The sequence below is a fragment of the Pan paniscus genome, chromosome 3 (assembly GCF_029289425.2).
Source record: "Pan paniscus chromosome 3, NHGRI_mPanPan1-v2.0_pri, whole genome shotgun sequence".
Classification (NCBI taxonomy): Eukaryota; Metazoa; Chordata; class Mammalia; order Primates; family Hominidae; genus Pan; species Pan paniscus.
In genome coordinates, this window is record NC_073252.2 from 101187558 (window position 1) to 101331736 (window position 144179).

Sequence of the window (144179 nt, forward strand, 5' to 3'; positions counted from 1 at the left end):
CCAGGCTGGGAGTGAGGGGCAATGAAAAACAAAGTCTAATAATAAACCAACCAATTTAGAGAGTTTGTATAGGGATTGGGATAGGTAGGTTACCAGAAATGTGAGAAAGAACTTCTGTGGTTATTACAGTAAAAGGAATATTAGAACTGGAAAGTTAAGAGGACATAGCCTCTGCTATCCTTTAAGAATTTAAATCCAGATCCAGAAAACTTGTGTATATTTTCATAGCAAAATACTGAGTCAACAAGAGAGACTACCTCACCAAGAAACCATTAACATTATATAGAAGAGCGGTGATTCAGGACTACTAAACATTTATTGAATGTGTAAGGTATTAAAAACATTTACAATTTTGTTAATAAAATGATGTTTTATATTAATGTATGTATTATGCTTTGGAATATGCTAAGTCATGTAGATAACTTTACATTTCTTTCAATAACTTTATTCTTTACAAAATATACAAATAAATAAAACAATTCAACTTTTAAAAGTATTACCATATGCAAGAAGAAGGTATTGCTATCACCATTCTAAATTACCACAATGCATTCATTTCCTGTTCCCTTATCTTTCAACTCTAGCGGCAAAGTAAAGACTGAATTGAAATTAAGCTGCACTACAACATCATTACCAGGGATAGACACATAAACAAAGTCATTTCCAAATAAGGAATGCTGGATCTCCAGAGAAGTGACAAAGAGGAGTCTACTGAGTTTTGCACTCAGGCACATCTTTTCCTGAGGAGGCGTGCCAAGGACCTGGCTGAGAATCCACACTCTCTGCTCCTGCATTTTGCACCTCTGAGAAAGAAAATGAAAACAACATTCATCCTATTACAAAAATACACAAAAACCAAGCACAGCTGGAAGTGGAAAGGAGGTTAAGACAGGAGAGATGTGAAGAATGAAAAATGGCAACGTGATTCACCGTGTTTGGTCATGAAGATGGTGTATTTCACCTCAGAGTTGGAGAAGTTTACTCCCCATTTTGTCCTAAAATGAACTATTAGACAAACCATAGTTAAACTGAGAGGTAATAAAGTTTTATTTGGAATTCTTCAATTTGAAATTCAAAGTGAATCAAACACGGGCTGATTGAGTTTTCTTTCGTCCTGTTTTTCAAAATAAATGGTGTGCTAAACAAATAGTATTTTAGAGAATATTTAATCATCTTTGGAAAGCTTTCTGTGAGCCTTTAAAAAGGACTTTAGCTGCATCTATTTGCTTATAAACAATATTTATTTTACAATTATTATATTTATAAAAGTAAATCTACCATAACTGGTCTTGGAAATTACCTTAGTTTAAGGTAATTTAGATTACCTTTTATAATTAAAAGTAAAAACTCACATTTATTTTTTTAAAGACTGGTATTAATTCAAGCTGGGACTATCTCATTTAATTCTGAATTGGTCAGTTTTTGATGTATGTATTCTTCTAGGCTACTCTTTTATTTATCTAAAAACAGTACCAGAGAGATCCACATATTAAAAAAGGACTCAAACATTTTTATTTGCAGTTTGATGAATTCACATTATGCATATGCCTCTGGCACTAGCAGACAAATCAAAAGGTGATTACAGCTGGGTGTGGTAGCTAGCATGCACCTGTAGTCCTTGATGCTTAGGAGGATTGCTTGAGCCTAGGAGTTCAAGGCCAGTTCGGGCAACATAGTGAGAGAGTTCCATGCAAGTGTTAGCTAGCCAATAGAAGGTCCTTAAATGTTTGTTAAATACTATTTAATGAAGAGAATATTTCAAACATGTTTTTATTCCAAATGTTTCTGTGCCTACCTATCTCCCTAAGAACACTTTTAGACTGTCAACTTGATCTAATTTTGATGTAGTTGATGAGAATGGATAGATTTTTTCTTAATCACAAAGTAGAGGTTTATAAACTCTGGCAAATAGTTCTCAAGGTTTTAAATGATTTGGCAACTGCCTTTCTTACTGTACAATTTTGTTGCTTTAGATTTCTACAGTTGCATAACAGGGTACCTCTGGTAGGGTAGGCAGACACACTGTCACAAAGGGCTGTGCACAGTAGATGCTATGTGGTGAGAAAGGCTACAAGAAATGCCGTGTTACCGTTTCTCCTGCAAGTCCCCCCACTTCTGTGGACAACCTCCATGCAGAGCTGGGGGTGATCCTTGATACCTCCCCACTCCTTTGTTCAATCAGGTGCCTGGTGTTGCTGATTTTACTCCAAAATCTCTCCCGTCGGTCTACTTCTCTCCTTCTCTACTCCAAGTCCACACTACCATCATGTCTTGTTTAGACAACAGTCTAACTCCTGCTCCTATTATTTGCTGGTCACCTTAGAGACGAGGTGATGTTTTCAAAATGTATAACTCATGTTCTCCTGCCATTGCTTAAGATCTTTCAAAGGCTTCCTCTACACAATAAATGAAACAATTCCTTTATATAATTTATAAAAGTCCAGCATTTCTGGCTCTTATTTCTCTCTTTGGCCTCACTGACTTCACCCACACAAGCTTGTACTCACTGTGCTCTGACCACACCATATTTCTTTCAACTCTTCCCCTGGTCATGTTCCCACCTACCCTAACGCTGTTGCTGTTCCATCTGCCTGAGATGTTTTTCCCTCTGCTCTTTATTAAGACAACTCATGTTAACCTTTTAGATCTGATCTCAGTTTCCTTCCTCAATACTCCTCAAATACTTATTATATTTCTCACAGTCTTTTGTACTTGCACTGCTAGAATTTCACTTTTTTTTTTTAAATCACTTGATTACTGTCTGTATCTTCCATGAGAATTAAGCTCTATGAAGGCAGGGATCATGTCTGGTTTTGCTTATCAATGTGCCACCAGGATCTAATCCTTAACACATAGTAGGGGCTCAAAACAATTTTGTTGACTGAATAAATGAATAAGTAAATGATTCGTCTATTATCTGGCTTGGGTAAAGTAAATATAATGCTATTGGATATTCTGGTCCATTGAATTGATAAGACTTTTCAGTAAAAGTTGCTTTTTAGGGTAGTATCTTCATGTCCTTGAGAAAGTTGCTTGTCTCTCTTTGGACGAAACTAAGGGCTTAAAGGGTAGACTAAAGACTTCACTTGGGGTAAAAGTGAATTGCACTTCACTGTGTGGGGTGCCTTGGAGAAATCAACTTTCTTACAGAGTCAGCAAATGAAGCCTGTCATTGTAGCTTACTCGACTAAATCATCTCTTATCTAAACTTGCCCTTTGGGATCACATATTAATGATAAGTTCCAACTGTTACCCTCTGATTTCCAAGTAACCAGTATATTTACTTACCTGGACAAAGGCCTAAACTTGAGTTATCAAAATAGCGAACTGGATGAGGTGATGGTAAAGATTTTGATCGGCTATCAAAAAACCAAGATTTTGGTGATTCCTTTGGCACAGGATCTTGTAAATTCCGTTCCTTGCATTGAGAGGGTGTAATTTGTTTCTTTTTAGAAGCTGTTCCAGTCACTTTAGGAGACTTTGGAGAATTCTCACAAGTTACTTGTTTGTGAGCCTCTCTTTTAAGGGTTCTTTCCTTCCAAGTTTTGACCTCATTGGAAAGATGCTGATTATTGCTTAAATGTGGGGGAAGAAAAGAGAGACTGTAAGACTTCTTGATTCTTAAGATGTATTCACATTTATATTTAAAAATTAAAAATAAATTGTGATGAAATATATATAACATAAAATGTACATTTTATCACATTTACATTTTAATTTCAACCTCATGCTTCCTGTTTTGACTATTTTCAAAGTTCAGAAAACAAAATGGATCTATATAAATTGAATAATATAGTAAGTTTCCATGATCATGGAGTCTTGAAAAGAAAGCTCTAAGTACAACATTAGGTTTTCAAATGAATCAATGATATAATCCAGGGTGGCTTATCTATTGATGCTTTGCCACAATAATTTGATAAATTAGTCTCCTGGATAGATGAATCTTTGATGTACCTTTCTTACTGTAAAATAAATATTACACTGTGCTTTTCTAGTTACAATGCTGCTTCTTACAGGAGATGCCACCAGCATTTATCCAGTTCCTCCGGAGAGAAACCTGGGAAGCAATCCTAGAGACCTCACTCTCTTTTATTTTAAGTCATCCAAGTCTCTTGATACAATCTCATCCTATCTATCAAATTCACTTCCTTGTTTTTATCCCTACTGGGGCCAAGCTAGTCCATGCTAAAATTACTTTTTGTCTGAACTACCATAAACACATTCTAAAATTTGATCCCTCTATAATGCTCTAGCAGCCAAAGATGCTATATGATCTCATCAGGTCACTAGCTTAAAACCCTCCAGTGCAGGTAATCCTGCCATTACATTTAGGATACCACTCCATATTCTTCAAAATGAACTATAAGGGCCCATGTAATCTGAATCTAGTTACCTCTGGCACCTTGTCTTGCACTTTACTCTGTCTCATTCTCTACATTCTGGCTACACTGGATGTCTTTCAGTCCCACCAATTAGTTATTCTTCTTAACTCAGAGCCTGTGAACATGTTCCCCTGGCCTGGAAAACTTATACTTCTTCCCTCATCTAGCCTAATTCCTACTCATTTTTCATATCTATTCTGATATAGGCATACCTTGGAGATATTGCAGGTTTGTTTCCAGATCACTGAAATGAAGTGAATCGCGGAAATCTTTTGGGTTCCCAGTGTGTATAGTAGAAAGATAAGTGCAATAAAACGAGGTATGCCTGTTTGTTGGCTTCCTGATCAACCAACCCTCCACCCCTAACACCTAGATAACGCTGGATCTCTCTCTTTCATAATATAACCCTTTTATAATGTCCTTTTTGTTTTTGTTTCTTTTTTAATAGCACTCATGGCAGAGTTAGTTATTTGTAAAATTATTTAACACTTTTTTTTCTACTGTATCATAGTAGAGTGCTTGGGGAAAAGATTCTACTCTTCCACGTGGTAGAAGCCGAATAATTTGTTAGATCTGTTTATAAAGTAAAAAGCCTACAATAATGGACGTAAGGAGTTCCTCTCTAAGTAAAGCCTCACTGGCTTGGGTATATGGACTTGTGGTGTATTTCAGCTGCCCCCTCAAAGGTCTTTGTTTCTTTCCTGTTTCTTGCCTTGGTTAAGAATTGGTCAGTTGATAGACAGCAAACACTGGAATAGTGCTACCATATTCTCATTTTTTAAAAAAGATACTTATTACGTGAGCTCTAAAAATTACTTTCCCCATAATGACTGAAGTGTTACCACCTGCAAAAAATACGTGCATATACCATGTCCCTACATATATGTAATAGCCGTAAGCATAATATCCGTATCATGTAAGCAGATCTTACCTTAACAATTCATTCTTTTGTTTTATTAGCTGTTCATTTTGCTGCTTTAACTTAGAAATTTCCTTTTCTAGCCTTATATGTTCACTTTTCAAAATAAGAGCTTTTGTGTTTTGTACAATGCCACTGCCACCTCCACAAGTTAAGGGTTTATTTGAAGGCTGAGGATCAGTATGTTCTGATATCACTGTGGGAGGAAAATATACAAATAGGTGATAATTTTAATTGTCTCCAAAGTTCAAAATAAAGGAAATACTACTAAGTACAATAAGCCATTATAGAGACCCAAACAGCTCAAGTCTTATTTCCCTGGAAGTCACCCTTGACTTCTGCCTTCTACCTTACTCCCTCTGCTTATTTGACCAACCATTAATTCTATGCCTCTAGAATCCCCCTCAACCAATTCCACTAACATATCCTGATCCTGATCACCAAGATCTTTCACCCTGACTGCAGCAATAGCAATCCTCTCCACTTACTGCTGTCCTTTATTGATCTATATTTTCTACATCAGTTTTCCCCTGGAGGGCTTGTTAAAACACACTGCGTGTGTGGCGGGGAGGTGAGGTAGGGTGGGAGGGCCACCCCGTCATTCAGTGCATTATATATATTCAATACATATTATTAACTAAATATATGTTATGATAATATTAAAGCACATATTAAATATTCTACACTATGTGTGTAAAGAGACTGTGTTTTTTAAATTGTAGGCAAAGTTGCATAAAAATGTGAGATAGTTATGAAGTGGATTAATCCATTAGGTCACTGGGAATTCACAAAAGAGGGATAGTGTGTGTGTGGGGGGTGATTCTTGATGTCTATTTTATTTTGAATTCCTCTACACCATGTACCTGAAACTCATCTACAAATCAAGAATAAATATCCTCAACCTTCTGAAACAAAGAATCCTCACTTCTATTTTTACCCCTTTAAGTTTTCTCGGTAGGTGCTGTGGTTATCCTGTAACAGACACTAGGGAAGTTTAAGCTACAACAGGTACTAGGTAACACCTTAACACCTTTAGCACCATCTTTTTTTTTGGAAACAAGTGGACAATAATACAAGCGAATATCATCTTATGTTTTGCTTAGTATTTGGAATTTTCAATGTGTTTTTACCCACAACTTTTGGTTTGATCTTTATGTACGTGTGTGTGCATGTGCATGTATATAAATAAGTGTATATGTATATACACTTTTTAAAAAAAGATACTTATTACATGAGCTCTAAAAATTACTTTCCCCATGACTGAAGTGTTACTACCTGCAAAAAATATGTGCATATACCATGTCCATATATATGTGTGAGCATAAATATATATGTGTGCACATGCATATATATGTGTATACACTTATATGTATCCTGTAACATATAATATACAGAATTCTATATATTCTGTAAATATATAAGTATTATATATAATATATATTACATATTGAAAATTCCAAATACTAAGCAAAACATAAGATATTTGCTTGTACTATGTACTTATAAGTGTATATATATACACTTATATGTAAGTATATATAAGTAAGTATATACACATATATACATGTGCACGCACAAATATACACTTACATATATATGTATATACTTATATACTTATACATACATATACTTATATATACATATCTATACATATATACTTATATATACTAAGTATACTTATGTATACATGTATATATACACATATATACATATATATACACTTATAAGTATATATGTGTATGTATGTATATACTTATAAATGTATACATACTTATAAGTATATATAAGTCTATATATATACTTGTAAGTATATATAAGTCTGTATATATACTTGTAAGTATATATAAGTGGATATATACTTATAAGTATATATAAGTCTGTATATATACTTGTAAGTATATATAAGTGGATATATACTTATAAGTATATATAAGTCTGTATATATACTTGTAAGTATATATAAGTGTATATATATACTTATAAGTATATATAAATGTATATATATACTTATAAGTATATAAGTATACATAAGTGTATATATACACTTATAAGTATATAAGTGTATATATATACTTATAAGTATATAAGTGTATATATATACTTATAAGTGTATATATATACTTAATAAGTATATAAGTGCATATATATACTTATAAGTATATAAGTGTATATATATACTTATAAGTATATAAGTGTATATATATACTTATAAGTATATAAGTGTATATATAAGTGTATATATATACTTATAAGTATATAAGTGTATATATACTTATAAGTATATAAGTGTATATATACACTTATAAGTATATAAGTGTATATATACACTTATAAGTATATAAGTGTATATATACACTTATAAGTATATAAGTGTATATATACACTTATAAGTATATAAGTGTATATATACACTTATATGTATATAAGTGTATATATACACTTATATGTATATAAGTGTATATATACACTTATAAGTATATAAGTGTATATATACACTTATAAGTATATAAGTGTATATATACACTTATAAGTATATAAGTGTATATATACACTTATAAGTATATAAGTGTATATATACACTTATAAGTATATAAGTGTATATATACACTTATAAGTATATAAGTGTATATATATACTTATAAGTATATAAGTGTATATATATACTTATAAGTATATATAAGTGTATATATATATATAAGTAAATATTAGAAAATCCTTCACAGCAGTTCTGTTTATTCTCCTGTAAAAAAGTATGTATGAGTATATAAGTACATATACTCATATATATACTTCTATAGACTTATAAGTATAATACTTCTAAGTATATAAGTATTTACTATATATACTTATATATTACTTATATATATTACTTATATATAATATATAACATATATTACTTATATATTATACTTATATATAATATATAATATATTATACTTATATATAATATATAATATATTATACTTATATATAATATATAATATATTATACTTATATATAATATATAATATATTATACTTATATATAATATATAATATATTATACTTATATATAATATATAATATATTATACTTATATATAATATATAATATATAATATATAACTTATATATAATATATAAGTAATATATATTTTATATTACTTATATATTACTCATGTAAGTAATAAAGAAGTAATAGATATATTACTTATATATTATATACTTATACTATATATACTTATATATTGTGTATACTTATGTATGTTTAATAAGTGTATATATACTTATAGTAAGTATATATATAAGCATACATATATGCTTATAAATTAGAAGGTCAGGTGCTAACCCCACGATTTCATATAGCCATTGAGATCTGCACCTTAGTTCAGTACTTGTTCTACTGCGCAAAGCTATCTCAAGTACTGTTCAAGCATTCTTTCTTTTCAAATGGAACATGACAGACAGAATATGAATAAAGGTAGTTTGAGGAATGCATGTATATTGAGAAATTTGACCAACAGATCTAAAAAGTATCTCAGATAAATTTCAAAGACCTTTGCAAGTAAATATTAACTTGGTATTTTTAGTTTCAAGAACAAACAGAATAGTATTTATTTTTACTGTACACCAATTATAACTTATTAGATGCATACAATTAAAATCTACGAAGACATGTGTTTCGTTTTATTGGGAAGCATAATTCCATGTTGATATAGTATAAGTCATTCCTTTATTGCCTGAAGGTATCTTCACTAATAGGTAAAGATTTGACAATACAAAAGCAGAGTTCGTATTTTTCAAGAATCTATAATGGATAAGCATCTAAGATTACAACAAACGAAGATGTCACAAGATATCTGGAAATATGGTTCCAATAAATTCATTTAAAAATAGATTAGTGGCCAACTTCTGTTTACTCTCGACTGTCACATACTACATAATATTAGTCTTCAAAGTCTGTTGTGTGTTGAGAAGTAAAATTTAATCTGAAAATATCTGCATTTTCTACTTACCTGAGGTATCTTGGGCCTGTTGACTTCTTCTGAGATTTTCTCTCAATAGCCTTATAACTTCCTTTTGATATTCTACAGTGGCTTTTGTAGCACTGATTCTAACAAAAACAATAAAAATATGTAAAAAGCTCAGCAACTGATTTTTTACAGGAGAATAAACAGAACTGCTGTGAAGGATTTTCTAACACATCACATTGACATAATGTCTGTAAGTGGCAGTAGATAAGCCCTCGTGATACCTCTCTGGTGCCATGTCCCTTATGGCATTAATGCCATCAAACTAGAAGCATTCTGCTTGGGTGCAGCGGCAGTCCGATTTTCTTATATTGAGAAACCCCAGTTCTTTTAAAGCTTCTGGAGGCCGAATTCATTGTATATTGAACAAAATTATAATTACCTAATTATTTTTTACCATGGGGTCCTAGAAATATTTGAAGGTATAAGGAGCATGAAAGAGAAAGTGCAGCTTTATTTCTGTATGGTCAGGAAAGCAAACCCTGACTGCAGCTCTGGTCTAAGGTGCTACAAAGGTCAAATTCTGATCACTGTTCTCCAGTAGAAAGAGACATTTTATGAGTTGTTAGTTTACGCATTAATCAGTAACGATAAATTATAAGACTTTCTGCCTTTCTTAATGACTATGAATTATCTGTATCTGCTGACCCTATTCTTTACTTTCTTTTTCTTTTTTTTTTTTGAGACGAAGTCTTGGTCTTGTCCCCCAGGCTGGAGTGCAATGGCGCTATCTCAGCTCACTGCAACCTCTGCCTCCTGAGCTCAAGCGATTCTCCTGCCTCAGCCTCCTGAGTAGCTGGGATTACAGGCACCTGCCACCACGTCTGGCTAATTTTTGTACTTTTAGTAGAGACGGGGTTTCACCATGTTGGCCAGACTGGTCTCAAACTCCTGACCTCAGGTGATCTGCCTGCCTCAGCCTCCCAAAGTGCTGGGATCACAGGCGTGAGCCACCGTGCCCGGCCCTGCTGACCCTATTCTACAAGTAAAATTGTTTTTATAATTAAGAATCTAAAAGATCTATGTTTCACTGAAACCAATAGACTGCTTAGAGAGCATGAAAATTCCAATGCTACTTCCTGGGCAAAATAAGAGATCATTAAATATTTATTCAAGATTTATATAGGAAGAATGAAAAGTGTTAAAAGCCAGGAAGCATCCTAACAAATCCTCTAAATAAACCTTTCCTTATTGATTATGAATGCGAGGACCAGAGAGAATAAACAGTGTAAGGTGATGCATTAGTAAGTGAGAACATATTTCTTTCTTTTTTTTTTTTTTGAGATGGAGTCTCACTCTGTCGCCCAGGCTGGAGTGCAGTGGTGCGATCTCGGCTTACTGCAAGCTCCGCCTCCCGGGTTCACACCATTCTCCTACCTCAGCCTCCCAAGTAGCTGGGACTACAGGCGCCTGCCACCATGCCGGCTAATTTTTTTGGTATTTTTAGTAGAGGCGGGGTTTCACCGTGTTAGCCAGGATGGTCTCTATCTCCTGACCTCGTGATTTGCCCGCGTAGCCCTCCCAAAGTGCTGGGATTGAGAATGTATTTCTACTTCAGTTTCCTAGACTCTCTTTAATGTTCTTTTCATTATGCTATACCACAAAGAATTTAGGCATGCTGTTATGTATAATGCTACCTATAAATAAATCAATAAAAAGAGGATTTGCTCTTGGGCCCTAGGGAACTATAAACTAAAAGGAAATATAATCTTCACACAGAAACACAGTAAGGCCAACAAATGAAATTAAGAGAACCAACAGAAACCTTAGTAAAACTAAATACACACACACACACACACACACACACTCTTAATGTTCACTTTCAGGCATACAAAAGCCACTTAAAATTGTTTATATTCTGTATGACTAAGAAGTGTTCAAAGACACAGCGTGTTAATTGATCAGAATTGTGTTTAGTTTTAAAAACTTTGCATATGTAATGAGACCAGTATATTTAAAATCTATGGATGTGTACATTTTTAAAAAAAGAGCAGTAACAATATTTTCATAAATTATATCTTAAAAAGTTAACTAATGAAAAGTATATGTAGTTTAGGAAGAAAATTTAAGCTATTAAAATCACATTAAATTAAGACGAATACGTACTCCTTTTCAAATTCTTTGGCATTTTTCATTTTCTCTAGGTCTATTTTCACAAGCTTCGTTTTGAGATCTTCAATTTCTTCTTTATATGGCTTAGCTCCTAAAGCAACTTTGTCCTAAATTTTTTTTAGAGAAAATAAAAATAATTATTAGAGGAGCTTCAGTTTCTCCAGTTGTAAAGAATGGTTAGCTGTCTTTGCTCTAAAAAGGACATTTTAAAATAGCAAACAATTCCAAATATATGAAAAAGCATCAATTTTAACTGAATAACTAGATATTGATATGAAGTCTATTTGAAGCTAATATGCAATTAGAAACATGATTTTTTATTTGGGGCTATCATAATATGCAATTAGAAACATGATTTTTATTTCTTAAAATAAATATTTTTTTTCTAATTGAAAATACCTACAAAATGAAAAAAGTTGGAAATAATGAAAAGGGTGGAAAAAGGTAAATCAGAAAATGAAACAAAAAGATGTTGGAGCAGTGATGTAAACATCAAACTAGAACTAAATTTAAGCCACAAAACAAAGCATTACTAAGTATATTTTGTACTGAAACATAGTTCCATCCAGTGATTCAAAACACTATATTTTACAGCAGCAGTTTTAGGTTTCCAGAAAAATGGAATGGAAAATACTGGGAGTTCCTACATACCCAGTGTCCCCTATTCCTTTTTCCCCATATTAACATCATGCATTAGTATGCTACATTTGTTATAAGTGATGAATATTGATACATTATTATTAAAATCTATAATTTCCATGACAGTTTATTTGTATTGTACATTCTGTGGGTTTTGACAAATGTAAAATGGCACATGTCCATCATTACAGTATCATACAGAATAGTTTCACTGTCCTAAAAAACCCCCCGCTTTGCCTATTCATCCCTCTCTTCTCCATTATCCCTGGCAACTGTTTATTTTTTTACTGTCTCTGTAGTTTTGTCTTTCTAAAAATGTCATATACTTGAAATCATACAGTATGTAGCCTTTCCAGATTGGCTTCTTTCACTAAGCAATGTGTATTAAAAGTCCACTCATTTCTTTCCTTTTTTTTTTTTTTAAGACAGAGTTTTGCTCTGTCACCTAGGCTGGGGTGCAGTGGTGCGATCTCGGCTCACTGCAACCTTCGCCTCCCGGGTTCAAGCGATTCTCCTGCCTCAGTCCCCTGAGTAGCTGGGATTACAGGTGCTTACCACCATGCCCGGCTACTTTTTTGTATTTTTAGTGAAGACAGTGTTTGCCATGTTGGGGAGGCTGGTCTTGAAATCCTGATCTCAGGTGATCCGCCCGCCTCAGCCTCCCAAAGTGTTGGGATTACAGGCATGAGCCACTGCGCCCAGCCCTCTCATTTCTTTTAATTGCTGAATACTATTCCACTGTATGAATGTACCAGTTTATCCATTTACCCACTGAAAGACAGTCTTAGCAATTATGAACACAGCTGCTATTAACATACACATGCAGCCCTTTGTGTGCACATATATTCTCAGCTCATCTGAGTAAATACCAAGGAATACAACTGCTCAATCATACAAGTATGCTTAGTTTTGTAAGAAACTGCGAAACCATCTTCCAAAATGGCTGTACCATTTTGCATTTCCACTAGCAATTAATAAGAATTCTTGTTGCTCCGCACACCAGCATTTGGTGGTGTCAATGTTTTGGATTTTGGCTATTCTGGTAGGTTTGTAATGGTTGATTATTTCAATTTGTGATTCTCTGATGACATATGATATGAAGCATCTGTTCATATGGTTATTTGTCATCTGGGTCTTTTGCCAATTTTAAGATTGATTGGTTGTTTCCTATTGTTGGTTTTAAGAGTTCTTTGTATATTTTGTATAACATTCCTTCACCAGATTCATCTTTTATATACAGTTTCTGCCAGTCTGTGGCTTCTCTTGATTCTCCTGACAGCGTCTTTTGTAAAGCAGAAGTTTAAGTCTCAATAAAATCCAACTTACCAGTTTTTTTCTTTATGGATTGCACTTCTTGTATTATATCTTAAAAAATCGCCAAACCCAAGGTCACTTAGAACTTCTCCTATGTCATCTTCTTGGAGTTTTCTAGTTTTGCATTTTACATGTATGCCTATGATCTATTTTGAGTTAATTTTTGTGAAAAGTATAAGTTCTTTGTCTTTTTTTGCTTGTGGATGTTCAGTTGTCTGGCATCATTAGTTGATCAGACTATCCTTTTCCCATTGAGAAGCCTTTGTTTCCATCTCTCCCAGAATAGAAATGAGAGTTCTTAAAATAGCTTACAGGGCCTTTATGATCTGGTCCTCTGCTACTTCTCACCTTATTTTCTACCTCTATCCTCTTGCTTATTCTGCTCTGGATGCACAAACTTTCTTGTTGTTTTCAGTTTGCTATTTCCTTTGCCTGGAATATTTCTCCCTGGCTACACAGTTCACCCTATCACATCCTTCAGATCATCTTACTGGTGTGACATTCCTCAACTCCTGTATATACAATCATCTCTCTTCCCACACATGTCCACTTTCACCCAGAACCATGTACCCCCTTGTCTGGCTTAATTTTTTTCCATTTCACTTTTCACCACTTGAGATATAATATACCTCTTAATATATATAACATATATAAAAATATACCTTCTATGTTTTACATTTTTAATTAATATTCTGTCTCCTTCAACTAGAATGTAAGTTCCTTGATGGCGTGGGCTTTGTTTTTCCATTGGCCTCTAGAACAGTGAGTGACACATAGCTGGTGCTCAGCAAATATTTGTTGAATGAATAAAAACTGTGATCAATTATTAGTAATATTAAAAAATTACAACATTCTAAAACTTTACAGTTGAATTTTTTTAGTTTCTAGCTATAACAATTGTTGAAATAACAAATTTAATTTTTTCTTTTGCCTCTCTGCTCATGTCTCACTGAATAGACCAGAATTTTTAGAACAATGTTAAATAATGAATAAAGCAGGCATTCTTGACGTGTTCCTAATTTTAACTGGAGAGAAAAGACACTGGAGCAGAACAGCAAATTTAAATATGCCAATTTGGATCAGACTCGAGTAGAAGAAATGTGGGAAGTGGCTGGAACTAAAACAAGAGGGAGCTGTAAGTAGTGATTATTGAGTGTGTGATTTGTCTAATGACATTCAAGTTGAAAAACAATTCAGTTATGGTTCTTCCCCCCAAAACAGGTCAGATTCAGCCCATGGGACATCAGGTGGGACTCAGTAACAGAGGCAGTAAGTAGGAAAAAAAGAATTTAAAAATTTACTTATCTAATAGTATTATATATTTTGATAAGCAATTTTTGAAAAATGAAAAAATATACACTAAACTATAAACAACATGTATGTCTTTTAAAAATTATTTTTCCAACATAATAAAAATAATATTTTATATGACAATATGCTCCTACATTTCACTTCTAAGTTAAGCTGCCTCTGCTTGAGTACTGAACTTCAGAAACACATAGGTAACAGTAAGTTGTTGTGAGAGGGAAGAATAGAGCACAAGGAGATTTGCTGAATTCAATAGGTTAAACAAACAAACAAACAAACAACTTTTATTTTTATGTTTAAGTTACCTGAAGTACTTGAATTGTCTCTTTTGTTTTTTCAAGGCATTTATTTGATTCATGAACTTTGGCTTGAAGTTTTGCTATTATGTCATTAGTCACCTCAAGTTCTTTCTGCATCTTTATAATCTTGCTTTCCTTATGCATAGCACTTTCTTTAGCTTCATGCAGTGAATTTTCCAGCTCTCGAATTTTCTATTAGAAAAAGCACACATTCATAAGCTCTATCATCAAGACAGAATCACAGTATAGAAATTTGAGACAGAGATGATCATATTTAGATATTGTTAATTTTTCACAGATTGTATTAACAATGGATAGAAGAGAGGCCAAACATCAATCTACAGACATGTTATTTCCCTCATTTAGATGATGATTTTTGGATTGAAAATGTCAAAGGTTTATATTATAATCTGTCTGCAAATTCTTAAAACATGCAGTTAAAAACAGCACAGTGGTTATGCGATTTATTAGTTAGCATAGTGCTAAGCATATTAAATAGGCACTCATATTTTACATGAACACCACTTAAACAAAGGACATTGGTTAATTGACTCTCTAAAGTAATATATATTTATCTTTCCCTTTAATTTTATTAATTTTTTTTTTTTTTTGAGATGGAGTCTTGCTCTGTTGCCCAGGCTGGAATGCAGTGGCGCAATCTCGACTCACTGCAACCTCCACCTCCTGGATTCAAGCGATTGTCCTGCCTCAGCCTCCCGAGTAGCTGGGACTACAGGTGTGTGCCACCACGCCTAGCTAATTTTTGTACTTTTAGTAGAGATGGGGTTTCACCACGTTGGCCAGGCCGGTATTGAATTCCTGACCTCAGGTGATCTGCCTGCCTTGGCCTCCCAAAGTGCTGGGATTAAAGGCATGAACCACCATGCCCACCCTTATTAATCTTAAATAGAAAAACACAAATATGTGGAAAAAAGTTCAAAGACATATAATGAAGAGTAAGTCTCCCCATCTCAGACCCCCAGTTGACCCTGAAGCAATGACTACTAAACTTTTTCAGGTGTATCCTTCCAGAAATTTTCTATCTATAACCAAATATACATGAATATATAGTTTCTAAAAATAGTATACACACAATATACTAAATATAGTTCTGCTTTATTTTAAAACTTGAGAACATATTTTTTCCAGATCTTTCCATTATCAACACATAGATCTCTCCTATTTTTTTGTTTTCATGGACATATAGAATCTCATTTCATAAAGGTATCATATTATTCACATGTACACACTCTTTTTTGTTTTTGGCAAAATGTCTGGATTTTTGGGGGCCCATTTAGAATTCATTTTTGTTTAATGAACGAGATAGGAATCCAGCCTTACTTTTTTCCAGATGGCTATCCTGTTGTATCAAAATCATGCACTAAGCAAACCATCTTTTCTTTCCTTCTTTCTTTTTTTTTTTTTTTGAGGCAGTGCCTCACTCTGTTGCCTAGGCTGGTGTGCAGTGGCATGATCATGGCTCACTGCAGTCTCGATCTCCCAGGCTCAAGTAATCCTCCCAGCTAAGCCTCCCACATAGCTGAGACCACAGGTGGATGTCACTGCACCTGGATAATATATTAAAAAAACACTTTTTTTTTTGTAGAGACAGGGTCTCACTATGTTGTCCAAGCTTATCTTAAACTCCTAGGCTCAAGTAATCCTCCAACCTTGGCCTCCCAAAGTACTGGGATTACAGACTCACACACCTGGCCAAGTAAACCATTTTTTTTTCCCACTGAATTGAATGTTACTGTTATCATACACCTGTACTAAATTCTCATACTTAATTGGGTATATTTCTGAACCTTCTATTCTGTTCCACTGCTCTACTTGTCCATTTTTGCATCAAACTTGTCTAATGATAGTAGCATGTATTTTATTATCTGCTAGACTATTTTCTCTGGTCATTGAAGATTGACCAACTTTCCTTTTGTTTCTTTAAATTACTATATTGGTAGATGGATTTCATCTTTCCTCTATTTTATCTGTAATACCCTACAAATCAAAACACTGTATACTAGTGATCTAGTTCTCATTAAGCTGGTGGTTGATGTTTTATTATAAGTATTTATTTTGGTAAAAATGATAAATTGTAATTTACTATTGGGTTCCCTACAAGTCGTTTTGTGTGCTAACAAAATACAACATTTTACACATGTTGTTAGATTCCCGAGTAAGGGTAGTTAATAAGGTAATTTGGTTATTCAAATAATGTACTGGTTCTTAGATACAAGTTAATCTGCGTAACAATCTTGTTATATTTTTTAACCTCATATTTTTATTGTGATTATAACATTAAGCAATATTAAATACGCTGATGATAATGAGAAAAGCTGAATTGCTATTTCTCTCCAAGCTAATATTTGTTCTGCATACAGACATAGATCACAGTTCAACAGAAAGTCACATAATTTGGAAAACTTTTATGGTAATTGTACCTTAACTGGTAGTAACTTAAACTATAGTTTATGAATGTAATAATCAAATGAAGCTACGATTTATGTTTTATAATAATATCTTATATAATGTCTAGCTTTATAATTAGTTTAGTTGAACGATAGCCATAGTAGAACTACTAGTAAAAATCAAGCCCATCACTTACAAAAATAAATGTGTTCATGTTCAGTAATAAGTAAATACTATAATTTTGCTCTAAACTCTGTGATGAAGCTGCAAACTGAAGAACATTTTATAAGAAATTATATACCTCTGTGGTTAACTGTGTAGCTCTTGATGTAACATGAGGATTCTTATTGTCTTGTGTGGTAGGATTAACCTGGGCACCAGATGCCAAGGAAGTCTTCAATGTTTGGTAGTTTTTAAATAGTTTTTCATTTTTCTCTTTCAGTGATTTCAGGTCCTGTTCCCACTCTTTGGATATGGTAGCACTTCTTTCCTCAAACTCTGTTGATTCATTCATTATGGCCTATTGAACAGTAAAATACCATTATAGCTCTAAAACGATTTATAGTAGTCCCCACTTACCTGCAATTTTATTTTCCATGGTTTCAGTTACCCTCAGTCAAAAGTGGTCTGAAAATATTAAATGGGAAATTCCAGAAATAAACAATTCACAGGTTTTGAATTGCACACCATTCTGAGTAGCACAGTGAAACTGAGTCATCCTGCTCAGTCCTGCCTGGGATGTAAATCATCCTCTTGTCCAGCATACACTACTTGTTCACTTGATTAGCCACCCTGATTATCCGATTGCTGCTGTATTGCAGTACTTGTGTCCAAGTAACCCTTATTTTAATTAATAATGGCCCCAAAGCACAAGAGTAGTAATGCTGGCAATTTAGATATGCCACAGTGAAGCTGTCAAGTGCTTCTTGTAAGTGAGAAGGTAAAAGTTCTCAACTTAATAAGAAAAAAAATCATATATTGAGGTTGCTAAGATCTATGGTTAGAATGAATCTTTTATCCGTGAAATTGTGAAGAAGGGAAGAGAAATTTGTGCTGTTTTTGCTGCAGCACTTCAGCCTGCAACAGTGTGTGATAAGTGCTTAGTTAAGCTAGAAAAGGCATTAAATTTGTGGTAGAAGACAAGAACAGAAATGTGTTCCAGTTGATGACAGTGTGTTGTACCAGCAAGCATTGAGCATCTAGGAAGACTTCAGCAAGGGATCCCCTGAAAAAAGTGACATCAAGCCCTTTATTGCAAGTAAGATTTATTCATGGATTCAGGAATACAGAAGGTCAATAGTAGTCTAAGACTATATCAAAATGTCTAGGTCATTCATATTCCTTCATCTTATCAGGTAGGCACTGTATCATCTCACATCATAAGAAAGGAGAGTGCAGTAAAATAAGATATTTTGAGAGTCCACATTCATATAACTTTTACTATAGTATATTGTTAAAATTTTTCTATTTTATTAGCTGTTGTTACTAATCTCTTACTGTGTCTAATTCATAAATTAAACTTTATCATAGGTATGGATGTATAGAAAAAACAGAATACATAGGGTTTGGTACCATCCATGGCATCCCCTCGGGGGTGGGGGGTCTTGATATACATATTTTAAAAAAACTTCAAAAAACCCTAGAATTCTAGGACAGTGTATATGCTGAAGTTCATTATTTAGAACATTCTAAAACAGTACTTTAAAAGAATGTGAACATTCTTTGTAGTTTGCATCAGTTTCTGAAATTTCAGATGTTGGATGTGGATGATGACAATAAAATGAATAATGACTAGAGAGGATTCATATTGATCTGCAAGATGATAATCTCACTTTATTAGATTTGTACTAACATATGAAGAGAACCTGAAGAATTATCCAGGTTAAAATCATTATATATGCTATGGCTGATAATGAAACATTAACTGATATCTAATAGCAGAGCACAGCTAGAAACTTAACAATTATCTATTGTCCTGCTTCATTACAAACCTCAATGTTAATAGGGAAAATAACTCACTGATTGTTGGTAATTAATCTGAATATCTTGTATTTCTGTACAGGGAATAACAATACTCTTTTATATTGAAGGCTAACTAACTCTGAAATTATTGATATCTTTTTTACTTCCTAATTCCTGCAGATTGTACTTTCTGCTCTCATCATGAATGCCCCATTAGTCTCATCCCTAACTTCTTTGTGGCTTTGTGGTCATTCTACCAGGCTTTGTGGTCATTCTACCAGATCTTAAATTCGTTGTGTTCCTGACACCCTGGACACTCCTTGGCTCTGGTCCTCCTTCATTACAAACCTCAATGTTAATAGGGAAAATAACTCACTGATTGTTGGTAATTAATCTGAATATCTTGTATTTCTGTACAGGGAATAACAATACTCTTTTATATTGAAGGCTAACTAACTCTGAAATTATTGATATCTTTTTTACTTCCTAATTCCTGCAGATTGTACTTTCTGCTCTCATCATGAATGCCCCATTAGTCTCATCCCTAACTTCTTTGTGGCTTTGTGGTCATTCTACCAGGCTTTGTGGTCATTCTACCAGGCTTTGTGGTCATTCTACCAGATCTTAAATTCGTTGTGTTCCTGACACCCTGGACACTCCTTGGCTCTGGACTATGCACCTCACACCATACCAAGTTATTAATGCCTACTCTTATGTGCTGGAAGAAGCCACATATACATGCTGATCCACATAGTAGAAATCCCTGCTTTCTAATCACAACTGGGTCTCCAGTATTACAAGAAAAACAACAAATTACAAATAGACATGATCTTATCCAAACATTGGTTTTGTGCCTTTCTCTACTGATTGTGGACTTCTTTGTTTTTTCTTGAAATAGCCAACTGCTATTTGGCTAGCTCTGACTAATCAATAAACAGGATGAACTTTCCATGGGAAAACTTTTTAAAAAAGGCATTGTTCCTTATTTCAACAAGATTCCAATATAATTTGCAGATGAAATTAAATTGTCAGAAAAGAACTGTCCAAACATATGAACTATAAAATGTATTTTGGAAACTATAATATTAATCTAGCTACCATTGCTCCAATTTAATATAAATAAGCAATCTTTTGAATATTACATGTTTTACCAATGAAACAGAGAAGGGATTACTTCTGAAAGCAGAATGAATACTGCAATTACTTTTGTACCCACCAAATACCAATCACTGAAATGTAAAACAAGTTAACAAACTGATCTTAAGCAATGTTGGTCCTTATGACTCAGTACATTTGGGCTGATCACCTTGGGAACAATGATTTAAAAAAAAATCAAAATTTTGGAATTTCTAGTTTAGCATTTTAGGTGTTTAGAAGTTGCCAGTCCAGGACGGGTGCAGTGGCTCACACCTGTAATCCCAGCACTCTGGCAGTCCGAGGCAGGCAGATCATGAGGTCAAGAGATTGAGATCATCCTGGCCAACAGGTGAAACCCTGTCTCTACTAAAAAAAAATACAAAAATTAGCTGGGAGTGGTGGCACGTGCCTGTAGTCCCAGTTACTCGGGAGGCTGAGGCAAGAGAATCGCTTGAACCCAGGAGGCGGAGGTTGCAGTGAGCCGAGATTGAGCCACTGCACACTCCAGCCTGGGTGACAGAGTGAGACTCCATCTCAAAAAAAAAAAAAAAAAAAAAAAAAAAAAGGAGTTACCTAACAAGGAAAAAGCAAAACAAATGAAAAAAATCCACAACTCTGCTTAGATCCATCAGAGAAGTGAGGTTGCAGGGCAAAGGGATGCTCCCCAAACTGGAGAGGCAGAGAAGCACATACAGAGAATTACAACTTAGAGCAGAAACCCTTTGCAGGAACCAGTTATGGGGTAGGAAAACCTGAACTGCAATGATGAATTATTGGAGCTCAGTGTGGCAACTCTGAGAGTTAAAAACTTCGGAGACCTAGTCATACAGTGGCCGCCACACTTTTGTATTTTACCTTCAGGAGCTCTACCAAGTCATCACAGTTAATATTGGAGAAATCCCTTTGTGAGTCTGGCAGGAGAGGAGAAAAGGAACCATTTTAAAACAAAACACAGCATTTTTTTTTTCTTAAGGCCTGACCTCAGCAGAAACTATTTCACCAGAGCCTAACATGCTGGGGTTTTATCAGGGCCTAATATATCTGGAGGAGGGGGAAATACTAAGTTTCAGCTGGCTCTTGCCTTCCATGTGAAGGCAGGGAAATATACTCCGCCTGCCACCCACCACACACACCTTGCCACTACATTACTAAAGGCCTATTTGCTACAGTTACTTTTACCCAGTAAATCATGCCTGCTTTTCAGCAAAAAAAATTACAAGACATACTAGAGGGCAAAAAACACAGTTTGAAGAGACTGAATAAGCATCAGAACCACAGTCAGAAATGCCAGGAACATTAGAGTTATCAGACCAGAAATTTAAAAAAAATGGATTAATATGCTAGGGGCCTTAGTGGAAAAAGCAGACGACTTGCAAGAACAAATAAACAATGTAAGAAGAGACATAGAAATTTTGAGAAAAAAAATAAAGAAATGCTAGAGATCAAAAATGCTCTTAAGAGAAACGAAGAATGCCCTTGAAGAGTTCATTAGCAGACTGGCTGAAGAAAGAAACTCAACTTGGAAATATGACAATGGAAACTTCCAAAACTGAAAAGCAAAGAGTAAAAAGACTGAAAAAATCCCTAAACAGCATCCTAGAACTGTGCAGTAATTATAAAAGGTGTAACGTATACATAATGGGAATACCAGAAGGTGAACAGAAAAAGAAAGAGCAGGAATATTTGAAGTAGTAACGACTAAGAATTTCCACAGATTAACAACGTACACCAAACCAGGAATCCAGAAAACTCATAATGCTAAACGGGACAAATATAAAAAAAAAAAAAAAAACCCCAAAAAACCCGAAAAAAAACCCCAAAAACAAAAAACAACATCTAAGCATATCATATTCAAACTTCAGAAAAATCAAAGGTAAAAAAAAAATCTTTGAAGAAGCTAGAAGGGAAAAAACACCATACCTATAGGGGAGTGAAGATAAGAATTACATCTGACTTCTCTGAAGCTATTCAAGCTAGAAGACAGTGGAGTGAAAAAACATACTAACCTATAATTCTATTCCATGTAAAATTATTCTTCAAAAGTAAAGTAGAAATAAAGACTTTCTGAGACAAACAAAAATGGAGGGAATTTGCTGTCAGTAGACTGGTCTTGCAAGAAATGTTAAAAAGAAGTTCTTCAGAGGAAAGGAAAATGATATAGTCAGAAACTCAGATCTACATAAAGAAAGGAAGAGCACAAGAGAAGGAATAAGTGAAGGTAAAACAAAAACTTATTTTCTTATTCTTAACTGAGCTAACTTATGTATGCTTATGAATAAGTGAAATGAATAAAGGCAATGATACAATGGATGGGAGGGAGAAATTATAAATATTTTGTTATTATAAGGTACTTATATTATCTGTGAAGTGCAAAGTGTTATTTGAAATTGGGCTCAGATTAGTTGTAAATGGACATATTGCAAACTCTAGAGCAACCACTAAAACAAGATAGAAGTGTAGTTGTATGCTAAGCAGAGAAAATGGAATCATAAAATAATTTAAATCATAAAAGGCAGAAAAAATGTGGAAGACAAAAATAGGTACAAAGAATAGGGCAAAAAATAGAAAACAGAAACAATATGGTAGATATTAATCCAATTATATCAATAATCACCTTAAACGTCAATGGTCTAAATACACCAATTAAAAGACCGACTGTCAAAGCAGATCAAAAAATAAGAGCTGACTGTATGTTGTCTACAAGAAACCCATCTTCAATATAAGGACACATAGATTAGAAAGTAAAGGGATGGAGAAAGATACACCATGTTAAAACTAGTCAAAAGAGATGAAGTAGTGATATTAATTTCACACATAGCAGAGTTCAGAGCAAGGAAAACTATCAGGGATAAAGGGACATTACGTAGTGATAAAGACATCAATACCCCAAGAAGACATAACAATTTTTATTTTGCATGCACCTAACAAAAACGCATTAAAATACTTGAGGCAAAAACTGATAAAACTACAAGGAGAAATAGATCAATTTATTATAGTTGGAGACTTCAACGCCTCTCTATCAGAAGTGAACAGATCCACCAGGCAGAAAAATCAGGAAGGACATGGTTGAATTTAACAGTACCATCTATCAACTGGATGCAATTGACATCTATTGACTACTTCATCCGACAACAGCATATTATATATTCTTCTCAAACTCACATTGAATATTTGTGAAGACAGACCACATTCTGGACCAATCATACCATGTCTGCTCTCAGACCACAATGGAATTAAACTAGAAATCAAAAACAGCTGAAAAATCCCCGGATAATTAGAGATTTAAAAAATACATTTCTAAACAACATACGGGTCACAGGAGAAATAAAGAGAAATTAAAATGTATTTTGAACTCAATGAAAATGAAAATATGACTTATCAGTATCTGTGGGATGCAGTAAAAGCAGTGTTTAGAGGAAAATTTATAGCATTGAATACCAGTATTAGAAAAGAGGAAAGACCTAAAAATCAATAAATGAGGCTTTAACCTTAGGAAACTAAAAGTGAAGAGCAAATTAAATCCAAAGTAAGCAGAAGAAATAATAAAAGTAGAAATCAATGAAATTGAAACAAAATCAATAGAGAAAATAAATATCCTAAAAACTGGTTCTTTGAAAAGATCAATAAAGTTAATAAACCTCTAGCTAGGCAAACTAAGAAAAAGAAAAAGAATACAAATTACTAATATCAGAAATGGATCAGAAATGGACATCACTATAGAGCCCATGGACATTAAAAAATATTAGGAACAACTCAATTATTACAACCTACAATTATGAACAACCCACAAATTTGATAATTTAAATGAAATGGACCAATTCTTTGAAAGACACAATCTACCAATACACAAGAAAGGCAGTTCGATTAGGCCTATATCTATCAAAGAAATGGAGTCAGTAATTAAAAACTTTCCAAAACAGAAAGCACCAGGTCCAGATGAGTTCAATGGTGAATTCTACCAAATATTTAAGAAATTTAAGGAAAAAACTATACCCATTCTCTACAACCTACAATCTCTTCTAGAAGATAGAAACGGAAACTCATTCTATGATGTCAGCATTATTCTAATACTAAAACCAGATGATGACATTATACAAGAAAACTACAGACCAGTATCTCCCATAAAAAGAGATGTAAAAGCTGGGTGCGGTGGTTCATGCCTGTAATCCCAGTACTTTGGGAGGCCGAGGTGGGTGGATCACGAGGTCAGGAGTTCGAGACCAGCCTGACCAACATGGTGAAACCCGTCTCTACTAAAAATACAAAAATTAGCCAGGCGTGGTGGTGCGTGTGTGTAATCCTAGCTGAGGCAGGAGAAGTGCTTGAACCTGGGAGGCAGAGGTTGCCGTGTGCCGAGATTGTGCCATTACACTCCAGCCTGGGAGACAGAGTGAGACTCCATCTCAAAAAATAAAATAAAATAAAATAAAAAACAAACAAAGATGTAAAAAAAGATGTGAAAATCTCAACAAAATATTAGGAAGTCAAATCCAATCACGTGTAAAAATGATTATACATGACCAAATGGGATTTATCCCAGGTATGCAAGGCTGGTTTAACATTCAAAAATCAATTAATGTTCCATCACATAGGCTAAAGAAGAAAAATCACATGATCATATCAATGGATGCAGAAAACATTTGTCAAAATCCAATACCCATTCATAATTTAAAACTCTCAGCAATAGAGATGAACCTCTACAACTTGATAAAGAATGTCTACAAAAAACTACAGCTAACATCATAGTTAATCATGAGAAACTAGAAGTCTTCCAGCTGTGATCAGAAACAAGGCAAGGATGTCCCCTCTCACCTCTGGTTTTCAACACTGTACTGGAAGTCCAAATTAACTTCATAAGACAAGTAAAGAAAATACAAGGTACACAAATTTGTAAAGAAGAAATAAAACAAAACTCTCTTTGTTTACACATGACATGATCATCTACACAGAAAATCTGAAGGCATCAACAAAAATACTCCTGGAACTAAATAAGCAACTATCGCAAAGTTGCAGGATAAAAAGTCAATATACAAAAGTTAATAGCTTTCCTGTATACCAGCAATTTACAAGTGTAATTTGAAATTAAAAATACATTACCATTTATACTAGCACCTCCCAAAATAAAATACATAGGCAAATCTAACAAATATATACAAGATCTATATGAGAAAAACTACCAAACTCTTATAAAAAAATAAAAGAATCAAATAAATGGAGAAATATTCCATATTCATGGATAAAAAGACACGATATTGTCAAGATGTCAGTTCTTTCCATCTATAAATTAGAAGTAATCCCAACAAAACCATAGGAAGTTATTCTGTGAATAGGGACAAACTAATTCCAAAGTTTGTATGGAGAGGCAAAGGACCCAGAATAACCAACACAATGCTGAAGAACGACGTCAGAGAACTGATGTTACTTGACTTCCAGATTTACTATAAAAATCAGCAGTTTCCAGATTTGCTATAAATGAAAGAACAAATAGATCAATGGAATAGAATAGAGAGCTCAGAAATAGATCCCACGTAGTCAAATGATCATTGACAAAGGAGCAAAGACAATATAATGGTGCTGAATCTGGACTTCTACAAGCAAAAAAAAAAAAAAAAAGACCTTAAGAACTTCAGAAAAATTAACTCAAGATGGATCATTGGTTTAAATGTAAAACAAAAACTATGGAAGACAGCATAGGAGAAAATCTAGATGATCTTGGGTTTGGTGATATTTTAGATACAAACTCAAAGGCATAATCTATGAAAGAAATAATTGATAAGCTAGACTTTTTTTAACATTAAAAATCTGCACTCTGAAATACAATGCCAAGGGAGTGAGAAGACAAGCCACAGATTGGTAGAATATATTTCCAAGACACATCTGATAAAAGACCAATACTCAAAGTATACAAACAATTCTTAAACCTTAACAATGAGAAAACAAATAACCTGACTAAAATAAGGGCAACAGACCTGAACAGACACTTCACCAGAAAAGATACACAGATGACAAATAACTATAAAAAATGTTCAACATCATATGTTATTAGAGAATTGCAAACTGAATGAGATACCACTAGAATGGTCAAATACTACACTTACTACACTTACTAGAATGGTCAAAATCCCAAACTGACAACACCAAATGCTGATGAGAATGTGGAGCAACAGGAATTTTATTCATTGCTGGTGGGAGTGCAAAATGGTACCGCCCCTTTGGAAGACTGTCTGGCAGTTTATTACAAAACTAAACAAACTTTTACTGTATGATCCAGAAATTGCATTCCTTGATATTTACTCAAGAGAGTTGAAAATGTATGTCCACACAAAAAGATACATATGTATGTTTATAGCAGCTGAATTCATAATTGCCAAAACATACAAGCCACCAAAATATCCTTTGGTAGGTAACTAGATAAACAGGTACATACACACAATGGAATATTATTCAGCATTAAAAAGAAATAAGCTATGAAACCATGAAAAGACATGGAGAAAACGTAAATAAATATTACTAAGTGAAAGTTGTCAACCTGAAAAGGCTATATACTGTATGATTCCAACATATGACATTCTGGAAAAGGTGCTACTATGGAGACAGTAAAAAGATTAACAGTTGCCAGGGTTTAGGAAGGTGAAGTGATGAATACAGGTGGAACCCAGGGAATTTTTATGGCAGGATAGTAAAATTACTCTGTATGATACTGTAATGATGGATACATGTCATTTTACAATTGTAACTCATAGAATGTACTATGCCAAGTGTGAACCCTAATGTAAGCTACGGACTCTCTTGGGTGATAATGATGTATCAATGTACGTTCATCGATTGTGCCAAATGTGCCACCCTGATGTGGGCTGTTGATAGGGGAGATTGTGTTTGTGGAGATGGGGTATAAGAGAACTCTCTGTACTTTCTGCTCAATTTTGCTGTGAACCTAAAACTGCTCTTAAAAAAAAAAGTTTATTAAAGCACATGAGGCCCATCTAAAGTAGCTGGCCAGGCTTGTCTATGACTTTACCACAGTTGCTGCCCATAGCTTGAAACAGACTCATGTCTTACGATCTCTAAGGCTACTTGTGGAAAAGGCTCAGTTCTTACAGAAGCAGTGAGAAGGAGAAGAAAAAGAGGAGAATAGTAAGAGGATTCAAGATTTCACAAGTGGAAACTAAATATTATACAACAAGATTTCGTTACCTTGATCAGTATGAATTGATAAGGAAGAATAATACATTAGAGGAAGAACACGTTTTATCAAATCAATTTTTTTAAAGCATATACAAATAAAGAAAATATACATAAGTTGCCCTTTTAAGAATGAGGTAGGACAATTAAAGCAAACAGCAACAAAAAAGTAGTACAGCAAAAAGTAATACTTACAATTATTCTGTTATTAAAGAAGTTATTCACTTGACAAATCCTATCATTTTCTTTCTGGATGCCATTTTTAAGCTTTTCTATATCAAAACGAGTATTTAACCACTCTTCCAAAAACTGTGTCATTTCTTTCCTATTACTTAGTACTTGTTGAAATTCAGTCTTTATGCTAGGGAATTCACTTTCTGAGAAATCTTTGAGAATTTCCTGTGTGAAAAATAAGCGTCAAATTGTTTAAACATTAGGAAAGTTTTGATCCAAATATTTTATATATATATATATATATATATATATATGGCATAAAAAGAGGGCAATACCTAGTGGACTCTTGCTTTTCTTCCTTTTAATATCATTTCTTAATATTTTAAAGTAAACTAAGAAATATAATTGTAAGTTAAAACTTTACTCTAGTTATTTGCATAATATAATTTTGGCAGTATACATGATGTAACAGACTGTACCTATTAGAATTAAAGCTTGTCAAAATGACAAATTTGTGACTAATTGCTACAATACCTGAAGTGCATCTTAATTTTTATTTTTTGAGATGGTCTCACTATGTTGCCCAGGCTGATCTTGAACCCCTGGAGTCAAGTGATCCTCCTGCCTGAGCCTATTAAGTAGCTGGAATTATAGGCATGCCACTGGGGCTGGCTTCATGAAGTGCTTCTAAATGTAGCTTTTCAGTACATATAGCAGACCTTACATACATGTTGGGAATTGGATGCCGGCCTCACATAGATGAATGCAAGTAACACATTCCATGTGGAGTTGTTGTAATAAAGAGGTTTCTGACTCCCAGCATAGACATAAGTTTTCCTGTATCTATTGAGGTCTGAAGGGAGGCTAGTCCATTATTTGCCAGTCTTTATGTCTGGCCAGGTATCACTCTGCAACGTATTTTTAATTTCTGGTAAATGAAAATAGCTCTAAGCACATGAAAAAGTACCTTTCTACTTGATAAAAAGGCTTAAAATCTAATTAAATCCATTTAAAATAAATTATACCTCAATATGTAGATCCATATTCTGGTTCAATTTGAGATCCCTTAATTCTCTGGATGGTACATCACAATCTTGTTGAAGGTGCTGTATTTTAATTAGCAATTCCTTTTGCTTTTCCACTTCACCAATAAAATCCATTTCAAATTTATTGATGGATTCATGTTGTTCTTCTTTTATTTTTGTAACATAGCTTAACACATACTTGCAGAAAAAAATTAAACAAATTGGTAAATGAAAATTTTGTCACATGTAGAGAAAGTTTTCATCCTTGAGACTACGAGGTAGGATGACATCTCTTATTTACCTATATCCTCTCACAAGTGAGGAAAAGGGAAAGAGCTTCTCTCTATCCCCAGTTTTTTCCTCTTAGTATCTTAGGAGAATAACTAACTCCCAGACCTATAATTCCTTATTTCTGACTTCTTACCAGATATACTTCTTGGATGTCTTACAAGTACTTCAAATTCAACATGTTTAAAATGTAACATGATCCCTTTCTCTACAAGTCCTCCTTTTTCTATTGCCCAGTTTTTGGCTAATTACATTACCAATCACCCAGGTTTCCCAGTTAAACTCATGAGACTCATTTTCAACATCCTCTCCTGCCAACGCTGATTGGGTAACCAAAAAGATGATGTTACATGCCTCAAGACTTCCTTGTCGGCCAGACATGGTGGCTCATGCCTGTAATCCCAGCACTTTGGGAGGCTGACGTGGGCGGATCACAAGGTCAGGAGTTCGAGACCATCCTGGCTAACACAGTGAAACCCTGTCTCTACTAAAAATACAAAAAATTAGCTGGGCGTGGTGGCAGGCGCCTGTAGTCCCAGCTACTTGGAAGGCTGAGGCAGGAGAATGGCGTGAACCCGGGAGGCGGAGCTTGCAGTGAGCCGAGATTGCACCACTGCACTCCAGCCTGGGCAACAGAGCAAGACTCCGTCTCAAAAAAAAAAAAAAAAAAAAAAAAAGACTTCCTTGTCAAGCATATTTAGATATTTGGCTTCAAGAGACAATAATTTCAATGCCAAATGTCACATGGACTTCATGAATAATTCTAGATGTCTGATTACCAGGATTTGTGGAAGAATTACCAGGGCCTGAAGGGCAATCCACCCAGGTAGGGCAGATACCAGCTTACTTATTCCTCAACTTCCACCATTCCTTAACCTCTTATAATCTGGTCTCTTCCTTAACTACCCAGTTGAAACTGTTCTGACAATGATCACTAATGAGTTCTATTATCACCACATTGAGAGAATATCTTCAGTCCATATTCTGACTCTCTGAAGTATTTGCCACTCATAACTTCATCTTTGACATACTCTTCTCCACTGATTTGGGTAGCAGTACTTTTGCTAGGTTCTCTCCTGTATCTTTGACTTTTCCAACCTTGAACCCATGTGTTGCTCCCTTTTCTGCTACTGCCTCTTAGACATTTATCTTTTCCAGAGTTCTGTTTTTATCCCAAGGCTCTTAGTCTTCATTATGCTTTCTGGATGATCTTACAAATGTATTATCTATCACCTATATGCTGATCAGTCTCAAATCTTAGTTCTTATTTTTCTCCTGCCAAACCTCAAACTCAAATCTAAATGTCTACTTGGTTTCTCTTCTTGGATGTTCCATCATAGGTATTTCAGCCCCCAAACATCTCAAATTAAACAATCTCCTGCCTCATCTACCTTGTTTCTCTTTCTTTTTTATTTTTGAATCTCTGTTAATGGTACCACTATCGACAAACCTGACTAAGCTCAAATCCAAGAACTCCATCTAAACTTCTCTCCCTTATGTCCACTATCAATTATGTTGACCTACTATTTTAAGCTGCTAAATATTTCTTTAATCTCGTTTGTCCTCTCCAGCCCTATGAAACCCTCCCTAGTAGTACAGTCACATATAATATCTCATCTGGACCACTGTAACTGCCTCTTATTGCTTTCTGCTACTAGGCTTATCTCCCTCAAACTCATTTCTTCTGTATTCTTTAGTTTAGTACCTAAGTGGTAATCAGATCCTGTTAACACCACCACTTAAAACAATAGTCTAATGATTCCCCATCTACAAAAAGAACTCCAAGCTTTGTTATTGAGTCTGGCTTCTACTACAGTTTCATCTTCTGTAATTTTATTTAGTACATCATATAACTTGCATACACTTCTATCATTGCACTTAATACTTGTTTATATGTCTGTCTCACCCCAGACTATGAGATCTTTGAGATGTTAACTCACATCTGCCTCCTGAACATCCTGACATAATGTCTAGGCCCACAGGCAGAGTTCAGGTGTTGCTGATATCCTACATATTACTATGCTCAGACCCACATAATCTTTAATTTGGTAGTAAGAATACTAAATAGCAAATATGCCGGCACCTGAAGCAGGACTTAAATACATTGATGTTTATAACTGAAATATTTAAAAGGATATTACTAAAAAAGATGGTACCTTCAGTTTCTTCATGATTCTGTGGAATTCCATGGAGCATCTCTGGTTTGCAGTAAAAAGTTTTTCAATGTGTTTGGTTTGTAAATAGGGAAGTGAGAGGTTTGCTTTAACTCTCATTGAAAGCTCTTTTTGGATTTCAATTTCCTTCTCCAAGTCAAGAGACAATCTATTCAAGCACTCATAATGATCATCCATCTCTGAGTATCTCTTCAAAAGCTCCTAAAGGAAATGAGAATTCACTCAATTTATAACAATTCATTCTAATATCACAATAAGTAGTTACAACTCTAGAATTGTAACAAAACTTATGCTTTAACATTTTCTGTAGGAGAGAAATAAAGACCTTTGTGTCTAAAAACAAAAGGAAACTCTTGTTGTCATTTTGGATAACAGAAATAATAGATAATTATTACGGCAATTTAAAAAATTTAAGCAAATATAACAAAGAAAGCCAGGACCAACCATTCTTAACATTTTGATGCATTTTCTTTTAGTTTTTTGAATATCCATGATATGAATCAACATTGACAAAGTCTGATGAGAAATTTGAGTAAATTCAATTAAGTATGTATTGTAGTTCATGGTTGAGTGCTGGTTTATGTTTATAGTAGGCAGTCTGAGTTAGCAGATAAAACAAGTGATTAAGAATCAAACCACCTATTTGTCAGCTTGGTATAGATACTTCACACAATCCTACTATCTACCTACAATCTGTTTTCTAACCCTTTGTCAGAGGTAGAGTTCAGGTTCCAGCTCTGCCACTTCTTGACTGCGGAAGTCACTGAGCCATTTTCACAACAACAGGAAGACTACAATAATTACCACAAAGTTTTCTGGGGTCAAGTAAAATATATGATCTATACCTATATACCTATGTAATCTATAAAACAGACACAGTCATTTAACTTGAAGGAGACAAAATTATGTTTATAAACATGTTTCTATACCCAAGTTTTGAACTAAGTCAGATACAAGTCTGACTTAGTTTAAAATTCTGATTCTAACAATTTACTAGCTGTGTAACCTTGGGCAACTGCCAAACTTCCTTTCTGAGGAAAGGCAGTTTCCTTGTTTATGAATGGAGCAATAAAGCCTATATCATGAGGTAAAGCACCCAGTATGGTACCTGGCATACAGTAGACATGCAATAAATCTGGACCCATACACTCAAGTGACTTGAGGCTATGCAGGTGACACACTGGTCAGAGCACAGGTAGAGAAACATGTAAAATTCAAGTTACTGTAATCATGTAGTAGGTAACATGTTTAGTTCAGGCTGCTAAACAATAAAACAAGGGCGTTCTCACAAGAATGAGCCCTTTATTTTTAATAATTTAAGAAAAGCTAGATGTTAATCAATCTGGAATGTTGGAGAGGGGATTCCTGTTTTTGGTTTTAGGATGAATCAACTACGGTATACAGCAGCATATTGAACACTGACTTATGTCAGGAATGTGCTAAATGATGTAGTCATAAACAAAACAAAAATGTCCTTAGAGATCTTGCATTCCAACAGGTGTGACTGTAAATCCTGTTGGCTTTCCCTTCAATGTATATTCAGAATCTCAACACTTCTCACTACCTCTATTGCTCCCTCTCTGGGCCAGGCCAGGATGATCTCTGCCTAGGTGATTGAAATCAGTCTTTATAATGGTCTTCCTGCTTCCACTCTATTTTCAATATAACAATTAAGAGTCATCCCTTTAAAATGTTAAGTCAGATTATGTTTCTCTTGCGGTAAAAATTCCCCAATGGATCTCCACCTCACTTAATAAAACTCAGTCTTTTTTCGTGTCCCACAGCTTGCCTCTTCCCTGTTAACTCTCTGATCTCATTCATTAGCAGCTTGCCCTCTTTTCGATATTCCTTGAACCACCACAGAGTCTTCTGCCTCAGGAACTTTGTACTTGCTGTTCCCTTTGCCTATAATGGTCTTTTCAGACATCTGTATGGCCTGACCCTTTACCTCGTTCAGGTATTTGCTCAAGTATCACTTTTCTGGTGAGGACTTAAATTCACAAGCTCCCATTGTTGTTTGTGTATGTGTGTATATATGCATTATACCCACACACCTGTACTAGATTACAATGTTTAGAAAAATACTGAGCACTATGTATTTACTCCAGAGGTTCCTTCAATCCCACTTCAGGTTTCAGTAAGCCTTTGGAAGACAACCAATAATCATTTGTAGTTTTAACAGGGGGTACTTACTTTTATTCTAGAGCACTTTTCTCTCAGGCTTTCCGTAAGGTGCTGTTGTCCATCACTTAGTAACCTTTTTTCAGGTTTTACTTGGTGGTTCTGTCGGTCCTGCTTTGGTAAAAAGAAAATAAACAGGGCTTTTTCATGACTATATTCACATATAATGTCTAATCGCACACTTCTAAATTACATGACATTTCAATAATGGAATTAAATATTATACTTGTCACTCAAAAGCAATGTTAAAATGATCAGAAAATGAATAATAGTATCAGTAAGTTTTATAGGGAGTGACCTTAACTCATTGGTAAAAAAGTAGAAAAATCATGTAATTTTTGGAGACAGGATTTGCTTTTCATAGCTACAAATTAGGTTTTAGGGCCAGGCATGGTAGCCCACGCCTGTAATCCTAGCACTTTAGGAGGTCGAGGCAGGAGGATCACTTGAGCTCAGGAGCTCGAAACCACCCTCGGCAACATAGCGAGACCCTGTCTCTATAAAAATAAATAAATAAATAAATAAACAACCAGGAAAACAAATAAATTAGATTTTAATTTCTGATTCCTACTCTTCCAAATCTCTGCATTATTCACTTGTAGTTTTAACAGTGGCACTTGCTTTTATCCTAATGCACTTTATTGGCACCAACCAAATATACTGGCAAAACCACCTGTACTGTCTATGGTGTTTCAAACCCTAGTCATATATTCTTCCCAGCACCTTGGAAAAGTTCATATCCTGTGTACATTTTGCATTTCTGATTAAAAAGTATAAAGTGAAACAAAAACATTTTCTCCCACTTATCTTGTTCACTACAGTACCTAGAAGAATATTTGTTGAATGAATTAAATCTCTCTATAAATTTAGTTCAGGCCCACATAAAGAAATATGAGAATAAAAAAGATTTTTACAGATTTTAATAAACTTATTTGTCTGAACTTTGTTACTTTCAAAAAGAGGATTTAATTAGATATTTTAAGATATATGATTCTGAATATCTATAAATAGTCATACCAGAGGAACTTAATTTTTATATTTATCTTGCCTTTTTTCCTTTTAACTTCACCAATAAGAGCCCAACTCTAGAACTCCAGCATGTATAGGTAGAGAAATGGGAATATTTGCTCTCTTACAAATCTAATCCTTCAAATATTTCTCCATTTAGAATAATGCTATCTCTTGATTAAAAAAAACTTTAAAATGTTATATTAAGGGAAATAGACTGCTTTAACACAGTTTATAAAAATAAAGAATTAAATGTTATTTTCTGAAAATATTTTTGCTTCTTTTAAAACTGTTTTCTATTGTGTAAAAATTAGAGTAACCATTTCCCACTGTCCTTTACTGTTCATAGGAATTTCCAGAGAAAGAAATAAAAACATTGTAATTCTTTTCAAAAAAGCTCAATTCTTATTAATAGTTACTACACAAGGGAAGATTCTGAACTCACTCTAGCTATCATTTCCCTTAAGGTTGCTATGAATTGGTCCCTTTCCATTTTGAGAGATTCTTTTATCCTCCTTAGCTCATCTCTTTCTTTAGCTACAATTCTTATTTCTTCAAGGCTTTCATGAAGTTTCTTAGTCAACTGGAAGTTATCCATTCTCACACTTTGCATAGATAAGTTTTGGGCCTCAAATTGCTTCTTCAACTGTTCCATTTCATTAATTTTTTTATGACTCATATTGACATCTTCTTTCACTCTAAGCAGTTGAAGTTCTTTTTTCTGAAGTTCTTGGATCTTGAGATAATTGTAAAACAAGTTAGAATGTAAGCAGTTTCTTCAAGGAAGGCAAATAGTGTCTACTTGTGTTCTATATGCACATATCTATCTACATATCTGTATCTATATCTTTTTAATTCCACAAATAATTTTGGGCACAGTTACTTCCAAAAGAAGAACAAAACAACACATACCTTTTTCTGTAATTCATCTTTTGATTTATCTAAATCCTTTTGAATGTCTGAAATTTGAATTGTCTTTTCTGAAATTTTTTCTCTAAGTTTATCAGCAGTTTCTTTGTGTTCTTTTGATAGCATACGAGCAGTTTTTAGTTCCTGCTGTATTTCCAGATCCTTTATGGTTAGAAGAAATCAAGAAATGTAATGATATAAAGGCACATTACCTTTACTTAATGATTGAGTTTAAACAAAATCTTAAAAACTATACACTCACAGTTAAAAACAACCATTATACAACCTCCTAAATTAGAAGAGTAAAGTAAAATTTTCTGCTGGTAGCCTCACCCATAGCCTTCTCCTTTCACACCACTTGGACATCTTTCTAAATCAATATCACATAAAGAATACCCCATTCTTATGCTTAGTTTTCCATTATACAGATAGTGCCTTATTGGTGGACACTTAGATTGTTTCTAGGTTTTAGTCACCAGACACAACGCTGCAGTGAACACTGTATTTTTGCCCAAATATGTGAATATAATGGTAGGGTAAAGAGAGAACACAACTCACTCTAGCTTTGGTTTCTTGCAGGCTTTCCTTGAGTTGGTCTCTCTCCAGTTTGAGTGTCTCTTCTACTCTTCTTAGATTATCTCTTTCTTTCATTACAGATTTCATTTCTTCAAGGTTTTCATGAAGTTTCTGAGCCAAATTTAAATTCTCCATTTCTAATTTACTCAGAGTTAAGCTTTGGTCTTTTATTTGTTTCTTTAGTTGCTCCATTTCAGACACTTTTTTCTGTGTCTCATTGACATCTTTTTTTAACTTAAAAAGTTGATGTTCATTTGCCTTAAGTTCTTGAATCTTAAGATAATCATAAAATAATATGTTAGGTAGCTTTTTAGGGACAGATAAATAATAGTTTCTAAATTGATTAAGACAACTGTCTACCCATGTTACTCTCACTGATATCCTGCACAATTCCACACAGAATTTTACTTTCTTTTGAGGTATAACATATATAAAGCATGCTCATCTTCAATGTATAACTTAATTATTCTTGACACAGGTATAAATCTATGAAACTACAACCCAGATTAAAACAGAGAATATTTCTAGCACTTCATAAAGTTTCTGTGTGCTCCTTCCTAGAGACAGCCACTATTCTGACCTTTATCATCCTGGTTCAGTTTTGCCTGCTTTTGAACTTATATATCACAATGTATGTATCCATTTTCCTGCTGATGGACATTTGAGTTTTCAGTTTTTTGTTATTTTGAATAAGGCTGCTATAAATATTCTTGTGTCTTTTTACAGAAGTATGTACGTACTCTTTTCTCTTAAGTACATACCCAAGAAGCGGAAATGTTGGGCCTCAGGCAGGCTACGTCCAGCATTAGTAAATACTGCCAAGGTGTTTTCCAGTGTGGTTGAACCATTTTATATCCCCAACAATTTTAGGCACAAACAAATCAGATATCCAATCAAACAATCCCCCCATAAAAATACCTTTTCTTGTAATTTAGCATTTGAATTTTCTAAATCTTTTTGCATATTTGATATTTTATCTGTCTTCTCAGAAACAATTCCTCTGAGTTTGTCAATAGTTTCCTGCTGCTCTTTCAGATGCATGTGAGCAATTCTTAGTTCCTCTTGTATTTTCAGATCCTTTATCATTAGAGAAATTTTAAAAACAGTGACATATCTTAATATTAGTTTTTAAAAAATAAAGTGATATATTTTCTTAGTAAAAATAATAACACTGTTACTCTATATCTTTGTTGTTGTTTTTAAGGTACAGGCTTTCTCTTCCCTGTCCTCCTCTCTTCACACTCTACTTCTGCTTTCCAGAGGCAAACACATTACACATATATTACTTTTTTTAAGTGTTGCATGGTATTTCGACATATTGTTCATATTTACTGTTTCCTTCTGAGGAACATTTAGATTGTTTCAGATTTTTAATTAAAATCACTACAATAAATAACCTATGGCATATGTATACGTTGTGTTTGTATATACACACACACTCCTTTAACAGTATATATGTAGGCTAAAGTCCATAAGGAAAATGCTAATTGCAGACTTGAACTTTTCAAGAACAGTACCAAATTATCTGCTTAAAAGGCTGTATCATTTCATTCTTGCCAACAGTAGTACTTGGTTCAAAGAAGGGTTCATTGCTGTAAGAACACAATACATTGAATTGCCAGGGAGAGGAATGAGCTTACTTTAGCTTCTATTTCTCTAAGGCCTTCCCTAAGTTGGTCTTGCTCCATTTTAAAGATTTCCTCTACTCCTCTTAGGCCATCATTTTCCTTAGTAACAAATCTTACATCCTGAAGGTTTTCATGAAGCTTCTGAGTCAATCTTAATTTCTGCGTTTCCACACTTTCCAGAGTTACATTCCAGGCCTCTAACTGCTTCTTTAACTGACCTGTTTGATACATAGTTTCCCTAAGATCATTTTTTACTTTAAGAAGTTGAGGCTGGGCCTGGTGGCTCATGCCTGTAATCCCAGCACTTTGGGAGGCCGAGGCGGGTGGATCATGAGGTCAGGCGATCAAGACCACCCTGGTCAACATGGTGAAACCCCCTCTCTACTAAAAATACAAAAATTAGTTGGGTGTGATGACATGCATCTGTAATCCTAGCTACTTGGGAGACTTGAGGCAGGAGAATCGCTTGAACCCGGGAGGCAGAGATTGTAGTGAGCCGAGATCATGCCGTTGCACTCTAGGCGACAGAGCAAGACTACGTCTCAAAAAAAAAAAAAAAAAAAAAAGAAGTTGATGTTCTTTCTCCTGAAGTTCTTGGATCTTGAGATAATCATACAATAAGTTAGGATTATCAGTAGATATAAAAAGATCAATGATAGTTTCTAAATTGAGTAGGCAAGTAAGTCTTCACTTGCCTTCAATTTTAGGTTAATTCATATCTTGTTTCATTACACAAAAAGTTCGATTCAAACTCTCAGTAACTGAGATAACTTAAAAATAAAATACCTGTGCTTTTAAGGCATCATTTGAGTGTTCTAAGTCCTTTTGCATATTTGATATTTCATTTGTTTTCTCTGAAACAATCCCTCTTAGTTTATCAATAGTTTCTTGGTGCTCCTTCAGATGCATGTGAACAATTTTTAGCTCCTCTTGTTTTTCTAGGTCCTTTATCAGTAGAAAAATAAAAATAATACATTGAGAGTAGTACCATCCACACGCTATAGAAAGGTATAGGGCAGGAGGTAAAAATCTTCCACCCTCTTCAGAGGCCTCCTAGTTCTCACCCTCTAAGCTACTTTTAGATGTCAACACATTCTAGATACACTATTCCTGAACTTACCCTGTTCCCTAACAGGACACTTCACCCTTCAAATCAGCACTATAGCTCTACCACACTTTTTATTTGTGGCATAGAATTCCATGACGTGAATGTGCTGCACTTATTTAACCAGTCCCTTACCAATGGATGGTTAGAATTTTCCCTGTTTTTGTTTGTGTTATTTCATTATTGCAACTTGTTGCAAAGAATATCCTACAAATATCTTTATACAGTTGTGCAAATGTGTGGAGGATAGTTACAACTGGACTTGTGGATCAACGAATAAACCTTTCGAAAAATTTGGAAGGTATTTCCAAATATACCCTCACCAACTTTCCTCAATATTGGACCAATTTTATCTTATTTTTTTATTTTTTATTTTATTTTATTTTTTGAGATGGGGTCTTGCTCTGTCACCCAGGCTGGAGTGCAGTGGTGCGATCTTGGCTCACTGCAACCTCTGCCTCCTGGGTTCACGCCATTCTCCTGCCTCAGCCTCCCGAGTAGCTGGGACTATAGGCGCCCACCACCACGCCTGCCTAATTTTTTATGTTTTTAGTAGAGATGGCGTTTCACCATGTTAGCCAGGATCTCCTGACCTCGTGATCTGCCTGCCCTGGCCTCCCAAAGTGCTGGGATTACTGGCTTGAGCCACCGTGCCCGGCCTGGACCAATTTTATACTCCCACCAACCCTATGGCAGATTTTTCTCTTAGGACTCAATGTCATAGTTACTAGAGGTGTAGAGAGATGGTAACTCACTCTAGTTATAGTTTCTCTAAGGTTTTCCTTGAGCTGGTCTCTCTCTACTTTGAGAGTCTCCTCCACACTCCTAAGGTCATCTCTTTCTTTTGTTACAGATCTCATTTCTTCAAGGTTTTCATGTAGTATCTGAGTCAACCTTATATTCTCTGTTTCTATGTTTTCCAGGTTTAACTTCTGGGTCTCAAATTGCTCCTTCAAGTGGTCTATTTCACACATTTTTTCCTGAGTCTCATTGACAGCTGTCATCTTAAGAAACTGATATTCTTTTTCTTGAGATTCTTTCATCTGAGAAAATTATAAAGTAAGTTACAACACAGGCAGAATTTTTTTAGGAAAAGGAAGAATTGTTCCTAAAATAAGGCAATCATTTTTACATTGTAATCTAATGTATGTACTACTTTCTTTCATAAGGGATATGAGTAACAATAATTAGATGTCATTTTCCAATTTAACAAGTCCCACTTTTTCCTGTAATTCACAATCAGAATTTCCTAAATCCCAATGAATATTTGCTACTTGAGCTGTCTTCTCTGAAATATTCTGTCTACTAACAGTTTATTGGTACTCAGTTGAATATGAGCAGTTTTTGATTCCTCTTTTATTTCCGGTCCCTTTATGATTAGAGGAAAATAAATAAAACTTAACATGAACACCGTCATTATCACCTTAACACTATTTCTGTATCCAAAAAAAAAATAAGATGGGAACTTACTTCAGCTACAATTTCTTTAGTGTTTTCTTTCAGTTGGTCTCTCTCTATCTGAAGGGCCTCCTGTACTCTTTTCATTTCCTCTTTTTCCTTAATCATAATTTGTATTTCTTCTTGACTTTCTTGAAGTCTGTTGGTCAACTCGAGCATCTTACTTTCTATACTTTGTAGTGCTGAATGCTTGACTTTGCGATGCTCCTTGAATTGTTTCAGTTCATTCACTTTTTCCTGAACCTCACTAATTTGTTTTATATTAAGTTGTTCCTCTTTCTCATAAATCTCTTGGATCTTAAACATAATTATAAAATAAGTTAATAGTCATAAAAATATGTAAACACACACACACACACACAACTTAAGAGGAAAAGGTTGCTTCCCAAAACAATTAAGCATGCCAAATAGTAGTCTTCATAATTCAGTTAGCTACTCCAAACCCACCCATTTCCTCCCACTGTTTCTTCATCCCCAATTTACCTTGTTCTGTAATTTATCATTGATTGCTTCTAACTGCTTTTGAATGGTTGATATTTCAGTTTCCTTCTCTGAAAGATTCACTCTTAACTCATTAATAGTTTCCTCTTGTTCTTTCAGGCAACAATGAGCAACTTTAAGTTCCTCTTCAGTTTCCAGGTGCTTTATTATTAGAGGAAATTCCAATAAATTTATAGAAACATTATAACTATTATGTTGTAATTAACTCCCCTTTCCAAATATTTAGGGTTTATAATAATATTTGGTTACAAAATATTTTTTAAAAACATGGTGAAAAGATGAAACCTACTTTAGCTACAATTTCTTTTATGTTTTCTTTGAGCTGGTCACTTTCAGATTGAAGAACTTCTTGCAGCCTCTGTAGGTCATCTTTCTCCTTAGCTACAGATTTCATTTCATCATGACTTTCTTGAAGTCTTTTGGACAATCCGAGCATTTCTATTTCTATCCTTAGTAGTGCTGAATCTTTGGGTTTGAATTGCTCCATCTCACTCACGATTTTGGTAGTTTCATTGTGTTTTTCTTTCATATTTAAGGACTGTTCTTGTTTGCTTTGAGACTCCTGGATCTTAAGAGAATCATAAAACAGTACAGTTGATATCCAGAGATATTGTGTTTTAGGGGAAAATAAATCAGGATGCTTTCTAAAACAATTAAGGCAGGATTCAATGCCTCATTTACAGAGCAATCTCTCCATTCTCCCACTCTTCCATTATTCAGGCATTTAATGCTTTTTAAAAATTGAGGTCTCACTGTGTTGTCAGCATCTCATTCGAGGCTGGAGACAAAATGATGAGACTTACAGGATCTCTCTCTTTTTGAGACTTATACTTCAAAGACAAAGATAGATATGATGTTGAATCTTACCAAATAGAGATGCTGGCTTCTCCTACAGCCCAAGTGTCAAATATAATCTATTGTGAATGATAGGAAGGGATTCCTAGAGGAGAAAGCTTTAACTGAGATCTGAAGGATGAGAGCATTAGTTAGGCAAAAAGGAGTATGGAGGTACTGCAGGTAGAGAGACCTGAGAATCTGAAAGCCATGAGCTGAGGAAGAGAGTTGCTGGAGAACAAAGAATAGGAAGAAGAATGAATTGAAATAAGACCGGCAAGATCTGCACCTAGGGCCTCATAGGCCACATAAAGGATCCTGGTCTTTATTTAAAAAGTAGCAATAAGATATTAAAAGAATGTAAGAAAGGATCACTTAGGCTTAGTATAGAAACTGGATTAGATAAGTCTAAGAATGAGTGTGGGAAGACCAGTTAGGAGGCTACTGCAGATAGCCAGGGAAAGAAATGATGTTGACTTGGATTAGGGTGGTGGCAGTATGGAGAGATAAGCAGGATGACTTTTAAAATACACACTCAAATCAATAAGATTTGGTGACTGGATTACAGAATAAGCAGAGAAGGAGGCATATTAGTAGGGATAGCTCCCAGATTTCTGACTAAAACAATGAGAAAGCACAGTAGTGCTTTATGAAACATTAAAGGAACAGGTTTAAAAAAGAAAATAAAACAATCTCATATTTGGTTTTACCCTTTCTTGTAATTTAGAATTATTTTTTCTAAATTATTTTTTGAATATTTAAGAAAACAGTTCTTTTCTCTGAAACATCTTCTCTCTGTTTCAATACCTTCTTGGTATTCAAGAGCAATTTTTAATTGTTCTGTTTCTGGTCATTTCATGATTAAGAGACATTAAAAAAACTGGTAACATAATTATAATACAAACATTATAACTATAACACAAACACAAGCCTTGATTCTTATAAGACACTTGTTAAAATGGGAGGAAAATATGAAACTTACTTTAGCCAAAGTTTCTCTAATGTGTTCTTTCAGCTGGTCATGTTTAACTTCAAGGGCTTCTTTAATCGTTTTAAGGTTGTCTCTTTCCTTGGTTAGAGATTTTATCTCTTCCTGACTTTCTTGAAATTTTTCATTCAACCTGAGCCTTTCCATTTCTATTCTTGCCAGTGTTGTTGAGTCCTTGGTTGTGGACTGTTCTGTTAATAACTCCAGTTCATTCATTGTTTCCTGAGTCTCACTGACTTCTTTCACATTAGGAAGTAACTCTTGTTCCTCATGAAGCACTGGGATCTTAGGACATTCATAAAATACCAAGGTTACTATCAGGAGATTATGATCATAATTTTTTTTTTTTTTTTTTGAGACGGCATCTCACTGTTGCCCAGGTGGGAGTGCAGTGGCGCAATCTCAGTTCACTGCAACCTCTGCCTCCTGGGTTCAAGAGATTCTCCTGTCTCAGTCTCCTGAGTAGCTGGGATTACAGGTGTGTGCTACCATGCCTGGCTAATTTTTGTATTTTTAGTAGAGACGGGGTTTCACCATGTTGGCCAGGCTGGTCTCAAACTCCTGACCTCAGGTGATCTGCCTGCCTTGGCCTCCCAAAGTGCTGGGATTACAGGTGTGAGCCACCGCATCCCGCTGGCTATTATCATAAATTTTTAAAGGGAAAAGATCAGGATACTTTTCACAGCAAGGAAAGTCATCTTGAACCCTCAGGCCTACCTTGGATCACAAACTGCTCGTTATTCATTTTCCCTCAATTCCTGCTAAAGCTATTCATGACTTTTCCGGGTCATATTCTGTCATACTTGTCTTTCTTTCTAGCTTAGACCCAAAGTGAACCAATTATACTTTGCTAGCAGTCTGTTTCATACTTCTTATTTCTCCACTAGTTTCCAAAATGCTATAAGAGAAAAACCATAGCTGAGCAAACTATATCCCAATAAATGTATGATCTCCATTTTCAGATGGGCTCCAATGCTATGTCTCAATTTTTCTATGTGTATAGATTGATTTCTCTTTCCATGATAAATTAGTGTTACCATGTAATTTTGCATATTTCTGCATTTACCATATTGGAATTAAGGGATTTTCTTTCTAGTTTATAATGGGGGGAAAGAACAATGTCTTATTTATATCTACAGTCTCAATGTCTGGCATGGAGTAGGCTTTTAATATAGGTTGGCCCAGTAATCCCAGTGTTTCACTTTCTCCATAGCATTTACCACTATTTAATGTTTTCTTGTTCATTTGATTGCTTATTTATCAGCTACTTTCTTTCACTACAAATGGATCAGAGGGATTTTAGGGGTTTTGTCCACCTTGTTCTCATTGCATTTCTATAACCTAGGAGTGTGCCTGCCACATTAGACACTCGACAAATACTTACCCAGTCAATTAACGAACCACATCCTAGCTACTTCTTACTGCTTATCTTTCCTTCAAAGGAGAAAGGAAGGAAGAAGTGACAAAGGATGAAAGGAATAAAAGACATACCTCTTCTTGTAATTTGGTATGGGATTTTTCTAAGTCCTGAGTATTTACTATTTGAGCTGTCTTCTCAGATATGCTTCTTCTTAGTTCATCAATAGTTTCTTGGTGTTCTTTTAGGTGAATATGAGCAATTTTTAGTTCTTCTTTGGTTTGTAGGCCCTTGGCGAGTGAAATTTAAAGAATATTGTAACATTCTTCCAACATTGCTCCCCTCTTTCCAAGTGGCTCAGATTTTAAAAGAAACACTTAATAGATGAAGGAAAAGGGTATAACTTACTGTAGCTTCAATTTCTCTTACATATCCTCTGAGTTGGTCTCTCTCTGTTTCAAATGACTCCTGTAATTCCTTTAGAACTTTTCTTTCTTTGGTTATAGATTTCACTTCCTCATAATTTTCATTAAGTTTCTGAGCCAACTCAAGCCTCTCTGTTTCCATATGTTCCAATGTCAATTCTTTGTTCTTTAATTCATTCTTTAAATTCTCCATTTCATTAATCTTTTTCTGCATCTCACTCATCTCTTCTTGTACATTAAGAAGCTGTTGCTGTTTTTCTTGGAGTTGCTGGCTCTTAAAATGCACAATTTTTATAATTACCATTTTACTTATATTCTCAAAATTCTTACACAAAATCATTAACAGCCTTGCCTCCTATCAGCATATAAATAGGTAAGTAGCATTAAAAGTAAATGAAACTCACAGGCATAAATGTCTGCAGTGGGTTGAATATTGTCCCACCCAAAATTCATGTCTCCCAGGAACCTCAGAATGTGAACTTATTTGGAAATAGAGTCTTTGCAGATGTAATTGGATTAGGATTGAGACGTGATCCTACTGGAGTAGGTCTTCATTCCAATGAGTGTATTTATAAGAGACATAAAAGCACATAGAGAGGCACAGAGAAGGAGGTCATGTGAAGCAGTTACAAGCCAAGGAATACGAAGGGTAGCTGGGAGACACTGGAAGCTAGGAAGAAGTAAGGAATGATTCTTCCTTAGAGCCTTCAGAGGGAATATGGTATTGCTGACACTTAAATTTGGACTTCTAGGACTCAGAACTGTGACAGAATATGTCTCTATTGTAAGCCATCAAGTTTACAGCAATTTGCTATGGCAGCCCTAGGAAACTGATACAGGCTGATTAAGGAGATAAACTGATTAAAGAGATAAGGGGAAGATGAGATAAAGTAAAAAAGCAAAGAGACTAATTAAATATACAAATACAGCTACCAAATAACTATAATTCCTCATCCTCTTAAAAACTTTTGGAGAATTTATTTTCACTTCCAATAAGATGCTTATGGGTGGCTCCTCCAAATACTGAGACATTAACCTTCACAGGCTGTTGATTTTACCATTTTTATAGGAGTATGAAACAGACATAAGGTTTTTGTAAACTCAATTAGGTGAGATAGTGAAAGGGATCAGAATTAAAAGAAAACACATATTAAGAAAAAAACAGGCTGGGCATGATGGCTCACACCTGTAATCCTAGCACTTTGGGAGGCTGAGGCAGGAAGACTGCTTGAGCCCAGGAGTTTGAGACCAGCCTGGGCAACATAGTGAGACCTCGTTTCTACCAAAAATACAACAATTAGCTGGGTGTTGTGGCACAGCTAATTTAGTCTCAGCTACTCGGGAGGCTGAAGTGGGAGGACTGCCTGAACCCAGGGGGGGTTGAGGCTACAGTGAGCTGTGATCATGCCACTGCACTCCAGCCTGGGTGACAGAGTGAGACCCTGTCTCAAAAAAAAAAAGAGGAAAGAAAAAAGAAAAAATATTCCACAGAATAATAACAGAACCGTACTATATTATCTATTATGCAAGTGGCACTGCCCTTAGCTTATATAGAAAGATCTCTATGGGTGCATTTTAGAATCTCTTGGGAACTACAGCTGTTACAGGGGTCTTAGCTCTTACACAAATATCCCAATAACACCTAGCTTCTATATAAGAAATGATTCGGGAAACTGCAAACATCTAAGAGATGGTAATAGTGATAAATCTTACATTTCAAAATGACTAATGCATCTCTGCAAGGAAAGAATCTTTGTTTTGTTGGCTAATATATCTCAAGTGCCCAGAACAGTGCGTGGCCCATGACAGTGCTCAATAAATATTTGATGAATGAATACATCATATGATTTGTTTAAATGATACAAAGCCCTCTCTCACCTAAAGACTCTGGAATAATATAATCCTCATAAGGTATGTTAGTTTAGATCTCAGTGTAAGTTGAAATCATCTAAAATACTAGCATTGAAATATGTTCATTTGGATGGTATGTGCTATTTCTGGATTTAGGTCTACAGAAATAAAAATTACCAAAAAAAAAGTTTAGTTAGAAAAAATGGCCAGGGAAATAACTTTAAAAATTCACCTTTTCCTTTAGTTTTTCTTCGACTTCTGCCAGTCTGTCACAGGTCCTAGAAAGCTCTTCTTCTTTCTTTATGGCATGGTTCTTTTCTTGTGCAACTATCTGTTGTTGCTTTTTAAGTTCATCTCCAAGAAGTCTTAACTCTTCCTGGTTTTCAATGGTCTAGAAAGAAAAAAAAAAGTTGAGATTAAAGTAAATATTAGCTAACATTTATGAAATCAGGTAAAACATCAGCATTTCTCTCAGTCTGCAAATGAAGAAATCAGGGAAAACTATATAGGAAAAGACAAATTTCAAAAAAGAAAGTCCTTAATTTAATAATATAAGATGCCAAGAATCTGCTTTTTATACTGTTTCTTTACTGCTCAATTTACATTCCTACCATGAGAATTAGAATTGGATTTAACATTCTATCATGAGAGCTTAGCTTATTTCTACCTTTAAGCCAAAAGAGACTTTTTCTGAGCTATCACTGAGTAATAATGAGACTATAGCTATAGTTTTTTCAAACACTGGGATGGCTTTGGTTTTAGCACCGATCACTGCCAGCGAGCTCAAAATGGCAGCCACCCTCTGCTAGCATGACTTGGGCTGATCCTGGTTATTAGGCTCACACAGTGACATTCTCACGTATCAAGACCACAAAAACATAACAAGCCAGAGACTGAGAAGAAAATACCGTTGTTTGTTTGTGTGCTTATTTACATTCTGCTCTTTTGATGAAGGAGACAATCCCCAAAACTTATAAAATTAAAACAATACAAATGGTCGCATTCTACTATGATCCACAGTGAACTTCTCCAAATATTTATTTAAACTTATACACATTATATCACCCCTAAACATAGAAAACCTAAGTGTGAAAATATTGGCAGACATCAACAACAAACAATTAAAAATAAAATTTAAAAATTATGGCAGCAAAAAAAAAGAGAAACATTTAGGAACAAATTTAATAAAATATTAAAAGACCTATACACTGAAAATCTACAACATACCTCTTTGAGAACAGACAAATTACAGAAGAAGATATACAATGGTCTAGAAGCACAAGAAAAAATGTTCAACATCTTTAGTCATTAGGGAAAGGCAAATTAAAACAACAGTCTGCACACCCATTAGAATGGCTAAAATTAAAAGCACCAATAAATATGAAGTGTTGGTGAAGAAGGATGTTTGAGCCACCAGAATTCTCTTAATTTGCTAATGGGAATGTAAAATGATATAATTACTTTGGAAATCAGTCTAGCAAATTCTCATCAAGTTAAACATATTCTTCCCTGTGACACAGCAATTCCATTTAGATATTTACCTTAAGTAAATAAAGATATGTAAATAAAAAGAGTTGTACAAGAATGTTTACAGTACTTTTATTCAAAATAGCCAAATACTGAACGGAACCCAAATTTCCATCAATAGGAAAAAGAATAAAAAAATTATGGCGTATTAATACAATGAACTATTCCTTGGCAGTAAAAGGGAGTGTAGAAAGTCAAACATAAGAGACTACATACTGTATGATTCTATTTGTATAAAGCTCTAGAAGAGACAAATGATTTAAGGTGAACATATCAGGACTGATAATCTGGCGGGGAGGAGGTGATGAGGGTCTGTGATAGGGGTGTGAGGAAACTTTCTGGGGGTGATGGAAACATCTTCTATCTTGACTAGGGTGAAGAGGAAATGGGTAGAGACATTTGTTAAAAGTCGTCAGACCATACACTTCCACCAGATACATTTATTGTATATAAATTATACCTCAATAAAGTTGATAAAAATCTGAAACAAATGAAGACAAAAAGGTAATGCCAAGTATACAGTGCTAAATCCTACCATTTCAATATTTTCCTTTAGGTCAGTCTTCAATTGTTCCTTTTCTGCTATAACACTCTCTAACATTTGTTGGAGTTCATTTTTCTCCTGTATTAAAGAAAATATCTTCCTTTGTTGCTTAATTATCTCATTATCCTTAACATCTGCAGTTAGTGTTTGGGTATTTTTAGCTTCCAAATCCTGTTTTTTATCTATGCCAACCATCTAAAACATAAACACATTACAGAAGAATTTCTTAAGTAGTTAACAACAACTTAAAAAAATAATAAAAATAGCCAACACATCTATTAGGTGCCAGGTACTATTCTCATATCTTAACACATTTAATCTTGACAGTAACTTTATGAGGTAGGTATTACCATAATCTTCATTTGACAGATGAGGAAACTGAACTGGAGAGAGGTAAAGTCACTTGCCCAAGGTCACTCAGAGGTTTAGCTAGGTTTTGAATCCAAGTGATCTGGCTCCAAAGTTTGTGCTCTTATGTCTGTTCACTAATCAGAACAATATGGACAACTATAAATATTAATAATTGTCTTCACGTATGATAGGTTAACATGATTCTGCATGTTTACTTATTTCAATGACATTAATACATTAATTAAAGGATATCTGCCTTTAGTTTGTACATATCTTCCATAAATATTTTCCAAGTTTCATTCTAGTAGTAGTTTGTTTATTTACTACTAAAGGAGTAAGCAATCTTGAACTCTATCACTTTATCTATTTCCTCCTAAAAGCTGGGAATCATTCCCTGTCTCCCACTCCCTGCAAATCTTTATTTTCAGAGGCAGCCCTACTTACAAAAGGCTGGAGTTTTATTATATGTAGGGGGCTAAATAATTTTGATAGAGATCTATTTCGTAAGGGTGAAATTCATCTTTTCTTAATATATGTATATTTTATATACTGCTTAAGAAAAATGTTATATAAATTCATTTATTCATAAATAAGTCACGACCAAATGTAACCTAATACGTGAACTTATTGGTAAAGGGAGACGGAGACTGAAATTACTATTGCTGGTACAAATTTAGGGTATTATTATATAACATTACACTAGTTCAGCAAACAGCTCCATATTGCCTTACACAGGTATTTAAAAGTTTTTATAATAATCTATAATCACATTAGAAAACAATAGAAAAACAAAGAATAAAAATCATCCACTGTCACCAACTTCACACAACAAACTATTAGAATTCTGGTAAATTTACTTCTGGAGTTTTTTCCATTAAAGGTTTTTTTTTTGTTTTTTTTTTTTTAAACATAGCTATTATAATGAATTTATATGTGTGATTCTTTTTAGTTTTTATCTTTTCCACTTAGATCATATGTATTTTCACATGCTGTTATGTAACCTACAAATAATTTTTAGTAGCTGCTTGATTCTCTAGAGTAGATATAAACTGTACTTTATTTAGCAACCCCCTTATTGTTGGCAATATGCATGAGCTTCTAGAAGATAACGGTGAACACAGAGCTAACTACATGAGAAATTAAGGTAGGGAACACATAGTCTTTTGGGACTAGTCTGTTAGATATTATAATTCAGAATCTCCTATCTTTCAAATACAAAGCAGATTGAGACAAAATTTTCTGTAATGATAGCCAAGGTTTATTTCAAATCTGAACTCAGCCTAGAAGGTACTTCAACTACCACAGTTATGAATAAAATCTAATAGATCTAATTATTAAATAAAAAATTATTAGAACATGTGAAAAAGGAAAAAAAAATTGTCCTTTATATAAGAATAAGCTTACTAATCATAAAATATTTTTGTTGAGATACATTAAAAATACTGCATTTCCAGAAACAGACACATCAAGTAGGACTAAAAATGAGCATTCCAAGGAGATTCATGATAGACCTGCTAGTGCAGCTCTCTGGTGCCTAGATGAACAGGGGAGCACCTGGAAATCCCCATTTCCACTCTTTTATTCCCATGGCAGATTCCAGCATGAGCATGATACAAGACCAAATTGATCTCAGCCTTCCATCCCAGACTTTAGGATCCCTGATGAACAGAATGGCCTCAGAAAAGCCCCAGCTACATCCTTTTATCAACATGGATAAATGACTCCTGCATATACTTGGTAACATAGGATCTTAGCTGTTCCCAGTGAATATAACTCTACTCTTCCCTTCATCTTCTATTGTCTCTATAACTGCATTTTGGATTTGTTTAAAACAGTTATTGATTGCCATATATTATTGTCAAAAGTCTACTAAAAAAACTTTCCCATCATAAAAGTGGAAGTTATTATTTCTTTCTTTTTTTTTAGACAGGGTCTCACTCTGTCGCCCAGGCTGGAGTGCTGCAGCATGATCTGGGCTCACTGCAGCCTCAACCTTCCTGGGCTCAGGTGATCCTCCTACCTCAGCCTCCTGAGTGGCTGAGACTACAGGTGCGTTGCTACCACACCTGGCTAATTTTTGTATTTTTTTGTAGAGACAAGGTTTCACCATGTTGCCCAGGTCGGTCTTGAACTCCTGGACTCAAGCAATCTGCCCACCTTGGCCTTTGAAAGTGCTAGGATTACAGGCATAAGCCATTGTGTTGAGGGTAAATTTCAAATTGAGGTCAAATGCCTTTGGCCTATGGTTATTCCAAATTATAAATAAGCTGAGAACATAAGATACAGAAAAAGTGAGAGAGAACTAAAGCATAAGGAGATGGAAATAAAAAAAAAGTTCCATTTTCCAAGGCAGTATTTTGCCCTGGAGTAAATGGAGGAAAATGCAGCTCATTTTATAGAAGTAATATATAAATGTACAGATATTTATTTATATCAATTGGATCTTACTGAATTATTTTGAAATGTGTATTTGCTTTTATTTAATAATGTATTCTGTTAAAAATGCATGACTGTACAACATCAGTTGCATTTCTGTACACTAACAATGAATGATCCAAAGAAGAAATTAAGGCAATTTTATGTATAATAGCATCAAAAAAGAACAAAATACTAAGAATAAACTTAACCAAGGAGGTGAAAGACTTATCTGCTGAAAACTGTAAATGTTGCTGAGAAGAAATTAAAGAAGACACAAATGGTAAGACATCCCGTGTTCATGGATTAGAAGACAATATTTTTAAGACATCAATACTACCGAACAATCTACCGTTTAATGTAATCCCTATCAAAATCCCAATGGTGTCTTTTGCAGAATTAGAAAAATCTACCCTAAGATTAACATAGAATCTTAAAGGGCCCCAAATAGGGAAAAGAATCTTGAAAAAGAAGAACAAAGTTGGAGGTCTTGTACTTCCTGATTTCAAAACTTATAAAGCTACAGTAATCAAAAGAATGTGGTGCTAGCATAAAGACAGACATATAAACCATTGGAACAGAATAGAAAGACCAGAAATTAATGCTTGTGTATATGGTCACGGTATCTTCAACAAGGATGCCAAGACTACTCAATGGGGACAGGATGATCTTTTCAAAAAATGGTGTTGGGAAAACAATAGCCACACACAAAAGAACGAAGTTGTACCCTGACCTTACACTATATATACAAATAAATGCAAAATGGATTACAGGCCTAAACGTAAGAGCGAAAATTACAAAACTCTTAGAAGAAAACATAAGGGAATAGATTCATGATAAGGGTCTTGGCAATGATTTCTTGGATATGACACCAAAACACAGGCAACAAGAGTAAAAATAAATAAACTTGACTACATTGAAATTAAAAACTTCTGTGTATCAAAGGATACAATCAACAGAGTAAAAAGACAGCTGATGGAATGGGAGGAAATTTTTGCAATATTGCATATAACTGATAAAGGGGTAATATTCAGAAGTATAAAGAACTCCTACAACTCAATGACAAAAATCAAACAACCCAATATAAAAATGGGAAAAGACTTAAATAGACATTTCTGCAAGGAAGATAAACAAATGGCCAAAAAGCACACGAAGACGTTCAACATCACTAATCATTAGGAAAATGCAACTCAAAACCACGATGAGATACTGCCTCACATCCATTAGGATGGCTACTATCAAAAAAAAAACAAAAACAGAAAATAGTGTGTTGGCAAAGGTGCATATAAACCAGAACACTTATGTCCTGTTGGTGGGAATTAAAATGGTGCAGCTGTTATGGAAAACATTATGGTGCTTTCTCAAAAAATTAAAAATAGAATTACCATATAACCTAGCAATTCCACTTCTGGATATATATATCCAAAATAACTGAAAGCAGGGTTTTGAAGAGATATTTGTTCACCCACATTCATAGGAGCTTTATTCACAACAGCCAATAATGGGTAGAAGCAACCCAAGTGTCCATGATGGATGCATAGATAAGCAAACTGTGGCATATACATATAATGGAAATTCACTCACAAAAAGGAAGGAAATTCTAACACATGCTACAACATGGATGAAGACATTATGCAAAATGAGACAGGTCAGTCACAAAAGATAAATACTGCATGATTCCACTTATATGAGGTACTCAGAGTAGTCAAATTCATAAAGACAGAAAAAAAATGGTGGTAGCCAGGGTCTGTGAGAAGGAAAACTGGGGAGCTGTTGCTCAATGGGTATAGTTTTGGTTTTGCAAGATGAAAAAATTCTGGAAATTGGTTGTATCACAATGTGAATGAATTTTACACTAGTGAAGTATATACTTAAAATGGTTAAGGTGGTAAATTTTATGTTATGTGTATTTACTACCAATTTAAAAAATATATACTACTATATACTATTCCAAGCTATATATTTACAAAAGATTATTTCATCTGTCTCCTATTGAATATTTTAAAATTCTAGCAGTAAATACTCTGGATAAAATAATATGAACTATAATAAAAATGAGACATGTTATTACAAAATTACTGTTACCAATATATCTTAGAGGTGTTGTGGGAAAGTAGAAAAGAATACTGTTAATAAATGAAACCCTGGTATAACGTTATAAGGCAATCCCCCCTGCAATGGACTGAATTTTAAACTCTAAGCAAGTTTAGTATAGTAAATCTGACATAAAATAAGTATCAGCTATGCAAAATTTGGACTAATACATTTTTGGGCCCTTTCCCTTTCTAATTGATTATAAACATATTCTATCCTAAGTTATTTCAAAGGCATTAGGGATAAGCTTGTAAAATTATTGTTAGTTATTACCATTGTGAGTAACAAATGAAATTGAGAATATTATGTGTTTAAGTATTTGAGGTTAAAGAGTATATATACAAGTATATGAAAACTCTGAAAATAAACACCCTTTACCTTTTGCTGAAATTCATCTTTAGTTTCTCCTGTATTTTCCTCCACATGCAAATTCCTGGAAACTTCCTCAGAAATTTCCGATTTTAGTGTATTAATTGTTTCTTGATGTTGTTTCAGAGACTCGAGAGCATTTCGTAATAGTTCTTGAGTATCTATGTTCTTTGTTAGAGAAATATAAAAACAATTTCCATTAGAATATGAAACAAAATTATTTTGTAGCTACTACATAACATAATCATAAATAATAAATGATGGCCTCTGCAATGTTTTTAAAAGTCTCCAATTTTTCAAAGTTTAATCAATCAAAACCTTACCATGTTTACAGTATCGTGAATATCACTTTTGAGTTGGTCCCTCTCAATTTGCAAGCTTTCTTGGAGTTGTTTTAGGTCATCTTTTTCTTGAGTTAAAGTTTTTACTTCTTCTAAAGTTTGCTGCAGTTTCTCAGTAATCAGTGTTTTCTCCCTTTCTACAGTTTGCAGTGTAGAATCTCTATTTTCTAATTGTTCCTTTAGCTGTTCCATCTCATTTAGTCTTTCTTGAACCTCACGTGTTTTCTCCTGAAGTTCTTGGGTCTTGTAAGAAAGCTTTAAAAAAGAAAAAGTAAATGTCACACAGTAAAAGCAGAGCAGTCTGAGGCATACATATACACAGAAACCAAAACCCCAGAAGACTAAGGAGCATTTCTCAAAATAGCATCTTGTACCAACCTCGGTCTTCAAAGCACCCAAACTCGAATCAAATTTTTGGGCTTCTTTAGAGAGATTAACTATTTCCTGATTCATTCTCTCATTCTCCTCAAGGACCATCTTATACTTTTGCTCAAAGTCCATATGAAGGGTTTTGAAATTTTGGAATTCTTGATCAGTGCTTTTATAATTCGACTGGGTAGTTGCTAGGTCATCTTTTGTTTTCCCAATTTCTTCAAGTAAACTTTGAACTCTACTCTCCTTATGAACTACTTCAGAAAACAATTTATCTTTTTCTGATGTTATTATATGGAGCTCTTCAGATTTGTCATGTATCTATGGAAAAGAAATAAAATTTAGGGATGTTAGCAACATATGATTCACTGAAGCAATTTTTAGGAAAAAAAGCTTTCTTTGCAAAAAGAGAAGTTATTTACATTCAGCAAAAAGTTGACTGTGGAAAGGCAATATAGTAGTACTCTTATTGTCACTTTTCCCTAACTCAGCTTGTTTAACTCTACCTTTGATGTTTTATTTTCTAATCTCTTTGTATTCTAGAAAGTAAGGTCTGCATGGAAAATAGTAAAGGCACATAATCAGATTGTCTTTATTTCCTTACCTATCATGCTAAAGTGTTTTCTAACTTTATCATGTGGCAGGCATTTCTCAGAATTTGACATTTTTTTCCCTAAAGGCTTTGAATGCCTCTCAGGTTTCCAAAAACTTAATCAATGAATAATTTAAGTAATGTTTAATCATTTAAAATTATCTTAAGTGGTATGGTCCATGAAAAAAATAAAAATAAAAGTATCACTTAAGTAATATTTAAATAATTACATAATTTAAATAACCCATATCTTGTATATTAACAGTTTAATCACTGTGAAAGATAAGGGCAGAGAGAGATAAGAAAAAAAGAAGAGATAAAGGAGGGACAAAGTAAAGAGGGGCAATACAGCGTGTAGCTACAATCACGGGTTTAGGAGGCAGATTTATGTGGCTCAACTATTAGTTTGATAATGGGTTATTGGGACTAAAAAACTACCTACTTTTGAAGAGTTTATAAGATGAGTAAATGAAATAATGTTTTTGAAGTTCTTTAGCATGATGTTTGCCATACAGTAAGTACTCAAATTTTTGCCATTTTTCTTTTAGACAAGTAGAAAGAAAAACTGGCAGGCCATGGATTTACAGAAACATTCACCAGCCTGCAAGGTTTGCATTAACCTCTAAAACTTTATCAGTGCAACCTCTTTTCCCTCATTACTGTCTTTTATTCAACATAATGATACTACTACTACCAAAAAAATGGTAAAGACTAAGGGTGGGCTGTAATACTGTATAAATGCAACATTTGAGGACTACAGAAATGGCTGCTACATGGATTATATTACTAAGTATACTGTTAAATACACCTTGAAAAAAAATATTTTTAATCTAGTAGCATAAGAACAAATTAGAAGATCAACTATATTCATTTCTATTTCTAACTAGTCAAAACGTTTACAGTATCTCTCTTGTCTGCTAGTTTAAAATAAACTATACCAAAATATTTAAGGCACTATTATCGCAAAGGTTTTTATTTCAAAATAAGGGATAAGTGCTTATAAATGTGTTTACCTCTTTCCTCAGTCTTTCTACTTCAGAAGGTAAAGATTTCAATTCTGAAAGCAAAATGACTTCTTCCCGCAAAGCTTCATTTTCTTCAACTTCTTTATTTAGTTCTTTCTGAAGATCAGTAATCTTTCCTTCCAATTCCAAATTACAGAGCAAATCTAGAAAGTTTTGGTAAATTGTATAAAGATCCAATGTTGCCAAACAGGTAATTTAATTTTTAATTGTCCTTGAATCACCTTTTTTCAGGATCAGGTAAAGTTTATTTGAAAAATAATCCCTTATGATTTGAAACCCATGGAAATCTTTATAAATATTAATACCAAATGAAACTAAAACGTAATATTGAGTTTTTAAAAAGTCAGAGTATAATGAATTTTTAATCATTGAAATATGCTTGTCAAATTGTTTAGGTACATTTCTAGAAGAAGTCAGATTCGAAAAAAGATGTTTAAAATTGCAAAATACCTTTTGGAACTTTGCCATCTATAAGGGAGGTGAGTTTTGTTATCTCATTAAAAGCAGATTGTAATTCTTTCTCCAGATCAACTTGCATTTTCTTTTTTGCCTCCAATTGGCTTTGATATAACTGAATATCATTTTCCATTTGCTTGTATGTAGTTGCAACTTCTTTCTATTGAGAAAAACATTGCAAATGCACAAAAATACACTGATCATTACAACTACTTTATTATAAATATTACAAAAAATACTTACCATTTTCTCCTTCAGCTCCAGATTTTCACTTCTAAGAAAGGCTGATTCTCTCTTGGCATCAAGGGCTACAGTTTCAGCATCAAACAGAGTCTGCTTCATTTGTTTTGGGTCTTCAATGCTTTCCTAGACAGACGACAAAAGGGGTTCAGTGAAATCTAATTTTCACAGAGTTGGAAAATTGTTAAGAGAACATGTATATAAATGTTAACTCTAGCTAATCAAAAAGCATACAAATATGCTAGTTACCAAATATATAAAAAGAAATCATGTTTTCCTAATAAAAATAATTTTTAAAAATTCTGGTCATATTTTTCAAATTATATAAGCAATATATCAAATTATATAAGCAATGTATCATAATTTAGATCTGTTTCGTTTAAAGGTTAAAACAACTTTTGTTCGGCAAGGCTGATGAAGTTTTCTATGTATTTTTATTTTGAGTTATTCTCTTCAGCACATGATAGGTAAGTGGCTAACAGTTAAATTAAAGATATTAACCCACAAATTGAAAAGGAAAAAGACAAATGATCTAATAGAAAAATAGAGAAATGATATGAACAAGAAACTTACAGATGAGAAAATGCAAATGAAAAATACATGAAAAAAATCTACAACCTCATTTCTAAAGAGAAGTGGCATTTTAATATGACTTTAGCTTATATGAAATCAATGATATGTCCTTGGAAAAAAATTAATAAATTAATACATGAATGAATAAGGAAAAAGAAATAGTAATTTTTAAAAAGTGGGCAGTTCTGCTTGCCACGCTATGAACAGACACTCCAGAATACATAAAAGTGCCTTCCTATCCAGGGCCTCAGAATAGGATGATATGAAATGGTATGAACCCCTTTGAAAAGAATCATTTGTCACAAATAAAAGGCAACAAAAGAATAGAAGGTAACAAAAACTAAAAAACTCAACTGAAAACAGAAGAACAGAAACTAGTCTTTTAAAAGTTCCAGCTAGAAACTGTTATCATAAAAAAAAAAAAGTATTAAAAACTGGAACCAAACATATATAAGTAATCAGGTATATTGAAAGCAAACTGAAGCAATTAAATGACATCATCATCAGATTCAATGTTATTTAATGCCAAGATCTTATATCAACTAAAATCATCTAGAGCTATAAAATTATGAAAAAATATCCCAGTTTAATATTTAAGATCTTGACTATACACTACTGCATGCATTTGTATAAAACTACTGAAAAAAATTCAGAATTTTAAAATTTTACTGATTTTTTTTTTTTTTTGGAGACAGAGTCTTGCTCTGTTGCCCAGGCTGGAATGCAATGGCATGATCTCGGCTCATTGCAGCCTCAACCTCCCAGGCTCAAGCAATCCTGCCACCTCAGTTACCCAAGTAGCTGGCAGTACCTGCCAGGCTTATTTTTGTATATTTTGTACAGATCAGGTCTCACTATGTTGCCCAGGCTAGTCTTGAACTCCTGGGCTCAAGTGATCTCCCACTTCAGCCTCCCAAAGTACTGGCATCACAGGGATGAGCCACTGTGCCCTGGCCTAAAACGTACTGATTTTTAATGGGAGCCTGTCCTTAACTTCCTTATATTTACTCAAAGGATGATATGATCAACTTTCCACAAATGTGACTTTATCTCTAAAATGGCAAATATACTAACAGTCCCTATCTCATAGGGTTATTGACAGATTTAATGAAATATATATAAATTTATTACAACAATACACAGCACAAAGTAGGTCCAGTATAAGCATTTGCTAAGATGATGGTATGCTATATATATTTATGTGATTACACAACAAAATAAGCCTGATTTTTACCAATGAGTATGACAAGTCCATTTTTATATTTTCTAGCTTTTGAGAGTCTATGTATTCCTGTAGCTTCTTAATCTGGTCTTCCTTTTCTCTAAGCAGCTCTACTTTTGAACTGAGTTCATTCTAAAAGAATCAAAGGAGAGAGTAACAATTTAGAATCTGATTTGAAGTCTAAGGGATTAAAACAGAACTTATATATATTAGTGTAAATTCATAGTAAAATTCAAAGTCACTAATATTTTAAAAACATAATTCCCTTATTTCTGACATCATGTTCAGTTACATATGTTGCATGTTTTATAGTTCTAATTGCTTATCAATAGAAATACCAACATGAATGCTCACCTCAAGATCTTGATTATATACTTCTGCATGCTTAACTAAATTCTTTAAGTTCGAAATTTCATGAATTAGTTGCATCTGTAAGAGCATGTGAACAGGTAACAGAGCAAACCAAGTTAATAAAGCAAAGCAAAAAAAAAAAAAAAAAAAAAGAAAAAGAAAAAAAAGGGCATTGGTTCACTGCTTCAGAATCACCCAACAGTTAGAAAGGACTGAGATCAATTGTTCAAGCTTCGCAACAAAGCACCTCATTATTTAAAAATACTAGAAATATCACCCAAAACATATCAAACAAATAAAAAAAAAAACCCTCAGCATGACCCCACCAAGTAGCTATATCATCTGTTAATAAAGCTACAATAATGTCAATAGCAAATTAGTATGCACCACTTGGAGGAGAGATTAAAAAAGTGGTAATCAAACCTTGAAAAATACACGTTTAGTAGATTTTGTTTTCAGTCAGTTAAGTACAGAAATGTATTAATTCTTATAAAGTTTTTTCTTCCCATAAAGTATCCATCGGCTCTACATTAGTGTACTTTGTAATAAGTTCTGATTTGGAATCTAGGTTTGGATTAGGGTTGTTTCATGCAGTGCCTTTACAATATTATTACTTTTCACCCGTGCTACACAGGTATGGAATGATCAACTATGACCTTGATTTATTCCAGAGGAAATATTGCACTCCATTATATTGTTCAACCATGTAAAAGTATAAAGGTAGAAGTATTTCTATTGAGGTGTCCTTTCTACCAAAATATCTGTAGCGTTAAATATCTGAGTACCAAAAAGTTTGTTGAAAACAAGTAAACCACACATAATCAAGATAAACATTTTCCCTTAGAATTATTTAATCTTCATAATCAGATGAGCACTTACAGAGTAAAAGCAAATTCTAATAGTATGTAAGGGGCTTGAAAATAGTATCTTATTTAAATATTTTCTGGATGTTTAACTGAGTCCTGACTAGTTTTAAATTTCAGACTGGTGCAAGTGTTGACATTACTATTTTAGGTCGGTGCTATCCAAGAGAAACATAATGTCAGACACATATGTAATTTAAAATTTCCTAGTAGGCACATTAAACACAAAAAGAAAAAGGCAGAATTAACTTTGAGAACATATTTTATTCAACCTAATATATCAAAAATATTTCTTCCAAAATGTTTCTTCAGGTAATCTATCCAACATGTTTCTTTAGGTAATCAATATAAAAAAATGAACAATTTTACATTCTTTTTTATATACTTATGTCAATTCAGACTGGTCCCATTTCAAGTGCTTAATTGCCACATATGGTTAGTGGCTACCCCACTGTAGAACACAGTCTTAGACATTTGTACTGCTTTTAATTTAAATTGGCTCCTTCTTTTACCTTTTCTTCCTTATTTTTAACTTCTGTGAAAGAAAACCACATTTACCAATAAGAAAGAATCAAAAATCAATCTTAACTTTTAAAAATACTTAGAAGAGATCGGGTGCATTCAGGGTAGTATGGCCATAGATAATGAAAACATTTAAAGAATACTAATTTAGAAAAGAAAATTTTCCTACTTCTTATTTGAAATAGCACTTTATCTTAGTACTGGTTCTTATGCATAGAAAATAATTAGCTTTTATAAAAATAAAAGTGTAATCTCCCAATGACATGTTTAAGATGCAGAGCATGAAGTGAAAGTGTGTGAAAAGGAAAAATGATTTAAACATATGATCTGATCTACAGTTAATCCATTGCTACCATTTAAATTGCAGATTTAAATGGTAATTGTCATTAGGTGAAATGAAATATTTAACTTACATCTCCAAGTAGTAAAAATTATAAAATTAAATACACCAAGTTAAAATAGGTAGATGGTAAAGATTTTTCTCATTCCTCGAGTATGGTGATACTTGACATTTTCCATTCTCCCTCTAAAACATACTATTTAAGCATCTCATGTTACTATATTCCCACTAGAAAATTATCTACAACTTGGGTGATTTTTGACAAAAGCTTTAGGAAAACCAGGGAAATGGCTCCATGTCCTAAGGCCAATTTGACTTTTATTCCCTTTTAGCTAAACCTTTCCCCAAAATGTAGGTTTTGGAACATATTTTGCTACATACACATAGACTTATATTTTTAGTTTAACATGGACTAGATACTGCAAAACTGTTTTTGAACAGGATGTTTTTATTACATAATCTTTTAAGTAACCTTAAATTTTGTGTCGAATTAAAAGTAAAGGGCCTAGAGCAGTGGCTCACACCTGTAATCCTAGCACTTTGGGAGGCCGAGGCGAGCAGATCACTTGAGCCCGGAATGTGAGACTAGCCTGGCCAACATGGCAAGACCCCCGTCTCTATAAAGAAAAAGTTTTTTAATTATATGTCTTTTAGATTAGAAAGCTGAGCTTTGTGTTTAAAAAAAAAAAAGAAAAAAAAAGAAAAAGAAATTTAAAAAGAATGGAGTAGGATTCTTCCTCCTCAACTGTGGTTAAAATGGGAGAAAAACTGCAGTGTGATACATGTCATATATTCTGTGGTATTTTTGTAATCTTTCTCTGTGTTGACTCAATTCAATAAGCTTCAATTTTTCTTATTAATCTATTAATGATGTGAGAAAAATATTAGAGAAATTATTACCACTTATCCCAAACGTTAGTTTTATGTCATGTTATTATCACATATAAAAAACATACAAAAATTAGATGAAATTTTAAAGTCAGAAGGGACCTTGGTGAGCACCTGGTCTCTACTTCAAGGGTGGAGACATATAGGAAGCCCTGAGATTCAATGACTTGCCCAAGGCCTTGGCAACAATTCATAATAGGACTGGATCTGCGGTAAGTTTATAAGTGGCAAAACTGCGGCTTAAATCCAGGCAATTTCACTCTAGAGACCATGTTCTTAATCATGACACTAGGCCAGTCCCTTCCATAAAACCCAGTTTTATTGATTAAAGTCCAATGGTTTCGTCATGCATGACATTTTGCACTTCATTAACATGCATTTTAAAACAAGCTAAATGAAACCCTGTGGACAACTTATAAACTTTTACCTCTTTGAATATAATACCTATGAAATAAAGCAATAATTTTAATTTGTAGGTAGAATGGAAATAATAGCTTTGGCATAGAATTCTTTTTTCCTTTAAAAATGAAAAGAGGTTGAGAAACTGAACAATGATATCGAGGAAAAAGGATCATGGCCTTTTGGGCTAGCCACATAGAAGTCTGAAGAGTAGCTGCAAATTAATTCATCTTTTAACTACATAAAACACTGGGTCTTATTTTTTTTTGAGGGGGGGATGTTCACGAATCACTTTGCAAGTCTGATAACAACTACAGATTCTTGTTCCAGAAAAATGAATATGCATTGAAAAATTCTGCAAAATAATTTCACAGCATCTGTGGCCTCTAGGTTAAGGACACTTTACACTAATAACTCCCTTTAATCTTTTGGACAATTTCTGAGTCCCTAAAGTCTGATGGTTTCTGGATTAAGTTCTCTTAACATGTAGCCTAATATTTTATACTTAGAAAATGAGTGATCTGTTTCTATAAATTCCATTATAACTATTTAGTATTAGTTATACTAATTTTCACATAACTCTCTTAGATGGAGAAGGAAAAACAAAACGTACAAAATTAGCTTCTCCAGCTATTCTAATGTTTTAATTATTTAGAAACATACTTTCTAAAGAAAAAGAAATCCATTAATATGTAGCATCCATATATAAAATAGTCATCTAGATATTAAAATTCATACTGATCTCAGTAGGAAACTGCTGTGCTCTACGTAGCATTTATATACGCTCAATAAAATGTAATATACAAACTATAAGGAAACAATTTCAAGACAAATCCATCAAGAGGTAGATAAACCAACCCTTCCCATAGATGCTTTTAATTCCTTTTTCTCTTGCATAAGCACCAGGGAAACAAACATGATTTAACTATTTTTAAAATATAAATGAAGAAAATATTTCTTAAATTTTCTAAATTGTATATACATATGAAAAATGGTTAGATCTTCAACATCTCAATCTTAGAAAAAAAATATCTTTAAGACAATACTTCTGAGTGATGTCAAGAAGATGACAGAATAGGAGGTCACCTGCTCACATCCCCCCAAAACAACAAGAATTCTGTACCTATTACAGACAAGTCTTTTTGTGGGAGCCTTTGGATTCAGGTAGGAGGTTGTAAAACCCCAGTAGAACTCAAGACCCGGAAGTGTTGTTTTTGCGAGTGCATACCAACACCTGTGGGAGTCCTGCCAATTGTGCTCCCAGGTTCATATGCAGAAATGGTCCCATTCCTTGAAGGACTTAGCTACAGCCCTGTTTGGCCTAGAGTCTGCAACCAAAACTATCTGTCAAGGGGTCCAGGAGAAATCACACACTCTAGGGTCTCGGCAGATGGGCTCTTCTGCCTGTCGACATTGGTCTTGGCAGTGGACCCAAAAGTTAGCCTGTAACTTGGCTCCTGCCCTCCTCAAGCTGTAGTCCTAGCTTAGTACTGCTTGCACAAGGACCCAGAAGGGAACATGCCCATCTGAGCCACCAGGACAGGCTTGCCAGCCTCTGTCTCATAGCAGATTCTGACGGGGACATGTACTGGCTCCAGCCCTCCCCCGCTGCAGCCTCCCTGCTCTCACCCACACAGAGAACTGCCAAGAGATGAACCTGTCTGAGCCACTGGGTCAGGCTTGCAGTCCTCCATCCCATAATAGATCCTGAAGGGGCCCTGTCTCAGCTTCAATGCCTCTTTGCTGCAGTCAGGAAGCTATCTTGACTGTATTGGGAACTGCTGGGTGAAGCACCTGCCCCAGCCACCAGGACAGGTTTCATGCATCTTTCCCATAATAGATCCTAAAGCGGTCTTGTCTTGACTGCAGCCCCTCTCTACTGCAGCCTGGCAGTTATCCTGCCTGTGTAGGACAGGCCTGCTGGCTTCCATCACATAGCAGTTCTGGAAAGAACTTTGAATGTCACAGCTACAGAATGCAAGCAATCCTCCCTGCATAAGGAACTGCTGGGAGTCTTGACTGCTGGTGCCACCAGGTTAAGCTTACCAACATTGGTTCCATAGCACATTCTGAATTAACTCTGAAGCTTGGTTTCAGTTTCTCCTAGCGATAGTCTGAGAATGGTTTTACCCAGCTGGGGTGCTACCGGGAGACAGGCGTATCCAAGTCCCTGGGGCAGGTTTTGCAACCCTTGTCCATCAGCAGATTCTCAAATGGCCCTGGATCTTGATACTGACCCCTCTCATCTGTGGAATAAGAACAGCTCTGCCCACCTGGGGACCTAAAGAGAAAGGTGTCCAGTAGTGCCTCTGCAGGATAACACGCTGACCTCAGTCATATTATGGATCTTGAAAAGACCTTATAAAGATGGTGAAGACTAAAATAAATAGCTAAATTCATCTTCAATGTGCAGACACTACTGCATGACCACAAGCATCATGATCAGGGAAACATGATGTCACCAAAAGCACAAAGTAAGATACTGGTGACTGATTCTAAAAGATGGAGATGTATTATCTGCCAAAGAATTCAAAATAGCTATTTTAAGCGAGCTCAGCAAACTTCAAGAAAACATAGAGAAACAATCCAGAAATTCATCAAGGAGACTGAAATAATAAAAAAACCAAACAGAAATCCTAGAGCAAGAAAATACAATGAACAAAATGAAAAATGCAACAAAGAACATCAATAGAGGAATGGATCATGCAGAAGAATTTGTGAGCTTGAGACAGGCTATTTGAAAATATAGAGTCAGGAGGCAAAAAAAAAAAAAAAAAAAAAAGGATGAAAAGGAATGAAGTTTATGGGACAACATCAAAAAAGCAAATATTTGGGTCACTGCAGTTCAAGTAGAGAAAGATAAAGGGACAGAAAGCTTATTTAAAGAAATAATAGCAGAAAATTCCCAAACCTGAAGAAAGCAATACATATCCACATATAGGAAGGTCAAAGGTTACCAATCAAATTCAATCTAAATGACCCTGCCCTAAGATATATTATATTCAAACTCAAAAGTCAAAGACAAGGAGAAAATCCTAAAAGCAGCAAAGCAGCAAGAGTAAAGAGGCAAATAACATAGAAGGGAGTTAATGGGTGCAGCACACCAACATGGCACATGTATACCTATGTAACAAATCGGTATGTTATGCACATGTACCCCAGAACTTAAAGTATAATTAAACAACAACAACAACAACAAAGAGGAATCTCACAGGCCAGGAGGGAGTGCAATGATATAGTAAAAGTACTGAAGGAAAACAGCTGTAACATCAAAAGTTAGAAAATCAAATATTCAGAAAGTGGGAGGAGATAAAGTGTGGAGTTTGTTTGTTTGTTTAGTAATCAATGATAATCTGTTATCAGTTTAAAATAACCTGCATAACTGTAAGACTTTTTCTTGTAAGCCTGATGGTAACCACGAAGGAAAAAAACCTATAATAAATACACTAAAAATAGAAAGGTATCAAAACATACTATCAGAGAAAATAATTTAACCAATAAGGAAGACAGTGAGATAAGATAAAAGGATCTAAAAAACAAATAAGAAAATAATTAGCAAAATGGAAGTAGTAATTTCCTACCTATCAGTAGTTCCTACTTATCAATGTAAATGGACTGATTCTCCAATTATAAGACAGAGTGGTTGAATGGATTAAAAAATCCAAATATATGCTGCCTGAAAGAGATTAACTTCACCTGTAAGGATACAAATAGATGGAAAGGAAGGGGTGGAAAAAGATATTCCATGCAAACTGAAATTGTAAGAGAGCAGGAGAAGCTATACTTATATCAGCTAAAATAGACTTTACATCAAAAACTGTGAAAAGAGACAAGGTCATTACATAATGATAAAGGGGTCAACTCAGCAAGAGGTTGTAACAATTGTAAATATATATGCACACTGAACATGGCAGAATATATATAAAGCAAATATTAATCTGAAGGAAGAGAGACTGCAACACAATAATAATAGAGGATTTTGAAACTACACTTTCAGCAATGGACAGATTATTCAGACAGAAAATCAACAAAGAAATAGCAGATTTAAACTGCAGTCTAGACCAAAGAGACCTAACAGATGTTTACAGAACATTCCATTCAACAGCTGCAGAAAACACATTCTTATCAACTGCACATGGAACATTCTCTAAGACAGATCATATTAGGCCACAAAAACAGTCTTAAAAAATTTAAAATCAAAATTATATCAAGTATCTTTTCTGACCACAATGACATAAAACTAGAAATTAATAATAGCAGAAATTCTGGAAATATTACAAATACATAAAAATTAAACACGCTCCTGAACAACCACTGGGTTAATGAATTAAAAGAATAATTTTAAAAAGCTAAGACAAATGAAAATGGAAACACAATATACCAAAATGTATAGGATGCAGCAAAAGCAGTTCTAAAAGCCAAGTTTATAGTAATAAACATCTACATCAAAAAAGAGGAAAGATCTCAAACTACCTAAACTATTACCTCGAAGAATTAGAAAAACAAGAACAAACTAAACCCCAAATTAGCAAATGGAAAGAATAAAGATCAGAGCAGAAATAAACAAAATAGGGACTTTAAAAAAATCCACAAAATAGTTTTTTCTTTTTTTGAAAGAAACAAAATCAAGAAACCTTTAGCTAGACTAGGTAAAAAAGACAGTCGACTCAAATAAATAAAATCAGAAATAAAAAAGGAGACATTACAATTGATACCACAGAAATACAAAGAACACTTACATGCCAATAAATTGAAAAACCTAGAAGAAATGAATTCCTCTACCACATTACCTACCAGGACTGAATTATGAATAAATAGAAAACCTGAACAGGCCAGTAATGAGAAAGGAGACTTGAATCAGTAATAAAAAGTCTCCTATCAAAGAAAGGCCCAGGACCTGATGGCATCACTGCTGAATTCTACCAACAGTTAAAGAAGAACTAATAGCAATTCTTCTCAAAGTATTCCAAAAAATTGAAGAGGAAGGAATTTTTCCTAACTTATTCTACAAGGCCAGCATTACACTGATACCAAAAATAGACAAAAAAGGAAAACTATAGGCCAATATCCCTGAAGAACAGACAGAAAAACCCTGAACAAAATACTATAAAACTGAATTTAACAGCACATTTAAAAGATAATTCACCATGATCAAGTGGGATTTATCCCAGGAATACAAGAATGGTTCATCATAAACAAATCGATAAACATGACATACCGCATTAACAAAACAATGAAAAAAAGTCATACAATCACTTCAACAGATGCAGAAAAATCATGACAGAGTTCAATACCTCTTCATGATAAAAACTCTTAATTAGGTATAGAAGTGATATGCCTCAACACAATAAAGGCCACATACAACAAACCCACTGCTAACGTAATACCAAATGGGGAAAAGCTGAAAGCCTTTTACTCTAAGATCTAGAACAGGATAAGGATGTTCCCTTTTGCCACTTTTATTCAACATAGTACAGGAAGTTCTAGCTAGAGCTATTAGGCAAAAGAGAAAAATAAAACATAATAGGAAAGGAGGAAGTTAAATTGTCTCTATTTGTAGATGATATGATCCTATATACAGAAAACCCTAAGGACTCCATCCAAAACTGTTACAACTAATTAAAAACTCAGTAAAGTTGCAGGATACAAAATCAACATAAAAAAAAGTAGTATCTCTATATGTTAATGGCAAACTATCTAAAAATGACACAAAGAAAACAATCTCATTTATTACCAAAAGAATACCTAGAAATAAATGTAACCAAGGAGGTGTCAGATCTCTCAAATGAAAACTATAAAACATTAATGAAAGAATTTGAAGAAGACACAAATGGAAAGACATGCATGTTCATGGATTGGAAGAATACTGTTATAATGTCCATATTGCCCAAAGTGATCCACAGATGTAATGCGATATCTATCAAAACACCAATGACATTCTTCACAAAAGTAGATTAAAAACAATCCTCACATTCGTATGGAACCCCAAAAGACCCTGTATAGCCAAAGCAATCTTGAGCAAAAAGAGCAAATCTGGAGACTTATTATAAAACTATAGTAACCAAAATAACATGCTACAGGCATAGAAACAGACAACAGGCCAATAGAACAGAGAACGCAGAAATAAATCCATGCATATACAGTCAACTGATTTTTGACAAAAGTGCCAAGAACATATGTTGGGGAAAGGATAGTCTTTCTTCAATAGTGGTGCTGGGAAAACTGAATGAATATCTATATGTTGAAGAAAAACTAGATCTCCTGTCTCTCATCATATACAAGAATCAATTCAGAATGAGTTAAGGACTTAAATACTAAGACTTGAAACTATGAAACTACTAGAAAACAAGATAGTGGAAATGCTTCATAACATTGGTCAGGACAAGGAATTTTTGAATAAGACCTTAAAAGCACAACCAAAAAGACCAAAAATAAATAAACGGAATTACAACTAAAGGCAAAGGAAATCATCAATAAAGAGACAATATTTGCAAAATATTTGCAATATTTGCAGGAATATTTGCAAAATATACATCTGACACATGGTTAATATCCAAAATATATAAGAAACTAAAACAACTCAATAGCAAAAAAAACCCCAAACAACCCAATTAAAATATAGGCAGAAGACCTGAACAGACGTTTCTCAAAAGAAGACATACACATATGTTCAATATTACTAATAATCAAGGAAATGCAAATCAAAACCACAGTGAGGTATTGCCTCATCCCAATTAGAATGGCTTATCAAGAAGGCAGAAGAGAACTTGTTGGCAAGGATGTGGACAAAAGGGAATCCTTTTATACTGTTGGTAGGAATATATAGAAAACAGTATGACGGTTCCTCAACAAAGCAAAAATAGAACTACCATAAGATCCAGCAGTCCTACTACTGGGCATGTACCCAAGGGAACTTAAATGAGTATGTTCAAGAAATATCTGCATTCCCATATTTACTGCAGCACTTTCCACAACAGCCAAGATATGGAACCAACCTAAGAGTCTACCAACAGAAGAATGGATAAAGAAAATTTGGTATAAAGTCACAATGGAATATTCTTCAGCTATTAAAAAAAAAAAAGAAATCCTACCATTTGCAACAATATGGATGAACCCAAAGGACATTATAAACCAGGAACAGAAAGACAAATACTGCATGATCTCACTCATATGCAGAATCTTAAAAAGCTGATCTCTTAGAAGTACAAAGTATAATGGTGGTTATTGGAGGCTGGGGTGTTTTGCAGGGAGAAGAAAATGGGGAAATCTTGGTCAGATGACATAATGACAGTTAGATAGCAGGAATAAATTTCAACAGCTCTATTGTACAGCAAGGTGACTATAGTTAATGACAATGCATTGTATTCTTAAAAAACATAAAATCTGTGGATATTATGTGCTGTCACCACAAAAACAGTAACTATGTGAGGTAGTACATTTGTTAGCTAGATTTAACCATTCCACAATGTATATATACTTCAAAACATCATACATCATGTTGTATACAATAAACACATAAAATGTTATCTGTACATTTAAAAAAAATTAAAAAAGCTTACATTATAGAAAAAAGAGAATACTTCTTTTAAAAGTATGCTTTTAGTTTAGTTTTACATTTCTGTCTCTTTTACCTCTTGATCTTTTTTAGTTTTTCTTTCTAGAGCCTCAAATTCATCCAAATCATTCTTTTCTTTTAATTTCAATTCCATTTCTTCTTTTTCTGTTCGTAGTTGTTCATAGTCTAATACCAGATTATCATAGTCAGCACGAAGTGAGTTCAACTCACTTTCTATATTCTCCTATTATAAACAAGAACAGATTTTCCAATCAGAAAATTCATATATTTTTTGTTTCCTTAATAAAATTTGGATTATTTAAATAACTACTTTAACTTTGATTTGATATCTTTCTAAAGTTCTACATTTTGGCAAACTAGCTAACTTAGAATAGATTATTTTGAAAGAAGGAGAATTTTAAAAATATTTCAATAAATTGTATGTTTGCCTGTGCCTGACAGGGAATTTTGACCATAAGTCCTCAAGCTCCTCAGTAATAAAACTGATAATTTAATTCCCCAATCTAACTAACTCCTATTTTATGTCTCAGATGGTTCTGAATTCAAGAATGGAAACAGAGATATTATTTATTGACTTCTAAAGCTAATGATAACTGTGTTTTACTATAAAGAGGCCTATTTCTATTTTCTATATTATTATAAGAGAAGAGATAAACCATGAGTTAAAAAAATACTTTACACCAGAGATTGTAAAAAAAACCCAAGAAACTTCTAATGTATGTATTAGGAACACAAAAACACTTTGTCAATAATACTTTACAGGAATTAACTAACAATAATAAGGAGTAATGCAATTATATTCTAAAATTCAAATGAAAATGTCTATTACTTTATACAACTATACATCTTTAAACACGAGCAATCTACTAAGTAAACACGGAATCTAAACTTATTGATGTATTCACCAAAATTACCTCTCCCTGATATATTATTCTATACATTATAAATGCCTGAGAATTGACACTTTTAAAATCAGAATTGTTACCCTAATGAAGTTTACCAAGGCAAAACAGAAACTTTACAAACATTATGAATACTAAGATCTGCTAGTAAAGAGCTAGAGGCAAAGGTTTACCTACTAGCACATGTCTGCCTTATGAAATTTTTAGCCTTCCTCTAGGTGCCTGATGGTTATAGAGTAGAAATGTAAAGAGAAAAGCCTTCATTAGAGCCAAAATCATTACTGAAATTAAATGAGAACAAGTAACAAAATCTAATAACAAAAGAATTTTAAAAAGAGTAAAAGCATTATATGCTGTAAAATACATTAAGTTACCTGATTTAGTAGCTTTGTTGCTGGATTCCATTCTATCTCACTTAATGTGTCAAGAGTGTTACTGAAAACATCAGACTCTGAACAGACAGCTATAATTAGAGAAAAAAAAAATTTGTCCATGAACATGTTTACCAAATTTCCTAAGTCAAATTAAAGATTACTAAAAAAATTCTTATCAGAGATACTAAGAACTTCAAATTAACTAATATGTGCTCAGAGTATGAATACCAAAAGTACATTAATAGATATGGTCATTTATATTATTGTATGAATTAAGATGATCACTGGTTGGAATTAGTGACACAATACAGGATCCTTAATGAAATATAGGTTAAAAGGACAAATTCTGAATTTGAGATTTGATCATTATAAGTAGATTTAAAATGTCCCCCCAACAGACTGTACTATTGAAGAAATAATTTTGAAACAGATTCCTATGTCAATGCCACTCTTTTAAGATTAGCAAAGGCAGATGCCATATAACTAATAATTTAATTGAATAATAATTAGAAAATAAAAACACCTGTCTCATGTGTGTTTCAACTAGTGCATCATTCTTAGGAGATTCAGAATAAATAACTTATGATTACTTTCTATTTATTTATTTATTTATATTTGTTTGAGACAGAGTTTCACTCTTGTCACCCAGGCTGGAGTGCAATGGATCTTGGCTCACTGCAAGCTCCGCCTCCCAGGTTCAAGCAATTCTCCTGCCTCAGCCTCCCAAGTAGCCGGGATTACAGGCGCCTGCAACCACGCACAGCTAGTTTTTTTGTATTTTTAGAATTACTTATTTTAAATCATAGTCTCCATTGTAATCACATATGAAATACACAGTATTTAAACATGTTTATCACATTAACTGAGCTATAAACATAGTTTCTCTTTATAAGGATGCTTTTATAATTAAACATAGTTCCACTTGAAAAAAGCACTCACATTCATCAATTTCTCGTAATAAATTTATAGAAAGCTTATGTGTTTTTGTTGTTATATTTGTTGGCATATTAAATTGATCTGCATAGTTTGAGCTCTTCATTTTGTTAATTTTGCCAAGGCACCAAGTAACTCTTCGTTTTCTTTTATCCTAAAGAAGAAGAAATCAAAATTATGTCATATAGATCTGTATTCAAACATAATAAAACAAGGGAACTAGTTTCTATTTTTGAAAACCATTGACTTGGTAGAATTCTTATTAAGCCTAGTTTAAAATTTTATTAGTCTAAGGATATTGCTTAAAAAAAAAAAAATCAAACTCTTGACTCTTTACTTCACTCTAACTACCATTTTCTTTTTTTCCTACTTTGTCCTCCTCATCATTTATCCACTCCTTCCTCAACACTTCAGGGACCCATCTCCTGGTTCTTACCTTACCCAGCTGCTGTCCTTACCACTCACTCTGCTTTGCTAGTTTCTCTTCCTGTGCCTGCCTCTTAAGTGTGTTTCTCCAGGTTTCATAGCCACCATTCTTCTCTTGACTCTTTACTGGGTGCAAGTATCATCTCATCTTATTTGACTCTCTCGGCAACCCTAGGGTTGTAATCACATCTGAAACACACAACCCTAAGGTTGTTGAGAGAATCAAATAAGATGAGATGATACTTGTATCGAGTATCAACCTTACTACATCTTTTTAACAGATGAGCTGGGTGCCCAACAAGTTTGGAGAAGTTGCATAAGGTTGTACAGCCAATTGGTGGCTGAGCCCATTGTCTATTACTTCAGAGCCTATCCATGCAACCGTTCCATCACATTGCCTCTTAAGATTACTTGTTGTCCCCAGAATATACTGCATACTGTCATGCCTCTCTGAGTGCTGTCCTTCTGCTTGAAATGGCCAGCCCTTTCCACACCCTGCTCTGCAAAAGCCCCATCATATTCAAATCCTCGACTCCAATAACCTTCAGTTTAATGCCAGTTGCTACCAAAGCCACACCTGGACCTTGTCATTATCTGAAAGTCATAAACCTAGACCTCTTGCTCTCATTGCCGTTGCTATCCTTCCAAATCATTACTTTAGTTAATCCCACTATAGCTATTTAGCTCATCAGGGGCTATTTAGCTCTGTTCCCTTGTTGCATGACTTTTTTTTTTTTGCCATCTCCCTCTTGGTTCTCACCCTATCATCTTAGATTCCATAGATCACTGTAATCATGTTTGAAATTTGAGGTCAATGTTCTCAAATTATTTGACCCACTCTCTGTCCCTTACATGTACCCTACACGGCACACTCAAATGACACTGTGTTCAAGACCTTTATCAGCCTCCTGAGCACTGCCAGAGCCACACAGCCAGAAGACCGGCTGACAAGATAAACTGGACCTTTAATGTTGCATGGCAATATTCCCTTCCCCCTTGTCAGCTTTCTTTTTCATTACCTGCAAAGGCTAGCCTATTTCAAACCCCTAGTATCTCTGCAAACTTATGACTCTACCATCACCTGCCATCTCAGCAGAAGAATTAAACCTATTTCACAAAGAAAGTATAAACCTAAACTCCTAAGAGTACTACCTGCACAGAAGCCTATCCTTTCCTCCATGTTTGCTCCAATTCAAGAGGTATTTCTCCTATGTTAGTCCAATTCTTTCTACTATATTCAAGATTCCATCCATCTAGGCCACCTCAACACACTATAAGGTGGCTTTCACCCCCATCACTTAACTCAAATTACTTTTGCAAATGAGCTCTGTGTTTCTAAATGCAAATAATTTTTGTCCATCTTTATCTTATTTAACTTCTCAGCAGAATATGACACTGCTGACCACTACCTCCCTGAAATATTCTCTCCCCTTAGCTACCATATTCACTAGGTTTTATTCTTAACTGTAGAGCTAAACCTGGGTTGCTTTACGGATTCTTCTTTCTCTGCCTTACCCAATTGGAGTTTTGCCTTCTGTCACTTTGCCTTCTGTTGCCTTCTCTCAACATGCAACCAGAACAAACTTTAATTTGGATCTGTAGTAATTAATGCCCAAATTGATATTTATATCTCAAATCTTCTACTCATATTCACACATTTGCATTTTCAACAGCCTGACATCTCAAACAAAAGAAATCCCAAATAAAACACCCACCATTTCCACTGCTCTTTATTCAGTGTGCCTTAACTCAACCAATATTGTTACCAGCTACCCATGGAGCCAAGGAATTGCTTGCAAGTCATTCCGGACACCTCCTTCTCCCTTTCTCTGCCCTCAACATCCAAACAATCACAAAGTCCTGCTAAGTTTACCTTCCAAACATTTCTCCAATTTATCCAATTCACTCCAACTCCAGAGCCATAATCTTTGCAGGCCCAAGCAATCTGATGTGCACAGCAGCTATATCTTTCTCAACTATAATTCTGATGTCACACACAAGGCTGTTCTTTGTTGTTAGCAAAACATCACATTCAAATCCCTCAAGGAGGTTTAAAACGCCCCTGCTACTAGAACATCTTAAGTGCAAGGAATGCATAATGTTTCTTCACAACTCCAAGATTTTGTACATGTAGGTCTCTTTTGAAACATTCTTCTCTAGGTCTTTCATTGGGCTACTTCCTGCTCACCACTCAACCAATAGTTCTTGATTGTCTCCTATATACCTCTGTACATAATGCTTATTCACATTAACAATGTACATTAGTTGAGAATATGCTGTGTGCAAAGTGCTGTGTTGAGCTAATTCTACCTATTATCTCATTTAATTCTCACACAACACTTATGAGGTGAGTATCAAGCTATTCCACACTGCTACTTTCACAGGAAAAAGCAGCAAAGTGAATTCAAGAAATTGTCCAAGGCCAAGAGTCAGGAAATGACAGATTCAAATCCAGGCAGTCTAGCTCCAGAGGTCATTCTCTTATGCATGACACCCTCACACCCCAAAAAGTCTATTGAATAAATAAATTCCTACTCAATTAAAAACAAACAAAAAATTTACACAAACAAAGTAAGAATTTTGTTCACTGTTGTTTTTCTTTCACCAGAGTCTACATTGACACAATTATGTTGTTTTATATTCTACACCAATTTTCCTGAGATTAATATTTCTGTTTAAGTAGAAAATAATATTTCCACATATTCTAGAAACCTATGGCTTCCAATCACCCAGTTTCTCTAGAATTTATTAAGCAGAATATTGCAAATAAATTATTTAAATACATTCCAAACTTGTTGAATTAGAATCTCTACAAATAGGAATCAGAAATTGGCATTTTTAATGAATCTCTTAGGTACTATGAAAACACAAAATCTTCTGGGTTTCTGGAATATACTGTATCAAAGGATAGAAAGTGCATACTATATAATAAACATATAGAAATACCAATTCTATTCTCTGTACATCAAGTTTAAGCTGTCATCTTTTAATTTTACCTTTAATTCCTGTTGCAACGTGAGGGAAGAAGAGGTCACCAGCATCCGTGTTAAGTTTTCAATTTTCTCATTCTGTACTTTCTGAAGCAAATCTTTTTCTTCCAAAAGTTGGGTCAATTGGTCTTTTTCCATTGCCTGAGCCCGCGTCTCTAAAGAAACCTATAGAATGCAATATTGGATTATGTTAATAATAAATGTGGCTAAGTTTTAAAACCTTAAAGTAGCATAAAAGAATAAAATATTAAATTTGTATATGAAATATAAGAATTTTAATTTCACTGAAATAAAATATACTCTAACTGCAGAACACCAAAATGCAGTTACCATAATCAATAATTTCTCAGACTTACAATAAAATACACATTTCTTCTCATGTAACTATTCTATATACCATGTATAAGACACCAATGCTGTTAATATAACTCTATTAATTGCCTAAGAAGATATGAATAGTCAGAAGTCACAAAACAAAGACTTGAATTCTGATAGTAAAGATAGAGATGTTCTCATAAGATTACCATCTGATATTTTAGCTCATTTTAAAAAAGATCCTTAATGCGTGATTTTTTACAAAATATGGGACCATGATGGTTAAAACAAACTAAAATGATAAGTAATTATGCTATATTATTAGACTGCTATCTAAGGATTAGAAGAGGAATTCAGGATAACATGAAAACACAGAAGGTGGTTCTAAGTAACTCTGTAGTTTCTCTTTTTAACCGAATTCATATGTATTTGTGAAAAATTTTAAGAAATGTCTCTACTTGGCCCATTTGATAATCTCAGATTTTGCCCTTTGAAAATAAAAAACAAAATCTAAAATAATTTCAAGAACCAAATCTTACAATTTATAGTAAATTAAACTAAAATTTTTATGAGTGGATTTCTTCTTCTTTAAAAGTGACTAAAAACCTAAGTTGTAGCAACTCAGATATTCAGGAATGAAGAGTCTCTGGGCATTTGGGCAGGTCTCCATTCTAAATTGGTTCTTTCTATTTAATGAAATAAATGATTCATACATACCTCCTCTAATTGTTTTTTAAGATCCATTATTTCTTTTCTATACCTTTTCAGGAGAGCTTCATCAGTTGATACCTCATTAACATAAGGAGTATTCTTCATATATTTAGCAGTACTGGCAAACTGGAAAAAAAATACAAAAGTGCTAAGTGTTCAACACTTAAAAAAATTCGAATTTAATTAATAATATTTAGCTTTCTTATATTCAAGATAAAAAAATCAATACTCTTTCTAGTTGGCTTAATACTTTTGAACAAAGGGAACATTCTATGTCCTTATAACAATGCTCTGTAACTTATCCTGGGTGATAGTCTTCAAGAGAATAAAAAAGATATATCGAGAGAACTTAAAAACATCAGCTTATTGGAATCTCATTTATCCCTCAAGGTCCAGTGCTAACGCCTCCTCTACTCTGAAGTTTTGCTTCTAGCCAAAAATATCTCTCCTTCCTTTAAACTCTATACTAGTTATTAACCACTTAACTACTAATCAAAGGCAATTATGTTGCAAGACAAGTGTTATGTGCCTTGTCACAGAATTCATTAATTCTGTTAAGCCAGGGACTCTAGTTTCTCTTTGCACCTCTGACAGTACCTTGATCTGGTGCTCAACAGCTATTTAAAGCAATGTTTCTCAGAGTATAAGTACCATAAGTAACTTTAGGTGGGTACACCAAGGTGACCATTAGATAACATTGAATCCTTCATTGAGAAAGCTACCCTACTGATATTTCTCATTTTTCCTTTCTTTTTTTTTTTTTTTGTTTTTTGTTTTGAGACATAGTTTTGCTCTTGTTGCCTAGGCTGGAGTGCAATGGCGCAATCTCGGCTCACCGCAACCTCTGCCTCCTGGTTCAAGTGATTCTCCTGCCTCAGCCTCCCCAGTAGCTGGGATTACAGGCATGTGCTACCACATCTGGCTAATTTTGTATTTTTAGTAGAGACAGGGTTTCTCCATGTTGGTCAGGCTGGTTCCTTTCCTTTTTAAAATCGAAAATGTAGGCCTTAGGCTCAGAGCAAATGAAGGCAACAGTTAACTACCAGGAATTTCAGAATTATTTTGTTATACAGACAGACACACAATTTTTTTTGTTACCTTCTATTTGTGGCAAGTAATAATAGTTTCCCATTGATAGGACTAATATTAAAGTTTCCTTTTACAATAAATTAAGTACAAAAAGTGAGTTATTTTAAAAATATCAAGTCAATTTCAGTAAAATAGTGTTGGATGTGGCAAAAATTATGAAGGTAAGATACAAATAATCGAAGTCTGGCAAAATTAAATTAAGAAATGCTATTTAGTAGACAACATATCGATTATAACAGGCGAGTTAATTAAAAAAAACTATGCTTAATTTTAGTAGGTAATGTTTTCTTCTTCAAGTTGATCTTCCCCTATATTAAGTTGAGATAAAAATCAAACTCACCTGGAGAGCGGTAAGGGTTTCATCAAAAGATACTGGAGTAATTGTGCAGATAATACGTGTCTTTGCATTTCCTCCCAAGGAATTCTGGAGAATTCGTGTTAACTTGCTATCTCGATAATTTATGAAACCACTTAGCAAGGAATAAGTTTACGGGAGAAAAAGATTGAGAACGTTTATATAATAAAGTAGTTGGTTTTTAATGCAGAACTCTTAAATCAGCCAGAGTTTCAAAAATTAGTTTACAGGTTATGAGGCAGATTAAAACTACTAACTAAAAAATATTTAAAACAGAAAGTAAATTCAGTAGATTATAATCATATGTATAAGTTTTTGAATATATGGAAGAAATCAGTACATTTGAGTGTCATCGAAATGTTGCAATGTTCAACCAATGAAAAATATAAGAATCAGTAGGTAAGTGCACAACGGGATAAACTTACCCAACTTGTCCATCACTAAGTTTCTTGATCACTTGTCCCAAAATAAATAAGCTTCGATTTATATTACAGCCTTCCTTGAGCCGCACACCTGAATTTATTAAACAAATATGAAAACTAAACTTGAGTCCTTTTCTAGATGATAAACTTATTTATCACTAAGTTAATGAGAGAAATTAGAGGGCAGATGCTAAAGTCTATGCTCTGGTTTAGACATGAGCCCATCTTTAATATCAGTGGTAGAAAGAGCTCTCTCCCTATTGGTCCCACTTCAAGTGAATCAGAAACGTTATTACCTGAGAAAAATAGTAAAAAGAAAAAAATGAAGAGGGAGGGAAGAATGTAGGGAAAAAAAACCTGTTTCCTGAAAGAGCTTCTCTAGCTCTTCAGTTCAAATCAATTTTTTTCCAACATCTAAATATAGGCAACTATGAACTTACAACCAAATTAGCCTCTAATTTCTTATTTTTAAATTGTTAATATGCTCACATGGTTCAAAAAGTTTAAAAAAAAAGTACACTTTGAAAAAGCTCCCTTCCACTTTCATCCCCATTCAACCAGTTCCTATACCTCTACCAGGAAACCACTGTTATTAGTTTTTTTCTTTAGAGATTTTTAAAAATACAAGTTCATATGTATTTATTTCCTTCCTTCTTCACTGATATCAATAGTAACAGTCCATACATACTATTTTGCACTTTGCTTTTTCTCACTTGGCAACATATCTTGGAAAAATTTCCATATCGGTAAACACTGATCTTTTTCATTCTTTTTTAAAGTATAAAATTCCATTTTACGGCTGCATCAGACTTCATTCACCCACCCCATCCCCTGTTGAAAGACTGTAGGTTTTCAATCTACTGCCTATACAAAAAAAATTGCAAAAATAATTTTGAACAGATGTTATTTCACAGGTGCATTAATTAGCTATTGCTTTAACATTACTACCTAACCAACCAGCTAAAACAAGCATTTATTTTTTGTTCACAGGTCTGAGGATGGACTGGTTTGGTGGATGTAGGCTAGGCTCAGTTGAGTGGCTCTACAATAGGTTGCAGAATGAGCTCAAGTCTGTTGAACAAACTTCTAATCTTCCTTGGATCAGCAGCTCTTCTAATGGCAAGAGTGCAGGTGCAAGCTAAACCATTTAAGCATTATGAACTATTCATTTATATCCTTTGCCCAGTTTTTTGTTGGTTTCTTTTAAGCTTTTAAGGCATCTGGACTTTGTATCAGTTACAAAAGGGTTTTCCCACTGTAAGTTGACTTCCAATAATTTTTAGTTTTTTTATATTGAAACTTTTGAGCTACTTATAATGCATTCCTTGGTGTATGATATATGGATCCGACTTAATTTTTTTCCCAAATGGCTATCAATTAATGAATAATCTATCTTTTCTTTACAAATTTGAAGGACCATCTTTATTGTATTCTAACTTCTGTATGTATTTGGGACTCTTGATGGATTTTCTATTCTATTTCACTGGGCTGACAATTCACACAGTTTTAATTACTATGGCATTATAATATGTTTTACTATCTTATAGTAAGATAGTAAAATCTTAAATTCCACTTTCTGCTTTTTGGAATTTTCCTGGCTACTCTTGTCTGTTTTTATGTTTCCATACAAATTTTAAAATCATTTTACCTAATTTAAACATGAAAATGTACTCTTGATAGTTTTATTAGGATTGTGTTAAATCTAGAAATTAACACAGAGGCCTGATATCCTTGTGATTTTGAATCTTTTCCACTTAAGTATGCTTCTCCATTTTTTCAAGTATTTGTTTGTGTCCTTCAAGTCTGATTTACAAGTTTTCTTAGGCCGGGTGTGGTGGCTCACACTTGTAATCCCAGAACTTTGGGAGGCTGAGGTGGGCGGGTCACTTGAGGCCAAGAGTTAGAGACCAGCCCGACCCACATGGCGAAACTCTGTCTCTACTAAAAATACAAAAATTAGCTGGGCTTGATGGTGCATGTCTGTAATCCCAGCTACTTGGGAGGCTGAGGCATGAGAATTGCTTGAGCCCAGGAGGTGGAGGTTGCATTGAGCTGAGATCGTGCCACTGCACTCCAGCCTGGGAGAAAGAGTGAGAGTCTGCCTTAGGAAAAAAAAAAAAAAAAAAGTTTTCTTTGTATCAGTCTTGTACAAATCTTTGTTGAGTTTCTTCCTAGGTATCACATCTTTTAGGTTATTATAAATGGAGTCTTTTTGTCTACTAAATATTTTAACTTGTTTTTATTAATATTTTAACTTTTAAAAATTAATATCTGCATATTAATTTTGTACCACATTATCTTTCTTAATTTCCTTATTTTGAAAGTTTAAATGGTTTTTATGGAATTCTCATGGGCTTTCCTGCTGTACAATCCCATCAATTGTATAATTTTCATTTTTTAATTGATGCTATTGTAGACTAAAATAAAAATTAAGCAGATACAGATGCTGATTTCTATGTTAAACTTTTATCAGAAAATCACAATTAATGATTCATTATTATTAATAATGAATATAATTACTTTATCAATTTCTAAAAATGCCTGGTAGTACTTTTCAAACCTGTAAAATAGGAAGACATTAAGACTAACATATTTCATGAGTTTTAATTACCTGCAGCGCCTGTTTGAGCAGCTCTTTCACTGCCTGCAAGATCAACCAAATTCTGTAAGATAGATAAAAATAAATCTTTAGGGCAGATAATTTGAAATAATAAAATTCAAACTACTGAAAGAACATTTTTAATACATGGTATATCTGAATATTTGATCTATCCATGTCTCCCATGCTACTGTTTAGGCATTCCCTTTTTTCTCTGAGTCAAACTGTTCTCTATCTGTTCCTTTCTTTATATCTTCCATAATGCCACCAGTATAGGTTCTGTTTCCTATACAAGGTCCAAAAACTTACTATGGCAAATATAATTCTTTATAAGCTGGCACTTGCACTGCTCCAACTTTGTATCTATCCATCCCTTATTCTTACCTCTGGCTGAACTACTCACTATTCCCCAAACACCCCATGTACTTCTACACCTCCAAGCACCAGCTTTTTGCTATTTCCTTTATTCAGTTAGTTCTAATGTTCTATTCTGTCCTTATTCTTTATTCAAGAACCAGGCACAAAGATTATCTCCTCAGCATAGCTTTGCCTACTTTATCCTTCCTCCCCGCCAGATTTCAGATGAACTGCTCCTTGAACTGCATAACCACAACCCTTTATAAACATGACTTATAGATACAACTTACATTTATAGCACTTATTTTGTTGGGCTAGTCATGCATGCTAGCTGTACTATGCTGTAGCAATACCATGACTTTACTGTGGCATCTTTAAGAGCTGGACCTCTCTTTCATTTCACAAATATTATTGAAAAGAAGTGGCTGCTTATTATGCTCCAGGAAGTGCATCAGGTGCTAGGGCTACAAATAAATAAGGTCTCTGCTCTCATGGAGCTTACATTCTACATAGAGGAGGAGGCTGGTGAGAAGAGATAAACAGACAAATAAGAAACATGTTGTGATAAGTGTAACAGAGATTATTTAAATAGAGCGGGAAAAGGGGCCAGTAGCTTTAGGTTCATAGGACTGGATAGCAGTGGAAGGCTTGTCATTAAGCTGCGATCTGAATCACCGTAGAAGAGGAAGCTGGTCCCAAAAAGATCAAGGGAAACAGTAGTATAGACAAAAAGAATAGCCAAAACACTTAGTCACAAAGCAGAATGTGCTCAGTGTGTTCAAAAAATAGAAAAGGCAGTGTGGCACAGTTGGTGAAGTGAAGACAGGAAAAGACAGAATAAGAGAAGTAGACAGGGGCCAGATAATGCAGGACTTTTTAAGTGAGATCTAAAACTCTGAAATGTTTAAATTCAATGAGAAGCCATTGCAGAGCTTTATGCAAGGGAGTAATAGAACCCTGCCTTGCTAGATTGGGGAAGTTCTCCTGGATAATATCCTGCAGAGTGTTTTCCAACTTTGTTCCATTCTCCCTGTCACTTTCAGGCACACCAATCAGACGTAGATTTGGTCTTTTCACATAGTCCCATATTTCTTGGAGGTTTGTTCATTACGTTTTATCAAATTCAGGAAATACAGAGAATGCCACAAAGATACTTCTCAAGAAGAGCAACTCCAAGACACATAACTGTCAGATTCACCAAAGTTGAAATGAAGGAAAAAATGTTAAGGGCAGCCAGAGAAAGGTCGGGCTACCCACAAAGGGAAGCCCATCAGACTAACAGCGGATCTCTCAGCAGAAACTCTACAAGCCAGAAGACAGTGGGGGCCAATATTCAACATTCTTAAAGAAAAGAATTTTCAACCCAGAATTTCATATCCAGCCAAACTAAGCTTCATAAGTGAAGGAGAAATAAAATCCTTTACAGACAAGCAAATGCTGAGAGACTTTGTCACCACCAGGCCTGCCCTACAAGAGCTCCTGAAGGAAGCACTAAACATGGAAAGGAACAACCGGTAACAGCCACTGCAAAAACATGCCAAATTGTAAAGACCATTGAGGCTAGGAAGAAACTGCATCAACTAACAAGCAAAATAATCAGCTAACATCATAATGACAGGATCAAATTCACACATAACAATATTAACTTTAAATGTAAATGGGCTAAATGTTCCAATTAAAACACACAGACTGGCAAATTGGATAGTCAAGACCCATCAGTGTGCTGTATTCAGGAAACCCATCTCATGTGCAGAGACACACATAGGCTCAAAATAAAGGGATGGAGGAAGATCTACCAAGCAAATGGAAAACAAAAAAAGGCAGGGGTTGCAATCCTAGTCTCTCATAAAACAGACTTTAAACCAACAAAGATCAAAAGAGACAAAGACCATTACATAATGGTAAAGGGATCAATTCAACAAGAAGAGCTAACTATCCTAAATATATATGCACCCAATACAGGAGCACCCAGATTCATAAAGCAAGTCCTTAGAGACCTACAAAGAGACTCAGACTCCCACACATTAATAATGGGAGACTTTAACATCCCACTGTCAACGTTAGACAGATCAACGAGACAGAAAGTTAACAAAGATATCCAGGAATTGAACTCAGCTCTGCACCAAGTGGACCTAATAGACATCTATAGAACTCTCCACCCCAAATCAACAGAATATACATTCTTCTCAGCGCCACATCACACTTATTCCAAAATTGACCACATAGTTGGAAGTAAAGCACTCCTCAGCAAATGTAAAAGAACAGAAATGATAACAAACTGTCTCTCAGACCACAGTGCAATCAAACTAGAACTCAGGATTAAGAAACTCACTCAAAACCGCTCAACTGCATGGAAACTGAACAACCTGCTCCTGAATGACTACTGGGTACATAACAAAATGAAGGCAGAAATAAAGATGTTCTTTGAAACCAACGAGAACAAACACACAACATACCAGAATCTCTGGGACACATTTAAAGCAGTGTGTAGAGGGAAACTTATAGCACTAAATGCCCACAAGAGAAAGCAGGAAAGATCTAAAATTGACACCCTAACATCACAATTAAAAGAACTAGAAAAGCAACATCAAACACATTCAAAAGCTAGTTGACGGCAAGCAATAACTAAGATCAGAGCAGAACTGAAGGAGACAGAGACACAAAAAACCCTTCAAAAAATCAATGAATCCAGGAGCTGGTTTTTTGAAAAGATCAACAAAATTGATAGACCGCTAGCAAGACTAATAAAGAAGAAAAGAGAGAAGAATCAAATAGACCCAATAAAAAATGATAAAGGGGATATCATCACCGATCCCACAGAAATACAAACTACCATCAGAGAATACTATCAACACCTCTATGCAAATAAACTAGAAAATCTAGAAGAAATGGATAAATTGCTGGACACATACACCCTCCCAAGACTAAATCAGGAAGAAGTTGAATCTCTGAATAGACCAAAACAGACTCTGAAATTGAGGCAATAATTAACAGCCTACCAACCAAAAAAAGCCCAGGACCAGATGGATTCACAGCCGAATTCTACCAGAGGTACAAGGAGGAGCTGGTACCATTCCTTCTGAAACTATTCTAATCAATAGAAAACAAGGGAATCCTCCCTAACTCATTTTATGAGGCCAGCATCATCCTGAAACCAAAGCCTGGTAGAGACACAACAACAAAAGAGAATTTCAGACCAATACCCCTGATGAACATTGATGCAAAAATCCTCAATAAAATACTGGCAAACCGAATCCAGCAGCATATCAAAAAGCTTATCCACCATGATCAAGTGGGCTTCATCTCTGGGATGCAAGGCTGGTTTAACATACAAAAATCAATAAACGTAATCCAGCCTATAAACAGAACCAAAGACAAAAACCACATGATTATCTCAATAGATGCAGAAAAGGCCTTTAACAAAATTCAACAACACTTCATGCTAAAAACTCTCAATAAATTAAGTATTGATGGGACATATTTCAAAGTAATAAGAGCTATCTATGACAAACCCACAGCCAATATCATACTGAATGGGCAAAAACTCGAAGCATTCCCTTTAAAAACTGGCACAAGACAAGGATGCCCTCTCTCACCACTCCTATTCAACATGGTGTTGGAAGTTCTGGCCAGAGCAATCAGGCAGGAGAAGGAAATAAAGGGTATTCAATTAGGAAAAGAGGAAGTCAAATTGTCCCTGTTTGCAGATGACATGATTGTGTATCTAGAAAACCCCATCGTCTCAGCCCAAAATCTCCTTAGGCTGATAAGCAACTTCAGCAAAGTCTCAGGATACAAAATCAATGTGCAAAAATCACAAGCATTCTTATACACCAACAACAGACAAACAGAGAGCCAAATCATGAGTGAACTCCCATTCACAATTGCTTCAAAGAGAATAAAATACCTAGGAATCCAACTTATAAGGGATGTGAAGGACCTCTTCATGGAGAACTACAAACCACTGCTCAACGAAATAAAAGAGGATACAAACAAATGGAAGAACATTCCATGCTCATGGGTAGGAAGAATCAATATCGTGAAAATGGCCATACTGCCCAAGGTAATTTATAGATTCATTGCCATCCCCATCAAGCTACCAATGACTTTTCTTCACAGAACTGGAAAAAACTACTTTAAAGTTCATATGGAACCAAAAAAGAGCCCACATCGCCAAGTCAATCCTAAGCCAAAAGAACAAAGCTGGAGGCATCATGCTACCTGACTTCAAACTATACTACAAGGCTACAGTAACCAAAACAGCATGGTACTGGTACCAAAACAGAGATATAGACCAATGGAAAGGAACAGAGCCCTCAGAAATAATGCCACATATCTACAACTATCTGATCTTTGACAAACCTGACAAAAACAAGAAATGGAGAAAGGATTGCCTATTTAATAAATGGTACTGGGAAAACTGGCTAGCCATATGTAGAAAGCTGAAACTGGATCCCTTCCTTACACCTTATACAAAAATTAATTCAAGATGGATTAAAGACTTAAATGTGAAACCTAAAACCATAAAAACCCTAGAAGAAAACCTAGGCGATACCATTCAGGACATAGAGGACATAGGCATGGGCAAGGACTTCATGTCTAAAACACCAAAAGCAATGACAACAAAAGCCAAAATTGACAAATGGGATCTAAGTAAACTAAAGAGCTTCTGCACAGCAAAAGAAACTACCATCAGAGTGAACAGGCAACCTATAGAAAGGGAGAAAATTTTTGCAATCTACTCATCTGACAAAGGGCTAATATCCAGAATATATAAAGAACTCAAACAAATTTAGAAAAAAACAAACAAACAACCACATCAACAAGTGGGCGAAGGATATGAACAGACACTTCTCAAAAGAAGACATTTATGCAGCCAAAAGACACATGAAAAAATGCTCATCATCACTGGCCATCAGAGAAATGCAAATCAAAACCACAATGAGATACCATCTCACACCAGTTAGAATGGCAATCGTTAAAAAGTCAGGGAACAACAGGTGCTGGAGAGGATGTGGAGAAATAGGAATGCTTTTACACTGTTGGTGGGACTGTAAACTACTTCAACCATTGTGGAAGACAGTGTGGCGATTCCTCAGGGATCTAGAACTAGAAATACCATTTGACCCAGCCATCCCATTACTGGGTATATACCCAAAGGATTATAAAATCATGCTGCTATAAAGACACATGCACACGTATATTTATTGTGGCACTATTCACAATAGCAAAGACTTGGAACCAACCCAAATGTCCAACAATGATAGACTGGATTAAGAAAATGTGGCATATATACACCATGAAATTCTATGCAGCCATAAAAAATGATGAGTTCATGTCCTTTGTAGGGACATGGATGAAGCTGTAAACCATCATTCTCAGCAAACTATCGCAAGGACAAAAAACCAAACACCGCATGTTCTCACTCATAGGTTGGAACTGAACAATGAGAACACGTGGACACAGGAAGGGGAACATCACATACCGGGGCCTGTTGTGGGGTGGGGGGAGGGGGGAATAGCATTAGGAGATATACCTAATGTAAATGACGAGTTAATGGGTGCAGTATACCAACATGGCACATGTATACATATGTAACAAACCTGCATGTTGTACACATGTACCCTAAAACTTAAAGTATAATAAAAATATAAATAAAAATAATAAAAACGTAAAACTGGAAAAAAAAGAGAACCTTGCATAAAGCTCAGCAATGGCTCCCACAATGGATCCACTATGACTACTGGGTGGAGGATGGATTGGGAAGGGGCAAGAGCAGCTGCAGGCAGTCCCATCAGGCAGCTGGGGCAGGAATCTGGGTGAGAGATAATACCAGCTTGGGTTAGGGAGGTGGCAGAGGAGACTGCTTGTAAGAGAAGCAGTGAAGGGATGTCTTGTTTATTGTTTTTTTAATCTCAGAGCCCAACACCATGCTCAGAAGACAATAACGACTTAGTAAATATTGTGAGTGATTTGAAAGAAAGTCAAAGCTTTACGTTATTTCTCTCTGTGGAGATTTTTGAGACTAGGCAGGTAAATATGTATTACCAGTTAAGGAGGCTAATTTTTCTTGCACAGTGTCCACTACAGATGACACAGATACATAATAAAAGGGCAAAGTGGTAATGAAGGCAGCATGAGTGAAGGTTAAAGACGAGAACAAGCATTCATATTCAAAGATACTCAGAGGCCCAATCTATGAGGGAGGAGTTCATGTGGAGTAGAAGGAAATAAAGTTAGATTGGTTAAGAGTGGCCAAATCTTGCCCCAGGAAGTGATATACAAAAGCAATGGTTAGTATATTAGAAATCCTTATGATGACTTCAAGAAACAAAGACAAGAGTCATGGAGACAAGGTTCCAGGAGACTGACATAGTAATTCAAGAGAGATGAGAAAGTAAATGAGTGTAGCACCCATGGAAATGTTTAAAGGTAGGATCAGTAAGAAATGGGACAAGTGGACAAAGAGAAAGGCAGAAAAAGATGAGTCAAAATTGACTTAGGTTTCCAGCTTAGGCAGCTAGGATAATGCTGGTTTTACTGGAAATAAGGAATATTCACTATGGTAGGAAGAAAATAGTTTTGTTTTAGACATATTAAAGTTTGAGATAATGATGGGACACAATTATAACCATCTTTAGGAAGACATGAATTAGAATTCAGAGACTATAGGTAAAATATTTGGCAGTCATCAACATGGAAATGATGACAGAACATTTGAGAGCAAGAACTTGAGTAAGAAACGTCACAGAATACCTCCAAGTTTTTTTTTTTTTAATTATTTTTTTAGGAGGGTAGGGAAAAAGAAGCCAGGGTAGAAAACAGAGGAGTACAGCTAAGAGAAACTGGATATTATCATCCCACCAAGGCCAGGAGATAATCAGAAAAGAGCCACCTCTAAAGAGACAGAGATGACTCTTTAGAGACTTCTTTCCAAGAAGATTCTTAGAGTAAGTGGGTAGGCTGGAGGGTTGGAACAGATGGAACACGAATGACAGAGCATCACGTAACATGAGGAAAATCATCAAGTAGATCACTGAATATGCCAAGAGTATTAAAGCTAAATTATTAAAAGTTAAAATTATACGAAATATCACAGTCTTGGATGAGAAAACTAAAGAGGTTAGGGTTTGGTTTTTTATTGTTAAATTAAAACAAGATTAAAGTCTACTAAAATAAGTTATACAATTTTATAGCAAAATAGCTAAGGTGAAATTAGGATTGAATATTAAGTAATTAATAATCTAATTTTATAAAATCTGAAAATGAATAAACATATTATAGATTGCTTTTTTCCCTGAAGTTTTCTAATCAAATAATCTTAAATCATATCCCACATCAAGCTAAAGAATTTAGGCCCTAAAAATGCAGAATAAAGCAATATGGTAAAGGATAGAAAAGGAGCAAGAAAGAAACAGCAATAATTTAGTGTGGCAAGAAGGAAGTGAAGGTTTACTAATGTGGAATATAGGAATGTTTGCATAATGCATATATTCGCTTATTCAGCAAATCTATATTAGACATAAAATAGGTATAATGTGTTGGGGCTACCAGGATGAATGCAGTATCACTCCTCAATGGATTTACAGTCTAAAATACTATGTTTACAATACAAAATATATTTTATTATTGTACTTAAGTAAAACCTAAAGCAATGTGATTACTTTTTAACCATCCAACCTAGATTTTTGTTGATCACATAAGTCTAAATTACATTGGCTGAGATTTTACAAAAAGACCCTCAAATTCTAAGATGATCTAAAGTGTTAAATGTGTATAGAAAAAAATTCTACTTCATTAGTGGTTAGAAAACACATCAATTCCTATAACCCTATAGCCCTGACATTTAAATTTTAGGAGATGGCAACCATGACATAACAGGAAGAAAGATCCTCTGAATTTTTCCTACGACATTTTAGCTAGGAATTTGATGATACTGACAAGACTAAGCAGACAATTTGTAGATTTCCTCCCACATTTAGTTTAGTTAACAGTTCTTATTAAACCAAACATCCAGCAACTAAATTAAATTTTGTTTTGGCCCATACAGTACATTATTATGGTTCATTAATACTCACCAAATGGGATACCTTAACAGATCCTTCACAATTAGAAGGTTCACCCTTCTCTCTACTTTCCAAAATCTAGATAGAAAAGGCAAGCTGTAGAAAAATTAGTGCATTCTTACTTGGAAAGATCTAATAGATAGATAGAGAGAATTACCTACCATCCTAAAGATGGTATGAGAACGACTGCTTCTTTGATTCATTTTTGTTTCTCCATAATGCCTGCTCTCTGTAAAAATGAGTTATATTTCAGCTGCATATATATTAAAATCCATAGAAACACAATAATTTTTATTTTAACTTAAAAAAGTATGATTTGAGGTCCAAACGTGCTTGATTGAAAAGATAGTTTTTACAAGTGTTCTAAAGAAATACAGCATAAAGTCTTACTTTCACCCTTTGTAATCCATTTCAAAGCCATTTCTGATGTATATACAACTTCTTCTGTGAGATCAGCAACATACACATTCCTCTGAAACAAGTTTAATTATGGAAAGATTAGAGAACTAGAAGTCACAAGTTTGCTTTTCAAAAGAAGGTGCAAACTATTATAGAATTCATTTGTGAAAGTTAAAAGTGGCAAATGGAACCATAATTCTGTAGGAATGTAACAAGTAATTCTATGAATACCCACAATTTATTTCATATACCAAAGCACAACAAATTCTAACCTGATACTTCCAACTTGCTATTTTTACACTTAAACCAAAATATTAGAGCTGTCAGTATTTTAAAACTATTCATATTATTTAAAAGATGAATATAAATACTTCAAAAAAACCCTCACATACTATAGAAATAGGAGACACTTTAAAAACTATAGAAATTAAAGGTAAACATTCAAGAACAATAATCTCAATAAGTCAGTCAATTTTAAAGCTCCCTTAAGTCTGCTACTCACATTGACATCTTCTCGAATAATTAAAGGTTTCATTTTTTGAGTGCCACAGAGTAAATCTGTAATGGTTTCATTGTATATTTCCATGTAAGATACACGTAAGAGAAATTCCCTATCAGGAAACTAGAAGAAAAAAAATTATATAAAAACACCAGGAAGCATCCAATTGTGAAAACCTAATGCTAAATGCTCATGTGCTTAAAGAGGTAAAATGTCTGTAAAACAAACTAAGAAACCCCTTGGTTCTACTGTTGACAAAATAATAAACACAAAAATATAAAAGCATCATTACAGAAATAATGAAAAGTGAAGTACCATAAAGCTGGGAGAACACCAACTCTAGGCTCAAACTCTAGGCTCAAAATAAAACCCTCTCAAAAGATGTTCTTATTTTAATAAAAATGCTAATTTAAAACCAACTAACTCGGTTGCCTATTCTGGCTTTCTGCTTCCCTTCTTTTTTTACCTACATCTACTTTCTACTGTTCCTTTATAATCACTGATAGTTAAATGGTTAGGTGGAGCTAACCATTCTGATAACATTTTCTTGTTCCTTAATGCCTACTTTTTGTTGAGAGTATTATTGTTGCAGAATTCAAGAGAAAGAATAAAAGAACTTTAAGCTTTATAAAGTAAGTTGTGGAGATAAAAGTGAATCTATGCTATGCCTTTCTTCTTTCCCCATGGATAATCAAACAATAACTGTAAATCTACTTCCTTTCATCTTTACAAGAGAAATACAGTAAGACTGGTACCCAGTTTTTACTAGTTTTACCTGTACGTACTAGAAATCCAGTTAAGTTACTTACCTTCTTAATTTTTTGGAAAATGTCATGAATTGCCCTGGGTATAACTCCCAAATGATCTTCTGAACCCATCATGGTATATGTTTTTCCTGAAGCAGTCTGTCCATAGGCAAATATAGTACCTGCAAAAAACAAAACACACATACACAAAGATTAAAAACAAACCTATAATGGGTAAAACTATGCATGCTTGTTGCACAGATGCCCAAGACTAAAATGTTTCTGCAGCATTGAGTGAATACAAACCATTGTAGCCTTGTATGGCAGAATCGATGATTGGTGCTGCTATTTCTTCATACACATTTTTGGTAGTTTCATTACCATGAAAGACACGATCTAAACAACAACAACAACAACAACACAGAAGTTAAACCAAATGAGTCCACTGTGTTTTCATTCCAAATTAGTAATTATTCCCAAAAGTAAAACTGTCAGAATGTAGGATGATCAACTATTTAAGACACAGTATTTTTTTCAACTTTTTGGTTCTCTGAAAATACCCTTCCCTAAGGTAAAATGAGTTCATTTTCACACACAAAAAATACACTACAAGTCAACTTTTCTATGTTCTTTCAAGAGGCAGTAAGGTATAGTGTTTGCATATGGGGGTCTGGAATCTACCTAGATGCAAATTAGATAACTGTGATTATAACTGTTTTAAATGCCAATTGGTTACCTTACTTAAATACATGATGGATAAACAATTTTGTTTCCAGTGAAGCAGTTTATAGAAGGCTTAGTCTAATCTTTAGTGACAAATCTAATATTATTGATAAGCCTTTTGTACTTTTAATAGCAAAAGGATAACAAGGTAACTTTTGATGCTATTATAAGCTTACCAAAATTGAAGGATTTACTTCCATCAACTTGATAAATGACATTATTGTCAGTTTTCCAGTAAACTTGGGCAGTTTCTCCAAGTGATTCTTCTCTAAAAGAATAAAAATACCACATTTTAACCAGTCATAAAAGTCATGTCATAGGAGGGATAATTGAAAAGGTTTCACCTTCTAAAGAATATTTTGAAAGATAGTAATATAAGAGAATGACAGAAAGTCCATCTTTGAGGATTCAACTCTTAAATGGAGCTTCAGTGACCTTCTGCCGCCTCAAAAGTGTTTTCTTGTGAAGGCTTTCATTCTCACCCTCTCCCCCAGTACTGGTAAACGAAGGGATGGATTCAAAATGCAACTCTGATTATGTCTGTCTTGCTTAAAATTCTTAAAACCTTTTGGAAACTTATGAAATCCTCAGCAGGGCACGAGTCCTAGATCATCTCATTTCTCTCTTCCATTTTCCTCTGAATTCCTAGATACATCCTAAGGTCTACCTGAAGGTCTTCCCCAAATGACAGATGTAACCTCTCTGTGCCTGGAATACTCTGACTTCCCTTTCCATTAAGTAACATAGGGATTATTTCACTCATGAAAAGCGTCAAGACTTTCCTGACACCAGTTCACCCCACGGGAAGCTTTCATCTCTGATGGGCTAATAACACCTCTAGCAAGCATTCTCTACCTGCCCATCATAACACTTGTCAAAAGGTATCCTAATGGTTTCTTTATGTAGCCGTTTAAGGCATTAGATAATGAGCTCCTCAAAAATAGGAAATTCCTGATCTTGATATTTGCATTTATTAAACCCGTGTTCAATAAAAATTTCTCACACACACAAAGTGTTAGCATTTCGGGTCGAGGGCCAGAAGCTATGAAGCAAACCGATTTCATTTATTCCTCTTCCTGCTTTTTCTCCATAGCACTTATTACCTACATATCACCACTTAACATCCTACATTTTCAACTTTACTTTCTGTCTCGTCCCATTAGAATGGAAGAGCCACTGGGCAATGACGGGAGTGTCTGTGTTGTACAAAGGCACTAAAAAAAAATTGATAAATATTTGTAGAATGGTCTTGAGTGACGATTGAATGTAATGTGACAAGACAGACTAGTCCTTGTCTTCAGGGGGTCTGGAGACAGCAGTTACGTGTAAAATGACTAACTGTGATGAGGGCCAGGAAGGCACGGTCCCATACGACTTCTCTAGGCGGGGAATGGGGCAGGGAGGAGCAGATGCCGCAAGGCAGAGCAGCACAGAAGGGAAGGTCTGTGTGTCAGCGAGACTGAGTTAAATTTAAGTGAATCTCGCAGCTGGAAAGTATCTTCTAGATCTCCGATCCTCCCCTGTCACTTTACAGACCCTGAAACGATGGCCAGCAGCCGAGTTACTAGACAGCAGAGCCGGGAAGCAGCGGCTCCTGGAAACATCGTAGGCCTCGCCCCTCCGGCTCAGGGCGGCGCCGCAGGCCCAGCGGGCACCGGGCCGTGGTGTGGCCCCCCTACCTGCTGTTCAGCGGCCGCACTCGCACGCAGACGGCCACGGCTCCTTCCTCCGCCATCCTATCAGGCTGAACTGGTCCCAGGAAAATGGCCAGGACCCTCCGCGGCCGGCACTTCAGGGCTCACAGGCCGCCCCGCCTTTAAATTTAAAATTTCCCAAACGCCGCATCTGATTGAGCCGTGGCCTCGTGACGTCATGGGCCATTCCACGTGCGGAGCAGCGCGGGGGACGCAAGGCGGGCGGCGTGACCACTGCTAAACAGGAGAGGGGATTTAAAGGGCCCAGCAGAGAGTCGGAGGAGAGGGCCGAAGGGAGGGGCTCCCAGGAGTGGGCAGAGAGTGGTGGTCCTGGAATACCAGAATACTATTATCTGCCAAAAGCTAGCGAACGTCATCCTTCACCCCATCCTTAAAAAGTTTGGAACCTGTAGAAGAAACTAGGTAGAGATACATATTTTTCACTACCCAAACAGAATTGCCGTCTTTTAAAGAAACTGCACCAACAGTTTAAAGTAAACTTTAAACAGCAAGAGTTGAAACTCACTGTCCAGTCCAGAAACGTGACAAGCCTGTTGTGCGCCTTAGAAAATCTGAGTTTAGGCTTTTCTCCTGTTTCTCTCTTTCTGTAACTCGTTTCCATTAGCTGTGGCTTCCTCAGAGGTTGAATTAGGGAAAATAAATACCGAGGACTGAAAAACTCATTGAGTAATGGGTTGATACTTTTTTTTTATTCTTTTTTTTTGGAAACAGAGTCTCGCTCTGTCACCCCAGGCTGGAGTGCAGTGGTGCTTATCTCTGCTCATTGCAACCTCCACCTCCTGCATTCAAGTGATTCTCCTGCCTCAGCCTCCCCAGTAGCTGGGCTTACAGGTGCCCGCCACCACCCCCAGGTAATTTTTGTATTTTTAGTAGAGACGGGGCTTCGCCATGTTGGCAAGGCTGGTCTCAAAGTCCTGACCTCAGGTGATCCACTTGCTTCGGTCTCCAAAAGTGCTGGGATTAAAGGCGTGAGCCACCGCTCCTGGCCTGGTTTGTTACTTTTATTAACTAAGAGGGAAAGCTATTCTAAATACAGTGATTTTTCCCCAAAAATAATGCTTGTTTTCCCTTTCTTCTCTCTCTCTCTTTTTTTTTTTTTTTTTAATAAACATGAGTTCTTGCTTTGTCACCTAGGCTGGAGTGCAGTAGGCTGAACACAGCTCACTGCAGGCTCAACTCCTGGCCTCAGCCCAAGTGGGGTTCCCACCTTAACCTCCTGAGTAGCTTGGATTACAGGCACATCACAAGCCCGATAATTTTAAAATTTTTTTGTAGAGACGGGGTGGTGGGGGGATTAGGGTAGGGAGTGGGGTCTCACAATGTTGCCTAGGCAGGTCTTGAACTCCTAGGCTCAAGCAATCCTCCTTGCCTTGGCCTCCCAAAGTGCTGGGATTACAAGCATGAGCCATCGTGCCTGGCCTAGCTTTTTATGTGTACTTTAGAAAGCTATCCAAGATGTTTCATTTAGTAAGAGAAATTCAAGGTGCACAGTTATGTACACAGAATATGTCTGGATATACATACATAATTTCTGGAAAGATACACAGAATATGCCTAATTTCCTTGCAGAGTGAGGACTGAGTTAGATGGTAGACTGAGTTAGATGAAAGTAGTTTCTTTCAATTTAAAGAAACTAGTTTATAGATAAGAACAGTAAAGAAAAATGAGTCTATTCATTCAAGATTTTTTTGGTTAACCAGCTGTGAGGTAGTATAAATAACTCTTTTTTATTGCTAGACTGTAAAGATACTTGGTTGTATCTAGTAAGAAAATACAGAGTTAAGGAAGGTATATTTTAACTGTTGTTTTTGTTTTAATTGTGGGCAAATATGAGACAGCTGAAGGCAAGGAACCTATGAAGAAGGAGAAGGGAGATGTGATTAATCAAAATTTCTAATGAGACAAGAGGAGATTGGTTCACAAGTAAAGAGAAATCATCAGCCTTTCATAGTTGTGCTTATGATCGTTGCTATGACTGTCTTTTTTTATCATCACAGCAGGTGACATTTATTGAAGATTTACTATATGCCAGGCTCTCTATTATATGCTCTCTATCCAATTTTTTCATCTGACTTTCCAAATTGTTCATCAAGAAATATTCATTGAACAACTATTATGTGCCAGATACGGTTCTAAGGTCAGGAAGCACAACAGTGAATAGAATAGACACAGTACCTGTTGTTGTAGAGTTGCTATTCTCTTAGAGGAGATGGGTAATACAGAAAAATCTCAATCTCTCTCTCTCTCTACACACACACACACACACACACACACACACATAATGTAATGATTAGTAGGATCAGGAGACAGAGAGTGATAAGGTGGGTTAAGAGTGCTAGTTTGTTATGAAACACATTCTTGTGGGAAGCAGCAGACAATACATAACAAATATATAGTAAAATAATGTGTTGGGAGGAAGGTTTACTTTAGATGAGATGTTCAAGAAAGACCTGAGGAGGTGACCTTTGAAGTGAAACCTATGTGAGAAGAGTGAGCCAGACTTGGGAGGACAAGAGAAAGGGCGTACCAGACAGAGGAACAAGTAAGTCAAAGAAGCCAAGGCTTGATCGAGCTTGTCATCTGTCTGAGACACAAAGGGGAGGGCCCTGTGACTGAAGCATTTGTGGCAATGGAGAGAGGTAGGCAGGTCCAGGTCCAGGCCCCATGGGGCCTTGTGGGCTGTGATAAAATGTTTGGATCTTATTCTCAAGGGTGAGGGGAAGCCTATGGAGGGTTTTAAGCAAGGGGATAAAAAGGGATTCATTAATTCCTTCAAACAAGACACTCTTTATTTCACTATGAAAATAGAAGCTTCCAGAAAAGACTTTGCCCTAGTTCCTGTCAACCTGGCTACTCACTATGTGCATTTGTGCTTGCATACTCGCCTTCCAGACTGTAACTTTATAAACATCTGTGTGTTTTCCACTCTGGAAACTCTCCATGTGTGCACTGGATACAGTCCTCTCCTTCTCACTCTCTGTCCTGCTTGTCATTTTCTCCTGCTCTAGTAAACCAGTCTTAACAGCAAACATATGCCTTAATTTCTCCCATATTGAGTGTCTAATATATATGGCAAACTTAAAATGTCTAATACCAAATTCATGCTCTTCCCCTCAAAATCTGCTCAATCAGCAGTTTTCTGCTTCTCAGTTGTTGGCAAGTCCATCCTTCCAGTTATCCAGGTGCAAACTCTGGAGCCATGCTGCTCAGCTGCTCACCTGAAAATTCTGTCAGGGCCACCTTGAGAAAATTTCAGAATATGAAAGTTTGTCACAACTTACGCTTCAGCTACCTGGTCCAAAATATCATCATCTGACATTGAGCTAATCTCAGTGTTTCCACCCTTGCCCACCCCCACTGCCAGTCTGTTCTCAACACAGCAATTTGAATGATTCTGTGAAAATGTGTCAGATCATGTCACTCCTCTTTCAAGACCCCCAGTGCCACACCTTCACCCCCACCCTCTGATTTCTCTCAGAACAAAATCCAACGTCTTTCAGTTGTCTCCCAAGCCTCACATGATCTTGCCCTTTGTTTGTCCTCTGGTCTTACCTCCTACCACTGTCCCTCCCCTTTGCTCTCCCCACTCCAGCCACACGGGCCATGGGCAGTTTCCTGAATCCCAGACAAACCCCCTCTTGAGACCTTTGCACCGGCTGCTGTGTCTGGATGGAAGGCTCTCACTCCAGATATACATGTTTCCCTCCTTCCCATTGATTCCAGTGTTTACTCAAATGTCACCCTCTCATAGCTCTCTCTCTATAAAATAGCAACTCCATTGTATGTTACTTCTATTTCTTAAATCTTCTTCTTAAATTAGTTACAAGATTACTTGTAACTTTTAGACATAATATGTGTATGAGTATTAATTTATGTATATATGTCTCCTCCCACTAGAGTGACATAGTTTTTGTTTACTCCTTGTCCCCTGTGTGTACAAAGATGCTTGGCATAGAGTAAACGTTCAATTAAAAATTACTTATTACTTAAGTATTACTCAAATACTTATTGGCATAATTTCTGGAAAGATACACAGATTACACCTAGCTTTCTTTGGAGGGAAAGGACTGAGTTGGAAAACAGATTCACCTTTCATTTTATATTATTTCATAACAATATTTTAACCACATGAATATTAGTTTCTCTCAAGTTAAAGAAATTAGTTGACATAAATCAGTGTGTAAAATGGAGTCTACTCATTCAGATTTGTTTTGGTTATCTAGCTCTGAGCTCATAGAGATTATCCTTTTTCATGACTAAATTGTGAAGAGGCAGGGCTGCTTCTAATAAGATAATCCAGAGTATTGTGGTGTATACATACTATGGAATACTACTCAGCCATGAAAAGGAATGAAATAATGGGATTCACAGCAACCTGGATGGAATTGGAGACCATTATTCTAAGTGAAGTAACTCAGAAATGGAAAACCAAACGTCATATGTTCTCACTTATAAGTGAGAGCTAAGCTATGAGGACTCAAAGGCATAAGAATGATACAATGAACTTTGGGGACTTGGGGGAAAGGGTGGGAGGGGGTGAGAGATGAAAGTCTACACATTGGGTACAGTGTACACTGCTTGGGTGATGGCTGCACCAAAATCTCAGAAATCACCACTAAAGAACTTATTCATGAAATAAATAAATTAAAAATCAATAAATAAAATAAAAGGATAATAACCAACATGCATGGAACTGGAGGCCATTGTCCCAAGTGAAATGACTCAGAAACAGGAAGTCAAAAACTGCATGTTGTCACTTATAAGTGAGAGTTAATCAATGAGTACACATGAACATTGTAATAGTCTGTTCTCATGGTGCTATAAAGAAATACCCGAGACTGGGTGATTTATAAAGAGGTTTAATTGATTCACAGTTCTGCATGGCTAGGGAGCCTTCAGAAAACACAATCATGGTGGAAGGCGAAGCAGAAGCAGGCACCTTTTCCACAAGGAGGCAGGAGAGTGAGTGGGAGCAGGGGAAATGCCAGACGCTTATAAAACCATCAGATCTCTTGAGAACTCACTCAGTAACAGAGAACAGCATGAGAGAAACCATCCCCATGATCCAGTCACTTCAGGTCCTTACCATGACACATGGGGATTATGGGGATTAAAATTCAAGATGAGATGTGGTGGGGACACAGCCAAACCATATCAGACATATAGAGTGAATAATAGACACTGGCAACTCCAAAAGGTGGGAGAGTGTGAGGGGACTGAGGGATGCAATACTAACCATTTGGTACAATGTTCACTATTTGGGTTATGGGAACACTAAAAACCCAAATTTCATCACTACGCAATATATCCATGTAACACAACTGCATGACATGCACAGATGTACCCCCTAAATCTAGAAAATATTTCAAAAAGAGAAAAAAGAAATAAACATGTTCTAATAAAAAAGAGATGGATCAAGTAAATCTGACTAAAAAAAAGTTAAAAAATATAAAAATAAAAATAAATTGAGTGGTAAGGGAAAGCATAAAGATTAAATAACCTATCTAAAGTTATGGAACTTCTGGCAAGAGAGGCTTAACATTTGGATGCCTACCATTTCTCTGATAGGCAATCGAAATTTTTTGTTAACTTTTTTTTTTTACCTGAAAGATTAATACCTGCATATGATCAAAAGATTCAAATGAACAGAAGATTCACAGTGAAAAACAAATCTTCCTACATTGACTCCTAAGGTGTCATTTCACCTCCCCAGAGGCAACTGTGCCATTTCCTAAAGTGTTCTCATCAAAATAATTTACAGATAGGCACACATATACATCTTTTTCTATATTGCATATCTTTTACACAAAAAGGTACCTGTCATACATGCTGTAGTGAACTGTGCTTAAATATGATCTTTATGTAAGTGTTTTCATTCAGTTTAGGAAGAAAAGTGAATTTCTGAGGCACATTAATAGCACACACTTTTATGTTGATGTTTCAATTACTGTTTTTTTCCCCAACTGTGTTATTTATGCTGAAGCTGCAGAGGGCACTGTAATCTTTCCCAAAACATGGCATAGCCTTGAATGGTATTTTGAAGAGTGTGAATATGGTGCAAACTGTAGGATTCGGAGAAGCTACTGATATTAAAAATATACATCAATTCAAATTACTCACCTGTTCTCTCTCATTTTAATGCATTTCATAGAAAATTAATAGTAATATACTTATTACATATAATCAACTTCAATGGGGTAATTTTTTATTTCAAATTTTATTTTAGGTACAGGGAGTACATGTGCAGATTTGTCACATGGGAATATTGTGTGATGCTGAAGTTTGGGGTATAGATATCATCCATAGTGAGCATAGTGCCTGATAGGTAGTTTTTCAACTCCCTCCTCCCTCCGTCTCTCTCCCTTCTAGTAGACCACAGTGTCTATTGTTCCCATATTTATGTCCATGTGTGGTCAATGTTTAGCTCTGCTTATAAGTAAGAACATGCAGTATTTTATTTTCTGTTCCTGCATTAAGTTGCTTAGGATTATGGCCTAAATAGGAGTAATTTTTGTTTAATAGAGAGAATGCCTAATTTTCAAAGCATAATTCTTATTTTTAATTTGGAGACATCTATTTGTAATGATCACAGACATAGTATTTCTTACCTTTTAATCACAGTAACAGGGGATTTGTATGGCATCATGGGAACTGCTCTGGCCTGGGTCAGTCCAAAGACTATTTCTAAGCTATGCCACATTGGAAAATCATTTATCTCTGTGTGTCACCATTTTCTCATCCATACAATGAGATAACTGGATGAGAAAATTTCTAAGGGTTTTTTTCAGCTTCAATAATTCTATAATGTCTTCATTAAGGAAAGAAAATTGAATTGCTAAGAGAATAGATTTTAAGTTACTCACACAAAAATATGTGAGGTAATGCATATATTAATTAGCTTGATTTAGCCATTCCACAATATATACATACTATAAAACATCAATCATATTGTACCCCATAAATATAAGTACTTTTTGTCAGTTAAAAAAAAATAAAAAATTTTTTAAAGGAAACTTGTTCAAATTGAGTATGGATGAGTGTAAAATTGAATACAGATTTGTGAGGGAGTAGGAAAAGTGATCTGTGTTACCAAGAAAATCTAAGATAGTCACAATGTGGCAGAGGATGATGGCAGCCCACCAAAATCTATTCTCTTCTTTCTGGCCAGAAAGCAAGATTACATTCCCAGCCTGTCTTGCAGTTAAGGGCCACTTCTAGGCCTATATAAAATTCCAGGGGTGCACTTTTCCTGCCTCATCCTTGGTGAGCATCCTTTCTTCTTTTCTTCATTGATTCTTCCAAATCCTGACCACTTTCTTCAAGCCCAGGTTTCATCCTCATCTTTATTGAGAAATCAGGACCATCAGGCAAGATGTCTCAACTTCCAGGTTTCCCACCCTACCTCCTGCACTCCTACTGATCTATATCCTCACCAACTCTTCCCTCTTTTCATGTACGTCCAGAGTGAAGTGTCTGTGGTGTCTGAGATGAGCCCTTCCATTTATGTCCTTGGCTCCTTTCTCTCCAGTGTCCTCTACATCCTTGCTCAGGCAGTTATTTTCTCTCCTATTTCAGAAAAATGCTAGAAAATAACAAAAAGAATCATCCGTAATTTCACCTTAAAAATTATCTAAATTGCCTAGTGAATGTTCCTTCTTTTACCCAGTCATCAAATTTCATCTTCCCTAAGGTAATCTATGTTAATTAAATTTATTTATCTTTCTTGAATATATGCAATAAATCTATGTGGATAAATAACCAGATGTTTTCATATTTTCAAGAATAAAATTATTCTGTAATTGATCTAAAATTTGCTTTTTACACTAACAAATCAATATATAGATCTGCCTTTTATATTGGCTGCATAATATTCAATTATATGGCAGCATTATAGTTTATTCAATCATTTCTTTCTTTTCTTTTCTGTTTTTTTTTTGTTTTGTTTTTTTTGGAGATGGAGCCTTTCTCTGTCACCCAGGCTGGAGTGCAGTGGTGCGATATCAGCTCACTGCAACCTCTGCCTCCCGGGTTCAAGTGATTCTCCTGCCTCAGCCTCCCCAGTAGTGGGGATTACAGGCACCCGCCACCATGCCCAGCTAATTTTTGTATTTTTAATAGAAACGGGATTTCGCCATGTTGGCCAGGCTGGTCTTGAACTCTTGACCTCAGGCAATCCACCTGCCTCGGCCTCCCAAAGTGCTGGGATTACATGTGTAGGCTACCACACCCGGCCTCAATCATTTCTTTATGTATATTTAGATTGTTTCTAATTTTCAATATTGCTTATAATACAAAAATCCATCTGCATATATCTTTCCATACTTATGCTTTTATTTTCATAAACTAGATTGCTAGAAGCTAAAATGCCGACTCAAATGATGTGCTTGTTTTGAATTATAACAAGTACTACCAAATTACTTCTCAAATAATTTGTACCAATTATATTACAACCAAGAGTCTGTAAGTGTCCACTTCCCCATTTCTTCATCATCACTGGGTACAAATCAATATTTCTAATTTTTGTCAATTTTATAGGAAAAAGATATTTTATTTTCATGTGCAATTCCCTGATTACAAGTAGGATTGAGCATCTCATCACTGTTTATTGGTAATATTTATATTTTATTTTTTGCATTGTACATTTGTACTGTGTAGTCCTTTGCTCCTTTGCCCAGTTTTTTTTCATATGGATTGTCCTTCTAATTGACGTGTTATAAGTCTTTAAGTATTACAGATTACCTATCTAGCAAATATTTCCATTTGGTCAGTCATCATCTTCTAAATTGCCTTTGTGTAAGGTTTCTTTATAGAGTCCTTGTTTTTGTCCATTTGGGAAATTCTTCCCTACTTTGAGGTTATAAACATGTTTTATTACCTTTTCTTTTAACTTTTGTTATTTTATTTCTTTCATTTACAAATTTAATTCTTTCTTGTAGTTTTTGTTTTTAACTCTCTTGATGGGTCTGTCCACTCAGTTTATAAATATTTTAGGTCTTTTTTTTAATATATATAATTTGAAAGCTTTTCTTTGTGTTACCCTGCATGTATCTGAAAGCCTTTCTCATTTCTTTCTTTTAGTCTATGAAGTAATTATATTTACTGTCTCACTTCTTTGTTTTCCATTTAATCTTCATATACTTATAATTTGGCTTACAATCCTACTGTCATGTTAATAAAATTAATCTATGTGCACCACAGTAAGTAAATTTCTGAACCAAATGGACATTTTTCAGTGCTTTGGGGCATTTTTAGTGCCTTTGGGCATTAGGTAGTCTCCAAAGATGGCTGCTTTGATTTTCTCCCCTCGCTGTTGTGCATTCACCACTCTACCCATCAAAAGATGGATTCGATTTACCCTCGTCTTTAATCTGGTCCTCTTTCTTCCTAGCACAGTAGTCTCAGGATAGCTAAATTTCTTACATGATGGCTGGCTTTGCAGAATAAGATGGAAGCTGCTAGGCCTCTGAAAGTTTAGGCCCAGAGCTGGCAGACTCATTCCCACTATAATCTCTTGGGCTAACTTCACAAGCCCAAGCTAGCCACATGACGAGGCCACATGGAGGAGTTCTAACATGCCAGACACGAGTGAAGCCTCTTTGACCTTCCAGGTTAGACCAGTTTCTGATCAATGCTGCTTTGTAAATTTCCCTGGCTAATGCTGCATAGAGCCAAAGAAGCATCCAACTAACTCCAGTTGATCCCCTAAATTGTGAGAAATAATAAAATTCAGTCTCTTTGGTGTATAGTTCTAATGAAGTTTGACAAATACATGGAATTGTGTGATACTCACCAGAACAGTTCCATCATCCTCCAAAATCTTTTGTGCTGCTCGTTTGTAGTCAACCCTCCCTTACATCCAAGATTTGGAAACCACTGATCTGTTTTGTGTGCTACTTTTGCCTTCTCCAGAATGACATAAATGGAATTTTACAGTTTATAGCTTTTTGAGCCTGATTTCTTTCACTTACATTAATGGATTTCAGATTCATTGTGTTATTGTATCAATACTTTGTTCCTTTTAATTGGTGAGTAGGATTCTGTTTTTTGGATTTATCACAGTTTGTTTTATTCAATCACCAGCTGAAGGACATTTGGGACATTTGTTTTCAGTGCTTAGAAATTTTGAATATAGCTGCTAGAAACGTTTATACACTGGATTTTGTGTGAACATCACTTTTTATTTCTCTTGGATAAAATATCTAAAATTTAATTTTATAAGAGATTGCCAAACTGTTTTCCAAAGTGGCTATACCTTACATTCCCACCAGTAGTGAATGAGTTCCAATTGCTTCACACATCCTCATTTGAGCTTGGTATTGTCATTAAAGAAAACCGCTAGACATTCTAATAGGTATATAGTAGTATATCATTGTGGTATTAATTTGCATTTCCTTAATAATTAACGATGTTGAGCATATTTGCATGTGCTTATTTGCCATATATATATATATATGTATATATATATCTCTTCTTGGTGAAGTACCTGTTTAGATAGTTTGCTCACTTCAAAAAATTTGATTGTTTTCTTACTTTTGAGTCTTGAGAGTTCTCAATATATTCTGGATTCAAGTCCTTTACTAAATATAGAGTTTGCAAACATATTCTCTCAGTTTGTGGTTTTTCTTAACAGTGCTTTTCTCTTAACAGTGGCTTACACACAACAAATGTTTATAATTTTTATGAAGCCCAGATTGTAATTTTTTTCTTTCATGAATTGTACTTTTGGTGTAATATCTAAGAACTCTTGGCATGACCCAGAGTTACAAAAATTTTCTTCTACGTTTACTTTTAAAGGTTTATAGGTTTACATTTTAAAGTAGATTTACGGTCTATTTTGTGTTAATTTTTATATAAGGTGTGAGATATAGGTTGATATTTACTTTGGGGCATATGGATAGTCATTTGTTCCAGCATCATTTGTAGAAAAAATTGTCTTTACTCCATTGAATCACCTGTGTACCATTGTAAAAAAAGTCATTTGATCTTACTTATCTGGTTATATTCCTGGAATCTGTATTCCATTTCATTGATGTATGTGTCTATCTTTAGTTGTTACTGTTTTAAGCCATTAAATTTTGTATTTGTTTGTTATACAGAAAAATGTAACAATATGTGACACAGTCACTGTGAAGAACTTTGAAAGGGCTGAAATTTTACTCCTCTTGAAAGCTAACAAGTTAGTCTGCCACAGTTTCATGAATCCTGGTGGAAGACTCAAGACTTCTGGGTCAAGGATGAAGAAAAATTTACTAATCAAACCAATAGCCATAGCCAAAGTATTTGCATTTTTGTGTTGGTTTTCTAAACCCCAATTCCCATAAGGTGATGCAAAGAGGGCCAGGTAACACCTGTACACACAGGTATAATTTAATCACTGATGCACAAGAGATACAGTAATACCACTATTAGTATAAGTGGTAAGTGACATAGTAGTTCCACTGATGTATTTCAGCCTCCCCTTCTTTCTGTGGCTGATTTTTTTTTCCAGAATGAGGTCAGACATTATCTTCCAAGCAGCTTCTGGTTCTTTATCCTCTGAGTTCCTGTAGCATCATATGTAGTATTATGACTATGAGTATTTTATCTTCCTTATTAGGCAGTGAGCTCTTCAAGAGTAGGCTCTAACTCATTTTCCTTATACTCTAATTTGTCAAAACTATTAAAACGTTTGATGTACTTCCTTTTGAAGCATCTGTTGATACAGTTACCATGCCTTCACTATCTTGATGATTTCATAAGAAATGGAACAAATGGAATACATGTAATAAAAGGCCCTATTTTTCTTGATGATCGTTTCCCAAAGAAGTTATTTCTGTACTGAAGGAAGTAGCTGAAAATACCTATGAAGTAACTGCTTTCCTGAAAATAGTACTTGTTACAGTATAAATAGAAGGAGCCTTAACATATAATTTTTAAAAGGCTTATAGCTGTGGGTAATATGAAGTCTCTAAAATACGTGCGTGCCAGTAATATTGAGAACAATGCCATTTTATTCCAGGATCCAAGAAGGGCATTGCATAATTAGCAGAACAAATTGACAAGCAGGGCACCTAGTTTACATTTCCATGGTAGGTAAGAATGACTATTTTGATTACAATTTCATGTATTTTGTTTACTTTTTTTTGGTGGGGGGACAGAGTTTCGCTCCTGTTGCCCAGGCTGGAGTGCAATGGCGTGATGTTGGCTCACCACAACCTCTGCCTCCCAGGTTCAAGTGGTTCTCCTGCCTCAGCCTCCTGAGTAGCTGGGACTACAGGCAAATGTCACCACACCCATCTAATTTTGTATTTTTACTAGAGACGTGGTTTCTCCATGTTGGTCAGGCTGGTCTTGAACTCCCAACTTCAGGTCATCTGCCCGCCTCGGCCTCCCAAAGTGCTGGGATTATAGACATGAGCCACTGCGCCGAGCCTCCTTTGACTTTCACAGCCTTCAATGTCTTCATCCTAGTACAAGAAGACACATTGAATTTTTATAATAAAACATTTATTAAATTTGGTGAAGTATGAGATCTGCTCACCAGTATAACATCCTGGTTTAACTTTATTATTGCTTATATTTCAGTAAGTATTTTAAGCATAACTATTTGGTTTGGTTTTTGAAAGTTATTTTCTGAATATTTTGGCAAATGAACGTGCAAGAACATCATGAGTTTTCTTGGTACACAGAATAATAATGCTATGGGTTTATCTGGGAACCTAATAGTAGAGCTTGCTATAGCGTAACATGGAGCTCTTTGCTGGAGTGTACTTTCTGTTGTTAATTTTTTAGTTTCTTCTAAACAGGTTTGTAATTTGACTTTTCTATTTCTGAGAAAATCTGTCATCTTAAAAGAAACTTTTAGAGAGTTAACTGAAAGTGAAAGCAAGTTCCAAAGAACCCCCAAAGAAATATCGTAACTCATCACTTTATCCTACCACCAACTTTTGCTGCTGTATGAAGCAACCTAACTCAACCTTGTAGGAATTTATGCATCTACTATTTGGAAACATAGAGTTAAATGCCCATAATATATAGCTAAGAGATTTGAAAGAGTTTGCCTCTGAGGAGGGGGTGTGGGCAGTAGATGCGGAGTAGGGAGTGTAAAGTATGGTTTTTGTTTTCAGCCTTCTAGCACTAACTTATTTGAAATATATGTGCACATAGTATTTCAATAAAAATAGAACAAGTTATAAAAAGAAAACATAAAAAGAAATGATCAACCCCCAAACTTGGCTTAGTTCTTGTATTATTTCTTATAGGCTGGAAATAGACCCACAAAAAGGAGGCTGGATTGACCCTCCTTTAGTGGAGGTTTCCCCAAAGACCCTCCTGGAGTGAAGGGTCCCCAGAGGAGAGTGAAACACAGGAGTTAGGTGGTTGAGGCATGAGTTGGCCATGAGCAAACAGTGAAGGTGAGAAAGGATTACTTATACCAAGAGAACCACAGATGAGAGAATCTTCCAACACCCCCAAATAAAAAAAGTCAATACAGTTGCTTCCCAATGCAGTCTACTCCACCCTGCTTTCCAAAGTCTGATGTTCCCTGTTTAAAAGGGAATCTGACTAAAAAGCCAGCAGTTTTGGGACTCTTTGACATGTGGCTCCTTCACCAAATCCTGGTATCATCTCTGTGAGAAAGATGAGAGCAGAATCCACTTGCATCATCAAATGTTCTGGGTCTTCTTTGCTTGTCAATTGAAAAAATAGTAAAATAAAATGAAAGTATCTCAAACTAGACTACAATGTCATTCTTACCAATCTTTGTACCTTGACCAAACTTTGTCATTTGAATTAGAGTGTTCTATATTGGGAACAAAGTTGGCCAGAATGACTTAATGGCTTATAATGGGAGCTAGGAAAGATGGGACAAGGATTGCTGCCCACTATATAGGTATGACTTGCTATGGTCCATTCCCTTTGGAGGCATTGAGCTCTGGGTTGTCATCAGTGGTATTTATCTGGTTATCCAGATAAACCAGAGGAGGTCTCCATGTAGAGTAAAAGGAAAAAGGAATGTAGGGCTTTGGTGGACTCTCCTGGATTGTAGGGAGGAGTCGGTAAGATAGAGGGCAAGTAGTGGAGCTAAACATCCCCTGTTAGAGCAAGTGCCTCTAGAGAGATAATATCAGCTTTTCCAGGCAGATGGCTACAAATGACATTCTTTCTGTCTCTCCCAGAATCAGGATGTCTAAAGCTATTATTTTATTTTCATTTCCCTCCAGGATCACTTCAGTCCACTAATAATCACACAATAAGAAAGATCATGAACTAACAATTAGCCTACCTAATTGTACCACTTAGCCAGTCTTATTCCTTTAACTGTTGCCCCCAAAACAGGAGCCTTCTCAACTGAATTAATGAAGGCAAGATACATTATGTCAACTACATAATGCTGATTGATTATTGAGTATCTCTTTATGTCAGGAACTAGGCACTTGGGATGCATCTTTGAACAAAACGGATAACAATATTTTGCTCTAATTATGCATTTTTTGTTTTAATCACATTTAGTGATAGCTTAGACCAAGAGATTAAAAATTTCAAGTACATCTCCATTCCTTGTAGACCTTTGTGCTCTACACACACACACACACACACACACACACACACACACACACACACACAGAGACATCTTAACATTTGAGGTGTTTAATGGTAAATGTTGAAGTACAAATGTGCTTTTAACTTTATTGTTTTCTACCACTCTTATTTTTTTCTGCTAATGGCCATAAAGTACATTCTTTCCGAATCTTAGTTATATTTGCTTCTTTTTTTGCTAAGATATTTTTAACCACTGGATAGCAAAAGTCAAATAATCATGTACAAGTTTTTAATTTTATCTCTCTCAAACATGTTTTTGCTTTTGAAGCATTATGTATACTGTTTTATTTCTTTAAGTAACAATTAAATTCGTAAAGTTAGAGTTTGTCTTATATAGTAATAAAGATGGTTTCCTTACTCCACTTCCTGTATTCAAACTATTATCAATGATAGATAATATATAGGAGAGAAAATTAAAATTAAGTTAGAATTTTTATGAACTAGAAATGACGCAGCAGGATAAAGTGGTGAACAGGCTAAAGCCCAGGATCGGCTGGGAGTCTAGTCCCTATGAATTAAAGGGTCAGGCAAGAAAACCAAGCCAGATTTGAGTTTGAATTCAGGAACTACAATAGAACTTTTCTATTCAGCAGAGGAGACTGATAAAATTTACTATCAGTATCTGCCTAGAGCTGTGGTTTAAGTAAAGCCTGAGTCTATGAAGGTTTCTGGATATAGTGTTTTGAACAGATGTTGAGCCAAGCTTCCTTCTGGTGCAGCAAATTAATTTATTTTATGTTCAATAGTACTGAGAGGCAGGAGCTCAGACCAACCAATATGATATTTGGTTCTGGACTGTAAAACTACTGGGAAAAAGAGAGGTGAGTGGAGACAAGAGAACATCAGCAAGAACCTTCAACTAGAGAAAAAAAATCCAAATTTCAAAATATGTGGAAAATTAAATTTAGGAAACACATCCAATAAAATCAATAAGTGAAAGGTCAATGTATCCTAGATTAATGAAAATAAAAGCATGATCTGAAGGGTCTTTTAAAATATGTTGAGGCCCCTCAAACATAAAAATGAAGGGATAATTCACAACAAGAAAAAACAAAAATGAAGAATATATGCATATAAAAAAATGAAATCTTGGAAATGGAAAGCATAATAATTGAATTTAAAAACTTTAATGTTATCTGACTTCGAATTGTACTATGGAGCTATAGTAATCAAAACAGCATGTAACTGACACAAAAACAGACACATAGACCAATGGAAGAGAACTGAGAACCCAGAAACAAGCCTACACACCTACAATGAACTCATTTTCAACAAAGGTGCACAGAACATACACTGGGGAAAAGGGAGTCCCTTCAATAAATGGTGCTGGAAAAACTGGATATCCATATGCAGAAGAATGAAACTAGATCCCCTATCTCTCTCCATGTAAATCATCAAATCAAAAAGGACTAAAGACTGAAGTCTAAGACCGCAAACTATGGAAGAATTACAAGAAAACCTTGGGGAAAATCTCCAGGACATTGGTCTGAGAAAAATTTTTTGAGCAACACCCCACAAGCACAGCCAATCAAAGCAAAATGGACAAGAAGGATAACATCAAGTTAAAAAGCTTCTTCACAGCAAAGGAAACAAACAACAAAGTGAAGAGACAACCCATAGAATGAGAGAAAATATTTGTAAACTACCCATCTGACCAAGGGTTAATAACCAGAGTATATAAGGAGCTCAAACAACTCTATAGGAAAAAATCTAAAATAAGCTGATGAAAAAAATGGGCAAAAGATTTGAATAGTCATTTCTCAAAGGAGGACACACAAATGGCAAACAGGCATGTGAAAAGATGCTTAAACATCATGAGTCATCAGAGAAATGCAAATGAAAACTATACTGACATATTATCTCACCCCTGTTAAAATGGCTTATATCCTAAAGACAGGCAATAACAAATGCTAGTGAAAATGTGGAGAAAAGGGAACCCTTGTACACTGTAAATGTAAATTAGTACAACTGCCATGGAGAATAGTTTGGAGGTTCCTCAAAAATCTAAAAATGGAGCTACCATATAATCCAGCAATCCCACTCTGGGCATATACCCAAAAGAAATCAAAGAGGTATCTGCACTCCTATGTTTGTTGCAGCACTGTTTATAATAGGTAAGATTTGGAAGCAACCTAACAGTCCATCAACAGATGACTGGGTAAAGAAAATGTGGTACATATACACAATGGAGTACTAGTCAGCCATAAAATAGAATGAAATCCAGTCATTTGCAACAACATGAATGGAACTAGAAATCATTAAGTTATGTGAAACAAGTCAGGCAGAGAAAGACAAACATCACAAGTTCTTACTTATTTGTGGGATCTAAAAATCAAAACAATTGAACTCATGGACATAGAGAGTAGAAGGCTGGTTACCAAAGGCTGGAAAAAGTAGTAGGGGGCTGGGGAAGAGGTAGGGATGGTTAACAGGTACAAAAAATGATAGAATGAATAATACCTCTATTTGATAGTATAACAGGGTGACTATAGTCAATAATTACTTAATTGTACATTTTAAAATTACTTAAACAGTATAATTAGATTGTTTGTAACTCAAAGAATAAATGCTTGAGGGGATGGACACCCCATTCTCCTTGATGTACTTATTTTACATTGCATGCCTGTATCAGAACATCTCACTTATCCCATAAATATATACACCTACTATGTAACTACAATAATTAAAAATTTAAAAAATCTTTAGATTGGGAAAACAAACTATAATGTCTACTGATGGATGTCCTACATACTGGAAATGTAGTGAAAATGGTGATGGTGATGTAGAATGAGGAACTGGTGCTTGTGAAGCAGGTTCACTGTGCACTGCTTACCACTTCAGCATCCTGGGCTGCACTTTTACTATGTACCTGAGTCTTGTGAGATAAAAAAACTTTCTCACACACAAATTGCATAGTTTTGTTACTCATAGATGGGCAGAAAGGGACAACAGAAGCCTAGGAATTACGATGAGCCAGTCCCCTGGGGCTCAGGAAATCTCCTCAGAGCAGATGGAGTCTCCTCTGAGAGTGACTTATTGCTCCCAGGGTAAAAAACCCAGGGTGGGCTGCTTTCCAGGGTCCCTTGTACCACAGCTGAGGAACCCTGGAAACCAGCCCACCCTCAATTTTTCACCGTGGGAACAATAAGACACGCTGGCTGAAGCGATGAAGGATATACTCTTTCTAGGGGCAACAGGGACAGAGTCTGTGCTCTTCTGGCCACCTCCTCCTTATCTCAGGATATTGCATGTCCAGCACATTCTACAGTTAATTCTGCAGAACTACAAGTAAGAAATGGGGGAGAACTGGGTTGGTTCAACACCACCCATGGAACTGTCCTGCAGTAATGTCATGTATGGAAAATTATACAGGAATATGAAAAATCAGTAGAAAGAAAGAAAAAAAGATATTATTGGCACATAGAATAAACTCTAGACAGGTCAAAATCAAATAGAAAATTAGTAAATTGGAAGATAATATTTAGAAATGGGCTCAGAATGCAGCCGAGATAAACAAAAAGTGATTTAAAAATATGAAGGATTCATTAAAAGAAATGAAGGATAGCTGCAAAGACTGCAACATACAGACTTATAGACACTCTATGAAACCCTACAAGTTTGAGGAGATGCAAATAAAGGAAATAAAGAAGCAATATTCAAAGAGATCATTTCTGAGGAATTTTCAAAGTTTGAGAAAGATGTGACTTCTTAGATTGAAAGTGTACCCCAAAAAGCGTGTAGGATCGTTAAAGGTAACTCCATACCTAGTCACAAATTTGTGAAACTAGAGAACATGAAGAATAAAGAGAAAAGTCTTAAAATCTTCCAGAAAGAAAAAGAGAAAAGATTACCTAAAAGGCCTGACAATGAGAATGTGAGCAGACTTCTCACTACTAATAGTATGTGCCAGAAGATATTTGTTAATTATCTTCAAATTGCTGCGGTAAAATTACTGTCGACTAGAATTTTATATCTAGCTAACCTATCACAAGAGTGAGGGTAAAATATAGACGTTCACAGACATAGAAATAAGAGAACTTAACTAAAGCATATTCCGTAAAGAGAGGAGGAACGAAATTAAAAAAAATGATAAACACAGGAAGTGGCAAAATATGTTGATGAATTTTACTAACTTAAAAAGAAGATTGAGGGAGGCTGGCCAGGATTGCCAACTAGAAGTGGATAGTGTGCTCTGCTCTCAGAAAGAGAAATAGAAGGGGCAAGTAAATACAGCACCTTCAACTGAAACATCCAGGTACACACATTGGGACTCATCAGGAAAACAGCTAAACCCATTGGGAACAGAGAGAAGCAAGGCAGGATTACTGCCCACCTGAGAGTGACAGGGAGCCAGGGCAGCCTCCCTCTTTCAGGGAAGTGGTGAGTAAGTGAGTGACCCCAGGGACCCATGCTTCTCCCATGGATCTTTGCAACCCTTGGGTCAAGAGAGCTCCTTGTGAACCTCTCCACCAGGGACTTCAGTCTGACACACAGAGCTACGTGAAGTCTTGGCAGAGCAGCTGCTCAGGTACATATGGAACCTGGGGAGGCTTAGATACCTGGGCATCCAAGCAAAAGTGGTTGCAAGTCCAGCAAATCAGAAGGTTAGACCCCTATACATACCCATAAGAAAGGGGATGAATCCAGGGGCCTGAGAAGTGACAGTTTGCAGGCCCTGCTTCTACAGCACTTGGCAGGACAAGACCCACTGGCTTGGATCCTGTTTATCTTCACTGGCCAGAATCTATTGACTGAGGTCTGCAACCACCCCCACCAGTGTTTTCCAGGAGACATCAGTTCCAAAACTCCCTGGAATGGAGCTTCCAGAGGGAGGGGCAGGCCACAATCTTTGCTGTTTTGCAGCCTTAGACATTGTTGCCTTCAGGCTTTGGAGAGCTCAAAGTGACTGGGGGCTGAAGCAGACCCCTAGTACAGCACAGCTGCCCTATGAAAAAGTGGCCAGACTGCTTTTATGCAGTAGGTCCCTGATCCTGTTCTTCCTCACTGGGTGGGACCTCCTGACCAGGGTCTCCCGCCATCTCTGCCAGTGTGTTTGGGCTGGAAACCCATCCATACCTCCCTGGGATGGAGCTTCCAGAGAAAGGGGCAGGCTGACATCTTTGCTGCTTTGCAGACTTCACTGTTGATACCTTCAGGTAATAATAGAAAATCCAAGGTGACTAGGGACTGGAGCGGAACCCCAGCATACTGCAGCAGCCATATGGGAAAGTGGCCAGACTGTTTTCCGTACATGTCCTGGTGCTTACTTCTCTTCACTGGGCAGAGCTGCTTGACCTGAGACACCACCACAGCCACCCTGCCATTGCCTGACCACTTCAATCAGAGGCAGCCCAGCATTTCTGTAAGGAGAAAATCCTAAAGTCAACCCACAGCCCCTCTGCCACTGCAGTTGCAGTGGTACTGCCCTAATAGCCTACAGGCTGGGGAAAGAATAAAGGCCTAGTCACTCACTCCCTGGTACCTCCAGCACACCACAGCCACCATATGGAGAGGAGTCCAGCCCCTCTGCCCTAGGAATCTTCCCCTTACACTCTTCACCAGTCAGGGCCTCCACCTCATAACTGCAGAAACATCCCACCCATGGTGGAGTATACCCACTAGTAGTGGCTTGGAGTTTTCTTGTGAAGAGGCTTCCAGAGGCATCCCACAGCCATTCTGCCACTGCCAAAGCAGCAGTTCTATCCCTGCTGCCCTTGGTCTGGGGAAGAGACAAAGAGCCTGAGGACTATACCCCAGGTTACAGAACATCACATCCACCATATGGGGAGAGCAGTATCTCCTCCCAGTGAGCCCTTGACCCCCTACTCCCCAACAACAGAGTTCTAAGCTCATACCACTAGTGCTGCTGTCCCACCCCACTGGCTGAACACTCCCAGTAACAGCAGCTCTGCATTTCTTGGAGGTGGGGCCCTCAGAGGCAACCCAAAGCCCCCCTGCCATGGCCTCTGCAGTGGTACTACCCCTTCTACCCTTGGACTAACAAAGGAGCAAAAGCCCTAAGTACCTTATCCATACCTTCAACAAGCAGCAGTTGACCCAAGGAGAGGAGGCCAGTTCATCTTCCATGAGTCCCACCCACCCCACTGCTCATCACTAAGCAGGGAACCCCCAGCTTGGGTCCACAGCACAGACCCCTAACTTGGGCTGATTACACTGAGAGATAGCTGACCTGTATCTCTTTAGAGCAAAGCCCCCAGGAGACAAGTAGAAGACCCTCATCACAACCACTGTGAAGGTCCTGTCCTCTGCTGCCTCCAAGTTGGGGAGGAAACATTAACCTTGAGATTACCCCAGAACTGTGTTGGGCAGCCTGGGAATGCCAAGCTGTGATCTACAGCCAGCACTGAAGTGGGAGAGGAGCTCACACTTTCAGAGCGTAGAGAGGCAGCATGGCTACAGCTGTGAGGAAATATAGGAGAGCCACAAGACTGAGCAAGAGACTCTTACTGACCATTATGCCTAAGTGCCACCCACTGGATCACATCCCAAAACTTCAACACCTAAAGTATCTCACTAACATATTCCCCTGTGAAACCAAAGACAAGAAGCTACAAATAATTACCCTGCACAAAGCCTTGGTCCTGTGAAAACATCCAGAAAAGAAGTCAAGAAGTCTACTGACTTTACTCAATCTTCACTGCAGTTAAAGGAACACCCGCATGCAGAGATGAGAAGGAACCAACACAAGAACTCTGGTAACTCAAAAGGCCAGTGTCTTATGTCCTCCAAATGACTGCACTAGTTCTCAAAGAAGGGTTCTTAACCAACTCATTGGCTGAAATGGCAGAAATAGATGGATAGGAATGAAGATCATTGAAATTCAGGAGAACAGCAAAAGCCAATCCAAGGAAACTAAGAATCACCATAAAATGATACCTGTGCTGACAGATGAAATAGCCAGTATAAGAAAGTATCTAACTGGTCTGATAGAGCTGAAAGAGACACTACAATAATTTCATAATGCAATCACAAGTATTAACAGCAGAATAGATGAAGCTGAGAACAGGATCCTGGAACTTGAAGACTAGCTCTCTGAAGTAAGATAGTGAGATGAAAATAAACAAGAATGAAGAGGAATGAACAAAAACTTTCAGAAATGTGGGATTATATAAAGAGGCCAAATCTACAAATCACTGGTATCCTTGACAGGGATGATGAGACAGCAAACAACTTGGAAAATATATTTCAGGATATCATCCATGAAAACTTCCCCAACCTCACTAAAGGGGCCAAAAATAAAATTCAGGAAACACAGAGAACCCCTGCAGGATTCTACACCAGAAGGTCATCCCCAAGACACATAATCATCAGATTTTTCAAAGTTGAAGTGAAAGAATGTTAAAGGCAGCTACAGAGAAAGGGCAGTTCACCTACAAAGGAAACCACATCAGACTAACATTTGACCTCTCAGTGGAAACCTTACAAGACAGAAGAGATTGGGGGCCTATATTCAACATTCTTAAAGAAAAAAATCTTCAACCAAGAATGTCATATTCAGCCAAACTAAGCTTTCTCGGCGAAGGAGAAATAAGATCCTTTTCAGATGAGCAAGTGCTGAGGGAGTTCATTACCATAGAGCTTTGTATTGTTACTAGCCAATACAAAAACACACTTAAGTACACAGACCAGTGACACTATAAAGCAACCACACAAACAAACCAGCATAATAACCAGCTAACAACACAATTACAATATCAAATCTATACATATTAATACTAACCTTGAATGTAAATGGGCTAAATGCCCCATTTAAAAGGCAAAAAATAGCAATGTGGATAAAAAAGCGAGACCTGATAGTATGCTATCTTCAAGAGATCCATCTCACATGCAGTTACACCCATAGGCTCAAAATAAAGGGATGAAGGAAAATCTACTGAGCAAATGGAAATCTGAAAAAAGCAGGGGCTGCAATCCTGATGTTAGATAAAACAGACTTTAAACCATTAAAGACAAACATTGACAAAGAAGGGCATTATATTAATATAATGGTAAAGAGTTAAATTCAACAAGAATACCTAACTATCCTAAAAATATATCCTGTGCTCCCAACACAGGAGCACCAAGATTCATACAGCAAGTTCTTAGAGACCTCCAAAAAGACATAGTCTTGCACACAATAAAAGCGGAAGACTTCAGCACTCCACTGACAGTATTAGACCAATCATTGAGGCAGAAATTTAACGAAGATTTTCAAGAACTAAACTCAGCACTGGATAAATGGACCTGATAGACACCTACAGAACTCTCCACCCCAAAACAACAGAATATACCTTCTTATTGCTACATGGCACATACTCTAAAATCAACGACATAAACAGACATAAAAGAATTCTCAGCAAATACAAATGAACCGAAATCATAACAACCACTCAGTTGGACTGCAGTACATTAAGATTAGAAATCCAGAGTAAGAAAATTACTCAAAACCACAAAATTACATGGAAATTGAATAACCTGCTCCTGAATGACTTTTGGGTTAATCGTGAAATTAAAATAGAAATCAAAAAGTTATTTGAAACTAATAAGACCCACAATACAACATACCAGAATCTCTAGGACACAGCTAAGGTAATGTTAAGAGGGAAATTTATTGCACTAAATGCCCACAACAGAAAGTAAGAAAGATAGCAAATTAACAACCTAACATCACATTGAAAACAACTAGCAAAGCAAGAGCAAACCAACTACAAAGCTAGCAGAAGGCAAGAAATAACCAAAATTGGAGCTGAAATAACCAATTGAAGGCAAGAAATAACCAAAATTGGAAACTGAGCAGAAAACCATTCAAAAGATCAACAAATCCAGGAGTTGGTTTTTTGGAAAAAAGAAAAAAGATAAATAGGCCACTATTTATCTTATTACTGTAATAAGACTAATAAAGAAGAAAAGAGAGAGGATCCAGATAAACACAATTGGAAATGACAAAGGGAATATTAACACTGACTCCACATAAATACAAATAACCATCAGAGACTGCTACAAACACGTTTATGCACACAAACTAGAAAACCCAGAGGAGAAGGATAAATTCCTGGGCACATACACTCTCTCAAGACTGAACTAGAAGAAATTAAAACCCTGAACAGACCAATGATGATATCCAAATTGAATCAGTAATAAATAGGCTACCAACCATAAAAAACCCAGGACCAGATGAATTCACAGCCAAATTCTACCAGATGTACAAAGAAGAGCTGGTACTGTTCCTACTGAAATTATTCCAAAAAATTGAGGGGAGGGACTCCTCAATTCATTCTATGAGGCCAGCATCATCCTGATACCAAAACCTGTCAAAGACACAACAAAAAATAAAACTTCAGACCAATATCCTTGACAAATATTGTTTGTCAACAAAATACTGGCAAATCAAATGCAGAAGCACATCAAAAAGCTAATTCACCATGTCCAAGTAGGCTTTATCCCTGGGATGCAATGTTGGTTCAACATATGCAAATCACCAAACGTGGTTCATCACATAAACAGAACTAAAGACAAAAATCAAATGATTATCTCAATAGATGCAGAAAAGGCTTTCTATAAAATTCAATATCTCTTCATGTTAAAAACCCTCAATAAATTAGGCAGTGGAGGAACAGACCTCAACATAATAAAAGCCATTTATGACAAACCCACAGCCAAAATCATAGTGAATGAACAAAAGCTGGAAGCATTCCCTTTGAAAACCTGCACTAGACAAGGATGCTCTCTTACTTTTCCTATTTAAGATAGTATTGGAAGTCCTGGCCAGAACAATCAGCAAGAGAAAGAAATAAAGGACATCCATATAGGAAGAGAGGAAGTCAAATTACCATTGTTTGCAGACTACATGATTTTATACCTAGAAAACCCAATAGTCTTGGCCCAAAAGCTTATTAAGATAATAAACAACTTAAGCAAAGTTTCAGGACACAAAATCAATGTACAAAAATCACTAACAGTCCTATACATCAGCAGCAGCCAAGTGAAGAGCCAAGTCAGGAACACAATCCCATTCACAATAGCCACAAAAGGAATAAATAACCTGGGAATACAGCTATCCCGAAAGGTGAAAGATGTCTACAATGAGAAGTACAAAACAATTCTGAAAGAAATCAGAGATGACACAAACAAATGAAAAAACATTCCATGTTCATAAATCAGAAGAATCAGTATAATTAAAATGACCATACCACCCAATTTACAGATTCAATGTTAATTGTACCAAACTTTTAAAGACATTCTTCATAGAACTAGAAAAAATTATTTTAAAATTCATATGGAACCAAAAAGGAGCCCAAATAGCCAAGACAATCCTAAGCAAAAAGAGCAAAACTGAATGCTTCATGCTACCAGATTTCAAACTATACTACAGGGCTAGAGTAATCAAAACAGCATGGTACTGGTACAAAAACATACACATAGAGCTATAGAACAGAATAGAGAATCCAAAAATAAGGTCAAACACCTACAACCATCTGATCTTTGACAAACTCAGCAGAAACAAGCAGTGTGGAAAGGAATCTCTGTTCAATAAATGGTGCTGGGATAACTGGCTAGCCACATGCAGAAGATTGAAACTGGACCCCTTCCTTACACCATATACAAAAATTAACTCAAGATGGATCAAAGACCTAAATGTAAAACCCAGAAATATAGAAACCCTGGAAGACAACCTGGACAATACAATTCTGGACACAGGAACTGGCAAATATTTCATGACAAAGATGCCAAAAGCAATCTCAACATAAGGGAGGAGACCACCCCTCATATTGTCTTATGCCCAATTTCTGCCTCCAAAGAAAGAAGTAAAAATTAAAAGGCAGAAATGACATCCACCGGCAGACAGCCCAGCGCCCCACCCTGGGCCTGGTTAAAGATCAACCCCTGACCTAACTGGTTATGTTATCTATAGATTCCAGACATTGTATGGAAAAGCACTGTGAAAATCCCTGTCCTGTTCTGTTCTGATCTGATTACTTGTGCATGCAGCCCCCAGTCACGTACCCCCTGCTTGCTCAACTGATCACGACCCTCTCACATGGACCCCCTTAGAGTTGTAAGCCCTTAAAAGGAACAGAAATTTCTCACTTGGAGTGCTTGGTTTTTGGAGATGTGAGTCTTGCCAAAGCTCCCGGCTGAATACAGCCCTTCCTTCTTTAACTCGGTGTCTGAGGGGTTTTGTCTGTGTCTTGTCCTGCTACATTTCTTGGTTCCCTGACCAGGAAGTGAGGTGATTAATGGACGGATGGTTGAGGCAGCCCCTTAGGCAGCTTAGGCCTGCCCTGTGGAGCATCCCTGCAGGGGACTCTGGCCAGCTTGAGCAACATGGATCCTGAGAGCACTCCTGGGTAGGCATTTGACCTGGTAGAATGCCTTGTCAGAGTGGTGCATGGCAGGCCTCTGTGGAGGATCAACACAGTGGCTGAACACTGGGAAGGAACTGGTACTTGGGGTCCAGATATCTGAAACTTGGTAAGACCAGTCTTTGGAACTAGCCCACTCCATTTGAGTGGAAGCGTGGCCTGATCACCCATGACATGCCTGTACTGGCACTTTGGTTTTTAACTTGACTTGGATTGCTTGATACTTTGGTTTTGGTTTTGACCTGGCTTGGATTTCTTGGTACTCTGATCTTGGTTTTGATTCTGGTTTGGTGTAAACTGTAAAAGTGTGTGTGTGTGCCTTTTTACCCGTTCTTTGTTTTGTGGTGTACGTGTGGTGTGAGCATGGTGTTTTGTCTCAAGGAAGCATGGGTCAGGCACAAAGTAAGCCTGCCCCACCAGGAACTATGTTGAAAAATTTCAAGAAAGGATTTAAGGGAGACTATGGAGTACTGTGACACCAGGAAAACTTAAAACTTTGTGTAAGATTAGAGGTGCGTTGGCCATCAGAAGGAAGCCTGGACAGGTCCCTTGTTTCAAAGGTATGGCACAAGGTAACCTGTAAGCCGGGCACCCAGACCAGTTCCTGTACATAGAGATTTGGTTACAGCTGGTTTTAGACATCCCCCACCACAGTGGTTGAGAGAATAGCAGCATAAGTTGCTGGCAGAGGCAAGGAAAGACCAGCAGAGAGAGAGAGAGAGAGAGGAAAGAGACAGAGAGAGAAAGATGCAAAAAGAGAGAGGAAAAGACAGAGGAAGAGACAGAGAGACAAAGAGGGAGTCAAGGAGAGAGAGAGAGAAAGAGGCAGAGAGAGAGAGGAAGAGACAGAGGCAAAAGGAAAGTCAAAGAAACAAAGTCAAAGAGAGAAAGAAACAGAGAAAGAGAGTAATATACAAGTAGTTAAGAAAAAATAAAACAGTGTATCCTATTCCTTTAAAAGCCAGGGTAAATTTAAAACCTATAATTGATAATTGAAGGTCTTCTCCATGACACTACAACACAACAATACCACCTTGTTGTAAGTGTAAACAAGGGCATAGCCCGAAAGCACTGAGGCCACTGACAACCTGTAGCCTCCCTATCAAAAATCCTTAACCCAGTAACCTGTGGATGGCCCAAATGCATTCAATCTGCAGCGGCAACTGCTTTGCTAACAGAAGAAAGTAGAAAAATAACTTTTAGAGGAAACCTCATTGTGAGCACATCTCACCAGGTCAGAAGTATCCTAAGTAAAAAAAAAAAAAAAAAGGTGATTTAACATTAACCACTGAAAATTCCCTTAACTCAGAAGGTTTCCTAACAGGGGATCTAAATCTTAATTACCATACAAAGGTCTGACCAGACCTAGGAGGAACTCCCTTCAGGAAAGGAGGATAGATGGTTCCTTCTGGGTAATTGAAGGAAGGAAAAACAAAAAAGCCATCTATACTGGTTTTAAGTTAATTTGGACTAAACAAGATCTTATTAATAGCAAAGGATAATTGAAATCCCAAACTTACAAGGTTTTCAACAAAAGTAAAGTTTGCTAAAAGTTAACAGTGTAACATGTATTATAGTAACTTCTAATCTTGTGGCCTTAGACAGTCTAGTCCACAGACATAAAGGAAGTTCACTTTGGAAAAGAATGGTTATCATCTTCCAGAAAAAAAAAGTGAAATAAAGGGGGGAGGGCAGAATTTATGTAAAAAGAATGTTTTATGGTAAATTATTGTCCTGAAATAACTTAACTGGTTGTTTAAAGAAAAAAATGTTTGTAATAAGTCAGAAAATTGAGGCATGTCAAAGAATTGTCTGTGAAAATCATGAAAAAATGTTATAAAAAAGAATTTATGCCAGAAATGCATAATTTAAAAGTAATAAGGCCTCCTGAGTACTATTGAAGAAACAGTTTATGTGCAAGGTGTATAAGGAAAGTAAAATATACCTTTGGTAAAAGGATTATAAGGAGGCATGAGAAAGCAAATTTTTACATACACTAAAATATCAAAAACATTTTTGTTTTGAAGGTTTAAGCAAGTTTTAAAATGTCAATTGTAAAGAAAATTCTGTGTGTAAACATATTAGCTAAAGTTAAAGGCGTATCATCCAGTTTTTCTTTGAACTGGACATTAAAGTAAAAACACAATGGGTTTTTCTTAAAGCACTAACCTGCTCTTTAACAAAGATTATAAAAGGTTAAAAAGAGTCTATAAAAATCTTACCTTATGGTCTGACATTAAAAATTAAATAAATATATCTACAAAGTTTTATTAAAACTAAGTTTAACATTAGTAACACACTAATATAAAGGTGAAATTTAGCTTATCTGGTATAAAAGTATACAGGAAGCATTGTCAAATATAAAATGGTGTTTGGCTTCTTTGATCTAAAAACTAATAAAAATAGGTGCTGAATGAAATTTCTCAGTAGAAAGGCACTAAGGACTATAAAATAAAGTCCACTGCTGATGTCCCCACATTTAAAACAAAAGGTCAATTTCTTAAAAATTATATACTTGGTTTATCTTCCACTTTCCTTTCCCTCAAAACTAAAAGTCTTTAAACACATGTACCACCCCTAGAATTTCCAGTAAACCAGCACCAGCCTGAAGATCACATTCTCATCAAAAGTTGAAAAGAAGGGAAACTCAAGCCAGCCTAGGAAGGACCCTACCTTGTGCTGCTAACCACCGAGAATGCTGTTCGTACAGTGAAAAAAGGATGGACTCATCACACCGGAGTCAAGAAAGCACCACCCCCTCCAGAGTGGTGGGCCATAGCCCCAGGGGAAAACCCTACCAAACGAAAGCTAAGAAAAATTTAACCCCTTCATCTATTCTATTACTCTTTCTTTTTTCCTTGCTCTATTGCTGACCATCTAGTTATTAACATAACCAAGTCAATTTCACCTCAAACTGTTGCATTTAATGCTTGCCTTGTTATACCCTGTGGGGACTTGCCAAGTCAAAGACAGCTCTCTACTTCAGAAAAGTACCTCTGTCCCTCCTGACTCTCCTCAGACTGGGCATTAGTAAATTAGGACCATTTAATCTGGGGAAATTTCGATAAAGACTCCGGTGTCAACCAGGAGTCTTGCCCCCCATTGTGGAGCTTTTATGCTGTAGTTGGTCTAACGTTCTGTGGACCACTAAAGAGCAAGGATGGTCTGCCCCAACAGATTTTTGTAATTTCCTAAAATTATACATTCATTTTACTAGAGGATCATAGAAGTTAAAGACTTAAAACAAACTTTGGCAATTAAGACAGGATACCAAGGTCCAAATGCCTGGTTGAAATGGATCAAATATTCCATCCACATGTTAAACAAAAGCAATTGTTATGCTTGTGCACATGGCAGGCCAGAGGCCCAGATTGTCCCCTTTCCACTAAGGTGGTCCTCCAGTCGACCAGGCGTGGGCTGCATGGTAGCTCTTTTCTAGGATTCTACAGCCTGGAGTAATAAGTCATGCCAAGCTCTTTCTGCTACATCCCAAAGTCCGGCACCCTGTGGGTCAGTCCCTGAGGCCCATCCAGCCTCCGTCTCCCAACACTAAGGTCACTTTGTGTCTCTCACAACAGGGAGGAAATTTAGCGTTCCTTGGAGACCTGAATGGATGCAGAAACCTTAAGAATTTTCAAGAGCTTATCAATCAGTCAGTTCTTGTTCATCCCCGAGCAGGTGTGTGGTGGTATTGTGGTGGACCTTTACTGGGCACTCTGCTGAATAACTGGAGCGGCACTTGTACTTTAGTTCAATTGGCTATCCCTTTCACCCTGGCATTTCATCAACCAGAGGGAGGAAAAATAAGACATTGTAAAGTGAGAGAACTCCTTTATGGGTCTTTAGACTCTCACATCTATTTAGATGCAATTGGAGTCTCTCAGGGAATACCAGATCAATTTAAAGCTGAAATCAAAAAGCTGCAGGATTTTAAGTCAACATTTTGGTGGGTAACAGTTAATAAAAATGTAGATTGGATAAACTACATCTGTTACAACCAACAGCAATGAGCTTTTCATGAGTTAAAAGAAATACTCATGTTGGCCTCAGCCCTGGGGCTACCTGACCTGACAAAAGCCTTTACATTCCATGCATCAGAAAGAGAAAAAATGGCAGTTGGAGTTTTAACCCAGACTGTGGGGCCCTGGCCAAGGCCAGTGGCCTATCTCTTAAAACAACTAGATGGGGTTTCCAAAGGCTGGCCCTCATATCTAAGGGCCCTGGTAGCAATGGCCCTGTTAGCACAAGCAGCAGATAAACTAACCCTTGGGCAAAACCTGAATATAAAGGCCCCCCATGCTGTGGTAACTTTGATGAATACCAAAGGACATCATTGGCTAACAAATGCTAGATTAACCAAGTACCAAAGCTAGCTATGTGAAAATCCCCACTAACCATCAAAGTTGGCAACACCCGAAACCCTGCCACCTTGTTCCCAGTATCAGAGAGCTCAGTTGAACATAACTGTGTAGAGGTATTGGACTCAGTTTATTCTAGTGGGCCCAACCTCCAAGACCATCCTTGAACATCAGTAGACTGTGAGCTGTACATGGACAGGAACAGCTTTGCCAACCCCTGCAAAGTGACTCTGAAGGAAACAACAAAGCCCTGCTCCATTCACACCCTGAAGCTGACTGGCCCACACATGGGCGAAGCATGAGAAAACTCATTGTGGGACTCATTTTCCTTAAAATTTGGACTTACAGAGTTAGGACTTCAACTGACCTTCCTCAGACTGAGGACTGTTCCCAGTGTATACATCAAGTCACTGAGGTAGGACAAAAAGTTGCTACAGTCCTATTATTTTATGGTTATTATAAGTGTACCAGGACTCTAAAAATAACTTGTTTGTATAATGCTGTTCTATACAAGGTATGTAGCCCAGGAAATGACCAACCCGATGCGTGTTATGACCCATCTGAGCCTCCCATGACCACAGTTTTTTGGTTTTTTGAAGTAAGATTAAGGACTGAGAACTGATGGGGGCTCATAAATGATGCGAGTTAGCCAAAACAGAAGAAAAAGCGGTGCCCAAACAAGTCACCTTGAAATTTGATGCCTGTGCTATCATTAATAGTAATAAGTTAGCAATAGGATGTGGTTCTCTTAATCAGAAAAGAGGCTATATGGCAGAAAATCAGTACATTTGTCATGAATTAGGACTGTGTGGAAATGAATGTGGTTACTGGTCTTGTGTCATTTAGGCTACTTGGATAAAAAAGGAAAAGTATCCCGTCCACTTTCAGAAAAGGAAAAGTGGCCGTTCCTGTACCGGTTGTCAGTGTAACCCCTTAGAACTAGTAATAACCAACCCCCTTAATTCTTGCTGGAAAAGAAGGGAGTGTGTAACCCTAGGAATCGATGGGGCTGGACTAGATCCTCTAGTAAATATTGTGGTTTAAGGAGAAGTTTATAAACGCTCTCCTGAGCCAATATTTCAAACCTTGTATGATAAACTGAATGTGCCAGTACCAAAAATTCCAGGAAAAACAAGAAATTTGTTTTTGCAATTAGCCAAGCATGTTAGCCCAGTCTCTCAATGTCACTTCATGTTATATATGTGGAGGAACTGTATAGGAGATCAATGGCCATGGGAAGCCCAAGAATTAGTACCTACAGACCCAGTTTCTGCTGAATTCCTGACTCAAAAGAATTACCCTGATAACTTCTAGGTCCTAAAAGCCTCAATCATTAGACAATACTGTATAGCAACACTAGGGAAGGACTTCACCCTTCCTGCGGGAAGACTCAGCTGCCTTGGGCAAAAATTGTATAATAGTATTACAAAAACAGCCACCGAGTGGAGTTCAAAGCACATTAAGAAAAATTCATTTGGTAAATTCCCAAAGTTGCAAACCGTGTGGACCCACCTGGAGACCCACCAGGACTGGACAACCCCCACTGGATTATACAGGATATGTCGACATAGAGCTTATGCAAAATTACCCAACCAGTGGGCAGGTAGTTGTGTTATTGGCACTATTAAACCATCTTTCTTCCTACTGCCCATAAAGACAGGCAAACTCCTGGGCTTCCCTGTCTATGCTTCCTGAGAAAAAAGAAGCATAGCTATAGGAAGCTGGAAAGATGATGAATGGCCCCCTAAGAGAATCATACAATATTATGGGCCTGCTACTTAGGCACAAGATGGCTTATGGGGATACTGGATCCCATTTACATGCTCAACCAAATCATACGGTTACAAGCTGTCTTAGAAATAATCACTAATAAGACTAGCAGAGCCTTGACTATTCTGGCCCGGCAAGAAACTGAGATGAGAAACGCTATCTATCAAAATAGATTGGCTCTTGACTACTTGCTAGCCGCTGAAGGAGGGGTCTGTGGGAAATTTAACCTTACTAATTGCTGTCTACACGTAGGTGGTCTAGGGCAAGTAGTTGAAGACATAGTTAGAGATATGACAAAACTGGCACATGTGCCCGTGCAAATGTGGCATGGATTTGATCCTGGGGCTATGTTTGGAAAATGGTTCCCAGTGCTAGGAGGATTTAAAACTCTTATAATAGGAGTTATAATGGTAATAGAAACCTGCTTACTGCTCCCTTGTTTGCTACCTGTACTTCTTCAAATGATAAAAAGCTTCATCGCTACCTTAGTTCACCGAAATCCTTCAGCACAGGTATACTATATTAATCACTGTTGATGTGTCTTGCAAGAAGACATGGGTAGTGAGAACTCCCACTAATAAGTGAAATTCTCAAAGCAGGGGAATAAGGGAGGAGACCACCCCTCATATTGTCTTATACCCAATTTCTGCCTCCAAAGAAAGAATAAGTAAAAACTAAAAGGCAGAAATGAAATCCACAGGCAGACAGCCTGGCCCCACACTCTGGGCCTGTTTAAAGATCGACCCCTGACCTAACCAGTTATGTTATCTATAGATTCCAGACATTGTATGGAAGAGCATTGTGAAAAATCCCTGTCCTGTTCTGTTCCGTTCTGATTACTGGTGCATGCAGCCCCCAGTCACATACCCCCTGCTTGCTCAATCCACCACGACCCTCTCATGTGGACCTCCTTAGAGTTGTAAGCCCTTAAAAGGGACAGGAATTGTTCACTCAGAGAGCTTGGTTTTTGGAGATGTGAGTCTTGCTGAAGCTCCCAAGCCATATAAAGCCCTTCTTTCTTTAACTTGGTATCTGAGGGGTTTTGTCTGCAGCTTGTCCTGCTAGAAACAAAAGCAAAAATTGACAAATGAGATCTAAGTAAACTTAAGAGCTCAGCACAACAAAGGAAACTATCAACTGAGTAAACAGACAACCTACAGAATGGAAAAAAATTTTCGCAAACTATCCATCTGACAAAGGTCTAATATCCAACACCTATAAGGAACTTAAACAAATTTACAAGGAAAAAACTCCATAAAAAAGTGGGCAAAGGACATGAACAGACACTTTTCAAAAGAAGACATACATGTGGCCAAGAGTCATATGAAATAAATCTCAATGTCACTGATTATTAGAGAAATGCAAATCAAAACCACAGTGAGGTACCAGCTCATACCAGTCAGAATGGCTATTATTAAAAAGTCAAAAATTAACAGATGTTGGCAAGCTTGAGGAGAAAAGGAAACACTTATACACTGTTGGTGGGAGTGCAAATTACCCGAATCATTGTGGAAAGCAGTATGGTGAGTCTTCAAGGAGCTAAAAACAGAACTACCATTTGACCCAGCAATCCCATTACTGGGTGATATGGTTTGGCTGTTTCTTCACCCAGATCTCATCTTGAATTTCCATGTGTTGTGAGAGGGACCCAGTAGGAGGTAATTGAATCATGGGGGCAGGCATTTCCTGTGCTGTTCTCATGATAGCAAATATGTCTCATAAGATCCAATGGTTTTAAAAAGGGAAGTTTCCCCATACAAGCTCCCTCTTCTCTTGTCTGCCACTATGTAAGACATGCCTTCCACCTTCTACCATGATTATGAGCCTCCCCAGGCACATGGAACTGTAAGTCCATTAAACCTCTTTCTTTTGTAAATTGCCCAGTTTCTGGTATGTCTTTATCAGCAGTGGGAAAGCAGACTAATAGAGTAAATTGGTACCAGTAGAGTGGGGCACTGCTGGAAAGATACCCAGAAAGTTGCTGGGAGCAATTTGTTATAGGAAGAGGTTAGAACGGTTTGGAGGGCTCAGAAGAAGACAAGAAAATGTGGGAAAGTTTGAAACTCCTTAGAGACTTGTTGAATGGCTCTGACCAAAATGCTGATAATGATATGGACAATAAAATCCAGGCTGAGGTGGTCTCAGATGGAGATGAGGAACATGTTGAGAATTGGAGCAAAAGTGACTCTTGCTATGTTTTAGCAAAGAGCTGGTGGCATTTTTCCCCTGTCCTAAAGATTTGAACTTTCAACTTGAGAGACATGATTTAGGGTATCTGGCGAAGTAATTTCTAAGCAGCAAAGCATTCAAGAGGTGACTTGGGGCTGTTAAAGGTATTCAGTTTTAAAATGGAAACAGAGCATAAAGTTCAGAAAATTTGCAGTCTGACAATGTGGTAGAAAAGAAAAATCCCATTTTCTGAGGAGAAATTCAAGCTGGCTGCAGGAATTTGCATAAGCAATGAGAAGTTGAATGTTAATCCCCAAGACAATGGGAAAAACGTCTCCAGGGCATGTCAGAAGTCATCACAGCAGTACTCCCATCACAGCCTGGAGGCCTAGGAGGAAAAAGCGGTTTCATGGGCTGGGCCCAGGGTCCACATGCTGTGTGCAGTCTAGGGACTTGGTGCCCTGTGTCCCAGCTGCTCCAGCCATGGCTGAAAGGGGCCAACATAGAGCTCAGTCCATGGCTTCAGAGGATGTAAGGCCCAAGCTTTGGCAGCTTCCATGTGGTGTTGAGCCTGTGAGGGTGCAGATGTCAAGAATTGAGGTTTGGGAACCTCCTCCTAGATTTCAGAAGATGTATGGAAATGCCTGGATGCCCAGGCAGAAGTTTGCTGCAGGGGAAGGGCCCTCATGGAAAACTTCTGTGAAGGTGATTTGGAAGGGAAATGTCAGAGCCCTCATACAGTGTCCCTAATGGGGCAGTGCCTAGTGGAGGTGTGAGAAGAGGGCCACCATCCTCCAGACCTTAGAATGGTAGATCTACTGACAGCTTGCACTGCGCACCTGGAAAAGCTACAGACACTCAATGCCAGCCTGTGAAAGCAACTGGGAGGGAGGCTGTACCCTGCAAAGCCACAGGGGTGGAGCTGCCCAAGACCATGGGAACCCATCTCTTGCATCAGCACGACCCAGATGAGAGACATGAAGTCAAAAGAGATCATTTTGGAGCTTTAAGATTTGACGGCCCTGCTGGATTTTGGACTTACATGGGGCCTGTAGCCCTGTTGTTTTGGCCAATTTTTCCCATTTGGAATAGGTGTATTTACACAATTCCTGTACCCCCCACTGTATCTAGGAAGTAACTAACTTGTTTTTGATTTTACAGGCTCATAGGTGGAAGGGACTTTCCTTGTTTCAGATGAGACTTTGGACTGTGGACTTTTGAGTGAATTCTGAAATGAGTTAAGACTTTGGGCGACTGTTGGGAAGGCATGACTGGTTTTGAAATGTGAGGACATGAGATTTGGGAGGGGGCCAGGGGTGAAATGATATGGTTTGGCTGTGTCCCCACCCAAATCTAGTCTTGAATTTCCACATGTTGTGAGAGGGACCTGGTAGGAAGTAAATGAATCATAGGGGCAGGCCTTTCCCATGCTGTTCTCATGATAGCAAATAAGTCTCACGAGATCTGATGGTTGTGAAAAGGGGAGTTGCCCCACACAAGCTCTCTCCTCTTGTCCGCCACCATGTGAGACATGCCTTCTGCCTTCCACCATTATTGTGAGGTGTTGCCAGCCACGTGGAACTGTAAGTCTATTACACCTCTTTCTTTTCTAAATTGCCCTGTCTCGGGTATGTCTTTATCAGCAGCATGAAAACAGACTAATACACTGGGTATATACCCAGAGGAATATAAAGCATTCTACCATAAAGACACATGCATGTGAATGTTCATTGCAGCACTATCCACAGTAGCAAAGACATGAAATCAATCTAAATAACCATCAGTGGTATACTGGATAAAGAAAATATGGTACATATACACCATGGAATATGATACAGCCATTGAAAAAGAATGAGATAATATTCTTTGCAGGAACATGAATGGAGCTAAAGGCCATCATCCATAGCAAAGTAACACAGGAACAGAAAACCAAATACTGCATGTTCTTGCTTATAAGTGGGTGCTAAATGATAGGAACACATGGACACAAAGAGGGGAGCAACCGACAGCAGGTTCTACTTAAGGGTGGAGGGTAGGAGACGGGAGAGGATCAGAAAAAAATAATATATTGGGTCCAAGGCTTAGTAACTGGGTGATGGAATAATCTGTACAACAAACCCCTGTGACACAGTTTACCTATGTGACAAATCTGCACATGTACCCCAGAACCTAAAATAAAAGTTAAAACAAAAGATTATAAAAATAACTCAGCTTTTAGAATGTGTTTGTTTGTAAGAGATAACAAAACCCTAGCAAAAAACAATAAGGAATACAGGATAGTAGTAATATTCGAAGTGTAGTTGAAGCATGTTAAAGATTTTGTTTGCTTTGGAGGAAACAAAATGTCTCCAATAACGCCCTCAGATTTTGTTAGAAAAACTTACGGTTAACTATGCACCAGTTAGGTTCTATAGATTAGCTAGAATCTCCTTTACCATGATACTTATATATCTGTGTGTAAATTCCACTTCCTGAATTCAGAAATATACTTGGATGAGGCTTTCATTGGTGAGGTTGAAGGTGACAAGTCTGGGCTGTGGTTGTGTCTGAGTGTGCTGTGCTATTCTATACCCTGCCATATTACACAGTTCATGACTCCAGATTGTCATCCACCTGTACCTTGTCAACCCGCATCCACAGATCCTGACTGGCATATGAGCATATGGACAAGGAGAAGGACATTTATGCTGACTGAATTTCTGATATGTCCCTTAATTAGGTAGACATTATTATCCATACAGGTGAAGCTCTTAAAGTTTGAACTTCTATCTCTTCTAGAGAATGTTACTAATATTTTTTCTGTAAATTCTATTTTTGATGGCTTTCTTCCCTATCCTTTAGAGCAGTAAACCCTGTTTGATTTACCCAAATGATATTTGGTCTGCCATTTCTTCCAATATGATCTTACAAATTATTATACTATAGGTTCCAACTAGTAGAGGAAATTTATAACCCTCAAACATGAAGAGAAAAACAATGTACATGTGTATGTGTGCATGTGCATGTATGCGTGTGGGTGTGCTCGCGGGAAGAAGTATAGAAAATTTTATCAATTCAACAGAAAGCAGGAATAAGGATGGACAAAGTATGAGACAGAAAATACCAAATCAGAGTAGAAATGAGCCCTGATACATAGAAAATTTCTCTAAAAAGTCACTCATAAAAAAGAGATTATCACTTTGGACACAAAGAAAAAACACATTAATGTTGCTTTTACAAGAGACTGATTTAAAACAAAATAACACAGGAATATTGACAATAGAGTGATGAAAAGAGATGCACCAGATATCTGTTGTCCTAAAAGAAACAGTACAAAAGTAATATAATAATCATGAATTTGTATGTGCTAGCAATAAAGCTTTGAAATATGGAAAGTAAACATGGATAGAATTTTAGGGAGAAATTGACAAATGCACATTCAAATAAAAAATATTAATAAGGTTATGCAAGTGTTAAACAACTTGATTAATAAGCTTGGTCTTAACAAGTGTTAACAAACTTGGTTTATTATAGAACTTTATCCTGCAAAATAAATATGCGTTTATTTTTCAGGTACATAGAATTAATTACTTATTTTTATCCTACAGAAACTCTGTACCATGGAGGGTTTAGCAGTGCTGTACCGCTACTACCACTCTTCCTACTAAAATTATTACCACTATTATTACTGTTACTAGTTTATTACTAATAGCCTACACTAATTTAGCATTTAAATGTACATGAAACATGCCTAATATGCATTTTCTCATTTAAAAACCAGAACAATATTTTGAATATACATGCTTTCTCATTCAAAGTGCAAAGAATATCAGTAGTGACAAAACATTTTCTGTTATTTAGGTTAAGAGTATTGTATGTGAGGTAATGCATATGCTTATTAGCTAGATTAAGTCATTTCACAGTGTATATATACTTCATAACATCATATTATACAATGGTAAATACATACAATTTTATCTGTTGATGTAAAAAAAAATTTAAGAAGCATATTCCATCACTGTTAATGGATAACCTATCAGAGGTAATGAGAGGAATCTTTTAAAAACCTACCTGCCATGAAAGCATCACTATAGAAAACATATCACTACTATCAGAATGGCAGAGAAACTGGATCAATTATACAATGCTGGTGGGAATGTAAAATGGCACAGCCACTCTGGAAAACAGCTTGGCAGTCTCTTTAAAAGAAAACTAAATATGCAGTAAATATGCATTATTGGGCATTTATCATAGGGAAATGAGAACTTATGTTCATGCAAAATCCTGTTCATGAATATTCTTAGCAGCTTATTCGTAATATCAAAAACTGGAAGCAACTCACATGTCCTTCAACAGGTGAATGGTTAAACAAACTGTGTTCCATCCATACCATTCAATACTACTTAGCAATACGAAGGAATGAACTATTGATACAAGCAACAATTTGGATGTATCTTAAGGTAATTATGCCGAACGAGAAAAGCCAATCTTAAAATGTTACATACTATTGGCCAGGCATGGTGGTTCATGCCTGTAATCCCAGGCCTTTAGGAGGCCGAGGTGGGCAGATCACAAGGTCAGGAGTTCGAGACCAGCCTGGCCAAAATAGTGAAACCCTATCTCTACTAAAACTACAAAAAATTAGCTGGGCGTGGTGGAGAGTGCCTGTAATCCCAGCTATTCGGGAGGCTGAGGCAGGAGAATCACTTGAACCCAGGAGTCGGAGGTTGCAGTGAGCCGAGATCACGCCATTGCACTCCAGCCCAGGTGACAGTCCAAGACTCTATCTAAAAAAAGAAAAAATGCTACATACTATCAGATTCTGTTTATATTGTGTTCTTGAAATAAAATTGTAGAGATCAATGGAACACAAATTAGTAGTTGCCAGGTGTTAGGGATGCAAGGTTGGAGTTGAGTGGGTGTTGCCATAAAGAGGTAGTGGTTATGGGAGCCTTGCAGTGATAAATCAGTTCTGTATCTTCATGGTGATGGTTACACAGATCTACAGCAGATCACACACATGCACACACGCACACACACACACACGTACTTACAAAACTAGTGAAATCTGATAAACTCTGTGGATTGTACCAATGTAATTTTCTTGGTTTTGATATTGTACAATAGTTATGCAAAAATGTTATCATTGGGAGAAACTGGATGAAGGGTAAAAGGCACCTCCCTGTACATGGTTTTTTTTAAAATTTCCTGTGAATCTACAATTATTTAAAAACTAAAAGTTAAAAAAGTGATCTATTCAATATTTGTCTTTTACAGTTGATTATCATAATTTTTGTGTTAAAAATTGTGAAAGCCCTGAATCAATATTTAATAAGATAAGTTTCTGTGAATGTGGATGGTAGGCTCTTTACGTTCCAGGGAACATAGTTATAAATGTTTTTCCTTTTCTTGACAAAGGAAGAGGTTTTTGGTTTGTTTGTTTAGACAAACCCACATGTTTTTAGAAAAAAGTAATTTATTTAATTTTATTTATTTTATTTATTTTATTTTTGTTGTTCCAGTTATATCTTTTTTTTATTATTATACTTTAAGTTCAAGGGTACATGTGCACAACGTGCAGGTTTCTTACATATGTATACATGTGCCATGTTGGTGTGCTGCACCCATTAACTCATCATTTACATTAGGTATATCTCCTAATGCTATCCCTTCCCTCTCCCCACACCCCATAGCAGGCCCCGGTGTGTGATGTTCTCCTTCCTGTGTCCAAGTGTTCTCATTGTTCAATTCCCACCTATGAGCAAGAACATGTGGTGTTTGGTTTTTTGTCCTTGTGATAGTTTGCTGAGAATGATGGTTTCTAGCTTCATCCGTGTCCCTACAAAGGACATGAACTCATCCATTTTTATGGCTGCATAGTATTCCATGGTGTATAGGTGCCACATTTTCTTAATCCAGTCTATCATTGATGGACATTTGGGTTGGTTCCAAGTCTTTGCTATTGTGAATAGTGCCACAATAAACATATGTGTGCATGTGTCTTTATAGCAGCATGATTTATAATCCTTTGGGTATATACCCAGTAATGGGATGGCTGGGTCAAATGCTATTTCTAGTTCTAGATCCCTGAGGAATCACCACATTGACTTCCACAATGGTTGAAATAGTTTACATTCCCACCAACAGTGTAAAAGTGTTCCCATTTCTCCACATCCTCTCCAGCACCTATTGTTTCCCGACTTTTTAATGATCACCATTCTAACTGGTGTGAGATGGTATCTCATTGTGGTTTTGATTTGCATTTCTCTGATGGCCAGTGATGATGAGCATTTTTTCGTGTGTCTGTTGGCTGCATAAATGTCTTCTTTTGAGAAGTGTCTGTTCATATCCTTCACCCACTTGTTGATGGGTTTGTTTTTTTCTTATAAGTTTGTTTGAGTTCTTTGTAGATTCTGGATATTAGCCCTTTGTCAGATGAGTAGATTGCAAAAATTTTCTCCCATTCTGTAAGTTGCCTGTTCACTCTGATGGTAGTTTCTTTTGCTGTGCAGAAGCTCTTTAGTTTAACTAGATCCCGTTTGTCAATTTTGGCTTTTGTTGCCATTGCTATTGGTGTTTTAGTCATGAAGTCCTTGGCCATGCCTATGTCCTCTATGTCCTGAATGGTATTGCCTAGGTTTTCTTCTAGGGTTTTTTATGGTTTTAGATCTAAGATTTAGGGCTTTAATCCATCTTGAATTAATTTCTGTATAAGGTGTAAGGAAAGGATCCAGTTTCAGCTTTCTACATATGGCTAACCGGTTTTCCCAGCATCATTTATTAAATAGGGAATCCTTTCCCCATTTCTTGTTTTTGTCAGGTTTGTCAAAGATCACATGGTTGTAGATGTGTGGTATTATTACTGAGGGCTCTGTTCTGTTCCATTGGTCTATATCTCTGTTTTGGTAGCAGTACCATGCTGTTTTGGTTACTGTAGCCTTGTAGTATAGTTTGAAGTCAGGTAGCATGATGCCACCAGCTTTGTTCTTTTGGCTTAGGATTGTCTTGGCAATGTGGGCTCTTTTTTGGTTCCATATGAAGTTGACAGTAGTTTTTTCCAATTCTGTGAAGAAAGTTTTTGGTAGCTTGATGGGGATGGCATTGAATCTATAAATTACCTTGGGCAGTATGGCCATTTTCACAATATTGATTCTTCCTATCCATGAGCATGGAATGTTTTTCCATTTGTTTGTGTCCTTTTTTATTTCATTGAGCAGTGGTTTGTCGTTCTCCTTGAAAAGGTCCGTCACATCCCTTGTAAGTTGAATTCCTAGGTATTTTATTCTCTTTGAAGCAATTGTGAATGGGAGTTCACTCATGATTTGGCTCTCTCTTTGTCTGTTTTTGGTTTATAAGAATGCTTGTGATTTTTGCACATTGATTTTGTATCCTGAGACTTTGCTGAAGTTGCTTTTCAGCTGAAGGAGATTTTGGACTGAGACGATGGGGATTTCTAAATATACAATCATGTCATCTGCAAACAGGGACAATTTGACTTCCTCTTTTCCTAATTCAATACCCTTTATTTCTTTCTCCTGCCTGATTGCCCTGGCCAGAACTTCCAACACTATGTTGAATAGGAGTAGTGAAGGAGGGCATCCCTCTCTTGTGCCAGTTTTCAAAGGGAATGCTTCTAGTTTTTGCCCATTCAGTATGATATTGGCTGTGGGTTTGTCATAAATAGCTCTTATTATTTTGAGATACATCCCATCGATACCTAATGTATTGAGAGTTTTTAGCATGAAGGGTTGTTGAATTTTGTCAAAGGCCTTTTCTGCATCTATTGAGATAGTCATGTGGTTTTTGTCTTTGGTTCTGTTTATATGCTGTATTATGTGTATTGATTTGTGTATGTTGAACCAGCCTTGCATCCAAGGGATGAAGCCCACTTGATCATGGTGGACAAGCTTTTTGATGTGCTGCTGTATTTGGTTTGCCAGTATTTTATTCAGGATTTTTGCATTGATGTTCATCAGGGATATTGGTCTAAAATTCTCTTTTTTTGTTGTGTCTCTGCCAGGCTTTGGTATCAGGATGATACTGGCCTCATAAAATGAGTTAGGGAGGATTCCCTCTTTTTCTATTGATTGGAATAGTTTCAGAAGGAATGGTACCAGCTCCTCCTTTCACCTCTGGTAGAATTCGGCTGTGAATCCATGTGGTCCTGGGCTTTTTTTGGTTGGTAAGCTATTGATTATTGCCACAATTTCAGAGCCTGTTATTGGTCTATTCAGAGATTCAACTTCTTCTTGGTTTAGTCTTGGGAGGGTGTATGTGTCCAGGAATTTATCCATTTCTTCTAGATTTTCTAGTTTATTTGTGTAGAGGGGTTTATAGTATTCTCTGATGGTAGTTTGTATTTCCATGGGATCAGTGGTGATATCCCCTTTATCATTTTTTATTGCATCTATTTGATTCTTCTCTCTTTTCTTCTTTATTAGTCTTGCTAGCGGTCCATCAAGTTTGTTGATCTTATCAAAAAAACAGCTCCTGGATGCATTGATTTTTTGAAGGGTTTTTTGCGTCTCTATTTCCCTCAGTTCTGCTCTTAGTTATTTCTTTCCTTCTGCTAGCTTTTGAATGTGTTTGCTCTTGCTTTTCTAGTTCTTTTAATTGTGATGTTAGGGTGTCGATTTTAGATCTTTCCTGCTTTCTCTTGTGGGCATTTAGTGCTATAAGTTTCCCTCTACACACTGCTTTAAATGTGTCCCAGAGATTCTGGTATGTTGTGTCTTTTTTTCTCATTGGTTTCAAAGAACATCTTTATTTCTGCCTTCATTTCGTTATGTACCCAGTAGTCATTCAGGAGCAGGTTTTTCAGTTTCCATGCAGTTGAGTGGTTTTGTGTGAGTTTCTTAATCCTGAGTTCTTGTTTGATTGCACTGTGGTCTGAGAGGCAGTTTGTTATAATTTCTGTTCTTTTACATTTGCTGAGGAGTGCTTTACTTCCAACTATGTGGTCAGTTTTGGAATAATTGTGATGTGGTGCTGAGAAGAATGTATACTCTGTTGATTTGTGGTGGAGAGTTCTATAGATGTCTATTAGGTCTGCTTGGTGCAGAGCCGAGTTCAGTTCCTGGATATCCTTGTTAACTTTCAGTCTCGTTGATCTGTCTATTGTTGACAGTGGGTTGTTAAAGTCTCCCATTATTATTATGTGGGAGTCTAAGTCTCTTTGTAGGTCTCTAAGGACTTGCTTTATGAATCTGGGTGCTCCTGTATTGGGTGCATATATATTTAGGATAGTTAGCTCTTCTTGTTGAATTGATCCCTTTACCATTATATAATGGCCTTTTTTGTCTCTTTTGATCTTTGTTGGTATAAAGTCTCTTTTATCAGAGACTAGGATTGCAACCCCTGCCGTTTTTGTTTTCCATTTGCTTGGTAGATCTTCCTCCATCCTTTTATTTTGAGCCTATGTGTGTCTCTGCACTTGAGATGAGTCTCCTGAATACAGCACACTGATGGGTCTTGACTCTTTATCCAATTTGCCAGTCTGTGTCTTTTAATTGGATCATTTAGCCCATTTACATTTAAGGTTAATATTGTTATGTGTGAATATGATCCTGTCATTATGATGTTAGCTGGTTATTTTGCTCATTAGTTGATGCAGTTTCTTCCTGGCATCGATGATATTTACAATTTGGCATGTTTTTGCAGTGGGTGGTACCAGTTGTCCCTTTCCCTGTTTAGTGCTTCCTTCAGGAGCTCTTATAGGGCAGGCCTGGTGGTGACAAAATCTCTCAGCATTTGCTTGTCTGTAAAGGATTTTATTTCTCCTTCACATATGAAGCTTAGTTTGGCAGGATATGAAATTCTGGGTTGAAAATTCTTTTCTTTAAGAATGTTGAATATTGACCCCCTCTCTCTTCTGGCTTGTAGAGTTTCTGCTGAGAGATCTGCTGTTAGCCTGATGGGCTTCCTTTGTGGGTAACCCAACCTTTCTCTCTGGCTGCCCTTAACATTTTTTCCTTCATTTCGACTTTGGTGAATCTGACAATTATGTGTCTTGGAGTTGCTCTTCTTGAGGAGTATCTTTGTGGTGTTCTCTGTATTTCTTGAGTTTGAATGTTGGCCTGCCTTGCTAGATTGGGGAAGTTCTCCTGGATAATATCCTGCAGAGTGTTTTCCAACTTGGTTCCATTCTCCCCGTCACTTTCAGGTACACCAATCAGACATAGATTTGGTCTTTTCACATAGTCCCATATTTCTTGGAGGCTTTGTTCATTTCTTTTTATTCTTTTTTCTCTAAACTTCTTTTCTCACTTCATTTCATTCCTTTGATCTTCAATCACTGATACCCTTTCTTCCAATTGTTCGAATCAGTTACGGAAACTTGTGCATTTGTAACGTAGTTCTCGTGCCATGGTTTTCAGCTCCATCAGGTCATTTAAGGACTTCTCTACACTGATTATTCTAGTTAGCCGTTTGTCTGATCTTTTCTCAAGGTTTTTAGCTTCTTTGTGTTGGGTTCGAACTACCTCCTTTAGCTCAGACAAGTTTGATCATCTGAAGCCTTCTCCAAACTCGTCAAAGTCATTCTCTGTCCAGCTTTGTTCCATTGCTGGCAAGGATCTGCGTTCCTTTGGAGGGGGAGAGGCGCTCTAATTTTTAGAATTTTCAGCTTTTCTGCTCTGTTTTTTCCCCATCTTTGTGGTTTTATCTACCTTTGGTCTTTGATGATGGTGATGTACAGATGGGGTTTTGGTTTGGATGTCCTTTCTGTTTGTTAATTTTCCTTCTAACTTTCAGGACCCTCAGCTGCAGGTCTGTTGGCATTTGCTGGAGGTCCACTCCAGACCCTGTTTGCCTGGGTATCAGCAGCAGAGGCTGCAGAACAGCGAATATTGCTGAACAGCATATGTTGCTGCCTGATTGTTCCTCTGGAAGCTTCATCTCAGAGGGGTACCAGGCTGTGTGAGGTGTCAGTCTGCCCCTACTGGGGGGTGCCTCCCAGTTAGGCTACTCAGGGGTCAGGGACCCACTTGAGGAGGCAGTCTGTCTGTTCTCAAATCTTAGACTCCGTGCTGAGAGAACCACTACTGTCTTTACAACTGTCAGACAGGGACATTTAAGTCTGCAGAGGTTTCTGCTGCCTTTTCTTCGGCTATGCCCTGCCCCCAGAGGTGGAGTCTACAGAGGCAGGCAGGCCTCCTTGAGCTGCAGTGGCCTCCACCTAGTCTGAGCTTCCTGGCAGCTTTGTTTACCTACTCAAGCCTCAGCAATGGTGGGCGCCTCTCCCCCAGCCTCACTGCTGCCTTGCAGTTTGATCTCAGACTGCTGTGTTAGCAATGAGCGAGGGTCTGTGGGCGTGGGACCCTCTGAGCCAGGTGCAGGATATAATCTCCTGTTGTGCTGTTTGCTAAGACCATTGGAAAAGCACAGTATTAGGGTTGGAGTGACCTGATTTTCCAGGTGCCATTTTTCACAGCTTCCCTTGGCTAGGAAAGGGAATTCCCTGACCCCTTGTGCTTCCCAGGTGAGGCGATGCCTCACCCTGCTTCAGCTCATGCTTGGTGGGCTGCACACACTGTCCTGCACCCACTGTCTGACAAGCCCCAGGGAGATGAACCTGGTACCTCAGTTGGAAATGCAGAAATCACCCGTCTTCTGTGTCGCTCATGCTGGGAGCTGTAGACTGGAGCTGTTCCTATTCGGCCATCTTGGAACCACCCCCCAATTTATTTAATTTTTATAGATTGCCAATTATGTAGAACTTCAAGGTAATACTGTGTCTTAGTTGTCTTTATTTGCTTCTATAGCCTGAAACAACCAAAATACATTAATCATTTCTGACACTCAACACATGCTTGCTGATTTCTTAATTTTGCTGCCCCTATTCTGCACTGTTATGCCAGATGTGTAACTCCCTCTTTCCTTGGTGTTCATGAGAAAACAATTTGAGCAATTTCCTAACTAAGGCGTTTGTGTGGGCAGCTGACTTTTCAGGTATGACTAAATGAATATGGTTTACATGATACAATGCAGGCCACTTAATATTTAAGATTTTAAATGCCTCTTTTTAAAAGTTCTTTGGTGGCTTTTTTCATAGACCTGTTATCTCTGTAGGTGGTAGCCTTCTGTCATGTAGCCTTAATCCTTTCTCTCTATAAACTTTTCCCACTTCTCCCTTTTATATTCTTTCTTGCCCATACATTTTTTTCGTTAAACAAATTCAGAGTGGTTTTTGGTCTAATTGTTCTCTTCTACTCATCTGTCCAGAGCCTCACCTTTCATTCCTAACAAAGACAATTTTTTTTTTTTTTGAGACAGAGTCTCACTCTGTTGCCCAGGCTGGACTGCAGTGGTGCTATCTCTATCTCGGCTCACTGCAAGCTTCGCCTCCCAGGTTCATGTTATTCTCCTGCCTCAGCCTCCTGAGTAGCTGGGACTACAGGCGCCTGCCACCATGCCTGGCTAATTTTTTGTATTTTTAGTAGAGACGGGGTTTCACTGTGTTAGCCAGGATGTTCTTGATCTCCTGACCTCGTGATCTGCCCACCTCAGCCTTCCAAAGTGCTGGGATTACAGGCATGAGCCACTGCACCTGGCCGACAATTTCTTTTTAAGTGGAGCTTAGACACTGTTTATTGATTACTTGCAACTTGTCCTATAGCAATTGTAAAAAACCTCTTTAATACTTTTTGCAACAATTTGGGATGTAAGTGAACAAATAAAAGAAAGTTTTGTATATACTACATAGAAATGTGTAAATATATGACTAAAATATATGCATAAAAATGTTCATAGCAGCATTATTTGTAATGGCCATGAAAAAAAGGAAACAACCAAATGCTTATCAACAGTGGAATGAATAGTATTTTCATCCTATATTCTGCACTATATTACATTAGTAATATAGCACCACCACCACCACTACCCTTTACCCTGCTTCATGATATTTCTTGCAGTGAAGATCCCCACCTGATAATTAACATGTATTTATTTGTTTGTTGTTTATCTTACCAAACTAGCATGAAACCTCCAAATTGCAAAGGATGTGCCTATTTCTTATATAGTACAAAATAGGGACAGGAAAATTAAGAAACCAGCAAACATGTTAGTATCTGAAATGATTCATATGTTTTGTTCATTATAGGCTATAGAAACTTTGCTCCAACCCACTGGGATAGGAAACCACTAAAAAATTGCAGTCCTAATACTGGGACTAACCCGTGGCAGGGAATGTTGCTGCCATACACTCCTAGAGACACCACAGGGCATGCACGTCTGATCCTGATCTGCCCATCCTGCACCATGAGCAGACCCCAACTGGAGATGGAGGATGACGGTGAATATAGGCTTCTCACCCCTGATGACACTACCAGGGTCCTCAAAATCCTGGCTGAGGGCAGCAACAGTCACAGAGCAGGGACTTGGAGGGGATGGCTGGCTGGAATCCCAGGTACTAAGTACCAGGGACCTGGAGCAGGTGGCTGAAAACCTATCCAGGGGAGGTGGGAAGGCAGCAGGCTGTAGGGTCCATAGGACTAAGACTCCAAGTCCTGAAACATGCTCCATTGTCCTATCAGATTTCACTTCCACAATACAAGTTCAAACAAAAAATTAAGGATTTCAAGAAAGTGACTGTGGAGCTTTAAGCCCAAATTATGGTGCCTTTCTGAGTGTTGGTCCTGTGTGGCTGCACTTATCTCATGGTTGTGGAGCCAGGCCTGTGTGCAACATAAGAATAGAAAAAAAAAAAAAAAAAAAGAAACAAAGATAACTAAGTCCTACCTTAAAGTTGTACATAATTGACAATCTATAGCAATGAAATACAATAGAGCTAATGCTACATTACAGTGACATGGGTAAAGCTCCACAATTCAATGTTGGGCAGAAGCCAGACATAAAAAAAATACCATTTGATTTATTTCGATAAAGTTCACAAATAGGAAAAACAAATCAGTAATGTTAGAAATCAGGATAGTGGTTTCTTTTGGGAAAGTGGCCTTAGGGGGACTTCTAGGGTACTGGTAATATTTTATTTCTTGAAATTCATGGAGGCTACAAAAGTATGTTCACTTTGTGAATGTTCATTGCATTTGTATATTATGTATTATGGTATACATAGTTGGTATAGTAATTATAATAGCTAGTTTATAGTTTGTGTATTATTTATATCATACTTCAGTTACATAGTTTCTTTTTAGAAAGGCGAGTTAAGTATTCTCATTTCTATTTCTTAATTGTGCAAATTAACTTAGAAGATTGATTTATTTGGCATTGAATCAGCTGTAGAACACAGGTCTAGTGCTTCTGTATCACTGCTACAGCTTTCAAAAAAAGTTTACTTAAATTAACGTCCATTTAGATGATTAAACTTTTCCTGCCATTCTTCACCTTTTACTTTCTCTTTAAAAGACCATGTAGTAGATATTTTGGGCTTTAAGGGTCATATGGTCTCTGTTGTAACAATTCAACTTTGCCAATATAGTGCAGAATCAGCCATAGACAATACATAAAAGAATGAATGTGATGGTGTTTCAACAGAACTTTATTTATAGGTAATAAAACTTGAATTTTATATAATTTTTACATATTATGAAATAGTATTCTTCTTCTGTTTTCTTTGCAACCATTCAAAAATATCAAAACCATTCTTAGTTCCTGAGCCATACATAAATGGGTGGCAGACTGGATTTGTCCATGAGCCTCAGTTTGCCAACCCCCGTTTAAGGAGGTTTATTTGCAGTGTTGATGTTAGTTATAATTTATATCAATAACTTATGTGTTTCCTTATATACATGGGCAAAGGAGCAGCACCCCACCTTCCATTCTGTCAAGCTCTGTAAATTGTAACATTTTCAACTTGTTTAGTATATCACTAATTTCATGGCTCATAGGTTAAGCCAGAAAGTTCCCTGGAAAACACTTCTGTTTGCAAGTTCTCTCCTGTGTTTTCTTTCATTTCTTCCCTTTGCATTTAATGAGAATAAACAAAATGTTCTGGAATAAGAACAAGTAGATTCATCAAATGTCAACAGCTGTTGAACCATCTGTTATTGAAAAAGTGTTTGATTAGCACCCTAGGGCAATCAAGCCACTTTAGCTGCGGGTGTACTAAGTGAAAGAGGAAATAGAAGGCACAGCTAACTAATGATGGGTTTCGCTATTGATAAGAGCCCACCTCATTTGGAAAAAGATGCACATAACAAAGGAGTAGTAACTAAAAGACTGCTAATAAACTGTCCTTCGTAAGAACTCATGTTTATTTTGGTGAAAATATTAAAGAAAGTCATGGAAGGTGAAAAGAAAGAGCTGAAAAATTTACCTGTTAATATGTGAAATCAAAATCTGTTGGTCTACATGTCATTGATTCTCAGTTGATTTCCTGGGCTTGAATGCTAGACATTTCCCACAAATGTGGTACCAGATTTTGCTCATCGAGTTTTGGCTACAGCTGAGAATGAAAGCTATTTTAGAAATGTCTGGCAGACTGAACTCACAGCCCTGAGTGTCATAAGATGTGGTGTAGTTGATCCTACTTCCATAAAGCTGGAAAAAAGATGTGGTGAAAAGTGGAGCAAAAATTGCTGCAAGGAACATAGAAGAGGTGGCATACATCCACAAACTTAGCACCTAGGAAAGATTTGGGTTTACTGAAACAAATGAGAATTTGGCCTGGGGAGATTATGGGATGGAATTCAAAGCAGTAAACACTTCTATTCAAACAGCAAGACAGTGCTAAAAGTCATCCAAGGAAATGCAGTAATATGTGACTACAATTGCATTTCTTTGAATGTGCATCCAAAAATTCCAGTATTTTGTGTAAAGTGTGCCATGAACACAATCATGGTTTAAATAAGTGTTTCTCAACGTGAACACTACTGGGACATTGGGGAGGGTAATTTTTTTGTCGTAAGAATAGTCTCACATGCTTTGCAGGGTGTTTTTCATCCCTGGTGCCACCCACTAAATTATGACCATATCCCCCAGCTATTGTGACAACTAAAACATCTTTACATCTTCACACTCTTCCAAATGCCTGTTAGAGATATAATACCACCAATCCTCATTAAGAAACACTGGTTTAAATAATACACTTCTTCTATGTTGTGAATCTTATTCACACTGGAACTTTGTCAGGCTATTTGATGGACAGGTGGCTTATATGCTACTAGAGTCTGCAAAAATAGATGCCTTGGCAATAATATATAGAGATATGAAATGCTTCTTTTGCCCTTCAGAAGAACAAAGTAAGGACACATTAAATAAAAGATGTTCATCCCTAAAATTAAAGTATATTGTTCTTTATTCTTTCTTTTATATACATAAGGGGCATATTAAAGTTTGTATATGGCCATTTCTAATAAACAGGACTTTAAAAAATTTCAATAGATTTAGGGATACAAGTTGTTTTTGGTTACATTGTATAGTAGTGGAGTCTGGACTTTTAGTGTATCCATCACCCTAATAGTGTACATTTTACCCAATAGGTAACTTTTCATCCCCTCCCCTCTCCAACCCTCCCTCCTTCTGAGGCTCCAGTGTTCATTATACCACTCCATTTGCCTTTTCATACACATAGCTTAGCTCCCACTTATAAGTGAGAACATGAAGTATTTGGTTTTCCATTCTTGAGTTACTTCACTTAGGATAATGGCCTCCAGTTCTATGCAAGTTGCTGCAAGTGACATTATTTTGTTCTTTTTTATGGCTGAGTAGTATTCCATGACAAATACACATGTATGTGTATATGTGTATGTGTGTGTGTATATAAAAAATGTATATAAAACAAAATCACTTTTGGTTACATGAACTAATGCCTCATATAAAATAAAAAATATATATGATATACATACATATATGTATATATATCATGGAATACTGGTGTGTATATATATGTGGTATGTACGTATGTGTAGTATACATATGTGGTGTGTATATATACGTGTTGTGTGTGTATATATATATGTGGTATGTAAACATGCATGCACACACACACACCCCTATCTTTTTTTTTCCCTTTTTGCACATATCAAAGTTTTATTCAACCCATTAATGAGAGAACCATCCAAAAGTCAAGATCTCTACTTCCTAGAGTAAGTGAACAGAGATTTATAGTCTGTTAGCAAAGAAATACTGAAATAAGATTCCTAAATTAGATACACGTTGGTTAG

General features: G+C 36.2%; 1 protein-coding gene across 6 annotated transcripts; it reads right to left on the reverse strand.

The window, feature by feature from the left end:
• Positions 1–298: 298 nt before the first annotated feature.
• Positions 299–94316, reverse strand: CENPE (centromere protein E). Of its 6 annotated transcripts, XM_003829965.5 has the most exons (49): positions 92799–94316; positions 91296–91387; positions 90703–90792; positions 90460–90578; positions 89654–89773; positions 89143–89224; positions 88914–88981; positions 88765–88830; positions 80342–80393; positions 77734–77821; positions 77294–77423; positions 75871–75990; positions 74845–75003; positions 71429–71576; positions 70490–70578; positions 69269–69436; positions 58629–58703; positions 58287–58406; positions 56483–56605; positions 56234–56399; positions 55772–55926; positions 54173–54487; positions 53777–54049; positions 53463–53621; positions 48216–48419; positions 46386–46544; positions 44286–44576; positions 44012–44167; positions 42515–42805; positions 40988–41266; positions 40681–40839; positions 40210–40494; positions 39495–39782; positions 38421–38579; positions 36925–37083; positions 35989–36279; positions 35434–35592; positions 34967–35257; positions 33526–33624; positions 31315–31533; positions 28871–29068; positions 27867–28070; positions 17692–17910; positions 14988–15173; positions 11416–11528; positions 9295–9392; positions 5314–5497; positions 3289–3575; positions 299–803 (listed from the first exon to the last, which is right to left on the reverse strand). In XM_003829965.5, the coding sequence occupies exons 1-49, from the start codon at positions 92852–92854 to the stop codon at positions 709–711; spliced, it is 8106 nt and encodes a 2701-aa protein (XP_003830013.4). In that variant the 5' UTR covers positions 92855–94316; the 3' UTR covers positions 299–708. The 6 variants fall into 6 exon arrangements, with proteins under 6 accessions (XP_003830013.4, XP_008953594.4, XP_024784426.4 ...); XM_008955346.4 differs by lacking the exon at positions 34967–35257 and having other exon boundaries at positions 92799–94314; XM_024928658.4 differs by lacking the exon at positions 34967–35257 and having other exon boundaries at positions 33526–33627; positions 92799–94314.
• Between the last annotated feature and the right edge of the window lie 49863 nt (positions 94317–144179).

What these genes read in the sequence shown, in the direction of transcription:
- CENPE (XM_003829965.5), bottom strand. Translation starts at nt 92,854, where the DNA reads ATGGCGGAGGAAGGAGCCGTGGCCGTCTGCGTGCGAGTGCGGCCGCTG. An exon ending in TAAAGGAAAATATTGAAATG is followed by an intron (nt 46,545 to 48,215) that starts GTAGGATTTAGC and finishes TTTTCTTTCTAG; the next exon opens with ACCATTGAAAACCAGGAAGA. An exon ending in GCCAAAGAATTTGAAAAGGA is followed by an intron (nt 9,393 to 11,415) that starts GTACGTATTCGT and finishes TGTTTTTGTTAG; the next exon opens with AATCAGTGCTACAAAAGCCA.